Source organism: Argiope bruennichi, chromosome X1 (assembly GCF_947563725.1).
Source record: "Argiope bruennichi chromosome X1, qqArgBrue1.1, whole genome shotgun sequence".
Lineage (NCBI taxonomy): Eukaryota > Metazoa > Arthropoda > Arachnida > Araneae > Araneidae > Argiope > Argiope bruennichi.
The window spans coordinates 77,635,190-77,773,573 of record NC_079162.1 but is presented as its reverse complement, the minus strand read 5'-3'; the positions used below and the strand labels follow the sequence as shown (position 1 = coordinate 77,773,573).

The window sequence follows — 138,384 nt, the reverse complement described above, 5'->3', positions numbered from 1 at the left end:
AAATTATAGTATACATGGAAGAATTATGCTAGTGATAAATATTTTGGGAAGTCTAAATCGTGGTAATAGAGTACTTTCAAAAGCGAAGTAAAAATTCATTTTTTTTTCTTTTATTAATATTTTTTTTTTACTCGAAAAGTATTATTAATTCTGATGTGAATGTAGTTATGAGGGCTCAGGATAGAATTTACCAATTATTAATACTTAAATATATTTATATAAATAACTCTTTTGAAATTCGAAAACAGTTTTTTATGAGCTCTGCTTTTGAAGATCTAGCGCAACTAAATTATTGAATATTTATTGCTTTAAAGAACAAATATTTCTTCGATCAGATGAATCTTATGGAAAGAAGAAAATGAATGAAAGAAAGAATAATAGCATCTATTCTTATGCAAGTAATCGTTTAATGAACAAAATAAGAACATGATTTTACTATGGTCACGAAGAAAATTCAGTTTTGCGAACATCAATGAGTAATTTATGTGAGCATAAAATGGTCGACTTTCTTGGTCAAAAAATATACTTGGTTCTTTTCAAAAGAAAAAAAAACACTGACTTAAAGGAAGAGACATGATTGCTAGAGAAAGAAATATCTTTCGAGGACCCTTAGATGAACGAGAAGTATAATCTTTCTTCTGTTGCATACAAGTCTGAGGTTAATGGAACATTTCATGAAAGCTATTCATCACGATAACCCTTGCTTTTCATCTATAGGACCAAAAATATTTTGAATTAGTAAAGAAAAACTAGAAGCTGTAATTATTGATGGTCCTTAAATCAGACAGCTCATAAGTGATTCTCATTTAGTGGATTCCAGGAAAGAGAAAGCGAAAAGCGTGTATATCATTTGTTTTGTCAAAAAAGTTTGGGGCATCTACAAAAATGAAAATTATATTGATTGAATTAATAATGCGTTTAATAGTTTCAGAGATCTTTGTTGCAATTTAAACATTAAAGTTCATTACTTGCAGAGTCATTTATATTATTTTCCAGAATTTCTTGCGGTTACTAAGTAAAAATAAGGTAAATGATTTCACTAGAACATAAAGACAATGCAGAAATGATACTAAGGAGATGAGATACTCGTATGACGGCAGATTGCTCTTTACAATCGGTAAAGAGATTGTGTAAAAAAAAAAAAAAAAAAAAAGATCACTCGAAGATGCTAAAAATAATCAATAAAAAGATTTCCAAGTTTAATATCTTCCTTTTGTTTTCATCAAATTTTTCACTTTCTAATTTTTAATTAAGTTATTGCAAATTTGCATTAGGGGCGTTGTGTTAACTTTAATTAATCAAAATGTTTTATAAAATTTTTTGAACAAGGAAAGGTTTTTGATTTAACGCCTGTATCCTAAACATTAAAAAAAATTAAGGTAAATGATACTAAAGTAAAAGTAAATAATACTATTGTCACATCTTACAAATGAAAGAACAGGGTCCAAAACTTGCACCCTATTCATAATATCAGTTAAATATCTCAGATATCAAAATGTATCTTCGTCTGCGTTATAAGATTGCTTTTTGTACAGTTCGATCACTTCGAGGGGGATAAGTCCCTGAATAAGCAACCAGGGGGCGAGAAGCAACCACCATGCCGGAAGCTTCTCATTCTCATTTCGAGGTGTCCTCCCCGCGGGAAAATGTTAAAAGTAAGTCATATTTCTGACTCTCCAACCCGCCATGAAGGCACACGGATTTAAACCATAAAACTGAATGACCGGACCGCCGCAACAGCGACACTGGCGGGAACTGTGGTTGAGTCCTAAGGGCCATCACTGCCAGGGTACAACTCTCCCAGAAGTAAGTACGTCCCGTCATCGATGGGAGGAGTCAGATCCCCTACCTATTTCTGTAGCCACAGGGTGGCAAGATCCAACCACCATGCCGGAAGCATCTCATCCTCATTTCGAGGTGCCACCCCCCGGGGGTTGATGTTAAAAGTAAGAAAGGCTTTTTGGTATGATAAAAAACTTTGATATGATTTTTTTTCACAAAATAAAGGAAAAGTACTTAAAGATTATATTAATTTTAACTGCAATGACAATAATAATTTCTTTCATTAAAATCATGAGCAGGTGACACGCACACGAGCGAGTGTATGTATTGGTATAATTTCTATCTGAGGTTTGTGCTCTTTTAAAAGAAAATTTCGAATACTTAAAAGAACCAATCATTGCAATGGGAATTACATTGCATTTGTTTAAAGCTTAAAAATGGATATTTTTAAAGTCAGAAGATCTTAGCATCTTTCTTCAAATGAAAGAATTAACATTAATGTTCAACTTTCATTCAGTTTCTGTCACGAAATTTCGTTATGAATGCAAATGTCATAAAAGAAATTGACTGCTGAAAGAGTAAAAGTTTTAATTTTCTAGAAACTCTATATTTTATATTTAATTATTTTAAAGTTTTTTAGAATCTTTGTATAAGAAATAATACCTAAAATGAATGTTTTGATAAATTCTATTTGAAGAATCTATCTACACGACTAAGAAAAATCAACAAATTGAACTTCGATTAGTTAATCAACAATTCGGTTATCTATCTCAGATGGAATTTAAAAACGAGTTTCGCTTTGTAATTAAAACCTTATCAAACAATGTACAACTAGGATATTTTGTTGTGAAGTTTTTGATTTACAGAAGTCACAAGCATTGTTTTTTTCCCTATAGTTTATTGTTTAAAAGAATTCTAAAAACAAACAGACAGGGATGCTTAGGCAAAGCCATTTTATTTTCCTATCTTTTATTCTTTGAAAAACAAAACAGAGATAAAGGAACTATCTTTGTTACTTTGCTCTTAAATACTATAACATACCTCCATTGAGATTGAAACCTTTTTATTTATGCATGAATAGTTCGGGAGTAATTCAATAACGGTTGACAAATAAATGGTCGAAGGTAAGTTGAGTATACGAAATAAGAAGGTATACGAAAACAAGTGGATTGTTTATCTTAAATCGTTTTATTCTTCAGCCAATCAGCTTTATAGTGTTTTTGTACAAAATCTTTAAATCCGATAATGGTTGATTATTAAGAGAAATTTAAAATCATAGCAATATGAAAGATCAATTTTATAAATAGAAATAGCAATGGGGACAGCCAAATTTTGTAGAGAATAGCAGTAATTTTAAAAACCATTAAATGCATTTTATTGTAGCATTTATATTGTATTTTTTACGATGAAAGATGTAAATAATAATTTTGAAAATTAAATTAATTTTTTATATAAAATTCAGATTAGTACAATACATGGTTAATTTAGAATAATGAAACTAAATTGTGACAGATAAACTATAAATTGTGGAAACAAGATCTAATTATAAATTGGACTATTACTTCGGAACACAGGATACCCGTATTCTGGAATGCAGTAAATACAAAATTACTAATTCGGAGTTTTAAAGAGATCCGAGAAGCTGTTTCCCGTTGCGATTCACTAATTACTCAAAAAATCAATTATTATGAGTTTTTTTACCATCACACTGGTTTAGCCCCTGTCTAATATTAATTCGTGTAACAAAACATTTGATTCAACAACGGATATTAGAAAAGGGAGGCAATTCTAATAGAATAAGTTATAAAAAATAATGATTGACGAATAAAGGAGTATGCACAGGCAAGGATATTTAGTAAATAAAATAATAATGTAAGACTTTTGAAATTAGTGTGTTTACGGGAAGTCGCTGAAAAATTCTGAGTCTCAAAATGCAAAAATTTTGCTCAGAATTTTCTGTAGTTTTGAACGCAAATTCACTATTATGGTGAATAGTGATGGCATTATAAACCTAGAAAATTCAACTAATTTAGCCTGATATCGAAATGAAACACTTGTTTTTACTAAGACTTTTGTAAAACATTATGTAATTCAATGAATATTATACAAGGCATTGTTACACTGCGTTTGTTTGCTACATAATTTTCATTTTATGCTGCCTAAAAGAAACAAAATTAAATCGAGGTGAATTTTTATAAAAATAATAGCTAAACAGTCGAAACGATCGTATTTTGAGACAACAAATGAATAGAAAACAGTAGAGGAAATATATAAATTGAAGGTTATTTGGTTTAAATTTAATGACAGATTTTTTCAATTTAACGTGTTAAAACTAGCTACTCTTTTCCAATTTCAAAATAAATAATGAAAAATTAAAAGTTTAAATAAATATTTTTATGATTGCTTATATAACTAAAATGTTTACAATATGAATTTCTTTTAAAAATATTTCCAAACCAATTAATAAATAAAAATGGGAAAATTAATTTTCCTTAGAAAAAAAAACAGATAAAAAAATTTGAACTTTAAATCTTCTTCACACATATTTGCAGTGTTCTATTGAAATTGAGAGTTTATCCTTTGTTTTGCAGTTTTGTTTTCTTTACAACTAATGATTAAGGGGTAGCATCAATAAGTTGTTGAAAATGAAGGATGATTTTTATGAGGAATAACAGCTGTTTTATTCTTTTGGTGTCCCCTCCCCCTTCTATTGAATTCGAATTAGATTTAGGTACTAACAAATATATCAGAATTTCAAGAAATATCACTAGTTTAAATCAGAAATGATGAATAAATTAATGTTATTAGTTGAAACAAGCATAAATCTCATATTAAACTTTCCACGCTGAATCTTATAAATATATGAGAAGCCAAAAAGAAATGATAAGCTATAAGAAAATTGATAAATTAAAATGAATTTCACATTCAATCAAAATTCCAAAAGAACAGGTGATATTTGTCTGACAGGCATTCTAATAAAGTATATATTAAGTTACAATTTTAATTGTTATTTAGTCTTGTAACATTATGGTATTACAGAAGAAAATAAGTTGATTTAACCAATGTCTTGTTTTAAGTTACACGAACGATAACAATTTATAGTTTCTAATCGTAGTAGTTATATGGCAGGGTCGATCCTTCTAATCAAATGTTTTGAATAAAATGCGTTAATGAAGGTTGTTTTATAAAAAATTTTCTAGCCTCTTCACACAATAAATTTTCAGGCTTTCACTTCTTAAAAATATATTCGAATTTATTATATATAGGAATTATCTCATGTATTATTTGGTCTCCTTTTGAATTTACTTACTTTTTTCAATTTAACAAAATTATCGACAGACTTTACTTTTATTCTTTTACTTTTATTCTATAATTAATTTATTCTATAATTCAGAAGGTAGGAAAGACTGTGATAAGATGATTATGTTGACAGATGATAATTTTTAATAATTTCAGGCCAATTGTGTTTTTTTATATTTATTGTCAGAATGACCTTTCTTTCTATTGTACTTAGTTGGGTAAATTTTTATTTTAATGTAATTAATATTATTTCGCTATTTTAAAAAGATAATGCAAAAATGTCAACTTGCACCGGTATTGGGTCAAGATGAAAGTCCTGATAAAAATTGAATATATTTTTATTTTTAAAAATTATAAGGCAATAGACTAATTAATTAAACATTCTTAAGTATGCTTTTTGGAATAATACATAACTGAAAAGGTCATTAACATGAAAATTCCTCAAATTGAGCTCAAATTTCAGTATTCCTTGATTCACCACGTGTTGCTTTTGCAACCTCCTATTCTAGTTTTCCTGATGGAGATAGTCAAAATAGATGGCACAACTTGCAGGAACTGAACCTTAACTCATGCCATTAGTGTTAGGAAATAAAGTTCAGCTTCTTTGTAACATTTCCATTTTTACATCGAGAGGCTCTTACTTCTGTTGCTTTAAACGCTCTTGTTTTGCCCTAAGTCTTTCCTTTGGAACTAGCATATCTTCAAAAGGTGAGATCGTTAAAAAATCTTTGTGAGTCTATGCGACTCACAGTATGATTTGAAGCATTATGTAGATCATGTCGATAAAAAAAGTGCACAAAATAATTAATAAATGCTTATAAACGCCAAATAGAAAACAATAAGAACATAAGGCAAGATGATGAGGCTGTCAACTTACCCCAAATGGAAATGTCAAAACTTTGATTTTCAGCAGGATTAAAAAGAAAATGGTATAAATAAACAATGATTATATAAAGTGTATTGTCTAAGAGAGTCATGTGTGACAAAAAATAACCAAATATATTTCTTGCTAGTCAGCGAGATCTTACGTTGTAGACCTTGAAAGTTACAATACTTCAGTCAGAAAATACGAACATCACCTAACAAACAACGAAATAGCGGCAGTAGCTTTACTATTCGAATTTTTTTGTGTCTGGCAATGTGAAGTGCTATCAATATCTGTACGGTAGTGAAGTCTACAGGATGATCATAAACTAAGACATTCGTTATCTTGACCCGATCTTCTTAATATAAATGTTTAAAAAGTATTTTCTTTCCTCATTATTATATTTAAGTATCTGTCATAACTAATATTCAAATTCCCATTTTTAGTTTTATTTTATTTTATTGAGTTATATCTTATTTCAATAACGCTGAATTCAAAATTTATATGTACGAGAAATTTTTTATTCTCGTATAGAAGTATATTTATATATATTTCTATACGAGAAAGTAAACCAGAGGAAGTAATATCTCCGAAGCTATTTTGTATACTCTCTAATAAATGTATTTGTATATTATTAATCACATGCTATTCTACAGCAATAATTTCGAAAAGGTCTAATAGAGTGCAATTTTTTGTCAGTTAATCGTTGGGATGCGGTTAATACTCAAGCACCAAACGTGCACTTTAGTAGCCTTTTTTTTAAGACCGAATGAAGTCAAAATTTGACGCAACACTATAATCGTAAGCATAAAATCACATGCCAAATTTCATATATGTAAGTCATTGCTTTTTTGAGTTGCTGCGTTTAGATACTTGCGAAAGTACATATCGACATATACGAATCGAAATACAAACCGTACATATCGAAAGTACATATGGTCAATTCTTAGACAGATATTGTTCAAAATTTTTAAAAATATCTACAATTTAGATGCTAAATCCGTGAACCAAATTTCTTTTATTCAAGTTGTTTCGAATTATTGTATTTATATACATGAAAAAGTACAGAACAACAAACAGTAAACAACTTAATGACTTAGCTTCAAAATTGATAGACTTCTACATTTTATATGTTAAATATTCGTACTAATAGGCATCTACATTTTAGATGTTAAATCTTCGTACTAATAGGCATCTACATTTTAAATGCTAAATCTTCGTACTAATAGGCATCTACATTTTAAATGTTAAATCTTCGTAATAATAGGCATCTACATTTTAAATGTTAAATCTTCGTACTAATAGGCATCTACATTTTAAATGTTAAATCTTCGTACTAATAGGCATCTACATTTTAAATATTAAATCTTCGTACTAATAGGCATCTACATTTTAAATATTAAAACTTCGTACTTCGTAAATTTTATAGATCTTGTTTTCCTCATTTTGTAGTTATCGTGTTAACTTATATTCGGGCAGCTAGATAGATAGATATTCTATAAATTATTCCAAAAGTGTATTTTTCGAACTCCTAGAGATCTGGAATATGGAGACTCTTCAAAATATCGAGTTCGAAAATTTTGACGATTCCAATACTTATATTTCGTATACGAGAAAGGAAAAAGGGAGATATTTAAAATATTTGATATTTAAAGAAACCTTAGCTGAATAATATACACATATTTCCAGCAGTGCACCTTTCGTAGCTTCCAAGGAAATTTATTAACTGATAAAGTCATTCGTCTCCATTTTTCAATGAAAAGTGATAAGCGTGAATTTTAGTGTCATAAAAGTGAAAGAAAGATGCAAATTCGTTAACAAATTTCTGTCATAAAACGAATCCAGATAATTCTTAATACAATCTTAAAGTAAAATTTCTTTCATTTCAGCTGTTTTATATCTTATTTTAAATACTTCCTTATTTTCTTGTCATTTCTGCATTTCATCTGCCATTGTTTCATGTAGTCTTTATTATTTAATCTTCTTAGAGCTTTTTGAATTCTTTAATTTATATCTCACTTGCATCTATTATATTTTCTCACATCATAACTAATTTTTTTCAACTTTAAGAGATTAATTCCGATAAATTATAGTAAATTAGTGGTTCGAAAAATCGAGAGTGCGGCCTTTTTATGAGACTCAACGACATAAACAATGACTATTAACCGCTTAACTGTTTTGTCCGAGTGCCATACGTGCATCGATTTATCGAATTTTGATACTTGTAAGCAAAAAATAAGCCATTCACAACGATTATAATTCAATATTAAAATTATTTCGAATACATAGATAAGTCAAGTATTCAATGGATTTCCATTTGAATAAAAATAAGAAAATATTCCGAAAATAGAAGGTGTCATCTTATTAGATAATAAAGAAAATAAAAAAGTTAAGGGGCTAAAAAAAACTTGCTTTTCACAAGTAGAATCAACCAGAATGGCCTCCCCGAAACGTTCTCCCACATACTTCAATAAACGCTCTGCCCCCTCTCCCCACAAACAATTGTGTACCTTAGGTAAGACTGAGAATACCTTGCATGCCATTGGCACGAATAGTTACGAAATATAGATCTATAGCGTGAATCTAGCCTTTTTACTGAATCTATCATGAATTTAGAAGTAGAAGACTTTTTTACCGACCGATTGAAACCCAAATATGACACAGAATTACAGTTGATCTCAAACCGAATTTTCATTGATTTAAGTCGGTGTGTTTATGAATTATTGAGTTTGCATGCATGTGGGAATATAGATCGACACACGCTCAAGCGTTTGGGCAGATGTGGTTCAAAATTTCATAAGAATCTACTTTTCCATGCTAAATCTGTCTATCTAGCGCTTTGTGTTTTGTAGTTATCGAGTATAAGTCCATATTCCAAATTTCATCCCTCTAGTTAAAAGCTTTTTTGAGTTATCTTTGACGCAAACAGACATTTTTCAAAAATGTGTTTCTCGAATTCAAGGAGATCCGAAACACGAAAAATTTTCAAAATCTCAAGTTCGAATTTTTTGACGATTACAATATTTCCTCTATACTTTGCATACGAGAAAGTAAAATGAATGCCATCATATTCGAAAATAACCAGAGCAGGAATTTAATTGCTGGTAAATGATCATGAAGAAATTCATTAAAATGAGCCAAAAATTCTGAGACTGTTTTCCAAAGGAATGGAAAGGGAAAAATAGGCATTAATACTTTCTGCTTGATGCAAATCTGTTTACTTATTATCAATATTTCTTTAAATGATTATTATAGAAAAACAAAGAAACAAACAAAAAAAGGCGGTCAGATATAAAATAAGGATTGAATGTTGAATTCTATATACTGAAATGCTGGGAACAATTTTATTTCAATACAGCCTTCCTTTTGGTAATGTAAGCAGAGTGTGACAAATATGAATTGACGCATTAGCGATTAGATTGCAATCTTTAAACCATTAAATTTAATAGTTACAAAGGCGATATTTTTAACATTTATTACAATATTATAGGCATCATGCTTGAAGGTTAGAAAGCATTTATTTAATAATTTCATTTCTATAATTTAAACAGCATTACCCTGTTATGTTAATGAGTAAAAAAAATAAAATTATAAGTTCTTATGACCAGAAGTTTATTTTTCACAGAACTCTGCAGAGGGAAATAATAACTACCGATGTTTTAATAAATGTTCTTAGAATGTATATCTTATTACTGTATATTTATACAAAGGAAATATACCAAGCAATTATGTTCATAATATCCTGATCTGAGGTATCCTTGTGGTTTATACGACCAGAAATATTTTCTGTGCAGAACTTTTCAAAAGAGCACTTCAGTTATAAATACCTGCATTTTGATAACTTATCATTAAAAATTTATAAAAAAAGAATATATGTTTATGAAAATAAATATGGTATTACTCATCACATCAATTTATTTTGTGTATCTCAGTTATAATTATGACCAAAATTTGTGAAGGGTTATAACTGTAATTGCCAGTATTTTAATCAGTGTATTTAAAATGTGTCTTATTATCATATGTTTTTACAAAGCAATTAAGTTTACTCTAGGGCAGTGTTCATCTAATCCCGCCCCCTACCTTGGATATCCTAGTAGCTCTTACGCTATTAGCACAAAATATCCAACAATATAGTTGAGATATCTTGGATATTGTTTTGAATGGAATTCAGAATATTGAACAACGTCATGGAGGTATCGTGCAATATCTTGTGCTAATATGATTGCCAATTTTTTTACAGAGCTCTATTCCCCTTAGGTTTTAATTCGTATTCAAACCCATATGCTTAAAATTCATATGTAAAATCAATCCATCAGAAAAACGACACGAAATTAAGGGGCTTTGATTTCTTTTGAATTAACTTGAAATATAGATGTAACAACAGCATTTTCAAAAAATTGATTTGTGGTATTTTATATTTATACAAATGTACTTCAACAGACTGATAAGCAACTCAGAACTTGGATCATGGAATTTTTTTTGAAATATATCGTGCTGTATTTTTTTTGTCGTTTACTTTCATAGGATTTCTATATGAGCACAGAAGTTGTAAATGGTAGTCAAATAGCGGGCGAGAAGAAGGAAGAAAGCGTTTTACTTCTCTTAGGTTCGTATCAACAAATTCACCGTTTCCACAAATTATGACCTATTGTTAATACCTTCATGAATTGTTCTTCGAGAACTTATCATGATAATGCATTCAAATCTGCGTTGCTGGAATATTTGAGTATTTTGTTCATGTGAGAATATTTGACTTGATATGCCAGTAATAACATAAATTTTGTCGAGATTTGTCTGGGTTCTGAACTCAACGAACTTGATGGATGTCGTAATATAATTGAGAAAATATGCATCACTTTAATAGTAAGGACAATTATATAGCCTTAATAAAAATGGGATTTTTTATATTAGTGATTTGGCTTAAATTTTATGTAAATATGTTATATTAGTAAGCTAAAAGTGATAAATAAAAAGAATGGATCTGTTTACAGACAAAGAGACTTATTGTAAGATATTCACCTGCCTTATGCAATGTCAGAAAAATTTAGGGTTTTCCGCAAACTCTATTTTTAGGAGTTAACGCAAGGAAATTTTTGCATTAAAAAGATTAAATAATGTATTTAATTAGAAATATTAAGTTTTATAAATACTTAACCTGTTGTTTTGCACTTTCATGTGCTGTGAGGATGAAAAGAAATGAAATATATATACTGAATAATTGCATGCACAATGCATACTTTCTTTAGCATCCATGATGACTGTTGCAACTAATTTAAATCAAATTTTTATGATATTTCTTATTTTGGGGAGGCATAAATTGTATTTCATAGAAATTGATGAAATCGCAGACATGACAAAAGCATAAGTAAAGTGTAAACGATGATGCACTCAAAATTATTTTATTTATATGAATTTAAAATGCAAACAAAATGGAAGCAGAATTGTTTTTTTAAGGCTTTTTTTTAACTTGCTTATATTTCTGAAGTTCTTCTTTTCACCGAGCTTATTAACTTTACAAGTACAGTTTTTCCTTTTTTTTAAAAAAATCAGAAGCATAATCCTACCTTATTGTGTACAACAGAGGATCTAAAATTTCCTAGTTTTTTTTTTAATGAAATCATTGTGGGAAAAAAAAGGAGCAAAGTTTTATAAATATTATTTTATTGAAAGAATAATTTTCATCTTATGAAATAATCCATAAATTAAATGATAAATTCAGTAATTCCGTAAAATAAAATGACTGTATGATAATTCTCATACAGTCATTTGTATAATTTGTATTTTCTAATATTAAATCTGTTTCCGATCATTCTTTTTACTTTTTCTTTTACTTTACTTCTTTAGACTTCGACATAAAATTTCATGATAATTGAACCATTTGTTGAACGCCTTTCCATGATTCCCATTTACTCAACCCAGAATTAGAATACATTTACTATCTCAATATTTTTAGATGAACAATGAAAAACATATTTACTAAGTTTCATCACAATTGCACCAGCCATTCCGAAAAAAACATTCTTTAATGTCTTAGACACAATTATTATCCTTAATAATTATCCTCCGTGGTGAGCACCACAAGTATATGGATCAAAAGATGCTCGGTTGAGTAAACGGGTTCTCGCTTCTTCTGAAGGATATTGTGATGATAGCGACGTCGGGTAAATATGGCCGCCACTATTGACGAAACGTACCCCTTTTCAGGAAGAATTCTGGGGTGAACTGGATATGTTTATTTTGTGTAAATCACAGAACCCGCATTATAATTTGTGGCGGTCTAGTCATTCAGTTTCTCTGTGTGGCAAGCACCATGATGGTTGTTTCGCTATACTCTTATCTAAAAGGAATGCCTTATTGAAGATTAAACCCTTCTGAAGCTTTAGTCTGACAGTTGAATCATGCTTATCAAATACCGTTTTAATCTGTCCAATCATTATATATATCTAAGGGAATCATATACCCCCAAAAGGCCAAGAAGGGCCGCGATGACCTAGTAGTAAGGTTTTGGCCTGGAGAACGAAGGATTTTAGATTCGAGAACCGATTCTTCCAAAGAATCATCATGCAAGTAGATCTGATGAACATTAATCTGGTAGGGGTTCTATCTCTGGTATGGCATGGAAGCTTGAAGATGGATGCTGGTTCATTCGTCATTTTCGTCATCCGAGAACGGTTCAAAATTACGAGGTTTATCCCAAAACATCCCACATGTTACTTCAAAACCGGATGTAAGTATAACTAATCATCCCAGCAAGAAAAAACGAGTTGCTGTTAATGCAATGTAATGCATTCTTTTTCGTTGATCACTGAAGAATATGTGCAACAAATTTCTCTGAAATTTCCCAGTTATTCGAAAGTAATGTAGAACAGACACGCAGATGATAATATACAGAGATATTCAGGTTACAAAATAAGATTGGATTCAACGTTCTATTGAAATTATATTTCGGATGTAACATCTCCTAAAATAAGAATTTTCTTATTGCTAATTTCTTAATCTATGGTACATAAACTAATATTCATGTTAATCTTGTTCTAAATACATAAAGAAGCGAAAAAATTAATGTAAATTTAGTAACTTCTTATTAATATTGGATTTATTTATTTATTTATCATTATTTTTTGGATAAGATTTAACCCACTTTTTATTTTATTCGAAATAAGAGAATATTTCTTAAGGAAACTCTCTTTGTCTGAAGTTTACTTTCTCTATAGTGAAGTATAGTTATATATTTCTCTCTAAGAAATATAAGTATTCTCCATAGTGAATAAATGTCTCTATAGTGAAAAGCAAAAACATGTACAAAGAAACTTTTTTAAAGATAGCGTGTCAGCTGAACTTGAATTACCCGAAATAAACCACTGAAGGAATTAATGCGATTTTGTTAGCATCGTATTAATATAACAAATCAATGAACTTCTTATTATATTCGATTCATTGAATTTCTTTACCCTACCTCGAAATAGGAGATAAAAATCATCATAGAAACACTCCTTCACCGATGCCTATTTTTCCCAGAATTGAATATCTCTTAATTGAATGAAGCAAAAAGTAAGATCTAAGAACCTTTTAATATAACAGCATATCAAATGAATTTAAATTCCGCGAAATAAACCATCAACGACATTAATGAAATTTTATTAATATAACAGATCAGTGAACTTCTTATAATATTGGATTAATGGAAATTTACTTACTTTACTCGAAAGAAGTAAATAAAATTTCTTTTGGAAACACTCCTTGACTAAAATTCATTCTCTCACGATACAGTATCTCTTAACCGAAAGAAACAAAAAAGAGTAAAAGAGAGAGAAAGAGTTCTTAGTATCGCTTTTAATATTAACATTCCACGAAAAAAAAAACGATGGTCTTAAATTGTGATTTTAGAAACATAATAGCGACGTCACTCATTTAAGCTAGACAGTCTTGCGCAATTTGATAGATAGAGACGAAAAACAAGCCCGGTATTCGCAGCATTAAAAAAAATATGGAAAAACAAAGCCTGAAGAATCCTTTTCAAATCTTGTTTTTTTACTGATTTCGCTCCAGCAACAAACCAGTTTGCCAAGTTCGATTTTCATTGTCCGAAAGAACTTTCACCAAATAACTAACTATATATACATCTAAGTCACTGCCATGGCATCTTGAAGTCGTTATTATTCTACATCTATCGGTAGATCAAGGAGAGTCCATTTCATTACAGAGCAGAATAAGGGATCTTTATCTCATTATTCCATCATATTATTATACCTTAATACGTATCCTTAACAGTAGAATGCTTACTCTTGACTTCTTTTTTTCTTTCTTTCTGTTGAGTAATATGGCGTCTTTTTTCGAATCATCACAGTCGATTTCTTTTTCTTTGGATGGTTATTCTTCTTTCGCATGCGATTCTAATGCCAAAGTACTTTATCAGCGGTGTGTTTCTTTGTTTCGTTCTTCATTGCCTTCCTTACCTATTTTAGTTTTTAGTATGACTTGAGGCACGCAAATTGCAAGGAGCTCACTGGGACAGATGACTTTTCTTTATATAGTTATTCCGTGTCTATCATAAGAGGTTTTTAAATCGTATAGAGATTTTTCTTTATATCCAATCGTTCCTCAAAGCATATATTTTTATATTTTGAAGTATTTGGGGCGTAGCATTTTATATCAAATTTAATCGGGCCTACTTTCCAAAGAATTCGGCAATCTTAAATAATTAATATCTAAATACTTTTTCTGTTTTATTAATATATTGCTATTTTGGATAAAAAAAATTAAGTTATATAGTCCATCTGTGGATTAATAAAAAGCATGGAATGGCTGAAGAAAAGAAAGCCGGAAAAGTACTATCCTGAGTTAACACTATTCAAAATCGATGCAACAAATTGCTTCCTACGGTTGCGCTGGCTCGGGGATATGTATGCAATATTTTCCAGAATATGTAAGCATTATTTTTTGGGGATATGTATACAATACTTTTTACATCAAGCTGATAATTAAATACTCAAAATATTAAAACAGTATTTTCCATGAAGATTGTGTATAATAATTTCCAAGACTGTGTATATAGACTGTGTGCATAGTATTTTCCAACTGTGTGATGTGTTAAGTCATTCACATCAGGAAATCGATAACAAAATTTCATATTTACAAACATGAAATAAGTCAAGTTAAATAAAAGTACTTAAAAATAATTTTTTTAAATCGAAATTTGGAAATTAAAATTTTGAGTCAAATAATCGTTAATTTAAAGTGAAAAAAATCTGAGTAGTGATGAACGGTAAAACAAGATCTAAAAGTTGAATACAATTAGAAATATACATTCTAATAACATAATGAAAATGAAATTAGTCTGTTTATGAGTTTGCGCGTTTCTAGAAAAGATTTAATATTTTGAGATAAATTTTTCTCCATGATGATCAGTAAAATACTATTATGTTTATCAATTTTCTGTTCTGTCTGAATGATAATACAAACAACAGTATAGATTTTATATTATGATTAACTTATCTTAATATCAAACAAGAACATTATACGAAATCAAATAAGTAACGAGTATAATTCCTATCTATTACTGCATTGATGAATACATGAAGAAAATTATTAAAACAATTAATCAGTTCATTGCAAAATAAGAATTACTTTTTCAATGGCAGATATCAGAAAAATGATAAGATTGATAAATAGTCAAGAGTGTGTTATCAGTATTGCCTACACAATTTCCATAGAACGTGCTTTGCATGGTGTTTTAGATTTGATAATTGGAATGACATCGTCCTTTACTTGAAAGAAAAAGTTATGGAGCATACAAAAAGAATAATTGAAAGATCTACTTTTGAATCTCAATTGCTGTTAAGTATTCCTAAACAGAAAAAATTTGCTATTTTGGACTTTCGGAAAAACACAGCTGAATATAGAAGGGAATAAAATTTCTTCTATTAAATGTGTTCTAGTTTGTTCGAATTTTAAATTAAGAGTGCAGAATAATTATGTTATATTATATACACTGTAACACTACGTGATATTGGAAACGTTACTCGAGACTTGAATATAATTACCACACATTGTATAGTTGTCGGATGGGCAGTTTTGAAAAATTAATTAGCTAATGGAGAAAAGGGAGAGTTAAAGCATTCCAAATTATTATTTTAATTATTTCAGGGCAGCAATTAAATATTAAATAGCACAGAAAATGTCAATCAACAATCAAAATTCTTGCTTTTTCTTTAAAATAAAGAAAGAATGATTGAACTATAAATTAATCTGATTTTAATCGCAGTGAATTTGGTGATTGGAAAAGATTCTGTTAGTTATAACTGAAAAATTATATTTAATTTCAAGTAAATTTTTATTTATAAAAAATTTCCAGTTTCACAGCACAGCAAATTTTCAGGTTTAAATTCGCTTGCCAACGTAATTCTGTTTATAGTTTTGCGAAATCGTGCATTGAATTACTTGCAAGTAATTCTAAAGGGTTTTTTTTCCATGAAATGTTTTTCATTTTGTTGAATATTATTTTGTGGCGAAATCATTCAAACGTCATTGATGAATTTTCAGCGTTGCTATAGAAAAGTGTCAAATTTCATAAAAACAGTATAAAATGCATCTATGCAGGTATAAACTAATCATATTTTGCTATGAGATTTAGTTAAACGAGACTGATGATTTAATTGAGACATAGAAAAACAATATTTTGTTATGTCACAATTTAGATAATTTACAATCAATTCGTATTTCATATTCTAGTTCGCATTAGTAATCTTCTTGTTTTAAAAATAATTATTTACTATCTTTTCATAATATTATTAATTTCTCTCTCTCCATTATTTAAAAAATATATGGGCGTCAGAAAAAAGTAAATTGGATTTCTAATAATCTTATCGTTAACTTTTAATGAGCGTCCATTATTTCTTGTTAATATTTTTACTGAGTTTGGAATTTTTTTTATAATATTGCTTGATTTCAGATACAAGTTTTATTTCCTATTTTTTATTTTACAGGCAAAAGTGGGCTTAAAAATTTCTTATTTTTATTGTTTTCTATTTTTTAAAGTATTTCTTAATTCATGTTTATAAATATTATGGAAATTAAAAATTAATATTTCTCAAATTATATTCTAAATGGCACAATTTCCTTGAAATCATCAATAATTTAATGCATTATTGTATAATTAAAAGCTCTAAAATTATCAAAATACTCTATTGCTTTTGTAATTAATAATTAGGTAAACTATTAGAACTCTAATACATGAAGAGGTGCGCGACAAATCGATAGCAAAATTTTATTCTTACAGGTATGAAACATGCGAAGATAATTAAAAACGTTTACTAAAAGCAATATTTAACCTGTTAACTGTTTTTGACGAGTGTACTCGTCATGGAAAAAGTACATTTTGCGTTATGACAAGTTTATTCAATGGCAATTATTATATATATATATATATATATATATATATATATATATATATATATTATATATAATACATGTATATTTATGACCATTCATTCAATTATTATATTTATATAATATATACATACTTATTATGCATTTTCCGAAGAGGTCGAAACATTTAACTAGTTAAGACACAATTTAGATTCATTGCATTTAAGGATGTGGGAATACATTGTTGAAAATTTAAAATCAATAGAAATAATAGAAACTCGAAGGACAATTCCACCATTAGCAAAATATTAAAATATTTATTTTAAGAACACATTTTTTTTAAAATACTTTATTAATTTTATTTCCATTCTTTGTGTTTTGAGACAAATATAATCTGAAGAATAATATGTGGATACATTTTTATTATTATAATTGTTTGATTTATTTTAAGAAGAGCAGGAGGCGTTTTCGTCATCAAAACCGTATCTAAGAAACCTGTTTCTTCTAATAGATCTGGTAATGAAGAGAAACAGTGTGTAATCCCCGGAGCATCGTTCATTTGCCATTACTTTTACTTTTCTTAATCCTCACGTTCCTCGAGTAGAAAAATGAAATCAGAGTTCATCGGAACGTTTAAGCCTATTTACAATGTAAGGATTTTCTGGGCCGTTTCTGCTAATGGGGTGATTTTCTTCACAGTTTGTGTTCCGAGGATGGTTACTGAAATGAGGGTCTCAAGATACTTGAGTCACGAAAACTTATTTGCTACCAAGGAATGTAATAATTCCTCGAATTACGGTTCCCAGACTTTTCTGAGTAGAATCTTATAGCATGTATTTTACTGAACTCTCGCAATTAATATTTTTTTTCTGTTTTTATTTGCAATCCTTTGTAAAGTCTGTTTTATGCATCAAATTAAGTACTGAAAACTTTCACAAAAAAATGATAATAATATTAGAGTTGGTCTTTGGTAGAAATTGTTTATATATGTTTTTCTCTGATATTTATTGTTTAATAATGTAATACGAGATGGGATATTAAAGATAAGCAGTGCTGAGGTTTTATGGCTGATTAACAGAAATGAACTAAGTTTACTTGTGAATAAGAAGTATAAAAAGAAGAAGGCTCTTACAGTTGGAACTGACTGAAAAAAAAATGTGCAAAGTGAAAAAGTATATAAAGGGGTTTTTACCAATATGAAGTTTACCCAATATGCAAAATATTGTATCTAGAATTTTTGAAAAAAGGATTCTACAGCAAGAAATTATTTTATTTTTTTTTAAACTTGCCTTATACAATTTCAAAATTATTTCGATGAGAAATAAGCAAAATTGTACGTGTATGTTATACGTACACTAACAATTTTGTTTATTTCTCATTGAAATATTTAATTAAAATAGATAATTAAATGAAATAAGAAATTTAGAATTATTATTTCGTTATGAAGTAGCAATCTCTTTTTCATCTGTGTACTTATCAAACGTATATTTGTGTTTTCATGTGGCATGAACATTTTTACAATCGTTTAAAAAGGTTAAAACGCTACCGACATTCAAGGATTTTTTTTTATTATTATAGCGATTTCATAAAATATTTGCTCTGCATATCACTATTAAAACTAACTTACTAGTTCTCTGCTTTTTAGTTTAGGACTTTTGATATAGCTTTTTATAGAGTTCCTTTTCTAATGAATTTCTCCCTTTAATTCAAGAAAGATCAAAATTACTTTTATACCACTTGTATGTCTCCCAATAATCTCAACGCCCTTACTGGAGTCCCTTCGCTGCATATTACAACTAAATTCGAAGGTTAAATTTTAAGTTTTGTTAGGCACTCTGGGGAATTTAATTATCTTTTTAGTGCTATTTTTGATAAAAAATGTTTCAAATAAAATTATTTTTATGAAACACAAACTAATTGATTTTGAAATGGAGAATTAAGAGTAATGAATACGATACTCACACTGACTGATCCAGAATAGATAATACTAATGAATTCACGGTGTGCATTTTTAAAGACAATATCAACACCCATTTTTGTTACACTTTAGATAGCTTCAATTCAGTTTTCAGACAGAATTATTGGCGATTGAAACAGCTGCCAACTGCGCTGTCCAATATAACTGAAAAATCAATATCTTTACGAACAGCATTCTACCATATTTGCTATTCAAATCACCACTCTAAATCTGAATTCATTGACAAATTTATTAAAAGATATATTTGAAACTAATGATTTCTTTGGTTTCTCCTGGGTGAAGGTTGTTTAGGGTAACAAAGGTAATGAAAGGACCATTTTGCAAATTATTAACTATTTCTGAGGAGGAAAGAATTATTCTCACTTCCCTCTCCTATATTAAAAATTTAAAAAAAAATTATCCAAGAATGGAAAATCTGCCGGAGCAATTATAATTCAGTTTCTGTGAAGAGAGTCAGAGAATTCATGAAGTTCTGAGTGAATCGAGGTTTCTTAAACAGTAATGTATTATGTATTAGTTATTACCACTCTTTGTTCTGGCAATCCCTATGGATAATCTTATTTTCAGCCAGTGAACCCTTCTTGCGTACAGCCGACCACCCCGCCACCACTGAACGTAGCAGTATCGACAGGATTTGTTGTGGCCGACTGCTATCTTGAGTATTGTCCATCCTTGCATTGACCGATTTGTCAAACTGACATTCTCCTCGAGGTAATTGGCCACAAAGTGGTCAATTATTGTCCTTCTTCCTTATCTACAAACTCTCAAATAGTTGGTAAAAAACTGACAATTTTTGACATCATGTCCTTCAGAGTTTTAAGATTACCTGGTACCATCAGTACTGTACTTAAGTCATTATTTATAATTTTCAGATTTTTTCTTAACTCCGAGATTTCAATACATTCCTTTAAATAGTGGTAAACAGTACCGATTCCTCCACAAATGCATTTATCGTCCTGCATTCTTCCAAATCTTTGGAAATATGCAGGAAATCTTCCATGTCCTGATATAATTTGAGTTATCAGTGGATGGTATCTTCTTATTTTTATTTCTGGATTAGGAATAAAATCGAAAGTTACTCTTCCGTTTTTGGACATATACCATCTGTCAAACCATTGCAGCTTTATTTCTTCTCTTAATTCCCATTTTAAGACACCATTTGATTTGGGGACAACCATATCAACACCCTCTTTCTGTGCCACCAACTTTGCATATTGATCCGCCTTTTCATTACCATATATCCCAATATGGGCCTTAACCCAATTCAACTCTATCCACTTGTTAGTTTTTACACTTTTTGTCTTTTCTTTTATCGTCCATATTTCCTTATTACAATTGTGAGAAGATTGTATGGCTTGTAGGACTGAGAGAGAATCTGAAAAAATTTAGCACTTCTGTCAGTCCTCCACCCTTTCACAATATTCAATGGCCATCTTTAAAGCTTGCACTTCTGCCTGGAAACTTGTGGCATGGTTCGATAATTTCACAAGACTTTTATCGATCTCTTTCCCATAGTAGTATACTATTATTGCAGCTCCTACTTTATTTTCATCTTTTGAACCATCTGTAAAAATTTCTATTCCATCCATATCTGGGATTTTAATTTGAAAACCGTGAATAAACCATTCTGCAGGATGTTGTTCGAATTTGTCAAAATACATCTCATAATCTTTTTTGTTGAAGCATTGCCAGTGAACCCGTAGGGGTGACGGCCTGCTTACCTTCGGATACAGCTGCCATTTTTCCCTCCACCCCCGATTACTTTCCTGACTTTGCACCCTTTTCGGGTAAAGTTGGTAATAAAAAGCATTTAATTATTTGAGTATTATAAAAGCTATTTTAAGCTAAGTGGGAAGTATAGAGTTCCTAATAAATGGAATAGTGAATAATTAATCCTAGCATTCTGCCTCCAAGAAGGAGAAAAATTGTGTTATTTTATGATTTCATATAAAAATTCTCAATTCGAATTTTAATGAAGTAAATCCAAATATAATAAAAGATTCTGTAAAAGTACACTCATTTTGCACTACTGATATTTAAAGTTTAAAAATACACATCCATCATTTCATCACAAACTGAATATAATTTATCTCAATAAGGTGAAAGACCACGTTGTTTGTCTGACTTGTTTATGAAAATTTCGAGTAATTTTCCCGTTCATAAAAATAGATTAACAAAGTTAGATTAAACAACAGTAACAAAAAAAAAGTCATTTCTCTCATCTGAGAAAATGTTTTTCGAATAATTCTTTTTACAATTTCATTTCCTTTATTATATATTTCCTATTCGGAGCAGTCAGTTGTGGAAAGGGCGCGCCGGACACAACTATACGGTCGGCTGAATATGTCCTTGAATTGCTATTACCAAACCCCCTGTAATGGAAAATTTTTAAGGGATTCACAAATAATTCCAGACTAAATATCAGTGTTTTAGCCTGATTGTTTAATATAAACCCTAACACATGTTTAAAGGAAATGAAACCACATAATCATGGTGTTTGAATATCATTGTTTCCGAATTGGTCGATCTGAACTACTTTAATTTGTCTGTCCATGCGACTTGCAACAAAAGAATAAGAAGTTCTACCACAGAAGCGCTATGTAGTACTTTGCATTTGGAAAAAAATTGAATGGAAATGGTTATTTTTTTAAATTTAAGTTTATACGAAAGTGATTTCATGCCTTGAAATTTTTCAGTTCCAAACTTGGCCGGATGAATGGACGGTTATTTCGAATGGCCAAAACAAAAATAATGAAAGGATTGTTCTCATTTTAATAACTTTTTTTTTAAATTTTAATTTTTTTTCTTTCTTTTTCTTTTGGAACTAGAGTTGAACATAGTTATACAGGAAAGAACCATCACCAAAAGAACATATTAAGACATAGTTGCTTTCACAAAACAATACAACGCCAAATTCTAATCCTGCATTTTTATCAAATTTATTTTAACATGCAATATTCAGTATTCCTGTATCTGCTCTTGTCTACTATACAATTAATATTATAGACGGCAAACTAGGAAAATTTAAGTACAATTTTAAGTTGTAAATCCGAAATAAATAAAATGGTTGGTTTCTAATTGCATAGTTGTATCTAATAATTTTTATAAGAAAAAAAAAATGTTCTTCACGAGCAATGTCATCTATCTCAATTTTCCGAAGTTTTACGAAAGTAAGGAAAAAAATTCGAACTTTTCACATCCAGAAAGGATATTTCTGATTATTTTAATATTTAAAATATGAAATGAGATCATATTTTCTTACTAGTTGTGGAAAAAAATTAGAAATGTTCGTTACTTGTTGCGAAAAAAAAAAAAAATTCACATCGGAACAAACTCATTTTTTCCCCAAAATATAATCAAAAGTTATGAAACTCCAATTTTCTTGTTGCATTTAGTCACTAATGTGATTTATTTCATGAAATTAGTAGAACTTTGAACAATAACTAGTAACTCAGAATTTAAACTAAGCAATTGTCCTAGCAATCCTCGATAATTTTCAGATTATTTTTTGATATATATGAATTCACACTAGTTATTTTAAATATTCCTGATGTATATTTTTCAGTTGCAAAATGACATTAATTTGTATGCGAAGTATAAAACTATACTATTAATAAAATTTTATACATGGGATTCATAAATGACAGCTTTTAGTAAGTACACTTTAGTTATGGTTTCTTTTATAATCATCATGTAGGTTTTAAGTTTTACATTGATAAATTTTAAACCGTATTTAAAACTTGTGACATATATTGTCCGAGATTTATGGCATTTTCAATAATTCTGTTCCCAACTTTTTTTAATTCTTTATTAAATGCTTTTGTATGTCTATTAGCACGAAGACAATATATTTTTTTTAACATTTAACATGCATAACTTTATTAGTTACCATTAGTTAGTCGCAGAATGGTCAAATCCGGACTCTGCGACTTAAAAATATCCTAAATATCCAAGGTCAACTAAATACCAAATGTACAAATCTTGGTGTTATTTATTAAATAAATGTTCAATTTCGGAACTAAAAAACAATTTTTAAAGTATATGATGCCGACTATATTTGAATCGCAATTCAAACTTCTACGCATATATTTGTCTGTATATACTTACCTTTCTACGCTGCTTTTTTACGGAATAAATTGTGTCAATTCTTTACCTTTTATAAGGATTTTTGACATATTGAAGAATACATTGTAATCATTAATGTTTATTTCTGCGAAGTTAATAAAAGGTTGAATGAAATATCAGGTCTTACTTTGAACTTGAACTCCAATAGACAACTATCATCTTCGGTGCTATTTGTTTTGAATTAAAGTATATCCTTGCATCTTAAAATTCCCGGTATATTACAGAATAATTTATTATCAATCTATTTGCCATCTGCAACTTCAGGAAAGAAATATGAGTTAACATTTACAGAACGGAATTCGAATCGATAAGTTCAACTGCGGCCTTCTACTTTGCTCGTTATGGATTAAAATATATCCTTTGCATACCGTAAAAATGGCTTGAAGAAATATTGTAGGGGAAGCAGTTACTGAGATTTATTAGTTGAAGAATTACTGCAATTTATTAGATACTTTTGATTATTTTTCTAGACCAATAAGATATGTCAAGGTTGCAATAAAATTCGATAAAAAAAGAAACTCTAAACACATTTATAATCAAATATTCCAAAGCATTTTTGATAAGCCAAAACATTCGTGATAACTGTCTCGCTGTTTTCCGTTTCACTATTCCCTTGGATCAGTGACTTCAAAGAACGCACATTCTTTTTTTGCATACAAGATGCAATTTGAAGCAAGATCTACGGCAGGCCATAAAACACTCCAGTTTAACCAGCCTACCACATTATTCAGCTCACGACTGTTCGAGATCACTTTTCAGTAGCCAAGGGTTGAAAAACTCTCACGATGTCAGAATACTAAAGTAGACATCTTGCCTGGCTTATAAACACGTGAAATTGCTCTGCATTTTTCGCAGAGAATGACTCATTTATGATAAATGACCTTCAGATCGCTTAAAAAATGCTTAAAGCTGATATAGAATACTGAAGAGGAGTTTCATTTTATGCGCAATAAACACTGAAATAAATATTTTGGAAATAAAAAATATCGCAGTGTCTTGAAAAAATCTGCCACTATCAGTTTTAGAAATAAATGTTTAGTAATTCTCACTATTAATATATTATCAGAAATGAAAAAAGATATAATGTAAAATTACGAAAATTGATTTTAGTAACATCTCCAAATACTCTTTAACTAAATAAGTGAGCTATAATTAAAGGCCCGCATTTGAATGTAATAAATAATAGTCAGGACTTTAAATGGTTATAAATCCATTTTTTTATTCTTACAAAGTGCTATTAGTTCACATAAGCATATTACTAAACGTCATAAATAAAAAATGAAAATAATTGGGAAATAGATTTGTAATAATATTTATAAAGTCGGAAAAAAGTCAAATTTTCACTTTTAAAAACAGCTTGAATTCAAATTTAATACAATTTATCATATGTTTAAGCAGTTTTGAATTAATGACAAATAATTTTACCCTTTCTAAATTTATATTCCACCAGGCCTTGACGATCAGCTAACTTATCAAAAATAATGGGAATGCTTATTTTTTTATAATTCTTTATGCTTAGTTTGCTATTCATAACTCTTTCAGCGATGTATTTTTAAACATTAAAAATTATAATAAAAATATTAGTAACTTTATTTTAATTGCCTTTTACCTGTTTTTCCCCTTATTTGTCCGAACCTTCTAGATGAAGCCATGATAAATGTTAAAATCACATGAAAAATCATATTCTCTGAATTATTTAACATCTAGTGCTTTTGTCTTGTGTGATTCTACAACTTCATTTCGTATTCCTTAGACGCTGTTGATTCTAACATTAAAGCGACTCATTTGAGGTTTTATGCAAGGACTTCCAACAGAGTGTTTGCTGGATTGAAATATACTGTCTTGATGAGTTATGTTTATAGTTTCCATAAAAATTTGATTAGATGAATCCGTAAAGTAAATATTTATTACGACATTGCTATGAAATAGGAAAATGTAAACAGAACCTTCACTCCCTGACTTTTAATAATAGATTAAATACATGCGATTAAATAATTGATGAAATAAAGAAAGCGGCTCAAATTTCATTGTGGCTATAAAACACAATGTGTTGCAAATCTTTTTAAAATCTTAAAATAGTAAAAAACATTTTTTAACTTCACTGCAAAATTTCATTGGAAAGTTTTATTTTCGATTTCTCATTACTTAATATATTTACATTTGGTTGCCACTTAATTTCTATAAAAGAATTGACGCCAACTAGAGCTTCATTATATTTGACTTTATATTCTCTACAGATTCAAATTCGTCGGAATAATTTTTACCGCTATCGTCAGTATAATGCAAGTTCTAAAATTTCGTTTTCAACAGTCATTAAAGCAGCACTAATGCGTTCCAAAGTAGCTAATTTAATCTTAACATCATTTATTTCTATATTTTCATCATCAAACAGAAACATTAAACCTTTATATGTGTTAGTAAAAGATTCGCGTAACGGAGATCGCCTCTTGACAAGATGCTTCAGTGCAAACCACAACTTAATATTCAATTAAATATTCTTTAGATAAAGTACTGACCTTTTTTATATTTTAATCACGTCCGGGTTACCAAATGTCAGATACGACATTAAATGTTCACCATTTTGTCTATTCATTCTCTTTATTCCACCTAATCACTCTCTGCAAACTTATAAACAAAACCAAAACAAGCTTAAATTACAAAAGCTGTTGCCACTCAAAACAAAATTGGTAGGAAGTAATACTACACTAGTTGAGTGGCTAAATATATAGGTGGCTATACTTGACAATAGTGTATAGATCTTATTAATATTGCTTTTTAATTTGTAGAAACTGTTTATTTATTATTTAAAAATTTGTGATTTACGTTATTTTGAAACACTGTGGATTGAGATTTATTTGACTTTAGAAATATATTTGCTGTTCAAACAAAGAAAAATTTAATAATTTACAGATATTTAATGTCCTATTTTTCATCTGTCTGTTATTAAAACATTAGTCATTTAGCTATAATTACGGCCTATTTCGAGGCTATTTTGAGGCGGACTTCGAAATTGCAAGCTATGGTCAGATAATTTGACGATGCCTGAGCCTTTAAACTCTTTTCTAAGCTCCTGGTTCATACTAGCAGAAGAATATTTGAGCCTGCTGGCTTTAGAATGCACCAACCATACTGACACTACGGTGTCATACTAACAGCCCTCCAGGAGACTGAGATCTTACCGTCAGGAAATTCTGAGTATTATTACAGTAAGACGATTTTGAGAAAAAAATCGTTCCTGATTTTTTAAACTTTTATGTTGATATAATTCTGAAGCCCTATTAACATTATAAACCTTGAAAATAACTCAGCATACTTCATAACCGGCATGGTGTTTTGATCTCAATTTTCGCTTATACTTCCATAGTATGCCAAATTTTGGGATTGATTTGATCTCCTAGTGCAGAAAATTATTGAATTTTGATTTATGCTTGCGGTCAACCGATTTTTGGTGTAAAGATCGTTTTAAAACCCATGCGTTTTAAAATTTCCCTTTCTACATATACACCAAATAGACATAGCGAAAGACAGTTAATGCTGCGATGAATATGATCCAAAATTTTATATGCATTGGTGCTTCTGCAATAAAATCATATTATTGATTTAGCTCATTGCGGTTTGAAGTATCGTGTTAGTATGCAAATAAGCGCAGGGACAGAGAGACTTCAATTTGACTAGTTTCGTCCAAAATGTATGCAAAACAATTTTGCTGTTGAGACCATTTAGTATTTAGTATTGTCTGTTACATTTTTAGCTATTGTGTTACCTGACAGATAGATCGACCCTAGTCCAAAAGGGTGTTTTTCGAAATCAGTGAAGTTTAAAACGCGGGAATTTATCCAAATCTCCAGATAGAATTTTCGTCAATTGCAATGCCTCCCCTTCCTGTACTTTCTACGCGAGAAAAAAGATAAAATGTTGAAAAACATTTGCACGAGTTCATGAGAGTTTCTGAGTGACAATAGTTTTATTAATGAAATACTAAGTTTATAAGAAGAACCATAAAAAAATCGTCTGCAAGTCGAGCTTGCGTTTTCTTAGAATTCTAGAACTTATCAAAATGTGCTCGCTAAAAATGTATTCTTGGTCTGTAATTTTACTCTGTTCTTCTAAATTCCTCCTAAGTTTTACTTGAGTTCAAAACTCATTCAAATACTGTCTATTCTGCTTCCTTTTGTCTTGATCATTTTTTTAAAACGAGGGTAAAAAGGACACACTCACACAGACAAAAAGAGAGAAAGAACTGAATCTTTCATGAAACCAGATTTCAGGCTAGTTTGCGTTTCTTCTGTCGGAACCTTTCTTTGACCTAAAGTGCTTAAAAATAATTAATTTAATGTGTATTAACAAGTTTCTTACCGCAGATTGCTGGGATGCCGTCAGTTCATCACGCCCCTAGAGTCGTAGGGGGGTGGGAGACGAATCTGAGGAAAAGCTTCAAGCGGTTGGTGTTTCTCGCGATGGTGTGATTTAATCTCCTGATTCCAAGAAAGAAACTTCTGGGTAAATTATCTTCTGAAAACTAATTTATGGAACCTGTACTTAACTGACACAATGATAGATTTCTGAAAGACCTCCCTTCTTGAAAATAAAATAGTAGCTAAAATAATTCACGTTATTAATGGATTCATATTAATAAATTATTGATTATGTTTTGCTTTTGAGAAAAAAAATCAAAGCCCCAAAACTTTTTTTAAGAACCGATTTCGAAAAATTGGATTTATTTTTTTAAAAAAAATGATTTACTCTTTTTCCCCATATTTACTCTCATATTTTTTTCCTAAATCATTCTCATAATTTATAACAATAAAGCTTAACAATAAAGTCTTTTTAACCAATAAAAGAAACTGCATTTTCTTTCAAAAATATTTAGAGATCAAAAATGTTTTTATAGTGGAAAGCGAAATGATGAAGAAAGATAAATTATCTTTTAGCATATTTTTTTAAACTCATTTTTTAAACAAAAGAAAATGAGAAAAATTTTCAACTGAAATGTTTGTCATTTACAAAACAATATCTCTAAGGAAAAGTAAGATAGAAATGTAAAGCTTAGATCTTCAGAAGCAACTACGCGTATGCATTGAATGCCAAGTCATTTAATGCATAGTTGAAAAAAGGTGAAAAAAGTGGATGAATGATAGACAAAACAATTTTTCCAAAAGATTTTAACTTTTGGGAGAGAAATGTTTAAACTCATCATCCTTTTTATATATTAAAAAGAATCCTTCATTCTTTAAAATTTTGTTTGGAAAAGAATAATTTACGATTTTCAATTTCTTTTAAAAAAACACCCTTTCTTTCATTACTCTTATCTTAATTTCTTTTCCAAGATTATTTTCTTTCCCCTAAACATCTAGAAATATATTGCACTAATGTTTTGGAGAAGTATCCTGCAATTTCACGCTTTTGTGCTTATAAATTATTCGCCGCTTTCAGTATTTGATATTATTATATTCTTTAAAATAATTTTCTTGATTTGTAAGCAAACATTAAAATCCTGCTTTTTTTTTTGACAGACATTTTATTTTTTTAATTTCTGATTCAGACGAATTCAAAATCATTCTCAAATAATAACAACAACAAAAATTAAAATAAATAATACGCGCCTTAATATTTTCATAGCTATAGAGAGGCAAGCAGGTGAGTAGAGTTTCAACTTTCGAATCGGACTGAAAGTGTGCTCTGCTGTTGACGACCGTGGCGTATATGAGTTTGGTTTACGTAAAATTCTCTAAAAGACAAACACTGTAAGACACTGTACTGGTGATACAGTGAGAAAGTTTAGAAAAGGGACGAAGCTAAGGGTTCTAGCTCTAACGTATAGAATACCGATAAACATAATAAAATAAATCTCAACAACATTATATGCAGTTTTAAGAGCCTTGTTAAGATGTAATTTCAGTTTTCATTCAAAATCATTTAATAAAATATTCTTGATTGTTAGATTTTAATAACAATAAATTTTCCTAAAATTTACCCATTTAGTTAAAAAATTATCTGCATCGTCGGAATAAATCTGTATATTGTTAATGTCGAATTGTGAGATAATAATTATCTGAAAACAATAATTATATTACATGCACATGTTGAAAGAGAACAAGATACGACAGATATTTATTCAGAAAAAGTTTATAAAAGTTGTCAAAATGAACTTCCATTTCATACAACGTAAAAGACTTTTGTTTATTTTGTATCAAAAACAGGATGTATACTTCACTGATGCATAACAAATAAATTTGCGAAACAAAAACATTAATTAGAAAAAATCTACATCGAAAACTGAACGGAAAAGTAATTTCTTGGTAGCGTTTCTAATCCGTATAATAATTTCTCAAAGTTCCCACCATTATTGCTTATTTCTTAAAAGTAGACATCTCTTTTTATGATGGATCATGAGATTTTATTTATGCATGAGGTAACTGTTAGAAGTAACGTGTTTCAGCTTGCCATCTGCTTCTTTGTTTAATCTCGTCTGTTACCCCGGAAATCAAAACAATGCACCATCTGCCGAAAATTCAAATAAAATTTTTACAAGCGATTTATTGGATTTACTTTTAAATTATTTTTGCGTTCTTATAAAATAAGCGACTAAATAATTGTAATAAACTGTTTCGTCGTAAAATAAAGAGAAATAGTAAGAATATCATATTAATTATTTAAAGGATGAAAAACATGGCGATTAAAGTTCAATATTTTCTCAAGAGACAAAAGCTTGAAGTAGTTTCTAATTTTATGTTTAAGAATCAACAAAACTGACTTTATTCTTATATAAATTATAATTTCAACTTGTTTGAGTTTTAGCATGCAATGAATTTCCTGGTTCGTTATATGTTGAATAAACATACAAGGGAGGACGACCATGCAATTTGTTTAATAATTTTTAAACACGAAGAAGATACATTACAATATTGGAACAAATTTATTTAATTTTAGCAAAAGAAAAAAGCAGTGAAAAGGTTTGCAATATTTTTTTTGCTTATGAAGTCATAAATATGAACCTTTTTGCTAACAAAATAGCACGATGAATTCTCGTATTCTTTTAAAATTTAGTAAGTTTTTTTGGGTTAATGCATTAGGAATCTTAAAAATTGGGAAAATTCAAATCGTTAATGTTAAATAATTCGGCACATCATAAAAATTCATAATTTAAAAAAGAAAATATGAATATTTAACATTCAAACTTCGCAAAAATCAAACTTCAAGAAAATTCTCTTTATTTATATTTAGTAAGATATTTCTTTGAATAAAGTATTTTCTCCGAATTACTCTAAAAAAGTGGATCAATATTTAGATTCGAATTAAAATACATATTGTGGAAAATTTATGAGTTAAAATAAAGTTTTAAATGCGAACAACGAGGAATCAATGATATTCAAATGTTATAAAATCAAAACGTACGTCTTACGTTTTTATTGCGCTACTTAGAGGAATTCATAATGGATTCCTTATTTAGTTATGTAATAGTTTATATAGTATTTGTTAACTGATTTATTTAATAAGCAAATTCTGTCTAGTATGAAAGCATAATAAGATTTTTCTTTTGTCATTCTTGTTTGAAAATGCCAAAGGGTTACATGGATTACTTTATAAATTATCTTTTCTCTGAAAAAAAAAAGTAGTTTCCTTGTATGAAAAACTTGTATCACTTTTCATCAATAATTATTTTAGCTAGAATGAGATGAAATTAGTAGGATATTTATATTTTTTTTTCAAAATTCAGACCAGAATATTTAGTGTTTCAAAATCAACTCTTCTCCTTTCCCTTTAGTTAACTCTCCCTAACCGTAAAGATTGACGACGTGCTTATACAGGCTGAATCCAGAATAACTATGGCATTTTTTTCTTATCATTTTTTTTGAAGTACTCTTTGATGGTAGAAGAAAATTGCCATAAAATATTGGATTTTGGAGCATAAAAAAGTTATGTTTCAAAAACCTTTCAAATTATATCAAAGTAGTCTTGTTTTATGGCAAGCGTTTTTGTAGTCGTATGGTTTTCAAAAAATATATTTCCAAAAATAGTATGTATACTACTTTAAAAGTTAGAAAGACGGAAACTTTTGTTTAAAAAAAAACTTTATTGTGATGTATTTAGTCCAGTTGGAATGTTAAATTACATATTTTCATTTTTTGTGTCGTATACTTTGTTCTCAAATTTATCTGCTGCTAAAAGTAAGGTTTAAATTTTGAATAAAAATTCGTTTTGCAAGTCTTTCTTTTTTTTTTTTTAATGGCAATCGTATTTCGCAATAAATGATGGATTCGATGAATTTATTATGCAAAAATATGGATTTTAAAATTTCTCCCAAAGGCACATTTTTTCGTTAAAACCTTAAATTTTACTTTTGTTAAAACAAGACAAACCAAAAACTAAGAAATCTTTGTAGCTATTACAAGAAGAGGAGGGGATATAGGAGCCCCATGAGCTGTTTCTAGGACATGAAAAAAAACACACATTTTTTTCTATTTTTTAAATACGAGAATAATAAGGGAACAAAATTCTTTTATTTTTTTCCCTTTGAATACTAAATCAGACTTGGGTGTAGTAAGGTGGTGAGGAACCATCTTCAAAATGCATATTTTTTCGTAAAAAAAATCCAGAAAAAAATTTATCTTAATATTTTTTAACATTAATAATTATAGTTATATAATTTATTGGGCAGTGAATGAAAGTATATTGCATTTTGCACTTTCTGTTTGATATTTGATTCAGTTTGTGAAATTTTATCCGAAATCCATAAAAAAGTTATTTATTCCAGATTGCAGAAACGAATTCATTTATAGTAAGTCAAATTTTTACTTGGACTAAAATGTTGCTGATATTCAATTAAAAGTTAAGTTAGATACAAGTTACAATTAAATTCCTTGTTTTACAGACAAGCATTTAATTTCTTTTCAAGAAATATCAGATTTTTTCCAAATGTATGACACAGGGATTTATGAAAGATTTTCTAACTCAAATGAACATAAAATAATAATTCTGATAATTTTTAGCATACAAGAAACATTTAAAAAATTTATAATGCTAGCTACTTATCCATTAAAAATTATTATTTATTTTGACACATTTCTGGGAGAGATGAATTTGATCTGTGATGTATAAGGTCAGTCGAGAAGTACGCCTTCTGTACGTTCTATTGAACGCCTTCTGTACGTTCAATTGCTTAATACTGCATATAAAAACTGCAACCAAATATTCCAACACTCGCAGTAAATGTGTCACTTAGATTTCAACACAATAATAAATCATAATTGTCGTTTAAAAACACATCGTGAAAATTAGTAGAATTATTAAAATATATAATTATATTAACGGCTAAATTATTAAAAGTTATTGATAAAAATTATTATGGAAGTAAAACGTAAAAAGTATCATCTATGGATTTACTCTAACAAATAAAAAAAAACTTTCAAGGAAACTTAACTTAAACAAGAAAAAAAACTTTCAGCAAAAAGTCAAAGTTTTTTTTTTTTTTTTTTTTTTCCTGCATGTGAAGAATGCAGCGCTATTATGTAAATTAATAAATTGCAATATTATACCATTTTGCGTACACAAAGCATAATTTGAATGCTTTCACGCTTCTTTGCTCTGACTTTTCGTTGAACATTTTTTTCACAATTTTCTTCATGATTCATCCATTTTATTGAACACAATGTTCGATAAATATAAGCAAACTACATCATTGTCATTTTATTTATTCCAATACAGACATCTGATATCCAGCGATTACGTCACTTTTTCTCTCACGATTCAAAGAAATGAGTAAATAAGATTCAAAGAATTGAGCAAATAAGATTCAATTTTGAATTTTCGTATCATCTCAGAATTTTACAAACATCGGTACATTTTCTTAGAATATTTCAGAATAAGCAACGAATCTTAGAAATAAAGAAATTCAACACGAAACCACAATATGAAATAAAAGAAAAACTTTTATAATCATTGCTTTCTGTTGGAAAAACAGGGTCTTTAGCTATCAATTAGAAATGTTGTAAAAAAAAAATCAAAATTTTCGCTTATTGGGGATAAAATAAAAATTTATGTAAATATTTACTGTTTTAGATACAATCAAGCATTTGGAGTTCAAAATTCATAACCAAGAATCATTGGTGATCTCTTCGGCCTTTTCCCCGCACAAACATTGTGAAGTATAGGAATGCATTCCAACAGTTAGAGATTCGTTTTGTATCGAATTATAAAGCCATATTTTAATAAGAATTGAAGGTAATGTGCAAAAATAAACTGAAAATTCAATTCTGAATATCATTTAAATGCCTGTAATTTTGTATTGCTCTAGCATATAATGAAGTCGTCTCTATATGATTATCTTGTATTGATGGTTCGAGCGGTTTCCATCGTGCGTTCATGGATGAAAGAAGCTTAATGTTGAAAGAGTTAAATTTTCACTGAATCGAGTTTCGATTTTACCGATTTTTATGTTATCTGTTCATTCTTTTATGTCAGACGTACAGGTACTCTGCAATTTAATATTAATTTTGTATTGGAAATTTTGCAAAAGAAAAATAATATGGGATGTACTGTTAAATTTACCCCATAGATATGGAAGTGGTTTAAGTTAAATTTGTGGATACTCAAACTTTCTTGAAAGTGGCATTGAGGTACAGAGAATGGATTCTTGGCTTACGTGCCAAACTCGTACCAATTTTTCCTTTGGTTACAGTTAGAAATTCAGAGGTACTTCCTCTATAATCCCAATGTTGTGTCATAATAAGTAGTTAATCCAACAAAATTAAAACTTCTTTTCCGAGTAAAACAAAAACTCCTCCGCAGTTACTCAATGTTTCCAAAATAACTTTCTCTGAGTTAATAGCAACTAACCTCAAAAGTAAACACTACAAAACTACTTGACTCTCCCATTAGAGATTTAATGGGGATTTCCCATTGACCTTTTCCATTTCTAGGAATTTTTCTCGAACATTATCTACCTACTCTTCTTTGGATCTTCCTACAAATACTTTAAGCTCTGATTTGTAGATCATTTCTGATAACATTATATCACTCTATTTAAATATTTTCACCTTTTTTAGCATTTTTCTCATATTTTTCATTGCTTAAAACTTTTTATTTAAAATTCGGCCTATTCTGCAATTTTATTCCTTTTGTAGTTGCATTTGAGTTTTAAAGCGTTTTATACTTTTCAGACATTTTCTTACTACCTGTAGGAGAGGCAAATTATTCATTGATGTGATTTCATTATTTCAATGAACTAATCTTTGAAATATTGAAAAAAAAACTTTATCTGTAGTCTGCTAGTGAGATTATTGTTGATGCCGCAACAATAATGATAATTTATGGTTCTTAAAGAGAACTAATGGTGAAATAGAATGAGGGACAAAAATTGTGTCCAATGTCCTCATGAAAGGTCTTGGAATGAGGACATGGTGAGCTAGAGGACATCATGAGTTGATGGTGCTCTATCATTCTGAAATCTATTTGTTTTAGTAACTGATGAGGTTTCACCAATGTAAACTGCCCAGGAAGTATTTTTTTTTTTTTTTTTTGGTGAGTAGTAGTTAAACTTATTGTTATATACACTTTGCCCTTGTGCGGTATCCAATAACTTTTCCTCGACCTTCCTATTTAATTCTAAGCTAAAAAGTCGAGATGTAATTTATTTTTAGGTTCTTGTGCCATTATTCTCAACCCTTTTCATACAGGCGAGACTTGTTTTCTCACCCACATACGCTCATCCCAGCTTATAGGAAGCTTCGCGCTTCTACGTCCGGGAACATTCAGTGAAATTGATGTGATGCATCCTGTGAAATTTATCTTGAGCTTCATCATTAAACTTCGAATACTGAAGATGGATAACTTATATTCATAAAGAAGTTCTGATTCTTCAGGGAATGATCGGATAAAGGTTTTCTTTTGTTAGTAAATTTTACGAAACCAGATTCTAGTACAAGCCTTTGAGAGAAGAATATAATTTTTTTTTTTTAAATTCTAATCTTAAATAACAGAAATTATCGTGATTCAGGAGAAGCTTGCAGTAGAAGTATTTAGGGTTAGCATTATAAATGAAATTGGAAAAATTCTGCTATAAAGTAATTTGTATCCTCTAAATAATTTTCTCGAGATTTAGATACTCTTTGGAAAAAAAGTAGCCGTTAATATCAAAATCCCTTATTAGTAACCTCTTGAGCAAGCATTTTTTATTAAATAAATAATTTAATTTTTGGTTAATCCAGATTAATCTGAAAATCTCTGAAAAAAATGAATGAATGGATTGAATAATATATTTACTTCTAATTCCAGCATTCAGGAGTAATTGAATTAAAATTTTCATACTGTTAGTAAAATTTTCAAAATTAAATTAATGTACATTTATTCCTGAAAGGGATAATAGTTTTTTTTATTCTAACCTAAAATAGTAGCAACATATTAAACTATATTTTATGGAATTTGTTATCTCATATTTCATCATTTTGTTCTTGGGAAACTGAAAGAATTCACAATAGCAACTTATGTTTTTCACGCTCCTTGTATTTATTTCATTTCACAATTTTCTATATTACTACATCAACAAAGGATGTTTGTAATTCAATATCTGACTCTAATATATTTAAAAAAAATTAAAATTCAATAATTTAAATGCATTTTGACTTCTAAAACAGTTTAAAAAAAATTTATATTTACCATTTATGATGATTCTCGCATTTTAAATTGGTTGTCTATATTATAGTTTGTCTGTATTCGAGTTAGAATCAAAGAAGATCGCATGCTTTTTGAATGTACTTAATGGCTATCTTTTGATACCTTCAATAGGAAAATTAATGTAAAAAAATGAAGCAATCTAAATTAGTCTGGGCTTACATCAGTATAATCAAAAGGAAATTATTTTGGATTCAGTCTGACCGGAAAATGCCAGTAAATATTAACCTTTGCAGAAATCTTTGTACTGTTTCAGTTTGATTAACAGGAATAAGGGAGAGCATGTACTTTAAATGGATCTTTTCTCGAACTTTTCTATGTACTCTTTATTATTTTACGTGCGTACAGTGCTTTGTCAAAATTCCGTCAATGAAATGAGTTTGGTTAAAATTATAATCATGAAATTGGTTAGAATTATAATCATGAAATTGGTTAAAATTATAATCATCATTCAAAGTCACCATTATAATTATCGGATTTCTCATAGTTTAAATTGCATCATATGGCGCATCAATGGCATTTCCTAATAGTCATGAAATTTCATTTTACATCTCGTTTCTTTTAAAGTTCATATCTTTAAAAATTACCATTCTGGCCTATAAAACGCATTTAAATTCGCATTTTAATCAATTTGAGATGATTCCTCATAATATTGGTTATTGAAATAGTATCAAACTATAAAAAAATGCATCTTTTTGAATATTATGAGACAAGAAAAAAAAAAAAAATGCTTTGCAACAAAAGATAACTTTTTTCATTTTTTTCCCTCCAAAAGAAAACGAGATTTATTTAACAATAACATAAATTAAATAACCCGAAAAGAAATAACTGAATAAAAAAGTTTTCTTCATGGAAAACTACAGCATAATTGTATAATTTAGTACAATAAATAATTTCCCGTCTCTCAAATAGACAAAATAATTAATATTTTAGAATCTAAAACTTCAACAAATGCCTTTCAAAGTATAGAAATAATAGCAAATTAAATTTTTAGAAGATCTAAATTCTTCTGCACTTATCAAAAGCAATATATTATGAAAAAACCATCCAAAAATATAATATAGTTTATCTCCAAAAAGTAGTTTATGAATGCTTTAATGTTTCGTTGCAATTTAAAAATGAATAACACTTTATGAAACATATTTCACTCTTTGACAATACCAAACACATTTGACTCATGCTGCCATCTAGTGAAGTCTATAAACAACAATCATAAGGAACATGCAGAGAAAGTGAAATAATTCTTCTAAAAGAATGGTGCCAAAAAATCTTAAATGAGCATTTTAAAGAAAATGAACCTATCGTAATTCAATACGTAACAATAATTTCTAAGAAAAGATAAACATTTTTCTCTCAGTGGTCTTTTTTATTATTTAAAGTTAAGAGTAAAGTAAAATAATTTTATGAAATTAATGGCATAACAAGAATATAGCTTCCTCGTGAAAAAAAATGTGTGTACAACAGTGTGTAAAATTTGGTACAAATGTGTGTGAAATTTGGAAAATTAAAATACCTAAATTTTTTGAATATGAAAAGTAGGATTTTGATATTCGATATTCTAAAAAGCCTCAGTAATTTTCCAAATATTTTGTGACGTAATATGACAACATACATGACTAAAAATTGTTCGTAATTAAAATTTCTAATTATTTTTTTTTCACAAGTTCACTAAATTGATTTAATTCAAGTAGCTTTAATACTTTATTATATATTAAGAAAAATGTATAATAACACGTATTGAAGTAGCTTTAGTATATTTTATAGAACTAAATTAAATTTAGTAAAATTACATGTAAAATTATATTTCAAAGATAGTAAGAAAATAGCTTATTTCTATTGTTTTCTTAGGGTAGCAAACCTGTGAATGTCCTATTGTAATGCAAGATGCGAAACGTACTTCTTGGAAGACTGACATTCATGCAAATTTAGGAAAACATTTTGAATACCCAATATATTTTATTTGAGAGAAATAAACTATTAAAAATGTTTCACCAGAAAAAATCCTAACATACACATAAAAGAATCTAAGTGGTAAAACTTCGCACTTCAATACATCATAAAAATTATTTATTCTCAATCAAAATATCATATTTTTGAACAGAGACAGAAAATTCTAAATGTAAAGAATTAATTTGAATGAAAGGGTGTCTGTTAAACATTATTTACGTTAAATTGTGACTTTCAAAATCATTTTGTAGTTTCAATAAATTTGAAAGAAAAATATACGGAAAATTTAAAGACAGAGAAAAAGTTTGAATTATTTAATGGTAGATGGCGCCACTACAAATGAATAGAAATGGAATAATAATTGGATTTCAGATACCCGTTAAAGTTTAAAATTCAAACTCTTTTTACAAATTCAAAAATTAAACTTTTAATAGAATTCATCTTAAAAAGACAATACGAAACTTGCGTTCTTTTTCTATTGTTTAAAAATTTATTCTTTAAAATATAAAAGTACATGCACATCTTTCACATTTTTGTAATTGAAATTCTTATTGCCTTTAGTCAAAACTGAGACATTTTATATTCCGAACAAAAACTGTAAATAAGTTCAACCTAATTAAGAAATTAATCTTTTTTGAAAAAATAACTAATATTCTTTTACAAACTGCAATAAGGAAAGAAGGAGAACAATAAACGATTCTAAAGTATATTTGATTAAAAATACTTATTGAAATCCCCAAAATCTAACTGTATTGATTTTACTCACATTAATCAAGAACCTTCGTTTAAATTTGACACAAATTTTATATTGACATCAAAAGTATTTCTATATTTGCTATTACAATGCATTCATTCTAATAAAAAATTAATTTTCAATTCTTCGAAACTCTCTTTTGTGCATTTTTCACAAAATTCTTATATATTTACTGGTAGATTTAAAAAATAAAGACTTGGGACTTTTATACTAATAAAAATCGTAATGTAATTTTTAACTGAAAAATATCAAATATACTTCGATTACTGTGAAGTGAGAAAACTGAACATGTTATGCGATCATTCACTTCATAAGATTCCACACTCAGAAAATAATACGAGTCTAATGACTAAAAGAACGTTTTAACGAAACGAACATCATCATATAGAAATCCTATCAAATATAAAGCAAGGAAAAATCAAGTATAAGATTTCAGAATCTCAATAAAACTTTTATAGGTTTTTGCAGCAATTTGCTTGGTAGCCATGCAAAATAACAAAAATAAAACTGCTTTAGACATTTGCTCTTCAAAGTGATTGATTAAGTCCCCAGCTGCGATTTGTCTTCAAATTTAACCATAAAACATAATAATATAAGCTCTAAGTGTGGTAGTTTTTATTTAGATACTTTAGAGACAAATATTTTTATCTGTTTCCTTTATAATTAAAACATAACTGGAAAAAAAAAAGAGAAATCCATCTTTTCAAAAGTAAAATAACGTACAGTTTCTTATTTAATAAAAAATTCTCACTAATTATTGCAAATGCAGATTATTTTTCATTAAAATTCATTGTTTTTTGCCATTAAGAATTCTTCCGGAAGATGTTTATTCTGCTTCAGAAGTGAATATGGAAAACATTCGCTAGGAATATTCAAATAATTAGTATTATAAGAAAATATTCATTAAAAATATATGCATTCAAAATGGTGCGGATCTGCTTCTAATTTGACAGGAACAAGACACTATTTCATTTTCTTTAATATGCCACTATGCTCCAAATATGAAGTAATTATGAAGAACTCTTCATTTTTATGAATCGAGAATACTTTATATAACTAGCACGTGACAGAATTTCTCTTTAGCTCTCATTAAAAGTTATTTCTATGGAAAATATAAATATTTAATACATTTTTTAAAAACATGAGCTATGTGAATTCAGTTGAATATTCGTAAAGTAATAATTTAAAAATATTACAAGAAATTTCGTCGCAACTTTTTAAATAATTATGTAGGAATGATTTTTTTTTTTTCAAATTTATCATTTCGTAAGAATCTTATTTTCGTAGCAAATTATTTTAATGAATTCGAAATTTTGTGTATTCAAAAATTGATCATAGCTGCTGTATCAGCATTTAATATAAATGGCTCTGAGTGTTAAAAGATCAGTACTACATTCCCGTGATGATATTAATATATTTTCACAGGAATGTTGTATTGAGCATTTAATAGTCGGCTTCATATACTTTTAACATTCACTTCGTCCTTTTAACATTAAAATATGTCTAAAATTCAACTGAAGTAAGGAAAAAAACAAAAAAAACAAAAAAAAAAAAACAAAAAAAAACAAAAAAAAAAAAAACTGATTAGTTATGAAAATACTCCCAGAATTTAAATCCCTTCCGAAAGCATTTTAATCCGACACCTGAACAAGTAAGTGAAGTTTTATATTATTATTTGTTTTCTCGCCTACGAAGCTGAGAAAGTATTGTAATCGCTAAGAAAATCCATCCCGAGATTTTGATATATTTCCATATTTTAAACCTTGCATTTTTTTTTAATTCTGTCCATACATCAGTCAACATGATAGCTCAAAAAACAAATGAAACCTAATATAAGGTCTATAACAAAAATTGTAGATTTTTATCAAGTTTTGGTCGAAATACATAAACGTGAATTCTATTTGTCTATCCATCTTCAAAGTAGTCCACATTAATTCAAAGACGCAGCGAGTTAAACTGGTGATACTTGGCAAGTGGTTTTGTCTTCAGAATTGTAAATCTGTATTCATTTTTGAAAAATTCCGTTTGTCACTCATTATATTGTATGTATGTGATAGCGACAAAGCTAACGCAAAACTCTTCACAGTATGAAAATCCAAAATATTCTTTATTATCTTCTTTATACGGCAAAGTTATAAGTCAGCCATCTAACTCTCCGACCCGTCACGAAGGCACACAGATTGAAACCATAAAAACTGAATGACCGGACCGCCGCAACAGCAACATTGGCAAGAACTGTGGTTGAGTCCTAAGGGCCGTCACCGACCACGGTACAACTCTCCCCGAAGGAAGTACGTCCCGTCATCGAAGAGAGGAGTCAGATCCCCCCCTATTAGTGTACCCTCCAGGGTGGCGAGATCCAACCACCATGTCGGAAGCATCTCATCCTCATTTCGAGGTGCCCCCTCCGGGGGGTTACGCCAAAGCTATAAAAAACTTTCGCCATACTGTGGAAGTCTAAAGTGTATTTATCCAAGTTATCTTCTCTATATGACAAATCTAAGCCAAATATGCGGCACAATTTGGAAATCCAAAGTCCATGATCTATTCTCTTTTCTGTACTACAATGCTAAATACAAAATGTGCCATGGTCCAAAATTTATACTCGGTTCATTCCTCTATATGACAAAGCTAAATACAAAAGGCATCATATAGTGGAAGTATGCGAGTCCCGAGGGAAACCTCACTCAGTTTTCTATCATTTTAAAACTTTACCATGAATTAATTTTATCTTAAATTACTATAATGTGGTTTTTAATGTGAAATAAACCAAAAAAAATAGACATAACTTTAAAATCTAAAGCTTTATTTAAAAATGACGTTCTTTACACATTATGAATACATTTAACATTGACACAAACATTAATGAGCATGTATAAATTAATAAATAAAACATTACAAAACAAATTATTTTTCACAACTGTGTCATGCACTATTGCTAAATGAAATGCCCAATTTCCAAAAGTCCAAAACAAAGCTAAATCTGCAAACAAAATGGATTAAAAAACACCATAATTACATTTTTGTTACCAAAAACCTGTAAGTCTAAAACATCCTGAGACATTTAATGTATCTAGAAGGAAGATAGACCGAGGTGTTCAGCAGCAACATAATTGAACAGCACAATTTTAAATTTTCTTTGATAAAAGATATACAGAAAATGAAAGAACTCGAAATGCATAATTCTTACAAAAATTGCATGTAAAAAATATTATTTACAAATAAAAAAAAACCCTATTAATTGAGTTTTCGATTGTTTGAAATCGTTAAAAAAGTACTCAGGATAAGCATTATTTTTAATTCAGTATGAATTCAATTGTATTTAGTTAAAAAAAACGATGGTTTTTTTTTATTGAAAAAAACGAACGATTTCTCGAATAAATATAAAGAATCCGAACCCACCCAGTTGTGCTTGTGTCTCTAATAACTGAATAGTTGGATTTGGCACAACATTGTAAAAAAAGAAATAGATTCCTTTTCCAACAACTGAGACACCCAAATTTGAAATCCCAAAATTAAATAATATATTTAAAAAAAGACACACAAAAATAAAACAGCAATAAATAAAATAAATATTCCACATAAATAATTTTGGTACTTCAAAAGCATCATTAAAAAAATCATAATTGTTTTAAATCAATTAACAGAAAAATGACTCTGAATACGAAAAGAGCTAATTTTATCATTAATGTCCTGGTTTATAAATAATTAAAGGTAATAATTACTTTTGTAAATGCATTATTTCAGAATTTGTTTATTTTTTAAAATGTCACTAAGCAGAGCTTTGAGTATTACCAAAGAAGTTAATACTTTTCACAATAATTCTGAGTATGCAGTTAGAATTTTCAGCATAACTTTGATTATTTAGCTGATTTCTACAATGATTCTGGTTAATTTACAGAATTGAATTATTTTACATTACACTTCTGAATATTCAGTCAATATTCAAAATTATTTTCATAATTTAACGACTTTTAATTGCAATTATGAAAATTCATTTAATTTCACGATAATTCTGGTTATACATAAAATTATTATAACAATATATGCCGATCTATTATTAACGTAACGATACTTCCAGGAATACCATTAATGAAAACATTTATCATACTGTTATGAAACTAAAATATCCAACTGAATAGTCTTTCATATTATTAGGAAACTAAATAATTCAACTGAATAATTTTTAATATAATTGTTAAACTAAATAATTCAATTGAATAATTTTTAATATTATTGTGAAATTAAATAATCCAAAGGAATAATTTTCCGCAAACAATTATGATTTTTAATTAAACAGCATTAAGTACAACACATATCCCACAAGGAATTTTTTAAACATTGCACCCGTTTCCATTTCTAGGAAAAAACACAAAAACAATCACAAATCCCATAAAAAAATAAACTAACAGCACCAAACTGAAGCAAAAAGTTAACACTTTTTTCTTCTTTAAACGGTTGCTGAGGAAATCCCAAACAAAAATAATCAAAATAGAAGGTTACACTCAGAAACTTGAGGTAGCCGTTCTTTCAATTAAAAAAAGAGAGTTCTAATGATGAGAAAAACGGCAGTGGCACAATTGGGTTGTCCCAATCATATTTCTTTCTGGTACCTATTAGTCACCGGGGTTCCAACTACCTTTTCTTGAAGAATTCTCTGTTGAGTCGCAAAAGAAGTGGAGCTTGAGGTTGACAATCTCTGGGATCACATTTCATGATGCCACCCATTTCACAGCGGCATAACATACAAGGACCACTGGAAGGCCGCACCACTTGGTGTACCCGATATACATTTCCTTCGATTTCACATCCTAAAATATAACAAATGTAGACCAATTTAATTCCTCGGAATTTCCTTGATATTTTATTTCTGAAGAAATTTTTATTAAGGGCTAATTTCAATTACAATTGTTGATGCAGTTAACCTCAATATGCATATTTTCTGGAATTTTTTGTTAACATGACGTATTTTATTTTGCATTTTCTACGCTTTTATTTAATTGATCTTGAAAAGATGGAATTAGGTAGTCAATAATTTTTTCATTTTCTGATGCTACTAGAGTTTTGAAATTTCGTACAGCTGTGCTTTCGCAATGACAATATAATATTTAAATACTTTTAGAACTTAATTATAAGCTTATTCTTTAACTTCAATTAAAATTTGATTATATAATATAAAATGCTATCTGATAACGAATTTGAGAAAAAAAATAATAGCAAGATTTTATAATATTCATAATGATAAGCTATAAAACGCATCAAATATTAAAAAAGTTAAAAATTATAGAAATAATAAGAGTTTTTAAAAACACGCTTTTATAAATGACAGAAAATATTTTTAAACAAAAATCTTGAGGGAGGTCAAAACATCATTGTAAAATATGACACTGTTAAGGAATACTTTAAATTGAAATTTTAATCACGTTTACGATATATTTTAATTTTATATGCGTGTTTAAAAATTTTCCTTTTTGTAGCATTCATCATGACTTAATTTCCATGTACAGTTGTTTTCGATGAATCATGGCTCTTGTGATTTCATTTAATTTTCAGATACTTAATAAAACATCTTCAACTCTTAAGTGATTCATTGAAAGCCTATATTAATAACTATTTTTTTATTTTATTATTTTCAAACTGAATTATGGCAATACATGTATCCTAGAAGCACACAAATATTGTATAATGTTATTAAATATTGAATAATATAATGCATATATATTGAATAATATATATATACATAATATTGCAAAATATTATACAATATATTGTTCTATCTGCGTAGTCTTGAAATTAATTACATTTTGCATAATAAACAGTTTAGGTATTTAATACAGAAAATTAGGAATTTTTTCAATGTTTATTGAATAACTACTGGATAAATGGATAAGTTTATAACTGCGTTTAATAATTCCTATTATTAAAATTCATTTATAAACCGAAATGAGAGCATATATCTTTTTGATTCGAAAACAATAAATTATTTCAAACAAAACTATTTAGAAACTCCAAATTATCATTTAAAAATATATTTCACGAAAACTGGGAATCTATTGATTTTGTATTGCAGAAATGAACTATATTTTTACTAGAATCTTTAAATTTCCATGCATTCCTTTTTTAGACACAATATAGAAAGGGATGTATTTAGCTGTGACATGAGATAATTACCTGTGTTTTGATCAGCAGGTGGCAAGTATTTTCCTATTCTTGGGTCTGGTGTCGTAGTTGTTGTAGTAGATAAATTAAAATGCATTTCTTGAACAGCTGTAAGAGAAAGCATTTCAATCTTAAAAAAAATTGTAGGAGGTGCGCATTTTATTAAAAATATACTGTAATTAGATGTTTTGATGTTCATAAACTAGAATTCATATCTTATCTCCATACTATCTCCCCGCTTGGAATATTTCAAAACTCACAACTCCCTCTGCAAGATTAATTTGGTGTGGAAAATATCACTTTATCTTCTTAATTACTAATCCTTTAAACTTCGTGTTATCAGAAACCCCCAGGGTAAATTTCTTAAGATTGTGCTACGTGCCAGCGTCATTTTACTCTAACAAAAGATTGTATGGAAACGGATGTCACGATTGCTAGTAATCAAAATGACCTTTCTTGGTTCTTTTTTCACCAATTTTCGATTTGTAGGTTTATAATTCTTTCATCTATTCTGGTGCAGCATTATACTGAATAGAATTTCATTCATAAACCGATGCCTTATTAAAACGTGGGGCCCTACAATCAGTAAAACTAATGCTATTCTTATTATAGAGAAGCTAGAAAATCGGCGCAGTGTATGAAACAGGCGTCGTAAAAATGAATAGTCTTGTTTACAGAATACTTTCATCCTTCTCAGACTTTTTTAATGCAGGATTTCACAATACTTCAATTATGATACAGCCCTTTCTCATCAATGTATCAATTATCTCTACTTTAAGCATTTTGGTATTGAAAACGAATAATATAATTTCAAAAAATAATTCAGCTCCAAAATGCATTAATAACAACTCAAATAATATAATAGTAAAATTCAAAATTAATACAATGAAATTCCATTTTTTTTTTCTACTTGGACGAATTTTCATAAAAAAACTTCACAAACGGTGTTTTTAGAAAAAAAGATTTCATGTATAGAAAAATAACCGATTTTAGAATTAAGTTATAAAAAATAAATCTAACTGAAAGGAATTTTTAAAAGCACACTTTTAAAAATTAACACTGATGTCCTAAAGCACACTGATGTCCTAAACATCAGAATTTTTTATTTCAATTATTTTCTACTTTTAATATTGATATTCATCATTTTTCAAATTCACTATCAGATGGTGCCACTGATGCGGAAAGAAAATTTAATTTAATTAAAGATTACATATTAATTAAATTGTCTGTTGTACAAAAATATAAATTGTACTTATAACACAAGCGGATTAGAAAGCAGGAAAAATCAATTACGAAATTCCGCCATCAAAACATGAAAAGAATAAGCTGGACAAAAGTGGTTATTTTATAATTAACTTACGGCAATGGAATCTCGGACAGCAGAAACCATTTATAGGGGTAGCGTAACATCCCCTGATAGGAGGTGGACAGCTCTGTTGAAGACAGATGATATCACCACGGAAACAGAAGCAGAATTCACATGGATCCTTTCGTGGTATTTGCTCGGCGGAATTATAGACTTCATTTTCATACAGGCAATCTATAATCAGAAAAAATAACTTGTAAGGTAAATAGATCAGCCAGGTTTATTCAACATCATACTGTATTTTTTTTTATTAATGGCCAAGACTGATAAATTTTAAAAGGTATTTTGTTGTACCATTATATTTAATAATCTTTTCAGAAAAAAAAAAGAAAAAAAAAAAAAAGGAAGCAAACATAAATATTGAAATTATTTTATGTAATTTTACACTCTCTTCAGAATTTTATTATAAGTTAAAATAAATTTTGATATTTTTATTGTCTTGCAATATGAATTAGATTTTATTTGTACACACAAGGATAAATTTTAATATACTATATATTTAATTAAATTTATTTTAATAAAAAATATTTAATTATAATAATTATACAGGGTGACCATGAAGTAAAATACATTATTTGGACGTATTTGCAGCTAAAACTAATGAATGGAATAAAAAAAAAAATCACAAGCAGAGTGTGAAAGGCATAAAAAAATAACGGATAAAGTCGGTTAAGAGAAATTTTGAAAACGTTGAAGCGAAAGCTGGGGAAGAATTATTATGAACACACGGAGATAGAATAAAGCAAAATTTCATTAAAGTTATAAAAGAATCCACTTATGTAAATAAATCGCATATAGGCTGAAACTCAAAGAAAAAATCTTTTATTTATCAACACTAGGTTCTCCTGACTCGTGCAAAACATTCCTTTGTGTTGACCTCTTCTATGTATAAAATATTGCATCGACAACTATTCCAACAATTTTTTTCGGAATTGAGCTCTCGATGTTTTTCAGTGGATTTATATTTGGTTTCCTTATCTTTAGCTACGAATGTCCCCCCAAAAGGGGAATTATTTTATGGCCAACCGGTATTATACCAAAATAAAATGAATGCAATTACAAAATCATTACTTACATCCGTCTTCTGGCAAATGATGAGGGCTTTCATCAGCTGGTTTGGCTGGAAGAAACATAAATACAAGGTTAAAAATGCAGACACACAACAAAAATACAATACTCAGATTTTCATCTCCATAAATGCAATCTTCTAAACACATCTTTGAGCTTAAATTTTTTTCTTCTCTTGATATTTTACTAAGCGAATTGTTAAAATAAGTTTCAAGCAGGAAATTAAACTAATTTTCTTGTAGAAAATGAGAAATATTTTTTAATTTCATTTTTTAAGTGATTACCTAAAAGTTAGTGAACAATATATATTTTTATTTTTAAATTTCTTAACATGCAATATATCTATTCCTTTTCACCAACCGTAATCATTAATACGAAAGTTTTCTCATAAATCAAATAAAAAACATAGAATTCAAGAAAGATAGAAATAAAAGCATAAGAGTAATACGTTATTCTAAAAAAGATTCATATTACTCTTCATACTACTTCAAAATATTTTATTAGCGATTTTCATAAAATATTTTATGCACATCCCATTTTGATAACCATAAGATCAACACATGTTTGAGCTCAAAAAGACTTCTAAATATAAAAATATATCTAACTAGTTTTCAGAAAATATTTAGAATGATAGAATACAATTAATGTCATCAGTACTGGAAAATTTGCATACAGTTGTATCTTTCTTATACTAGTAGTCAGAATTCATTATGAATTTTACTTTGGAATAGAAGAAGTCAGTTTTTTTTATGTCAGTTTCACTTGAATGCTGTTTGATGCTTAAATGTTATTATCCTACTGTCTATAACTAAAAAATGAATAAGTTTTTGAAGTAATAAGGAAACTTTACCTGTAGTGTGCTTGTGTGAAGGACCGGATGTTGTTGATGATGATGACAATGATGATGATTTATGGCTCTCAGCGAGAATAGATGGTGGACTAGAATGAGGGAAAAAGCTGGCAATTGTCTCCAATATCTCTTCATGGGTGGTACTGGAACTTGTATCATGAGCTGATATTGTTACATCTTCCTGAGATTTACTTGTTCCAGTAGTTAACGAGGCTTCACTAATATCGACTGCCGACGAAGTACTTGTTTGCGGTTGAGCAGTAGTTGAATCCACTGCATGTTTTGTAGTTGTACTTACAAAGAGTGGCGAATAAGTACTATGTTCTTCTGTGAAAGCTGATTCACTATCAGAGACGAAAGATTTTATTGTTACTTTCTTATCTTGATCTTCGGAAAGGTTCAAGTCGTATGATGTTGTAATTGTACTGTCTGTCACTACTTTTGTATCTGAGTGATTTGACAAAGAGTCTTTAATGGTAAAGGATTCAATATCATATATTTTCTCAGCTCCTTCTGGTTGAGTTTCTTTGTCAAGTGAGCTTTCAAGCGCGTTTGAAGTTGTTTCGAATGATGTAGATGTAGTTATGTGTGTAGAAGAAATACTATCACGTGAAACTCCTAACGCTTCTATGGTTACTATCGTGGAAGATGAAGGAGATGTCTCTGAAATCTCAGAAATTCCTTCTTCATTTTTAATTTCGTAACTTTTGGTTGTTTCGTGTATTGTTTCAGTGAATGATTCATTCTGATGACTTGAGAAAGTAGAAAATTGATCCTCTACTGAAACTGAAGGTAATTTCTTTGTTATAATTATATCACTTTCATCACTTGTAGTGATACCATGATGTTCAGAAATTTCATCATTAAATGAGAACTCTGTATGCAAATCAGAATAATCTTGTGTTGAAATAACACCTTCTGTTTTACTATGATCCAAATGAAGATTTTCTTGAGGTGGACGGGTGTTGTCGTTGAAAAGTTCTGTTACATGTGTAGAATGAATATCAGTTTGTTTCGGAAGGGAAGTCACGATTTTGCTGGATATTTCGTTCTCTGTAGAATGTACTTCGGCATCAAAGGACTCTTTGATAGAACTTTCAGTAGTGGAAGAAAGTTCTATGTCCTCTATTGTTGTTTTCTTCAGCAATATTGCTGAGTCTGGATCAGAGGTTCGATCAGTCGTCGTATCATTTATGAGAAGTGCAGGTGCATAATCTGTTGAAAATTTAGTGTGAATTGTAGACTCTTCCGAAATGTTTTCGTTAGCAACATTATCAGAAACAGTTGTGAGACTATCACCACTTTCAACATGATGAGTTGAATGCTGCTCTTCTGTAGTGGCATTTTCTTCAACAGTATCTGTTGTCTCAGGCTTGGTAGTTGAAAATGAATCCGATTCTTCACTGAATTCAACTGACGAAGATATGTGAGAAATGTATGTAGTATACAAATAGTCATAATCTGTAGGTTTCCTTGAAGTGCTGCTTATTTCAATTCCAGAGACTGTCACAGATTCTTTTTTCTTTTCTGTTTCTTCAGTTGAGATGGTTTGAATAGAAGTGGATGAATTCATGTCAATGTGTGGTTCCTCGGTGAATAGTTCTTTATGTGATTGATCGGTCACATTTTGATCTTCATCAGAAGAGCTCTTTGAGTATTCTGTAGTGAAAAATTCATTCGAACTTATAGTTGTTTTAGCGTGAAGGGTTGGTTTTTGTTTGACTTCGTCTAATGAATGAGTTTCTGAAACGCTTCCTGTATGAGGAGTCAGTGTTATATCGCCCGTAGAAAACGTAGATGAAGCATGTTCAGAATGAGTTACGCTTGTTTCGGAATCACTTTCTGTAGTTTCTGCAATTTTAATTGTCGATTCTTGAGATGACAAATCTTTCTGAGCAACTGTTGATTCTTTTATTGATGTAACTCCGAAGTCAGCCGCCGACTTCCTGTCAACATTTACTGACTGCTCTGTCTGAGTGTCTGTTACAGATGCAAAAGTTGAATCTGAATGAACAGTTGATTTTATAATTTCACTTTTTTGTGTTGCAGATTCATCGATTAAAGTGGAAAACGAAGTTGGAAGCTCTGTAGTATCGTAATGTTGCACAAATTTTGTACTTTCTTCGTGTTTTGGAGGATAATACACTTCCTTATGGAAACCGTAATCTTGCGTTGGAGAAACTGTACTAGAAGAAGTTTCAAATGCAGATGTATCAGAAATTTTTGTCACTTTAGAATCGGAAGTAATTGCTCCACTATCTTCAAATGAGGGCACGGCTTCTTTTTGATCATCTGCGTGCAAAGTTTGATTTGCGAGTTCGATCTCAAATGCATCTACAGTATTTGTTAAATTGGAATGTGATTCTTCTAATTTGTTTACTTCAGTGACAGTTGTGGAGGAAATTTCAAAAGGTTTCTTTTCAACATTTTCCTGATTTACATAGGTTGTATCTGTATCAACAGTTTGTAAATTATCTTGTTGAGAAGGAATTATCGAAAAGTCGATAAGATTTTCCGGAATGAGTGAAGGGGATACCGTTAAAATGTCACTGTCGCTGTCCTGAATGGATTCTTTGGTAATACTTAAGCTCTCTGCATCGGTTTTATGCTTATCTAAAGAAGTTTCAGTGACATCACTTGATAATTCTGAAAGAGATGAGATTCTTTCTGCTGATTCAGTGGTTAAATTTTCAGGTAAAATAGTTTCATCGGATTGAATGGTGCTTAGAGTTGTAAAGAATTTGATGTTTTCTTCCAAACCTTCATCCAAACTTTCTGGTGGGTATGTCTGCTTATGGAAACCGTGATCTTGAGTTGAAATTTTGTCAGTGGTGTGAGCAAGGGAAATGTGAGTTAAGTCTGGTACATTTTCAGATGAAAGTTTCGAATCTGAAGAGGATGTGATTTCATTAATAATGTCACTATCTGTCAAAAAGTTTTCAGGTAAACTGACATCTTTTGTATCATTCAATAAATGCGTTTTGGTGCTTCCAAAAATTTCTCGAGTTTCTTCTGTGACCAAGCTACTTTCTCCTGTCTCTTGCGGATATTTTGTTGTCGACAAATATACAGCATCAGTTTTCGAATCTGTGTCAGTCAAACCGACTTCTGTATCTTTTTGAGCCTCTGAAATTATTTCAGGTGAGAATGTAGATGAAGACTGTGTTTTATCATGATCAGTGATTGAATCTTTAGCCAAGATATCGCTACTTAGCTGCTTAGATTCAGTTGTTTTCACTGATACGTCGTCAGAAGTTGTAGCAGTAAATTCTTTGGCCTCGGAAGTCGTACTTCCAGTATCCCAGCCTTCATAATCCGTAGATTCAGAATCCTCGTATTTTTCTGTTATTTGTTTAATAGAAGAGTCTTTAACAGCCTCATCTCTACTTTGTGTAACGGGTAAAATAGATGGCTTTATTTCGGTAATTACATCTTGGGTTGTACTTTTATCTAAATATTTATCGGTTTCATGGAACTTTTCATCTATTTCTGCATCGGCTTGGAAATATTTGGACGTTGAATGCTGATTTTCAATAACCGCATCAAGTTTTAATGGTTTAGGAGTACTTGTAAGATCGTAAATAGTTGTGAGTGTAGAATGACTGGGACCATCCCTCACACTAATTAATGCAGGTGTAGTGGAAGCCGATTGTTCTTTCTGTTTATTTTCGGGCACAGTCTTTGTAGTTGATGTAGAATCTGCATGTTCTTCAAATGACTCGTCTGTCTCTTCTGACTGTTCAACAAAGCTTGTGCTGTGTTTGATTCCACTTTCAGTAGAAATGGTTTCTCCATCTTCGGGTTTTGGACTAGTTTGGAATTCTGCTTCCACATCAAGCTCACTTTGTTCATTTGAGGAATCGTATGTTGTCTCATCCCCTTCTTGATGAATGAAATTGGAAGAATTAACTTGTTCATTATATTCTTTAGTAGTTATTTCACTTTTACTAGTTTCAGTTTCCTTGACAGTGTCCGCGTAATCACCAGTTGCAGCATGTGTAGCTGTTTCATCACTTATAACTTTAATTTTAGGTGTCAGAGAAGAATCTTCTGCGCTGAAATAACTTTCGGATGTAGGTGCATTTTCAGTTGGTGCTGCAGTTGAATGCTTTTGGAGTTCAGAATATTCAGTATTTATTAAATCTTCTTCTACTCGAATGGAAGAAGTTTCAATTTTTTCACTCTTTGTTGATGTATCAATTGTATCACTAAATTCAGAAATTAAAGTTGTTTTCAATTTATTTTCAATATCTGTTACATCAAAGACATTTGTGCTATGTCCGAAACTTGCAGAAGTTGAAGCTTCATCAGTTTGAGCCGAAACTGTGAAAGAGGTTTTTTCCTGCTCATGGAACTCGGAATGAATATCAGTTGAAACTGCCTCTGTTGCATTGGGTAAAACTGAATGATCATGGCTTTCTTCAGTAGAAACAGATTTTGGTGTACTTGCAAATAAGGTAGTTTGTTCTGAAAAATAAATTACATTTCTTTTATTTTCCCAATATTAATTTTTTCAGCATAATATTATGCATTTTCTTATTAGTATTTAATGGAATTTAACCTTATGAAATCTTATAGCTCTAAATACTAATAAAAGTGTTTCAAGTTTTTTAAAAATACATTGCACCAACATTTGAAACAGAAAGAAGGCTATCAAAAATTTCATGATGTCGTAAATAATGTTAAGACTATTTAATTTACTCTCTATCTCTATTTTAAAAATCCTCGCAAATAGAATGTTTTAGAATAAAATTAAGACTAAAAGCTGAATATTAGGTAAAGCATTTATAAAATTATTATGAAAATTTTAATAAAATTCTTACAAAAAGGATATACTGAAAAATAATTTAACAGGATTTTAACTACATGTTATATTGAAAATTCATATAGTAATGTCGATCAGATATATGATATAAGAAATTTTGACTAAGAGAATTTCTTAGGATATGAAAAAATTAGACCAATCAGATGACTTACATCATGAAAAAAAATATCATACCTTCTTTTGCTGTTGTTTCCTCAGAAATTTCAGTTGTTATGGAATCGGTATGTATTTTTTCGTGATCCGTAAATTTTCCAGAATCTTCAGCAGAGTTATTTTCTTCTTCCAAAATTTTTGCAGTTGTCAATTCAGAAGATTTGCTAACATCACTGACGTCGATTGCAGAAGGTGTAATCCTTTTTGCAATGAGGTCATCTGAAAAAAAAACCCCGAAGATTTATATATAAAAAATTATAATATTCAGGAAAATATAATTGCCAAAAATATTCATCGGAAAATTATTGCTTATTATTTTTTGCTGAACTGTAAATTAAATTTTGAAAAAGGCGATTAATTTTTGATATATTTAAGGCAAATAAGAAACATTTTTCATCGCAGAAATAAATATTAAAGCAATTTAAAAATTAAAATTTAAGGTTACTAATTTCAAAATTTAAATTTACTTAATACTAAAAATTAATTAAAGTTTTACAAGCAATATCCACATATAACGAATATATAGTGTCGACTAAATTATGATAATTTGTTGTAATCTTTTATCGTAGCAAACATTTCATTTGATTCAAATATAAAAAAAATAATTTAAGTTTTTTTAAAACTCTACTTTTATTAGTATACTGAGTATTAAAAAGATATTATATATATTTACTTAACAAGAACTTTAAAGTGTGACACTGTTATAGAAATATTTTAAATAAATGCGGACTTAAAATAACATAAACAATTTCGTTTTTAGCGAATGTTTAGGATTTTACTTCTAATGATATTCCATGTAACTATATTTTTTTAATCGTATTCTTTTCAGCGCCTCATGCTTTTATGTTTTTTTTTCAGTCTTCAGATGTTTTGATACAAAGTTATTTCTGCTTTTTAGTAAACCAGTAAAAAGTCTCTTAAATTTATTTCATTATTTTCTCATTTCAGTGTTTAACATATTTCATAATAGCAAATGCTGTAAATATTCTTATCATTTTTTTTTCTGAAATTTATTGGCATCTCTTGTATGAAATCAGGTTTTTTTTAAAGATTAATAGATTATTTGAAAATTAAGTTTTGAAACTATTGAAATAAAGTATTTTCATCTAGATAACTTTAGGGTAGAAATTTGAAAACTAGCACATCAAGGAATGAGTGAAATCGATGAGAAAATTCTATCGCTACCAACAACCAGTCAAGCGAAATAAAAATATTACAAAGATAAAAATTGGCTTTAAAATAAAGATATTTTCAAATTAATTAATCATTTCAAATATTGTATACTTATTTTTTGTTTGTATATTTGGTGTCAAAATTATTCTATATTTTAAAAATATACCTTTCTCAGAAACATGAGGCAGGGATTCTGCTTCTTCCTCTTCTAAATCTTCGATTGCTTCATGTTCAGTTGGAGAGCTTTCCTTAGGAGTAAATTGAGTTGTTTCTAATAACACCGGTGTTTGAACTGTTTGAGTTATAACTTCAGGTTTCAGTGTGAATGTGGTAGTTCCTATGAATAAAATGCCAATAATGAAATAAATTATCTGAAAATCCAAAACAGTTACAATTTACCAATCTAATTTTATTTAATATCACAGTATTATTCAAATGGTGCATCGTTTATAAATGATTATCTCTATTATAAACATTGTTAGGAAGAAAATATTTTAACTGCTTACAGAAGGAAGTTAAAATTCTGTTTAGGTATGTAATAATTCTCCCAAGTGACTTCTCTTGATCATACGGGCAATATCCAAGCAGTATTTATTTCACGCCATACAATGTGAATCATGACAGCAACCATAATGAAGCAGAGTAGACTGCAGCATGAAAAGTTTCCAAATGCCTATTTAAATCTTCTGAAATTACTTCTTGTATCTTTATTTTATCGTAATATGTCTTAGATTCTGTCTTAACGATTTCTTTGCGTTGCAACAGAGGACGAATTCAAGGTACACTGAGAAAATGCTTAAGATGATTACAAAATGACCTACCACATGGTTGTTGCCCTTGTGATTAAGGAAAATCATTTATAGTAAATATTATATGCTCGAATAAAAACTTGAACTTCTTCAACAGTATTGTATTCTGATTTTTTTTCTTTATGTTATGATTTACAGGGAGTTGTAGCCATTTGTGATTGGCACAACTGTTTTAAATAGATTTGTTCTTTTAAGCATATGTGTACATCCAGCGAAACAATTTATCTTTTTGTTAGAATACGAAGCAAATCTAATACGGAAAATAACTAAGATTTGATAAAAACAAATAAAAGTATCAGAAGAAACATGAGGGATCGTTCTCCTCTCGAATTTATCGTTAAATCGCACATATGGCGTTCGAATATGTATTTTGGAGTATGAATTTGTAAGGGAATCAAATATGTATTTTGCAAAAATATATCTTCCCTCAAACCAATTGGGTTCAAAATTTAGCACTGATCTATATTTTGGTCTAAAGATAACATAAGAAAATACACGCATTTAGCTTTTTGTATTTTGAGTTATTGCGTTCTCACTTTTTGTATTTTGAGTTATTGCGTTCTCATAATTACGAATTCAAGAACAAATAGGCAATCAATCCGATGATAGATTTGATTAAAAACTAGATGTACTATTCAGATAAAAAACGCATGATAATCAAATTTTTTGTATTTTCTGGCTATCATGTTTTCCTGCACTCCGATGCACAGACAGACTTCCCGTAGACGGATTTCGTCCCAAATTTAATTTTTAAAAAACCCTGCAATATTGGTGTAAGGACCACATATTAAATTTCATTTTTCTAACTTTTTGCGCTCATAGGCAGACAGACCTATCGTGCTCATAGGCAGACAGACTTATTTCCAAAAATGTTTTTTTCCCAATCTTGCAGATGCCTAAAACGTGGTGATTCATTATATTCTTGTATTTGAATTTTTTGACGATTCTGATACTTTTTAATGCAGTATACAAACTAGAAAGTAAAGTAATAGTTGCAGGGGGAATATTTTTAGAGATTTTTCTTGCTGTAAGTTGCCTAAAACCCTATCGTGATGAATATGAACGGAAAGACAGACTTCCTTTAATGGATTTCCCCTAAAATTTGACAAAAATTTACAATTTTTATTTAAAGAGCATTCATAGCAGGTTTTAAATACCATTGTGCTCATGGGCAATTTAAAGAGATTGACAATATTCCAAGTATACAGAGGATTAAAGCAAATCTTGAGATTGCATGTTTTTACGATTATCATGCTTTCGCTTTCTATGATTCAAAAGTGTAAAAGTAAAAGTAATGAATCAAATCTGCATTCATTTATATTTTTTTACATTAATTAAACTATTCCTTATGTCACGGTCAACAGAATTATCAATAGATATTATTTATGTTAACTCAGAAAAGAGCAATTTACTAAAATAGGAAATGCTTGATAATCTATTAAAATTACTTAATTCAAAGATAAAATTTTATTTAAGAAAATGAAAAAGTACTATAGTTGCAGAATTGTTTAAAAGTATGGCAGTGATTAAAAGGAGTTTCAAAAGAATAAGACTAATACCTGAGTGAACAATTGTTGGAACTACAGTTGAATCTGATGAGAATATAACATGAGTGTCCGATTTCACAGGCTCAGATGTCAGCTCCGGTGCTTTTGATGTCACAAAAGAATGATGAGATTCTTCACTGACAGCTTGTGTTGTTTCTACGGTCAATTCCATCTTTTCGTCAGTGGGTTTTTCAGAAATTGCAGGAGTTTGAGGTGCGGCCGTAGATGTGACTTCTATAATTATTGATTTCAAAAATTAATAATGCTTGAAGAGTACCTTTATATAGATTATACGATAAGAAAGATATCTGAAAAAATCATTATAACTAGCTCTCTTCTATCTTATGACTTTAAACGAGTAGTTCTTGTATATATATAAATTTATTTCGAGTATCTTGGAGACAGCTCTAACGATTTGGATCAATTTTTTTATTTAGATAAACTTTTACTTTTTAAGTTTATTTATTTAGACGTCTTTTCTGAAAAATGCGATTTTACACACACACACACACACACACACACACACACACACACACACACACACACACACACACACACACACACACACACACACACACAAAAGCATTTTTTTTATAACTGAAATTGACATACATGACCTGCATAAGCCTATCAGAAGTGGTTGGGGCTTCCTTGCATTTTTCTTATGTTCGATCCCATGTTTGTAATTCAGTTAGATTTCATTTATAAGAGCCATAGGATAGGATTTTATTTGTAATTAAAAAAAAAAAACTGCCGAATGAAGCTCAGTTTCTTAGGTACTATATAATTACCTTCGAATATGTATAATGAATTCTAAAATAATGCAAACACGTATAAGTAATTCAGAAACTTTGTAATAGTTCAGATAGAACATGCAAAATATAAAAAAAAGTCATGAGTGAAACCTATTGTAAGCTTTTATTAACATTTCGTAAGGTATTCAGTTAGTTAGGGTTTTAATTTCTGCTTGTTTAAGAAAATTACTCTTAGCCATGCAAAATTTCTAAACTCTTTTTATACTTTATACTATAGATATTTTTTCATGCAGCAGGAAAAAAATCGAATACATGGAGAAAAATGCCATTTTTATACTATGTTCCTTCTCAGTCACAAATTAGAAAATATTATAAAATTTCTCTCTTCTCATTGAAATAGTATTATTTAAATGTAGTTTATTATAAAATAATAAAATATTACTTATTGTTTTTCGTCTAATACATAGAAATCAAATTTCAGATTTTCATGATTTAGTAAATAAATCAAATGTTTTACTTCAGTGTTTCGACAATAGAATTTCTCCTTCAAAATTAACAGCGTAAATTGATTTTGTACAGGAAATGAAAAGGTAAATGGAAAAAATCGGTAACAAAAAAATTATAGATGAAAATTATGTTATGATATCGATACATTATTTCAAATAATTTCATAAAATTTGATATCAATTAGCTCTAAAAAACCCTGTTAAAATTACACTTATATAATGAATTTTAATAGATCTAAATCAAAAATAATTACCTTCTACAGAAATTGAAGGCTCATGAGTATGCGACAGTTTAATATGAGATTCGGGTTTCTCAGTTTGTTTTGGAGGATCTGTAAATGTTTCAATAGTCTCTTCGTCCTCTGAATGATCAACTATATGACTACTATTATTAAAATCAACAATGGCATCCTCGGAATGTTCAGATATCTTAATCGATGTCAAATCACCAGCCACAGAAGTTGATGCGAAATCTTTATGAGTACCTGGATGAGCAGTTGTTGTGCTTTCTAAAAACATCAGAAAATACTCATATTTATGGATTATGAAAGAAAAATAATTAAAAATGTTAAATCATAAAAGTCATATTTATATGAAATAAAATATACAAATAATAAACTTTTTTTTTATGAGAGAGTAAAATTTAGAAAATAAGATATTCGAAGGTATTGTTATTAATACTTCTACTAAGGTCGAGAAACTTTATAATTAAGTAACTAGATAAGACACATATATAATAAAGTAATAAGATTAAAAATGTATATAAGGTAAAATATCTCTAAATAGTGTATATAATCCTGGCTAACATAGTCAATCACAACCGCTTACTTTACAAAATCGAGCCGGAGATTCAACTTAACATATTCTAGAAAAGGAAAATCAAAGATCTGTAAACTGGAAGTGATGTGTGGTGCAACATACCATGTCTTGAATTTTTCAACAAATCATTAAAACAACTTATCAACCTAATAAAAGTCTGAATATTTCATCCACTAAAATTTCTATTGTGGTAAAGGAGTTTTATGATACCAGCAATCTCTCTTTTTGAATGTGCCAACCTGATAATTTTTTTTAAATCGAAGATTTTTAGTCTGCGGCTAAGTCAATAAGAATTTGCCTTTAATTTTTATAATTTATTACAACGGAACAGAATTTTAAATTACATCTTTTTTCAAATAATCATCACACTGGTATCCAATCCACTTGAGGAAATTCTCCACAAACTTTCCGATACCTTCAGAAAAAATGCTTTCGATTGAGTAACAAGCCAAATATGTACAATTTGATTTACCTGGGAGACGAATTGATGGCTCTTAACCCTTTCTAGGGCCGTGGGAAATATGCTTCCCACCAAATTTATCAATCTTTGTATGAAATTATGTAGGTTGGCATAAGTTCTGACAAATTTTTTTAGTAAGTCAGAAAATTAGATGCTTCAGTTCTTTATCTCAGACAAAATTATGTGTGTTGATTTGTTACTTAATTATTAATTAACCAAATTAATTAATTAAATTAAATTTATCTAATAAGCTAAACGAATCCCTTTTCTTATTCTAATTTCAAGCCTAAAAATATTTTAACATAATATGACTAGAAAAAAATGGCCCTTTAAAGGGTTAAAGCAAGTTTAAGTGACCAAACATATGATAATCCAATGATAAGAAATCTGGACTATATACAGGATGCTCAATTTTTAGAAATAGAGATTCTGGAGAGTTTAAATGATCTGGAATGTGGTTGGAAGTCTTATACTTCACGCTTATAAAATAGTTTTTGAATCGTTCATTCCTCATGTAAATTCTTCATTGTAATAGAATATTGTCCCCGTATTATACTGAAAACCTTCAGTGAATTTCAGCTTCTAGTAAACCTTCAAACCTCTAGAAACGGATTAAGGATAAGAGTTTTTTTGGCACAAGCGGAGAGTGATGCGGCAAAGTTTATTTCTCACTTGTGCAAAATGAAATGATAAAATTAAAGCTCATTACAAGCGAAGAAAAAGATGCCATTTAGCGGTTAGCAAGCATACAAAACTGCATTTGCAGTCTACAAACGGTTAGAACAAAAGCGCAGATGCTTATTGACTTAAGCTCGCAAATTACTTTTAGAAATACTTCCAAAACAATCACAAGGCCGATTTTGTAATTTCCTTATGTATGCAATCATGTACTACAATAGCTATATTTATTAAAAAAGTGCTTTTGCATCAGGAAGTGAACAACACAAAGATTTTATTTGCGACGTGTTAGGAGCGAAATGTAAAATTTCAAGAACCTATAGGAGAAAGTAATGGAATTATACAGGGAAGTTCAATAAGACAATAGTTCAGCGCTATCGACATAGTAGTAAATGATATTTTATGTTCATCACTAATTAAACTGGAAATTGAAAGAGTGAGTATCAGTTGGTGCAATATGTATTATTGTTCCAACTAGTTCGAGCATTTGCATACTTTGTACTTCGTTCTAAAGAAATTACACTACTACCCATGGGATATACATTGAGTGTCATATATTACTTGATTAACAGTTCTAACAAATATTTATTTAATTTTCAATGATATATTCAAGAGTGACTGAGATACAATTGCTATATGTTTCGCATTTTACTGCTAGGGGCGCTATAAATGACCTCACTTTTAACGTATACTCATTTATGTAACTTACACACCACTTTTATAATTATAACATCTTCCGTTCACAAATTAATTGTTTGCATGATTTACACATTTTCCAACTCGTATAAAAGACAGATTTTAGATATTTTACCTGAAACCGTAGTGGAAACTTTTTTGACTGTAGTTGGTCTCTCTGTAGTCTCATATTTTACCGTTGATGAATCTTTTGCATCTTTTATAGATTCATATGCTGTGGAGACTACTGTATCTACGGCTCCCTCGACATTCTCTGGGTTTGTATGTCTGTCAATACCTATAGATCAAAGACAGAATTAAATTTTCCTGACGATATAATTGCGGCTTTTGAATATTATTGCATTTTAAATATGAGATTATATATATATATATATATATATATATATATGGAATTTTGCGATATATTTGTAATTGCTTACTGAAAAGTTTCATTTTTATAATTTAGATACTTGTGCTTTCTAGATGACAATATATAAGTTTAATATTTTCAGAATCAATAGCTACTTAATTGATCTAATTAAATTTTTATTTTTTAAGAGTAGCGCTACCTGATAGCTAGTTTGAGAAAAAATTGACTTCAAGATTCTAATTACTTAATTTATAATTCATTATTATTAATTAATTATATATAAACTAAAAAATTGAAAATGATAAAAATGGAAACATTCTATTTTTTATTAGTCAGATAAAAGAGCGCTTTTAGAAATAGGTTTCATTACTAATAGAGATGATTATTATATGATATTCATACAGTATTTGCCTCTCTAGTTAGTTAATTATTAACTAGATGACGCTTTTAATGTTGTGTATAAACTTAAAATGATAACATTTGAAAAACAGAATAACTTGACGTATAGTTATGGGTTAAAGCAAAATTCTCTATGAAAATTACGCATTTTAAAAAGAAAAAAAGCGGCATTTTTTGAAAATTTAATATTTTGCTTTAAATTTTACTTTCGAAATTTTAAATTCAGATTCATTATGAAAAAGAATTATCTACTGACTGCTTATAACCGCAAACAAGAGAATGAAAACATATTTATCGTATTGTTTGCATTAGAAAAAACTCATTAAAATTGGTATACTAATAAACAAAGCCATAAATAAAATAAAAATAAGGTATCGGAAACACTGTCTACATAAATTAACAAAATTTTACTTTCGAACTTGCGTTTTTGTGATGAAAGCTTTTTAAATTGAAGTTTCTGTGTAAATAAAATAAGGATTCACATCATGCAGCGGCTGCAATATTTATAGCGGGCTAAAAGTATTAGAGTATATATCAAAAAATGCTCCTCAATACTTTTAAATTGAAGTGGGCATAATAATTGTTAGTTAGCAGTGCGACTACTTATAATTTTTAGTAAAGATCTGATCCATGAAAAACTCGTTATGCATTTATTTTTAATCTTTCTCAGTGTTCATGTGATTTGGTCATTCAGTAGTGTGGGATGTCTCGCACGGATTAGAGTATCTTTATGCTTACCTTGCTTACCATTTTCCCATTTTATTTGAAATGCTTTTAATTTATATTCACCTTTTACAGTTTCAGCTTCCTCTTGAGCAGTTGAGCCTGTAGCATCCACAGAGACTAAATTCTCCGGTTCAGAAGTTGAAACGGCAAAAGCATTTGGTATATTACTGGCATCTGTTATGGCATTTGTAGTTTTTTCAGGTACGTACGAAGTTTCTAATCATATTGAAGAAAAATATTTTGATTAAAATAAAAAGAATTAGAAAAAGCAAATGAAATATCTTTAGAATTTTGATATTATTGAAATAAGCAACCTGGGTATTTTATATCTTAATCTTCTTAGTGAAGATTAAAAAAAATGTATGTTTTCGTTTTAAAGATATCATTGACTAGACTTCAAACAGCAAACTATAAAATAAAACATTTTTAACTTCTTTTACTGAATGGAATCTGTAATTTCCTTAGTATTAAAGTAAAGCAAATTTTGTTATAATACGGATATTTTTGTACAGCAACTTATCCATTTTTATGGCCGTCTAATTTAAGAATACGTTCATTCCTTAAATTAATTATTAATCATATTCGTATTCATTTCGAAATCACATTTTTTTTTTTGTAAATAAAGCAAATTTTGAAAAATAATGCAATTTTTATTTAGTCAACTTTTTAAGAAAAACGACTGGTCTCCAATATATTTAATATGGAATTCACTAAATAACTGCTTTAAATATAAAACAGTATACAATTGATTGAAGTTAATTTATTTCTTCCAAATTAAAAAGATTATATATATATAATTCTTGAAATTAATTTTCTTTATTAACCTTGTAATTTTTAATCACTTATCAATAATTTTTTGCTTAAAGGGCTGAAGTTTCCAAATGAATACCAGATGCTAATTAAAAAATATTATTAATATGCTTTAAAAAAGTGTCCTTAGAAAAACTTCGTTTAACTGTATAAACCCCCAAAATATATCTGGTAAATAACTTTTTTGTTCCTCATTATTTAACATTTTAAATAGTTTTCCATTTGAAGTTACATGAATATGAAAACTATTAAAACGTTACAAACAATAAAGTAACGCCAAGTCTAAAAATTAATTAGAAACCTAAATTCAGTGCATGTTTTTTTAATTTGTTGGCCGAAATGGATTGCATCATGGTTCACAAGTGTGAGGAAAGTAATCCATTATGATAACATCGTCCTATCCTCATTTCTCGCAAACTTATCATTTGATTCTTCATAGAATAAAAGGAAAAAAGAAAGAAATCACTCTAGTTGCTCGAATATTCCATTGTAAGTTAGGAATCGCATTAAAGAAAAACTCCCAGAATATTAAACGATTTTCAATCAAAGAATACTTTTCAACATACCATGGTGAGAATGTGTTGGTGAGATGATAGTTTTATCAGTTGTCTCCGAGTGGTATTCAGTGCTTTCAGAAATGGATATTCCCTCACTTGTACCTCTCGATTCATCTTCAGTAACGATAGAAGCTATTTTTTCATCTGGTAAAATTCCATTTTCCTTTGGTTGATCAGTTGAGGTCGAAACTGAATGATAAGGTTCTTGAGTCGTCACAATATCTAAAAATATCATAAATCCAGTTTAAAATATAAATGTGTACAAATTAAAGGCATCCGTAGACAGGAAAATATTTTCAATAAAAGGTATAGATTAAAGAAAAAGGAATCGCATTAAAGAAAAACGCCCAGAATATTAAACGATTTTCAATCAAAGAATATTTTTCAACATACCATGGTGAGAATGTGTTGATGAGATGCTAGTTTTATCAGTTGTCTCTGAGTGGTATTCAGTGCTTTCAGAAATGGATATTCCCTCACTTGTACCTCTTGATTCATCTTCAGTAACGATAGAAGCTATTTTTTCATCTGTTAAAATTTCATCTTTCTTTGGTTGATCAGTTGAGGTTGAAACTGAATGATAAGGTTCTTGAGTCGTCACAATATCTAAAAATGTCATAAATCCAGTTTAAAATATAAATGTGTACAAATTAAAAGCATCCGTAGATAGGAAAATATTTTCAATTAAATGTATAGAATAAATTAATTTTCCGTTACTTATAAGTATTCAAAAGTTCTTCCAATGTTTCGATAGAGCACTTATATTGATTACTTCAAAAACGATAAGCAACAAACCTTCGTGAGACAAATTTGTAGAAGGTGATGGAGATTCCGTTTGAATGGCTTTGTCGTCAAGTGTTGAAGCATCATCAATTATCATAATTGGTAAAGAAGTTGATTCAACGGAAAATGGTTTGAATCCTTCATCCTTATGACTGTCAAAGCTTTCTAAGCTTTCTCCTGGTTTCAAAGTAGATGTTGAATCTGGAATATTTAAAATTTATTTAGTTTTTATCAACTTCAACAATGATAAAAACAATTTTTCATTCTTTTAAGGAAATATTTACTGTTAAGTTGTTTTGATCGAATAATAGGAAAATGCATAAGAAAGTTTTAAAACATTTTAAATATTCCATGTGCTATTATCAAACTTTAGTTAGCCTTAAAATCATTAGGTGAACCAAATTATTTGTTAACCAAGACAACATTATTCATATTATTTATATCAAATGACTTAACATAGTGTCTTAGCAAATATTTTAAAATAACCGTTTTAATCAGATGTCCAATGTTTACTTATTGTTTATAAAACTTAGAATATTTGAATTTAAATGATGACGTTGTTATGCAAGTTGTTAATATTCGAACACGTATTTTAAAGCTTATAGGAATTTATGACTTTAATAACTAATTTTCCGTTAAATAATGCATATTAACATACAATCAATACATAATAATATTCAATTTCCCAAACTAGAAAAATTGCCTATGAAACATTTTCCTGAATAAATGGCAAACATTACACATTCTACAAGCAATTATTTCTTACCACATCCAAAGCCTTCAAAATTCATTTGATGGAACAATACGTGATTATTTATACTTTGGACTAAAGCGAAAATTAGGTTTTTAAAAAATAATGTATGAAGTAGTGACAGGTGTAGATTTTTTAAAGAAAAATTGTGAATTTCTATGAAAAACTTACCATCTGTAGTTGATGTGTCAGAGACTTCAATCAATGATTCTGAAGTATGCGATACATCTGTTGACGTACTCTTGATTGATTCTACTGTCGTTACAGAATCGTGTTCGAAAGTTGATTTTTCGGTTGATGATGGAACAAGAGTTTGCTTAGCTGTTGATGTTCCATGGTCTGATGACGAGACTGTGGATGACGTAGAGATGATAGTTTCAAATTTCTCGGCATGGTCTTGAGATTTATGTGTTTCAGATAGATCATCAGTTGATATCTCTGATTTCTCGGTTACTCCCTGAGATGTGGTGTCTTCATAGGAAACTGAAGCTTCGAAGGATACTTTCTTGTGTTCATAATCTTCACTTTCCGTGATGTATACATCGTCTTTTGGTTGATTAGTACTTGTTACTTGAATCGCGGGAAACTGTGAATCCGTTTTTTGATATTCGTGAGAAACGTGAATTTCTTTTTCTGAAGAAGTTTCCACAGTATGAGTTTCTTTTTCTTCCGCTGTCGATTCTGGAATGTGTGTAGCAACTGCTTGAGTTTTCGCAGCTTCTTCAGGAGATTCAGAAGCTTCACTTGCAAATGTAGAAACTTCAAGATATAACTCTGTACCATGTTGTTCAGATTCGGCAGTTTCAGCATGTGATTCAGTGGTATACTTCTGTTCAGGTTCAATAATTTCAATATGTGACTGCGTACTATGTTGTTCAGGTTTAATAGATTCAGCATAGGATTCAGTAGTGTGCTGTTCAAGTTCAATAATTGTAATATATGATTCTGTACTATGTTGTTTTGATTTAATATAATCAGCCTGTAATTCAGTAGTATGCTGTTCAGGTTCAATAAGTTCAATATGTGAAGCTGTAGTATGTTGTTCAGGCTTTATAGATTCAGCATGTAATTCGGATTCAGTATGTGATTCAAGGTCAGTAGCTTCAACATGCGACTCTGTAATGTGCTGTTCATGTTTAATAACTTCAGCATGTGATTCCGTGGTATGTTTTTCAGGTTCATTAGCTTCTATGTCAGATTCCTTTCCTGGTTTCTTTTTAGAAAATATACCTTCATCCTCATACTTTCCATCTCCAGAATCATGAAATTCTGTAACGAAATCGCCAACATCGTGAGATATTTCGTTATCAGTAATTTCATATATTGGGCTTAATATTTCTTCCGATGTTGGAAGTTTTTCTTCACCAGTAGTAGAACTGCCCTCAACAGAAACAGAAGTTTCTTCATTATCTTGTTCCGATATTGTTACAGATATAGATGTAGAAGATTTTGTATCGTAATCCAATTCATGCGATGCTTGAGTAGAAGAAGCGCCTTTGAAAAAAGAATACCAGAAATCAAATCAAATCAAATTTAAAAGGAAAGTTTTGATTTTCGTAAAAATTAGAAATATCTATCAATAAAAATGATTATAATATATGGATATCAACATAAGTATTTAATAAAAATTTGGGCAAAGAAAATCCTTTATTTTGCAGTAATTCTTTAGTTTTACTAGTATAATAGTAAATACTAAAGATAGATTCATCGTTAATTTTTTCGTATATATTTGAATAAAATCTTCCGAAAGCTGGAACTGTTAAATACATTAAACTGAGGGATAAGGAATGAAACATAGCGAGATTAACTTGCTTTTTATAAGATTATTTATACTATTTAATACTTATTTGAAATATTATAAATTTGTTTTAGTTGCTGAAAGGTAATTTGGATATTGATATTTAAAATTAAGCATAATATATAAGTTTTAATTAATAATATATATATAATAATAATATATATATTATATGTTTTAATTAATTAAAGTTTATTCTATATAACATTAACTAGTTTATGAAAATTTATGATACATTTTTCAAAAATTGATTAATGGAAATTTGCGACACATTTAAAAAAGTTATCTTATGATCAGAGTTAAATGATTAGTTTTTTCTCTGATTAATTTAATTGGTATTTATTAAATAAACTCACCAGAAACTGAAGAAGAGCGGATTTCTTCTGCATGCGACGTGGAGAATTCCGATTCGCTGATTTTTTTATCGGTTACCTCAGAATCTAAGTTAATTCCTGAAAATTCCTCCTTATGACCTTCTTCAGTTGATTCTTCTGTAAAAATGAAATGATCATTCCTTTTTCAAAATAATTGACATGAATAATTGAAATTTAAGCAATCTTCCAATTTGCATGAAGTTATTAATAAAACAAGGTTGCATAATTAGCGCACGGCACAAAGAGTCTATATGGAACTGCTCCTCTTCGAATAATTGTTGTTTAACAATAGACACACGCTGTTAATGCTGTAAAAAGAGAAATTATATCCCTGTTCTTTGGTTTTGTTCCAAATTTAAATAAAAAAAGAACAGCATTCTATTCATATTTTAAAAAGAATAATTTCGCTGATAAGAGATTAGTCGACAACATCATTTCTAAATGAAATCATTAGCATAAAATACGAATATTATCAACTGAATTAAAATTAACAGCATATTAAGTCGGTGTTTAATTAGCTAAATTTACTCATTTTTACTTATAAAGACTTTTACTGTTATCCAGTATTTAGTATTTCTTAAAATGTAAATTATATTAACTGCGACTTCTTTTATGAAAAAGTTTTAAAATACTGTTATCGTTTTGAAATGATTAGATATTATGAAAATTTTGACGATTATATACCTAGTTTTGAAGTCGTTTTCTTGTCTTCAGAAACGGATGTAATCGGACTGACGTCTGTTTCTTCTACAGATTTAGGTGCTTCCGTGGCATCATGGAATAAAGATTCTATTCGAACTGTTGTTGAATATTCAGATTCTTCAACTGTAGAAGATGGAGTGGAGGATTGTTCTTGCTGACCAATGCCAGAAACGATATCTATTTTCTGTGTGACTGATGTTTCTGAAACTAAAAATTTAAAGCATGATTGGACAATAAAGGGAGTAAATAATTTACATTAGAACATTTTATTACTCAACTTCTTCAGTCAGTTTCTTAGTCAGCAGCTAGTTTATTTGAGATAAATAGAAAAGCTTCTTATTATAGCATATGTGTTTAGATTATTGAAAGCAAGATTTCTGTTAATAAATGACAATATGGAGAAATTCTGAAAATTTGAAATACGTATCAAATCAACTGCTCCTGTAATGCAATCCATCCAAAGCTTTCCTTTTACTCTCACTTTAAATTAATGAAAATTAATTAATTTGCTTTCACTTTAAACTAATGAATTAATGGAATAATTTAGAAATGCCCAATTAAATTAAATCGTTATATTTTACAAAATAATAATGTGGTTATGATTTAACATGAGAACAATAAAACACTTTCTGATCTTCAAATCATTGCATACCTGCAAAATGCGATGAATCTTCAAATGTAGATGAAGATTCTGCAGCTTTTGGTGAGAGTGAAGTTAATTCTGCCTCATCGCTTCTATCAGTTTCAGCATCGGTTTCTTGTTTCGGAGATGTTTCTAAATTAAACACCAGACAAAAATTAGTAATCGAATATTTTATATAAACAATAAAATTAAAATTGGACTGTAGCATACCTTCAGATAGATTTGTTCCAACAGAGAAAGTTGTTGAAGATTCTTCAGATTTTGAAGATAGTGTTGTCAATTCAATTTCATGGCTGATGTCAGATCCTGCATCAGTTTCTTGTTTCGATGACGTTTCTAAATTAATTATATAGGCGAAATTATAAATTAAATGTGATCAAATATTTAATTAAATTGAATTGTTAAAAGTCAGTTTCTATTAATTTATAACGTAATGTGAACATACCAGTGCCTTCAGTTGAAGAAACTGAGTCTGGTTTTGTTTCAGTAAATTTGACTGAATCGTCAGAGCTGTCGGCACCAATTATATCAGAAGACAATCCTTGCTGTGCAGAGGTTGTAGTTGATATTACAGTACTAATATCATCTTTTACTGGTGTAATCGTTGAAGTTCCTGAAATAAAAATGTAAATTAAACAAATATTCAATTTGCTCAAAATAAAAAAAGTCATGTCTTGAAATAAAAATGTAAATTAAAAAAAATATTCAGTTTTCCCAAAATAAACAAAGTCATGTACTTCACTTACGAAATGTTAAAATAACTATAATCTTTCATTGTATAATTCCACAAATTATCCACTACTGAATCGTTACAAAGTTTTATTTTTTTTTCTTGCCTTAATAGCTGCAATCGTTGTTTTACACATTAAACACGTTTTTCCGCAGACTTTAATCTGTGGTTTTGTTGTAACCTATTACCAGCATTTACTCTCCTAAAACTTGTTTCTAACGTAATATACCAGTCGTATTAAGAAAAGTTGTTATTTTTCCAACGAAGTGGTGAGTAGTGTAGCCACTCAATCATCTTTACGCGTTTTCATCTCAATCATTTTATGACAGCTCGGTTATTATCGTTTAATATGTAGCAACATCGAGTTGATATTTCTCAATAAACTGAAAGAATGTAAGGCATTTTTTTGAAAAATCTGTTCCTTGATCTTATGGATGTAGGTATTTGCCTGCAAGGTCATTCGTTTTTTTGTAGTTTTGTTTAAGGTTCGTTACCCTGAAAATACTCTTGCAAACTTTCAATACACTTCATTTATTTTTTATATCGTTATTTGGGCAATGGACAAATAACTAAAAAAATGCATAAAAAATTTCGTGATTTAAATTATAATGTAGCGTTTATAACTGAATTTTAACTTTTAATTTGTTTTACTTTTTATTTATATAACTGAAACACACTGAGCATTTTGAACACATGAACACTGAAATACATTTTGAACTGAAAAATTTAAAATATTCAAATAATTTATAATAAATTATGAAATTGTAAAATTGATATTTTTATTATTACGCGTTCATGAAGGAATGATTACATTTCCTTTGGGCTACAAAACTTAAATAAAAAATAAAACTTTCTTAACTAAGTATGAAACTAAAAATTCTCATTTAGTAATCAGCATTCACTTGACAGAATTATATTGTATTTAATAAAATAAAATTGATTGAATTATTTTTTAAGACCTTTAATATGGCGTTCTTTTTGAATATACGCATCTCAAAAGAAACAAAATATTAAATCCCATTTGATTAGAAGATTACATGCCCTCGTAAATTTCGAATCCATAAAATCAAGGCTACGCACTTGTGCCATTTAAGATAGAGCAACAAAGTAGGTTTATCAATCTTTGTAGTTATGTCGGTCCACTGAGTGCACAGATCTGATGCTCATTAAATCTCTACAAAAGATGAGCTTCCTAACTTCTGATGATGTGAAAAGCGGAATACGATATAAAGTGAGATGCTTTTGTAATCTAATTATTACTCAAAATCAGCACATACAACAGATTATATACGGGACGGTGACCTAATAAATCAAGCCAGAAGAGTAAATTCACGTAACGCCACTTAATATATTTTATTTAAACTATATTAAAGTAATGCTTTGAAGTCGCATAATGGCTATTTTGAGATGCCTCTCATAATTTTGAGCTGCGATTATATGCCGAAGATAACACCTGAGACGATACATGTGGTAGGATGTTTGACCATCGATTGATTTAGCATACAAAAGGTTTGTGCATATGGCAAATCTTTTACGGAATCGAATCTGAAACCTAAGAATCTCTAATAAAGAAATCAAGACTTTGTCACCAGGCCACCAAGGTTATACCATGCAACGTCACAGTAATGTTACCTGCGCGAGTTATCTAACATTTAAATGCAGATTGCTTACATTAGACTATTGATTTAGGTCTCCTTCGAACAAGATATATGGTGAATTGAGCCCGATTCAAATGAATTTGACTGATATCACGTGAGAATAGCATTACTCTAGTGAACGAGTAGCAATTTTTAATATTTTCATATTGTTTTTTAAACATGACCTTTAAATCGTTACATTATTAATTCAGGATGAAAATAGTCATATCTATACATAGAATAAAATGAAGTCTCCTGAAAGCGTCTGTATGTTTGAACCACAAAAACTGGAGAAATAGTTAACTGATATTGAAGATATTTATACCATTTTTAGAGCATTTATTGGGGAAGGTTTTAGTACATTAAAGTCATATCAAAATAAAAAAAAGGAGTTTTATAATTGTGATTTTAATTATTCCGTGCATGCGCGAAAACCTCAAACTGCGCATAGCTGTAGCGGGTACTGGGAGTCAAACTGCACATAGCTGTAGCGGGTACTGGGAGTCAAACTGCGCATAGCAAATAGCAAGAGCTGTGGTATGCATATGCGATACATTTCTTTGTTTACGTCTGATTTTAAATAGCGATTCAAATCTCATTATGCCCAAAAGAAGGAAATCCAACCTTGGCCGGAACACATTAAATGCCAAAAAGCTTCATTTGTTGCGCGATAAGGAAAATGAAGAGAAAAGAAACGTTCGGTTAACGAATATTAGAGAAATAATGTCCACACTTTAGGGAAGGAGAGTCTTTTGATGAGCGAAGAGTTACATCCAAACAAAATATTTTTGTCTTGGCACCAGGAGGAAAAACAGCCAATATAGTTTACAAAGAAATTTTATGAAGTAAGCTGAATTTTATTTTCATATCAAATTATACAGAGTTTATAAACAAGTATGGAATAGTGGGTACAATGACTTATTTGTATATTTTTAAATTTTAAAACAGCTTTTCTATCGTACATTTTTAGTGGATTGTTTTGTCTACAGATATATCATATTTTTTTTTCATTTTTAACAATCTAAATATTTCTGAATGTGTGCTATAAAAATTGTTTTGTAGCTATTTTTGATGATTTCTAAATATATTTTTAGATTTGTTTGATGTTGCGTAACATGCAAAAGATAGGGTGGAGGCTAGAATTAAGTTTAAAGCTAATTTTTCTTCTTGGATGCTATGCACGGGCAACGCCGTGCGGGTACTGCTAGTAAAAAATAAATGAAAAAATTAGAAGAATTTGAAAAAAAAGGAATGCACAATTTTGGCTCCCTAAGTTATCTTACCTTGGGGATGTTCGCTGGATCTTGTTGTAATGTCATAAGAATCAGTTGTAGAGTGTTTAAATACGTGGAAAGTAGTTTCCTCTTGTTCTTTCTTCGTTGAAAAAGTAACTTCGTGCTCTTCATAAATACCACTGGCTGTTTTGAGTTTTTCGTGTTCTTCAGTATCTAAGTTAAAAATATATGTTATTCTTAGTAACTAGCAAAGACAGTTATTCTTAATAAACGAAATCTTCATGCAATTAGTAGTTAACATCATTTAAAACAATATTAAAATTTCTAGAGACACGAATTTTGCTCAAATAATGTGAATAGAAATTTTTCCAAGCCCTAGACCAAAATACCATCCTAACGTTTTTAACAGGTTGACTGTCACTTATTCCGATCGAAATATTTCGATACCTTTCGCCAGCTCCGATCCAGAGGCCGATTTCCAAATGAGAAAATGCAATTGCCTAGTCCAATAGGCTTAGTGATCGGCACGCAATCCATTTAAAAGAAATTATCGATGTAGTTCACAAATAAATAAATTTATAAAAAATAAAATTTTTTATTAATTATAAAATATTAGGATATTATTAAAACTTTATTAAATATAAATGGTCAGTTTCTTATCTTTGTATCACATTCATTCAGTTATTACAGTATTTATAAATACCAAGCGTATATTTTAATATTTTTATGCACAAGCGTGGATGCCTGGCGGACATATGCCAAAATAAATAAATACACAAACATTTTCACTAAGTTACTAAAATAAAAATAATTAACTTAAAATAAATCATTAACTTTCTAATTAATTTGAAAATATGATAATTTATTAAATTAAATTGACTATTTTATGAAAAATGGTCTCATAATATGCTTTGCTTAGGGTCTCAATATGTCTAAATTCGCCATTGCTCCGATAGAGTGGTTATAATATTTCCTTGTCTCCTCTTTGACATTTCTTAAAGGCGGTTGAAGCTGAGTGAAGCATTTATTCATTCGTATAGAATGAGTGCACTAATTGGTTTGTTTAAAGTGAATATTTTTAACCATTGAAATGGATTGTAAATTGGAGATATCTTGCAATAAAACGAGGCCTTCTACTACTTTAAAAATTGAAAATGAGTATAAAAGTTTGACCGGAAGTGAACTGGAAACTGAAGTATAAAGAATGGTAATGAGCGACTTTAATAGTTATGATGACAGTCTTGGAAACGAATCTAGTTCAGAAAGTGATGATGAGAGTATTGAGATTCTAGATGTTTGATGGAATGATGTAGGAACTTTGAAAAGGTTTGCATTTACAAAGCAATGAAAATGGAAGTAAATTAAAAGGAGAAAGCAAATTATTTATCACTCGGATTCTGTCTCCAATATTTCCAGGAGTACTGAAAAAAATTAAAAATTAAGTATTTATTCTTTTTATTTTATGTTTAATTTTTCAAACAAAAAAGTTTTTTTCGATGAGTATATTCACTTTATTACTATCTGTAATATATTTTGAATTAATATTCCAATAGAAGTGTTCTGTGCAATAGCATTCACGGAAAGCTCTATGCAACACCACTCACGTCAATTAAGGCAGATTTTTTAAGTTAAAAAACTTCAAAAATCGTAAAAATTCAAAAACTTCAAAAGTATTTTACATATCACATCTACAAAATGTTTAAGAAAAAATAATTAAAAAACATTATTAGTACCCAGATAAGTACTAAAAATATCATTGGCAATCAACCTGTTAATGTTTAAAACTCTAAAAACTACTGAAGTTATTTTTAAACATAAGCTTGTGTGGAGCTAATATTAAAGCAAGGTGACAATGCATACATAAATCAAACTATTGGAAAAAGAATTTAGCTTATATTTGAATAATCATAAATTTTCATTTTCAGTAATTCAACAAGATTAATTATTTTTAGCTGTTTGTGAGTTTAATAATATCTATTTACTTTATTACTATATCTATTTACTATTAATTATATCTATTTACTTTATTACTATATCTATTTACTATTAATTATATCTATTTACTTTATTACTATATCTATTTACTATTAATTATATCTATTTTTTTTTTACTACCTGAATAAAAAAAAACATCTGATGTATTACTCAGAATAATCTAATTTGCCAACAAACAATTCTACTTGAAAGATAATTTGTTTGCTTGATACTCTTTGCACCAGTTTATAAATATTGTCATAAAAATACATAATTTTTTCGAATTTTAAAATACTAATTCGACTACAAAAAAAAACACGAATTAAAGTAAAAGTACTATTAATTACTTTATTTTCACATTTTTTTCTCTCATGCAACGTGAAACTTATTAAATACAGCTTGCTTGCGATTTCACACAATTTCTGAACCAGCCCAAAATTCTTTTAATTTATTGATTCTTATCTCGTTGGAGCCTTCAGTCATATTTCATTTTAGAAATGACAGTTATCATCATGCTCTTCACTTACTTCTTTTTACTTTACTCAAACCAACATTAGGTATTTAAAATTAGCTATTTTATTGCCATATCGTATCTTAATGGGCATGATGTTTTTTGTATCACATAAATCTGAAAGTCTTTAAAATTATCTCTTGAAATGTGTAAATGCTTCCTAATCTCAATAATTAATGATGGAAGCCGATAATAATTTTATAAGTATTGCATCCAAAGTCGATATACACTTACATTATGCACTTTGTTATTTTGTTTTGGAAATACAATGTTTCGCCCTTAGTAATTATCGACCTTAAAAATTTGGATACCCTTCATCTGTTGAAATGGCGTCTCTTCAATATGCACATTTCATTAATTTTCTTTCGTTGGTTAAACTGTGCGGGCCAGATTTAGCACAGATTTTTTGTTTTGTCTAAATGTTCATTCAGGATTATTCTAATCGTTTCTTTCGTGATGATTAAACATTTTTCAAATAATTTCTGCAGCGCGCAACAACTTTTTGTAACGCAATCACACAATTTTTTAATAATCATATGTTCTGGGTGAACCTAGTCTTCAGAAGTGCTTATCACATTCTAGTGTATCTCTTCTGTTCAAAAAATATTTGCGAAAAAAGAAAACTTCTAATCTATCAAAATAAAAATCAACATTAACTTGTTTCAGAAATTAGTAAATTTCGAAGCAATTTTATTTAGTTTTGCGTTAAACTGAATCAGAGTTCTATGTACCATCTAATGATTCAACATGAAACAAATTTTATTTCTATAATGAAAGGCCTATAATTTAGAGTTAGTTCAACAAAATATCGTATTGATGGCAATTCATCAGCAAACGATTGAGATTTGTCAATTAAGCATGATTTTATTATTGTCACCACTGTAGGCTGAGATTTATATTCAGTTTAAAAAATATTTTGACACTCAGCGTATGGTTCCGGAAAAGAACTCCAGAGGGAGTCTTTAACCATGTGGTTCTAGAGATATTCTGTCCTAAAGACAATCTTTCGATGATTTAGCTATGGAATCAAAATTTGTGAGTCTTTAAAAAGATATCATAGTAAATATAATTCTATATACAATAGAAATATTTTAATTTCTTCATTTTATATTATGGCAATCATATTTATAAGGTTTCGTTACTACTTAACTTTGATCCTTATTACCTTTTTGAGTAGTCGTTGGGGCTTCTGTAGACTTCTGAATCTCTGTTGATTTTATGGTGTAACTTTGTTCAGTGGTTCTCTCAGTGCTATCCGTGATATCATGTTCTTTCAATGTAGTTGAGTGTGTAGCGTAGGACGTGGGAGCATCAGTAGAATAGACTATATTGCTTCCAGTAGAAGTCTGGACAGAACTCGTAGCAGTACCTAAACCGCAAATAAAAATATCATTACATTTCATGGTATTCGAATAAAATAAAAATATAGACTGAATTTGAATAAATTATTGTAAATAAGCCAAATGTTTTGATAAAATAAAGAAAGCGGCACCGATAAAATCATTTTCGATAACAGATAGTGGAAAGTACAGGTTTAAAGCCTTCATCATGAGGAATTTCAATTTTTTTTTTCACTTTGACATTGACGTGGTTATAAAAAGGAATTTCATATTAACAAAAATTAATAAAGAACATCCATAAAAAAAGGAAATGGTTTCTTCAACATACCATCTTGTTGCTTTGTAGTCTGAGCAGATTGAGAAGACGTTGTTTGCAATTCAACTATGTTCTTTTCTGTTGAGCTATCTTGTGCATGAAGATCGGATGGTAAATCTGTCTCAAATGACACTGCCAAGTCAACCTTAGTAACTACTGTTGTAGTTTCTGCCAAGTGACTTTCTTCTGTTGCGACTTTTGATGCGGTTGTTTCAGAAGCTATAAGAAACATTTTATTTGGATATAATAAACTTTAAATATGGAAATTTCATCGAATGATATTTAAAATCATGTAGTTGAAAAAATCTGTATATTCAGGGGTTGCTTAATTTGATTAGTATTTTATATAGAAATTATATTAAGGCTATTCTAAGGCTAAAGTTAGTCCTTTGATGTTCCCATGGTTAGGGAACATCAGAGGCTGCATCCTCATTCCAGTCTTCTACAGTATATTAGCAGAAGAGTTTGATTAGATCATTTGTGAAATCAAGTGATTCATGAATGGCATCAATATAATTTAGCCTGGACTTTAAGTAGTTCTTTCAAACGGACACTTAGAAATGTGACCAAGTGATGCAAGGATAGAGAAGTTTTAGAGAAGGACGAAATTTTTTATTCGAATTCTACGCAAGGAACTTCTAAATATTTCGATAGATGCCAAAATAAGACAAAGGATATAGAATCGGGATTTTTGATTAATATATGCATACATTAATATGCAACTTGAAAACAAAATTAAGTTAAAACAAATGGTCATGCAATTAGTCAATTTTATATGGTTTTGGCTAAGATCAAAGTAACTATACAGAATAACAAGAGCACTGCATACTTAGAAACATAAAGCTCATAAATCAATAAACTATCAAACAATATAAAATGTGAAAAAGGGAATTTTAATTATTAGCGAAAAGATTTCATTTGAGTTTTATTCAGTAATCTCGTTTTTGAATTAAATTAATATTTTATTGACGCATTTATCTATGTGTTATAAAAATTACATAGTCATCAAATTCAAAAGTGCAAATCAATCTTCCTAACATCCAGAAAGTACAATTAGTTTTATGGCGGTGTAGTAATTCCATTTTTATACCTCACCTAGCAAAAGGCATGATTAAAAAAACAAGGTTATATGGTAGAAATTGAATTTCGATGTTTTAATAAAATTTTAATTTTAATGCATGGTGGATGTTTCAAAATGTGGGTTTACAAGGTTTATCAAAAATTATTAGACGTATGTAAAGCATGCAACTTTCAAATTTCATTTTAATGTTCAGTTATTTGGCTAATTCCAAAGTCATTCTTCTGAAATCTCATTAAGTTATTTCCACATGAATGACCAACTGTTGAAGGGACCATTGAAAACAACAGAGACTTGAACTCTACCTTTAATCAAATTTTCATTCTACTTTAGTTGATTATATTAATAGTAATATTTCAAAAAAACTTGATGTACTTTATAAACAAATATAAATCATTTGTCTTCTCAAAGAATGTTTTTCATTATTGGCAGGAGGAAGACAAAAACAATTTTGATTGGCAGGTTTTACAAAACTCCGGAAGTCTTTGGCATTCGTTTTTGTGAAATTCGCTGTAGGGGGAAATATGATAATAAACCAAAAAGAAGAATCATTTTCAGAATAATTAATGATCCTGTCTCTGAGCAATTATCTTAATATTTCTCTCAAAGAGACATATCCTAAGGTTCATTGCCAGTGCCAAATGTACTGAGCATCAAATTGATTGATCTAATTATTTATACATCATTAGATCCGAAAGCATAAGTATGTTTTTAACAGTGTTGTCATGAATCGTTTGGATGACCTACCTTTGGAAGAATACCTACACGTGTTCCAGCAGCTTGACGAAGTTCATCTTCATCAATATTCAGCGATAACCAACCCTTGATTAATTTGATAGTTTCCGGGCTGCTGCCTTGACCTAACGTGACCTGTCAGGTTGCTACCTGAATTCCCTGATCTAACCGTGTTGGAATTTTCTTTCAAGGGATCGTCAGCGTATTATATTACCGGTTGTCCTCAAGGAACTTTTCAGTTAAGACTTAATAAATCGTATAATAGTAGAAAATAATTACAGAAGAAAATAACCGATACAAGGTTAAAATAAACAAACTTATTAGAGCAAAATATATTTGAATAATATTTCTTAACATGAGTGAAGGCTTGGTTTTAACATCTCCCTGTTTAATTTTTAAAAATTTCCACAACTATTAAACATTATAAGCAAAAACAATAAATCTTCCAAAAATTAATTATTGAAACTTGAATGAAAATCGGCTTTAGTTTGGCCTGTTAACTACTATTTTGTGAGTTTTTGGAATATTACTAGACAATGCACAGTGATCGATAAGCCTTTTCTCCAGGTCTAATAAACGATGTAAAATAATTAATAAAAGGGAAAAAATAGATCAATTTCTTTGGAAAAAATGTATTTAAAAATAAAATTCCTAAATATAACTAAAGACAGTATTTGAAAATGTCTGTTTTTTACAAATATGAGTATTAATTCATTTTCAATATTTGAAAATTTCTTGGGCAATTTGAATTGCAACCAACAAAATTAATGTCGACTTATCTCTTTGTTCTGATCTTTTTTCAGGAGTAGAGATTTTGTTTTAAAAATTAATTAAAGAAAAGAATTTTATGCATGGGATTCCATCATCCATTTATCTTAGAAAATTTCTACCACAAAAATTCATCTAGAAAGGCTTTCTGAGAAAAGAAGAACAGGAAGTTTTGGAGCGTTAATGGAAATCGTCAATTCAACTTATAACACGGTTACGCCAAATGGAAAATTCAATGTAAAAGAATTAGCTAAAAAGTGTCATATTATCAATGGTATGCAATACTGTATATGACATTATTTCTTGTAAATGTCTATGTATTATATTTTGTAAAACATTATACAACAGCATCGTTCTTCCTCGTTGCTTTTATCATTCTTGTGTAAATTGTTTTCAACCATACCTAAGATTCAAACTGCAGACTCTACTTTCCAATGGTACTATACACCGAAGAGCCATTACATTATGACCACCCGGTTACTAATATTAAGGAACACCTTTAGCCCGCAAAACTGGCAGCACTCGACGAGACCTTGACTCCACAAAGTTCTGATAGGTAGTTTGAGGTGTCTGGTACCAAGTACTCATCAACTGGACCTGGAATTCTCTCACATTGCGAGGGGGTAGCGTGGCAGCACGAATTCGGTTTTCCAGGTGGGACCCCAAATGCTTTATGGGATTAATGTCAGGTGAATTTGGAGGTCAAGACATGACTTGAAAGTCACTGGAACGTTCCTCGAACCACTCCCTGACGATTCGACTGTTATGACATGGTGCATTTTCCTGTTGGTAAACACCATCCTCCACCGGAAATATGTCATAAATGGGGGAACATGATCTGCAACGATGTTCATGTAGCGCACAGAGGTCAGAAATTGTCCTATGGGGATCGTGGGTCCTAATGTGCTCCATGAAAACATTGACCACACCATAATACTTCCGCCACCGGTTTGTCTCCGTTAAACTGTGCATCCGGGAGCCAGGATTTCCTTTGGAAATCGGCATATTCACACATGCCGATGCGATGGATCAGTAAACGTGATTCATCGGACCATGCAACCTTCTTCCCTTCTTTTAATGCCCAATTCCGATGTTTCTTGACCCACTGGAAACGCAGCTGGCGGTGACGTGCCATCAGTGCAGGAACATGCATCGGCCTCCTGCTCCCTAGGCCGACACGCAGCAATGCACGCTGCTCAGTGTGTTGAGAAACACTGCCTGGGTTGCCACTGCTATAGCTGTTGATGATTTCGGCTGTTGTAGCTCTTCAGTCACGGCGAACAATGCATAGCAATCTCCAATCCCCTCTGAAATCAATGTATCGTGGAAACACATCGCTGGCCGGTGATTTGTCGTTTCACCATCCATACACCACTTTCGATATATGCTCACAACTGCACGTGAACAGCCCAATAAAAGTAACGTTTCTGATTTTGATATTCCCAGTCGCTAGCCATAACGATATGACCTTTATCGAAGTCTGATAAATCAGCTGCTTTTCCCATTCTTTAGCTAATCGCGCTATGTTTGGAAAGACAATGCATAGTCGCTTTATATACTTCAACATCAGTCGCGCAAGCGCAACGGTTTTGTTCCTGGGCGAGCCCATTGTCGTAGATGGAGGGTGGTCATAATGTAATGGCTCTTCGGTATATATCGTATCGAATCTCTGGAGGCTTTGTTACATTTAACTACAGCAAAGGCTCCTAAAATGTGGGTTGTGATTTTATTTTCGGCGGGTCGAGACGAGATCCTGAATATACATCTTTTCACATATAGCAAAAATGTGACTTGGGTTTAAAATTACGTTTAATAATAAACTATATTTTTATTTTTAAATATATATTTTTATTTTATATATTTGCCTCTTTGCCAATAGAACTGCTTCGAAGAGACCATGTATTTGGAAAAAAAAATTCATTGAGCCGAGGATGAAGTGGTTTCTATAGATTCTGATTAAAAAAATGGAACTCTTGATCTGCAGTGAAAAAGGTATTGTTACCCTTGAAGTGGTTATATTTAGCATTCTTAGTAAGAAATAAAAATCAATTAAGTAGAATTTGCATTACCAATTATCTGCTTACCATCGATCAATCCAATTGTTGATACATTGCTAGCAATAACTGTTTTCGGAATGTATTCTGGTGTTTCCGCTTCAGTTGATGATACTACAACGACAGTAGACTCAAAATAATCTTTAGTATCGGCACCATCAGAAACTGCAGTTTCTCCTAGAGTCGGTTGATGTTTTTTAGTTGATGACAAATCTAAAATAGACGGTAGAGTTTTTTCTGTTGACGTTAAATCTACAAAAGGTTCTTGAGTTGAAGAATGACCTGAAATAATTATTAACTACTTATCAAAAATTCATGCAAAATTGATTTTTTCACAAAACAAATTAGCAAACTTTGAAATAAAATCCTCAAACTAGGACAAAGTTAATTCAGAAAGAAACCAATGTAACAAATTTGCTTATGTCCCCATAAGAAGTTATAAAGCAGAAACTTTGAAAAGAAATGCTTATAATAGAAATATTGGCAACATCTGGTATAGGGGTAGATGGTCCCTGGATTTTCTATTTTCATTATTGTTATGGATAGTCTATACATATGAATATTATTTTTTAATACATACATTTGATTATTTATCATTAATGAACCTAAAAGCATAAGTTGTAGGTATTGTATTTTAATTATACAATCTATTTCAATTAAATTACTTACCAGTTTGCTTTGTTGATGGAATGGTAAATTTTTCCTGTAAGGAAGTATCTGTTTGGAAGCTACTTTCTGCTTCATGGGCGGCTTCTTCAGGAAGTGGCGTAACACTAGATTCTTCATAAGTGGAAATAATAGTTGTTTTATGATCTGTTAACTTTTCGAAATCTTCTTGAGTCTCACTGGTTTCTAGTGGTTTGCTGCTTGTTGCAAGGAAAGTTTCTTCTTTGTCTGAAGAAATTTCATATCCAAGTGTGGCTCCTGCATCCTTGTCTGTAACGACGGTGCCAAATTTGTCGGTTACTTCTGATCCAACTGATACTTTTGTTGAAGTGACGGAGTGAAGGGTACTGATTTCTTCTGCCGTTCCAGAAGGTTGAATACTTTCTGTTTCTTTCACTAAATCTGATTGAGAATATCTCTCGGTTATGACTTCTGAAGTACTAATTACATCTGATGGAGTTGAAGATTTCTGTTCTGTCTCAGTATGAATTCCTACTTCTGGTGTTTCAGTTTGCTCTTCCGGCTGAACTGATGAAAAAGAGGAAGTTTTCATAGTTGTTGAAACGCCTGCAATCTTTTCAACTGTCAAATCTTCAAATGTGGTTTTAGAAGTTTCCTTGACTGTTGGTGTTGAATGCAATTCTGTAGATGGATCAGTGCTTGCTTCAGAGTCTGTTTCCTTAAAAGTAAACGGAGTGGCATGACTCTTTTCTGTGGTTGGACTTTCAGTTGAAGCTTTAGTTGAAGTAAACTTAGCAGATTCTTTCTCAGACGTGGAAGTTTCTTGTGTGGTATATTTAATCTCCTCTACTGTGCTGTCATAACTCACAGAAGCTGTTTCCGCTTCCTGAGAGGTTGATGCTACTGAGAAAAGTTTTGTTGATCCTGTTGTCGTTTCAGTTTCTTCTTGTGAATGGCTTTGTTCGGTTGATAATTCTTCTTCATGAATAGAAATGGAAAAATTTGTGTCATCTGCAGTAGTTGATACATCAACTTCATTAGTACTATGACTAATTTCTGTTGGAAAAGTACTGAAAAGTGGAGTTTTTGAACTAAATGAAGATGAGGTAGCTTCTTTTGTAAACGAAGAAGGACTTGACGTCGTTGTTGCGTCTGTCTTAAATACGTCGTCTGTACTTTCCGTGGAACTAATGGGAAATAAGGTACTACTTTCTGTAGTATATGTTCCAGATTTTTGAACAGTTGTTGAACTGATAAATATTCCATCAACAGAAGTGAATTCGGTTATGTCTAAGTATTCAGCTGGCTTAGTTATTGACGTTCCTAAAACAAGAATTGATTATAAAACATTTAATTGAAATTTCATTGGCAAATGAATAAAAATTAACTCATATTATAATTTATATAAACAACTATGATTTTCACGGCATAAAGGGCGATTTCTATACAAATATTTCTTTTTATTTAAAAAAAAAACATCTCAGTACAACTATTTACTATTATTTCATTACTAATGTTTTATATGTTTAGTTAAAATACAGCAGACTATAATAATAAATATTATTTTTATTTTATTATTAAAAACGAATAAGTAATGTTGATTTTTTAAAATTTTCTAAAGCCATCCGCCTTATACAAATTCCCACATATGGCTGTTTCAATTTTTTTGAATAAAAAAACATACAGAAAGTAATTCAATACCATGAATAAATAACTATTACATTTTTTCCCCTTTCTGCCTAGAAAGTAATCGTTTTAACATGTAAAGTTTATTTTGGTTTCACTTTTTCATCATCAAATAAACTTAAAGAAATAGAACATTATAGCATTTTTTATATTCTTCAAATTTAATATAAGTTTCCAAAAAAAAAAGATATTATTTTACCTTTTAACTTTTCTTTCAAAAGTGAGTTGCGTGGTTGCATTGATCAAATAATATGAATAAATATTTTTCACTTACCTTTTGGTAGAACCGATTTTAAATACAAAATGCTTCCAAACGTAACAAATCAAAGATATAACTAATAAAATTTAGACATTACTTACCTTCATCATTTTTTATAGGCAGTGTATCACCAATTGTTGGAAAATGGATACATCATTATTCACGCAAATATAAAATAGTTAGAAATCTTAAAATTCTGAAAATCTTGTTTACAAAATGCAATAAAAATAAATAATGGAAAAAAAAATAATAAAAAAATTTGCTAAAGCATAGGGCAGCAAAATTAATCTTTTCTCCTTTTGCTTCAGCAATTGCAATAAAATTACTTTACAATACAGTCAGCACAGTTCCCAAACTGTTTCACTAGTTTATCAACACTTCAGCTTTCGTAAAAATGGCCCAAATGCTGTTCCACAGGGCAAGAATTGTTTAAATGAAACATTACTTCAAATGTCTAAATAAATCACATTGAAAGAACTTGATTAATCGGTAAATGAGGTAAAATAATTAATTTAGCAATATAATGCTTTAAATGTAACTTACCACATTCGTAATGGGGGCAACACTGACTTTGATTTCTAACAAGTTGGCATTCACCGTAATTCTCAGGATGAAGTTTTTCACAAACTATCTCCACACAGTAAATCTTGCCTCTGCTACATTGGCAGCTCATTTTGCAGACATCCGAAGAAGGTACAGCTTGTCCATGTTTGTATGTCACTTTACCAACATGGCAAGAACCTACGTAAATAAATAATTTTTACATACAATTAACTTATGGAAAAGAAGATTATCAATGATTTTAATTTTCTCTTATCACAAAAATTAAATTTGATAGCATAAAATTTGATTTCTATTATAATAAAACTTTTATAAATTCCATATTGTAAATAGAGCGATAGTAAAGAAAATTACTATTCAAATATTCTTTTTCAGAAAAAATTATTATTAATCAGTTAATGAAAAAGGATTTCAATTAACGTGACCTAAAATACTTAGATATTTTTCGCAATTGCCATTTATTAACATCAAAATAATTATTCATGAGAAAAATTTATATTTTAAGCTACAATTACCTTCACCAGGAATACTCATAACAGAAGGACGGCCTTTTATTGAAGGGAACACAGTTGTACTTGTTGATTGTTTCTTCTCACCAGGAATAACACCGACTGGTAGCAAAGGTTTCTCTTTAATTTGAGGACGCTTTCCCTTAATTTGTCCTTTTTTCTGAGAACTTTTCACTCCAGTAATTGATTGTTCTCCAGTAGGTTGTTTTATTTTGCCATCTTCTGGTTCACCTTCCATAAAATTGTGTTCTTGTGAAGCAACTGTAGGTTCTGTTGTTGAAACTTTTATAGATTCTTCTGATGGTGAACTTGGTTTCCGTCCTTTCACTCTTATGATGTTTGGCGGTGAAAAAGTACTTTCTTTCACGCTGTCAGCCTTTTCTTTCTCAGACAGGATTGTATTTGTTGAGTTACGGCTTGTATCATATTCTAATGGTGAAGAAGATTTTTGAGGCGAATAACTTTCAGTGGACACTTCCACATTTTCGGGGGCAGAAGATGGAGTATGGACTGAAGATGATTTGTGAGTTAATGAAGATCCCTTAACACCGTAACCTTTTCTTGACGGCTGCGTTTCAGATGTCATATCTTGAGAAATTTCGGTTGGATGGCTTATTTTTGTTTGGGCTGTGGTTTGCTGCGATTGTTTTATTGGACTCCTGGTATCTACTAGAATCGTAGTTTCAGGGGAATATCCTATTGAAGTTTTTGTGTCTGCTTCAGTCGTGCTTTTTTGATAATATTCTGTTGTGCTGCTTATATCTCCTTGAATGGTGGTTTGTTGAGAATATTCTGTTGGTTTGCTTTTTTCTTCTTGGGTGGTTACTTTTTTGTAATGTTCCTCCGGATTGATTGCTTCTGCTTGAATGGTAGTTTGTTGAGACTGATCCGCAGGACTGCTTGTTTCGTAATGTATTGTTGTTAATTCGGAAATCTTTTCATCAGAAAGGATACTACCAGTTGTTTCTGCATATTCAGTAGATATTTTCTCTGAGCTCGTTGCGCTAAATTTATCAGAAAGCAAATCATCTGCAGGAGTAATTGTGAACGACCTGATCTTCTCCGCAACTTCTGATTCTGTTGATGAAGCAAGTGATGAGGTATCTGAAAGAGTTGGTATCAGGGTAACATTTTCTTGAATATGCGATTCCTTTACAGTTGAGCTCTTTTGAGAGATTGATACCGTAGTGAAAATTTCTTCAGGAATCTCACTACTTTTTGTTTGCTGAGAGGGTATATATACAGGTGAAGGAATTTCATCAATAACTTCTTTTTTGGGTGCGCCTTTGACTTTACTTGAGTCTGCAATTTTCCCTTTAACTGTTGCAAGATCAGGTGAGGTTGTTGTGGTTCCTAATGAAGTCGTAAAAACTGTTGAAAACTGTAGACTTATTGGTTTTTCAAAACTATTAGGCGATATTGTGTTAACAACTGTAATTAAAAACAAGAATGTCATTTAGATCTCATATAATTTCAAAATAAAATATAAATTTTATTGAAAAAAAATATTGACAAATTAATATCCAATTTATTATCATAATATAATATTTTATTAAATTATTATGAAATATTTACAATATTTGGAAATTGAAAATCCAATGTATGAGTTAATATACTTGAATTGTAATTGTTTATAATTAAGAAAGTTTAGATATGAATTGCATAGCTAAAGATTATGAATATGATTTACAACTAAGCCTTTTTTTGATATTAAAAGGACAGTCTCAATTGAATTTCTATTTTGCTTTTCAAATCAGTTATTATCTGAACTTTATTTTCTAGGAATTTATAAAATGCTATAATTCTTTATTATTTACAAGTCCAATATAATTGTTTACATTTCGCATTTTAGTTCCAAAGGTAATGATATAAAGAAACTAATTTTGTTTAAACTTTTCAAAGACTTTAAATACAAAGGGATCTTCAATAGCATGATTTATTAATGATCATTACAATCATATAAGGTACGTCCTAGAATTGATAAGTATCAAGCAATTTCTCTGCTTGGAAACTTTGCATCCTTTTCTTAATTGTGTGTAATGTCTGATTAGCATTATAATTAATTAATTTTTTTCTCCTGACTTTTACATAATCATCAAAGATCGTAGACTGTACAATATATTTGCCGTTTATGTTGTAGTAAAGCAGATTGGTCTGAGTGGTTTCGTTATTCTCAGAAATTTTCTTGACATCAGTATATAAACGTCTGACCCATATTTTGACCAAAATCCACATACACGATAGATGCTGCAGGAAATTTAGGATAGAATCCTTGATTTCAATCACCAATGAAACTAAAAGTTTACCAGCGAAAGATCTTATACCCATCAAGGTGGGCCACGTTGGCCTGGTGTTAAGGTCTCGGCTTCGGAACATTAGGGTTTCAGATTCGAGACCCGATTCCACCGAAGAACCGCCGTGTAACCGGGTCTAGTGCACGTCAAATTCGTCGGGGCTAAACATTCTCCCGCTGGTGTGGTGTGGAAGTTTGGCGAGAGGGTGCCAACTCAGGTGTCACCCAGGTTATCTGACTGAGGCTCAAAATTATGAGGTCCGTCCCAAAATAGACCCAGTGTTGCTTTAAAACGGGATGTTAATATAACTAAACTAAACCCATCGAGGAATTAAAAATACAAAAAAAAGTCGGCAATCAAATTATTATCTGACAAAGATGGTGTATTTGCCGTTAATGAAATATGATACAAAAGTGAAAATAAAATGTTAGGCCAATAGGTTAAAGAAAATAACTTGTAAAAGAAACGTTATTCAAAAACGTAATGAAAATTAACCTAGTTAAAATTTATGACTCCCGTGAAAACTCTAAAGCAAAAAATATTAAATTCAGGTTACATTTAGTGTAGTCTGCTGACGGATATAAATCACATTTCCAAAGATTCATCTTTACATTTGTGTCTTGCAAGTTATTTTGCTGTGATTAAAACATCTTTTTAACTGCTTTATGCGAAAGTTACGAAAGAAAACTACTACTTAAGGTTCCATCTCTTTCATTATATCAAGTTTAAAAAACGAGGGCCATAGATTATACTCCATAGTATCGCTTTGAAAGTGCAAATTAAACTAAGAAAATAAGTCAAGTGCTTAGCACACTTCTCACCATTTAGCAGCGCCTTTATTTCAGCAACAATCATCATTATCTTTAATATTTCAAATTAATAATCATAATTATTTTTAATATTCAAAGTTAGAATGCTTAGCTGAAAAGTTACAGTGAATTGTATAAGAGATAAAATTAATCTTGACATGAAAATAAAATAAAATAATTCCAAATATTTCATTTAGATTGAAAAAATTTAAAATGGAACTGATAAATGTAACAATATGGCTGAGTAATACGTACGGCATTCGTATCTGTCTGGGCAACATTGGTCAGGTTTCGGTGGTACAGGTCTACAGTTGTCACCTGGAGCTTGACATTCCTGGATGGCGCAGACAACTTCGTTCCTCATACAATAACAATGCTCGCAAGGGTTGGTGGAATTCACTGCTTCACCATCTTCGACAAATGATCCGTCAGAAAGAGTACAGCCTTCTATAAGAATTCAACTTTATTTCAGATCTGCAAACTATTTCTTAAAATCAGTTGACCCAAACATAATATAAAATAGTAACAACAGGTGAAAATAAATTCTATGAAATTAACCGAAGTTCTTTAAATTGCCATGTTTTGCGTTGAATTAAAAAATATTCTAAATATTTTTTGGGGAAACAATTTACATTTTTGTTCAAATTAGTATATGCTAATGATAATGTTAATAACAGTTCATTTTGTTAATGTTTCTTTTTCATCCAGATAAAACAGGTTGGTGATAATGATAAATCAATTTTGAAATTATATGAAATTAGTGTGTACATCAAATGATATTAATGCACCGATATTTATCAAGACAGCTATGACCCTAAATGAAGTATTATGAAATTCTTGGTACCTCGTACAAATTTTTCAATATTTCGTGAAATCTTTTAAATTATTAAAAACGAATGTGTTCTTGAATTATATATATTAAAATATTATTGGATTTTATAGTATAATTTTTTTGTTTTTTGACGATTATTGGATTAGAGCACCTTAGATAAACATTGTGTCAAAACTATTATAATTTACATAAATTATGAGCATAAATGTAATTTATAGCACCTGTTATGAAATATAAGCATAAATGTATTTCAGCACGAAAAAATGAATTGTACGGAATATCACTATCTCCAAAAATCAGGGAAAAAAAACTCATCTGCTAAAGAAAGTAAATTGAAATCTTAAAAATACAAGAGAAAAACATCTAAAAAAAGTTAATTACCTTTCTGCTTAATAAAATTAATATAAAAACTATATTAATTAAAAAAATATTTTCAATTGAAGAAATAACTTTTTTGAGAAAAAATGAAACCATTATTTTTAAAATTTAGATTCATTGCAGTAGTTTCTTTAATGAATTCTATTTAAAGAATCTTTTTATCGATTCGGAAAAGTTAGAATTCAAAGCATTCGACAGTACAAATTCGCGTATTTATTAAAATTTAAATGTTATCGGGGGTATAAGAGCATCGAAAGTCAAATTTTCTAGGAAAAATGCGGGATACTCGAGAAATATGTTTGAGGCATAGAAACATTTTTTTTTGTTTTAACTTATTGAATATTCTAATTTATCCATAATAATTTTGCTCTGTTCCGATTTTTAAATTTCGATTTCAACTTAGTAAATATGCTTCGCTTCTGTGCTACACAATAATACTGTATAATTGCCTGAAGATATGTCTAGGATTTTTTCAACCTTATGACAATGCTAAAAGCATTTGCACCTTGCACGATATGCGGGTCTTGATTGGAATTTCCACGCCCTGGAGGTGTGGAAATGCCATTCTTCGTTTCTTGAATTATAGACATATTTATATGATGAAAACAAGTTTGCCATAGAAAATAAATGTCCTTCAGATAAGAAAGAGTTTTTATCGCGAAAAAAAACACAATAATTAAGTATGCGAAAGAATTCGAAAAAAAATTAAGCAGTTTCCTACGAATGGTGGAGTAACTGATATAAAACATTTGGTACTTTAAATCTTCATTTATTCATTCGTATCTCTATATCCCAAAGAATGTTTAGAGAGAATAAATTGAAATGTATGGTTATGCATTAATATTAGAATTTTGTTCCCGAATTCGGAATCTGATCCTGGTATCAAAATCTTGGCTGTAAGATCAGACAATCACAGGTTTGAATTTTGATTTGTTTGAAAATTGTTTGAGAAAGAAGTAACCTTTGGCCAATACATTGATTCCAGTTGTTGATCGGAGATTCTTTTTAAAGCCATTTCGAATTCAAATTTGTACTAGTTAAATTATCTTGACTTTAAAAAGCTTTAGACTGCTCCATATTAGCCAATAGAACTATTAGATTATTGTTTGAACGACATTCTTTAAATAACATCTACTAACTTCGTCTTAGGATCTATTTTGATTAACACATTTGCAAAACATCAATATATACACATTCATTTTTATTTGTTGTTTTCAAGTTTCTATTTAAACATATCTATATAAAAATGATAAAATTTTTAAATTAACTGATACACGTATCCCCGGCATACTTTTTTTATGGATTTGGCAGTTACATATAGACAAATTTTATACTGGTGCATGTTCATTGCAAATTGTAATACTGAAAAATGCCGAAGTGCCATTATCCTTGCCTAACTCTTTAGTTTAAACAGGGTTTATACTAAGCAAGTGTTGACAGTATTAAGCCAGTACCCAGTAGGTTATTACTTGATACTCATCAGCTAAATAACTATTTAATAAGGAGGGATCAATAACAAATACCTGTCCAGATGGAAAGAATATATGCTGTTGTACCGTTTCTGCTTATGCGAATCTTACTAGATTGAAAAATCGAATTAATGTAAACCTTGCTTAAAGCAGTGATTGTGAGAGAGAATAACTTATGCTTTCCTTCGCGAAAGTATATTGATTATGGTAAGAGGATACCTTGTGTAAATCCCACAATGCAAGATTTTAATGATATATGTGTACAATTATAGGATATGAGTACAATTATAGATATGTGTACAATTATAGGTTCAGTGAAATGTATATAAAGCTGTAACAAAGCAAACTGAATATTTATTTGACTGAAATATCCCAAACATTATACGTGAGATTTAAAATTCCATTAATAGACGAAAGCGGTCTAGAAGAAAGGAAAACATATAAAAAGAATTAATACTTTTATATGAAAACGAATATCTGATTATAAATGAAATCAGCATACTTGTTGATATAATCAAACTAAACTACATGAAATCTGGGCTAAACCAAAACGTAAAATAGATATTCGAATTTGGAACGAACGAGACTTAAAAGTTTAATTCCAGGGAAATGTGTGTTAAACGTTAACGTATAGATAATGATTTATATTCCTGGATTTCGCGGTCGCCGAATTCTGAAAAGCTTTATAAATATTTCATGAGCTTTCAAATCCAACACAGTAAACCTTTTATTTTGTGGGCTGAATGAAACGATAGTGTCCGTAAAAACGGGCCAACGGAAAAATCCATAAAATTGTGAATTATGTTATGGCTTGTTTATAAATTTGGATATCCCCTTAACCAATTGTAAATTAGTGGTATCCTTGGATATCTACACCTTAAAACTGGTTACCCCCCGCCCCTTTTTCAGCTACTGGTCGTGCTGACCTTGTAAAAGCCGCATGTTTTAGACCGGATCTATCGCGCACTAAATCCATTAAAAATTAAAATTCCTCCTGCTGGTATGTTTTTAAAATATGGAAAGGTACTATCACCTTAAGGTCGTTTATCTCTGAATAGGTATTAAAATTATTACATAGTCCCAAAATAGCTTTCACGTGGATTCAAAACGGAACATTTATCTAACTCGATCAAAACTTAACCTCACTACATTTGCAACCCTGATCGAATTTTTTCGCTAAATGGGAATTTCGAGGTCAGTTCAAACTACAATTTAATGCATGTCTCAAAATAATCATTTCAAATTTAGGTTATTGATCACCAGAACGCTGATCAAATACAGTCAGATTGTGCAGAAAGAATATCAGATCTGGAATATTAATTTAGCTATTAGAATAATAGTAAAAAATATAAAAGATTTAGATTGAATCTTAACGCATTTTAATCTTTTCTTTTAATCACTTCTCCCCCAATTCCTATTCTTGATTAAGCAATGTAACTTTCTCGACTCTTCACGCTTGAGAAATTATAAAGATTTTCAAAATTTAAAAGTGTCTATTTTTTATATCATTTTTATTTAATACTTATTCTACTTTATGCTCCAATTATTCCTTTACTTAGTTCAAAAGAAAAAGAAAAGAAGATTTAAATTTCCAATTAAATTTATTCTTTGTGAATTCCACATTCTCTGCTCCGCTACCTAAAGTACTTTATTTGTTTTTATTTATATCCACTTGTATATTTTTAATAATTCGTTTCTTTCGCCTCTTCTTTAAATAGTTGTTAATCCATTTGTTTTCGCCGATCTGGACAAATTGTTCTAATTATCAGCTTTAATCTCCTTTATTCCTATGGAACTCTCAGTCAGAAATAGCCTTGCAGAAGTAATAATTGTGTTATTGTAATAAGCAACCTAAATAAAAACTTAGCATACGAAAAATCAGAAGAAAATGTAACATAAAAAAATAAACTTCAAAAATGGATATTTTGTTATGATAGATCTTTGCATATTAGTATTTTTACGATCGAAAAATCTCAAAGAGCACTTAACATAATTTTTTTTTTCCTTCACACTTGTGGTTTTCGATTTTAAAGTCATCAGGTACGCTTGAGTTGCTAGATGACTCTTTCTATAAATCTAAAGCAAAAAAGAAAACATACTTGCATTCTCTGTCTCTCTTTTCTCATTCCCTCACTTTTTCATTTTCTTTTTTATTTTACAAGCCCACCTGCGTGCGATGTCTGCAGTGTTTTTTTAAGAACTCTCCTGTTGTGTTTGTATTAAGAGTTTTCAAAGCTACAATTTTATCTTTATATTTATTCAAATAGCTTTGATATTAGAAATAACAAGTAAATAACTTGCACTGACCTCACACATCGTTGTGTTTTTCAGAATTGTTTTAAACATCTTGTTTTTGAAGTATTATTATTCGGTTATTGTTTTCAGTACGTAAATATGCTGCTTAAATTGTGTGATTTCCCGGTATAATTTTACCCCCGCCGTATTCGGATTATTAGCATAAAAATCTTGAGAAGATTATATATTTATTTCCATCTCAGTTGTTTCAATTTTCAGATAATATTCTTATTAAAAACTCGAATTCACTGTTATGGTTTAAACTTTTTGTTCTTTCATACGTGTTGCTGAAAATGTGCTTCGATGCCAATAATAACCACGCAAAAAAAAAAAAAGAAGAAGAAAAAAAGAAAAAAAAAGAAGAAAAAAAAACATATATACTCATTTTATATTCGTTCTGGTTCTTCACAATTTTCTGGTTTACCATTCCTTCTATAAAAATGATGGTATTATTTCTCTCAAAGGAAACCGACGTAAGAATGAAATTATTCTGGTGTCTTATACACAGAAAATGATGCTCTAATCAATAAACTATTTGGATTTAACAATTTTAAATCAGTCATTCCCCTTTAGAAAAGAAAAATAGTTTTCTTCCTAGAGTTGACGTTGTTTAATGGTTGGACGCTTATCAAATTGCTTTCAGAAGTTTATGAGAAAAATTTCAGAACTGCTCAGTTTCTCACAGAAAACATTAATTTATGAAATTCTCAAAAACGTTTCTTTGAATAAAGCAAATTACTTGCTAAATTTATTTCTTCGAAAACAAATTATCTGACTAGATTTCTTGGAATTGTATTTGCAAAATAACATTTATGCATTAAAGTTTTCTATTATTTAAATAGCTTAGGAAGTTGAAATTTAACACAAAGGAAATGCATTAGAGAAAAGTCAATTAGTCGCCTTTTGATTTTCCGAAAATATCAGATAAAATTAGTTAATTGAAGGTCAATGAGCTATAGGTAAGTGCATTGATCTTTGAAGAAAAATATATAGATTTGAATTTCAGGTCCAAAAAAAGATTAAAACTCTGAACATAGAAAATATTCTCTAACTTTTTGCAGGAGAACTAATGAACATCATTAAAAGTTCTTCAGCTCTAGAGAACATAATAAATTAAAAATGATATTCAATGGTACACATATATATTTATTATACAATATTAAGCCTTTTATTCTTTTCAAGGACACAAAGTAATATTGGTGTAAATTTGAAGAAAATGTAAATAATGCGAAATTGCAAACATATGTGATTTGAAAATACAAAGATGTCAATAAAAGTGTTGAAAGAGAAGAGAGGACATTAAAGACGGATAGTAAATGAGAGTACTGCAGTATTCATATAACTGTCCAGTTTTCTGGTAGCACGCATTCCGTTTTTCAAAGCTATTTTTTAAAATTTAATTTAGATACTTTAATTCATTCCACCTACAATAGAAATAAAATGTTATTAACATAATAAAAAATGAACATAATTCACTAAAAACTCATCCTTTCATTGAAATCAATGACACATAGCATTGATGTCTATTCATCTTGAACACATATGCTGCCATGATTTACATCTGTGATTCAGATCTATCTATTCAGATGACCCCTTCTTTAGTATTTCTTAACTGTAGTTCATCTAATTAGATAAAATATATTAACTAATTAGATAGCAGGTGTGAATCACAGGTGACTCATGTGTCAGACTAAGTGTTAACAAATCGGTCTCTAGTTTGATGTGCTATTAAATAATGTCTTTCTATTTTGAGATATGCATAAATAATTTTGATAGATTTTTTAAACTATTCTAGAAGACATACCTGCCAAGTCCGTAAGAGTTACACCAGGTGGGGTTGGGGTTGCTTCTTCGTAAGCTGGAAATAAAATAATACAGAGAAAAATAAGATTTCATTAGTTGGAAAGGGAAATGAAAAAAGAATTGACGGGATATCGTCAGAAAAAACTTTTAATACTCACTACAATTGTATCGGCAAGGGCAACATTGACCCTCCTTATATATCGGAAAGCATCCATCAACTTTGAGTTCACATTCTTGCATTACGCAAGCTGTACTGTTTCGAATGCAGTAACATACTTCACAAGGTCGTTTTGGATCATGCGGTAACATGGCTCCGTCAGAGTAGAATTTGTCATCCAAGTAACAACCTGAAAATAAATATAGAATAAATGAACAAGTGATCATTGATTAGAATAAAAATCCCTAAGAAAAATTATTTGTTTTCCAACAAATACTTTTGGGTGGATAACCACAATAAAATAGAAAAAGAAAATATATGTACGTTTTGTCTGTTTCGTAACGGAATCTTTTCAGATTTTAAAATAATTCCTGAGCTTTAAAACGAGGACAAACCAGAAGACAAAAATTTTACCTATTTAATTGTTTGATTTAGTATGCTTCATTCTTTAAGTTTAAAAGATTATAAAATTATTCAAGAATTCAATGAAACGCTCTAAGCACATAATTTTTATGCTTTTGCTGTTGTTCCTGAATGTATTCCTCTAAAATTACCATAACGGCGTTGGTTAATTTTATTTTTCTTTTATTAAAGGAGTTAAACTACATGCAATTCTAAAACAATTTTGTTTTTAGATTAAATTTTTTATATTCAGCATAATAAGAAACACTATTTTAATATTAAAGAAGGAAAAATTACTGTTGATATTTCAATATGACGCATCTGAGAAAAAACAAATGTAATTTAATTTTGTAAAAATGACAAGCCGTATCTAATACTATAAATTAAGAAGAGAAACAATGGCGCTTCCGTAAAAACAAAATCGTAGTTTTTTAGGCTAGTATAAAAAATAAAAAGCAAACGATTAAGCAGGTGCAGTTGAAACTTAAAAATATACTCAAATCTTTCGATGATAAATAGTTTATTTCTACTGTAATTTTAAACATCGAGATAACAAACCATCTGCCGAAAAGGGAAGTAATGAAAATTAGAGAAAAAGCACTTTGTGAAAGCATAAACCGATTAAATCGTAGCAAATCTAGGCATATCTCGACAAATTGTCCATCTATTTAATTGCAAATTAAAAAAATTCATCGTTGGTATGATTCTAAAAGTATTTCTGGTATGTATTGAAGCTTTTTAATTGTTTTCTTAAATTTGATAAGAGCTTAATGAAATCACTTGGCAAGATTTCACGTGACATCACAGTCACATGACAAATATAATTGTGCATACGCTGTTTTACGTTGTGATGTCAAATTTCCCTCTAATACATAATGCGCAATGATTTCCAAAATTAAATTCATTCGAACACTTGATGATCATCGCTTGACTACAAATTAATACTAACGATGCTCTAAATATTTCTTTTGATAAAAATATTATTCCTGATTCATTCAGCAAACCAGAAATTTAATGTTATTTCATTTTATAAATTTCATGAATTGCACATAAAATAAAATGAGGCTTTTATTCATAAAATATTTGTTTTAACTTATGATAAAATTTAATTAAACGTGAGCCGTTTATTGTTAATTTTATAGTTTCCTTAGCTCAAAAGTAAAAATATAAAGCATCAAGATGATTAAAAATTTATACAACTTTCTTTGAACTCACCTGGTTGTTGCTTCCTTTTTTCACTTATTTTCGGGGTGTTCTCTTTGTTTTTAATCACTGAAAAAGATTTTTTAAAGTTAGCAAGTAACAATGAAAAATGTCTACATTGGAACAAAACAAAAAAGTACTTGTTTTTCTTTTCGCAATGCTTTCTTTTATTATAAAAATGGTATGTTTTTCATAAGGCTATCTCTTAATTTCTTTACTATTAATTTTATTAAGCTACTGCATCAAATATAGCTTCTTTTTCTATCAATATTTTTATAAATACTTTTTCATTTATTGTTATTTTACCCACAAACGTTGTACTTTAATTTTATTGTTTTTAATTTATAGCTATCCCTTCTATTTTAATAATTATTAAGCTTTTGTTAAATTTATTGCGATGAATTATATATAATTAACATTAAAAAATTCTTCATTCTTTTCTTTTTTTATATTAGAAACAAATTTTAATTCGTGTCATATTTATTGAAGAAGAATGGACATAAGAATTTTTCGTATTATGTAACTTACTTAATGCTCCTTAGTAATTGTTTCTTTATTCCAAATTAAATGTCTCATTAATCAAATAATCTTATTTGTCTCTTGACATTCTTGGAACATTCAATGATTTAATATATTTCTAGATGATAAGAGACTCACTCTCTTATTAATGTTTTTAAATCAGTTTAGCCTGAAAAGAAATGCCCAATGCCATTAAAATATCCGATTCTATGACGGACTCACCAACGGATTTTACTTTTATGGTAGAGGCAGAGAGTTCTAGTCCTTATAATCAGTATGGACAAGTCTTTAGACAGTGACTGTAGGTGATTTCATTCCTAATTCATATCAAGTATTGTTCAAACATTGTTCTAATTTAAAGTTTTTAATATGTCACTACTGTCTTAACATTATCTGAAGTCTCATGTCCAAGTAATTGACAGAAAACTGATAAGTACGTCAGTCAAGAAGAATTTCAGATTCCTGTGCACTATGTTGACAGGTACATACACCACCTCTTTTAAGATAAATAATTATTCATTTTATCATAACATGTGAGTAATCAATGTAAACATTCAAAAGGAATGTAACAATTCTAAATAGATTCGTTTTTTTCATCGTGCGAATATTGTTATGTGATACAGGCTCACATTTACTGAATAGAACAATTGAATTTTTTTTTTCAAGAGAGTTTTGAAGCTAACATAATTTAGCGCCATGTACACAGAGCTAAGCCTTTTAAGTAGCAGAGAAAATGTTTCCTTTTTTACTATATACTATTCCTTTAGTACATTCGGACACATAACATAATTCTCATTTACTAGGCAGAAAAGTAATATTAATCTGAATGCCAGTGATAAGTAAGTTATATATACATGCTGGCATTTCATTTCTAAAGCAATATATTATATAAGAAAAGAAGATATACGTCAAAGCTGTATCAAAATGCCGTAAATTAAAATCGACTCAGTCAAACATAGGAGATTTTGATGTAACGGTTGAAGCCACAAACTATAACAATCAGTTACTGTATACAATCACTTTTAGAGCAGACGTAGTTTATTAATATATGTGTTTACTACCAATAAAATTTTTTTCGATGGACGCGATATACACAATTTTGATATTAACAGTGACGATATATCTGAAAAACTTCTACAGTGAAGCAAATTATGTACATTTGTGATGTGCTTGAAATCTTAAGAAACATCCAAGTAGTAATAGTAACTGTATGGAACTAATTAAGAACATTCACAGATTTTGAGCTCATAGTGTGTTGATGCAAATTATCAAAAAAAAGAAAAAGTTTCATTCCGTTTTTGAGTTATCGTGTTATCTTATCAAAAAAAGAAAAAGTTTCATTCCGTTTTTGAGTTATCGTGTTATCTTATCAAAAAAAGAAAAAGTTTCATTCCGTTTTTGAATTATCGTGTTATATAATCAAAAAAAAAAGTTTCATTCCGTTTTTGAGTTATCGTGTTATCTATCACACGAACAGATAAATAAACAGATAATGCAATATTTAATGGGTTTAGTTCACAATATGAAATAAGTTACGATAGTTTTGATATAAAGATAAATAGTCAAATTTCATTTATCTACCTGGGTAAGTCTTTAAGTTATCATATACGGGGACTGATAAACAAAAGTTTTCTTTGAATGAATCCAAAATCTAAACGAAACCTAAAATTTTATTGTAAGGACCACGAAACGATACCGCTGTTGGGTTATTGTACTTACGTGTACAAAGACATAGGGATATAATTTCAAAAATATGTTTTTAGGACAAAGAAGCATAAATTGCTGACATTCATCAAAATATCATTGTCAAATGTTAAATGTTAAAAATATTTTCATATAATAGAAAAAAATAGACTTTGATAAATCGATGAATAGTTTTAAATCAGGGCGTAAATCTAAAAAATAAAATAATATAAACTGAATCAACTTAGATCTATTTTGATATTGCTTTTACTCGGCAGCCTACTCATCTAACTCAGAAAAAAAGTTTTAGTAATCAAATCTGCCTTCGAGACATCCTGACCAAAATGCATTATAATGGGCGGATGCAGGCGTGAATATGAGTAGACACGTCTGGATCTTTATTCGCTTCAGGCACTCCCCAGGCCAGCCAACAGGTGTTAACAGGTTTGAATGACTACCTCAATAAAAAAATAATAGATCCGCCTACATACTAGACAAGAGTGGCAAACCAGATTATTAGGTAATGAATAACGCCCCATTCTTCAGACTGAACAAGGGAAAACTGAGATGTGACTAGAATGTTTCTGGAAAATATTGATAGAATAAATACAAAATGAAATTTATTCATGCCTCACAAAGAAGATGTTATCGGTCGTGAGAACCCTCAAAGTTCAACATTCTTGATTTTGATGCAAATCAAATCTGACAAATAATTCGTGCTACGCGGAGAAGCACATTAGCGAAGATAACAAAACATATTTTGTAAAACCTGCTCACAAAAAAGAAAAAAAAAAACCTAAAGAAAGAAGGGAAAAAATTAATCTCTATAAATAAAGGCCCGAAGTCAGTAAGTGGAAATTGATAAAATTTGATTGTATTATATATATTTTGAAATGATTCTGTATATTTTGAATTGATAATTATCAATTATCCTTATGGCTATATATTTTGAATTGAAAATTTTCATATTATTCTTATGGCTCTAAGCTACAAATGACTTATCAAAAACTAAGAGAAAGAATATTTAATTTAATTTGGTTATAGTTCTTTATGTGTTGCTTAACCTACTTTCTTTATGTCATTTTAATTATTTAAAGGATTTTATGTTAAAGTTAAGTTAGATAAAAAAAAAATCAACTGTAGTTTTAATGATTTTGATTTGTTTGATGTTTGAGAATGGATGCTAGGAGCAAACTTTATAGTGCAGAATTTTCGTCAGATGAGAAAATCAAGGTTTGAATATAGCACTTTTTAACAAAATGATTCGAGGAAGTTCAGTGTCAGTGCATAAATCCTGCACGGCTATCCAAAGCATATACGATAAGAATCAGGATGTGAATATACGAATTCCTAATTACAAAGACAATATTGCAGTAACACTCTATGAATATTCCTATCGGTTTCATAGAACACATTAAGACAATTTTTGACATTTTTGACTATATTAGATTTCAAAAACATAGAGAAAATGCTAGATTTTTGATAATATGATACTGAGATTCTATTCTAAACAAGAATAAAAATACCCATGGGAAAAAATTCAAGAAACGCTGGAAAAGGGTAGAATTTAAAACATGAAAACACTTTTTTATATTTGCTGGCATGAAAAGATAATTAAGTACTTAAAGTATTAGGGAAATAAAATTTTTTGAAAGAATGTTTATTAGTTGACATTGCAATGAACGACATCCAAATATGATAAAACCCTGTCGAGATTTCTGGGAAACATGTGCCAGTCAATTTTAACATAAATGCTTACTGAGAATTTATTCTCGAAATTTGTTTCAAGACAAAATCTGTTTTTTTTTTTTCCCCAAGACAATCTGCTTCAAGACATAATTCGGTAGCCCGTCAAATATATAAATGAGGGTATCTCATTCGAAGACCGTTTTATAAAAAGTGATGAGGCAAAAAGGAGAGGCAAGTTATTCGCTTTATATATTTGTAACTTACATTAAAACAATTTATGTAGCGAATTCAAATAAAGAAGATCTTATGTTAATTCCTTAATAAATAAATTTATAAGATAAAGTGCTTTTTTAGAATTATCTCCTAACTCTTTTATTTTCCTTAAAAAAGAATCTCTTGAGTGATTAAAGCTCTTTCACATGACGGACTTTCTAAAACATTTAATTTCCAGTAAATTCACTGCTATATAGGCCTTCAACTGCATCAAATACTACCTAAAATTAAGATAATCTCATAAAAGCTGTGCAACTATATAAAAATTACAGACCATACTTTTGCATTATTAGAAGTTAAAAACTACTGCAAGCACTTTTAAAATATTCTTTTTGCCGTTGTTGTATTATCCCCCTTTTCCCTGCACAAGCCAACTTTTCTTTCCTAAAATAAAATTTCATTTTCTAAAGTAACAGGTGGACCCAATCTTACATTGAATCATGATCCAAAAGAATAATATGAATAGGTTTTTAAGTAGCTGAAAATTACAGTTATAACAATAAATCTTTCTAGATCTCTCCAACTATTCATTTGTCTTTCAAGAAGAAAAGAAAGCCAAGTTACGCTGTTATCCTGTTAAGGCCTTTTAGTCGCTTAATAAATCAATGCTAAACAGAATAAGGCAGAAAGTAAATCTCCAATTATGAACGTTATCTGTCACGAAATGCAGCATTCGCAGTTAAAAGGGTTAAAATTGTTCGAGATAAGAGAAATTTTTACCTTCAGGGCACCAAATCTTGGGGCAACAGTCTCCTTCTTCCCTTTCTATGATACATTCCTCACCAACAGGCTTCACAAAGGGGCAGATACGGAGATAGCACATAAGCATGCTATTGAGACAGGTGCAGTTAAGGCAGGGCTCGTTGGTGTCGATCCTTTCACCATTATCATAATGATCACTTAGGTAATAACACCCTGTAGATGAAAAACACCAAGATTCAAATTACAATATTTTTTTAATTGAATTTTATACTTGGTTTAAAGATGGGAATGTAATATCTATGGGGGGAACAGATGTCATGAAATTACCAAGGAATTATTAGGTTTAAAAAGATAAGCAAACGCATGAAAAGTTACCGTTGCACACTTGTTTTATTGTGTTACTCGATTTTTAATCGAAGATTTATTCAGTTCCATCATTAACTTCAAGATTCAAAATGCGATATCTGGGATTAAATTTTCTACTTAGTTCAGAGACGAGAATTTAATATTTTTATTGAACTGGATGTCAAAAAATTATTAATGATTTTAATTATTAATATAAAATGGTTATCAGTCACATAAAAAGTTACTACTATAAATTTATTTCATTGTATGCACAGCTTTAAGCCGAAAATGATAGGATTAGTCATCATTTTCGGTTATCAAAAATGAAGATTTGAATTGCAATTTTTTAAATTTTTTTTCTGTTTGATGGAACTGGGAATATAATGTACCTTATGTACATATGTCACGCAATTGTATAGTCTTATTAAGTTTCTATGAATAGTCAGCTGCCATTATAGATTTACATGACAAATGTTTGCCAAATACATCTAGCAGATATATTTGAAATTTTTCATTTTCACGTCATATTATCAAATAATCTGATGGTGCCGAAAAAAATAAGATTTGCCTTCTAATCTATAATTCATCAGGATTATTGCAGCAAGTTCTATTCTCTTACAATTTTATGTTAGTTATTTTATAGCATAAAACAGTGCACATTGGTATATTTTATTGAATAGTAATTTTCTTATAGTTTGGAAAGCCTGATAATACGATCAATACTTGATATCAAAAACTTTTAAAGTAAAACTTTTAGATCGTAAAAAGGATTTTCATTTCATTCATAAACCATTAAAATTTAATTAATTACCAATTAAGATTTATAAATTTTTCGTATATAATCTTTACATTAAAACTTACCTTTTTGCCTTGGTTGCCGCCCAATAGATTCTTGAACAGGAGCTACAAAGATATGAAATTATAAGTAATAGAAACTGTAGTTTTTTTAATGAAATTTTTTTAATTCATAGTCATTAATTTCATAAAATAAAATATTGTAGTTAAACAATGAAAGCTCTACACTGTTTCAATGATTTAACTTTTTATCAAATTAAAAAAGAGGAAATTATTATATTTCTGCATAAATATTTTGCTGGTAGATTAGCAGTAAATTGCAAGATATAAATTTAAGGTAAGTAGCTTAAAGAAGGAAACCAATAAAAATTTTAAAGTCCTTTATAATCTCATAAAGAATAATTCAAAAAATAAAAGAAATTGATCAAAAAGTTCAATTAGAAAACGTACTCTATACCATAATAAAAACACAGGAAAAAGTTTCATGGAGTTTCCCTCAAAAGGCGAAGATATTTGCGATTAAAGTTATGACCTTCTCGTGACTTGAGAAGGCTTCGACTTAAAAATTGAAAAACATATCCTCAAATTTCCTTCCCCACCCCCCAAGTGCGTTTTTCAGATTTTATTATTATTATTATTGTCTACTGTCTTCGTTGCTTAAATTTCACTTCGTCGTTACTTAGGAAAAACTGTATGAAAGAGAATACTATTGAATTCAATGGCTTTAAAAGATTTACCGATCACCCTGTATATATTCACAAAACGAAACGTCATTTTAAAAAAAAGAATCTACTTTAAATCACAAATGTATTTATTTCTTTCAGAATTAAACAGTACAGTAAGCAATTTATATTATTTATTAAAATATATTATATATTTCAATAAATAAAATTTAAATATATTATTAAATAAGCAATTTATATTTTGCATTAGAATAATATGTAAAAAAAGTAACAAATATTTTTAAAACATAAGCGCTCATATTTGTATTTATATATAAATGTAATATATTTTTAAATGGGCATGATTATTGTATTTTTTGTACGCATTTATATTTATGTAATGTATTTTGAATTATTTTGCGGAAAATATTTCCCATATTGCTCCAAGTTTATTCTTTAAGAAATGAGCGCGAGCTACAATAAAAGAAATTGAACATGATACCAAACTTCAGCTTCATTTAAGATCAAAAACTAAAATAGACATGATATATTTCTTTGCATACCAAGTAACGCCTTACAATTTATGGCAAGAGCACGGAAGACACGAAACAATAGCCAGAATAACAAATCTCCACACCAACTAAATCTGGATTCTTAATTTATACCGTCCAGTGTCAGATTTGCATCCATTAATTTTACAGCTTGAAAAGAAGTTACAGATTACTTATCGCATTCTTTCTTTTGACTTCCCCGCAGTTTATGATCTGAAGAAAAAAACTAAGGGGACATAAGTCTCTCTAACAAGTCAATTAAACGAGGAAATTATGCGACTACATTACTAAAAGCCTGTAAATAAATCAGCGATTAAACATGTTTGGGCCAAAGTAGTCCCACGATACAAAATGCATCTAAAGCGACATGGAAGACAAGGTGGGGGAATGAATTGTTTTGTGTATTCCTTAATTAAGCTGCGGGGAGGAGAGGAGACTAATGCCTCGCAATTCCACACCTCCTAGAAAGCAATCTTGTCTTTCTGGCCGAATATCTTTCTACTTAAACCATCAGTAGAAGGGTGGAAATTATGGATTTTATAGCTTGAAGGGTCTTTCACCTTGGCCTTGAAATACTTCTCTGTTCTTTGACTTCTTTTTTTTTATTCCACATTTTTCTATTTTGCCGTCTCGCATTATTGTTTCTCTCTCGGGTCAGATACTTATTGCTCTAGGAGAAATTTTTTTTATTGTTATTCCTTTTTTTTTTTCATTCTTTTTCTCTATAGGACGCACTCCTAGGGAGGGGCAACAATCCCCCGCGATGGTCATTTTTCTCTGCACGCTTCTTGCGGAAATCGAGGCACCGGCCATTCAGTGGGCAGTTACCTATCTATACATTGTACTTAAAGCGAGAAAGATTTTTCTTTCTTTCTTTTCTTTTTTTTTCTCCTTTCCATCACATTTTAGTTCTTTCTTCGTGATTTCCTTTATCTTATTATTTTTTTTTTTCAGTTTCTTCACTTTTTCCGGATGTTGGTAATTGGTATAAAAAGAGAAGAGATTTCGAGAAGGAGAGGAAGTCATTCGATTCAAATTCTTTTTTGAAAAATAGAACTGAAATAATTTTTAGTCTGAGATTTACTGAGTCAAAATCTTATATTATTATTGCTTATATTTCTGGTAAAAATAACATTCTTATGTAAAAGTATTAAAAATAAGTTCAATTCAATTTATTCAAATTCTTTTTTAAAGCATGTTTTAAAGTAGTTTAACTGGAATAAATTTTCATCTGAAACAGCACGGAAGATCTACTAATCGTGTTATTGTTAAATATTTGTTTCAATATTAACATACTTGTAAAAATTGAATTCTCATAGGGGAAAAATATACTATGTAATATTTTTGTTTCCCGAAGAGCATTAAAGCCAAAATATTTTCGTTAATTATGAATGCCTTTAATTCAAACTTTAACTAGATTTCAACATTTATATTTCTTCCATTTTCTATTAGATAAGCACAAAATTTTAAAATATAGATTGAAATGACAAACATGATTAGAAATTTTTTTATTTACTATTTAATATAAGAAAAGAAGCGTAATAATAAAAACTGCATCAACAATTAATAGATATTTGTTACTGATTATTTAAAAATATTTAGATAGTAATATAGAAGTTGTATATTGTAATATAGAAGAGTTTATATTCATAAAAACATTTTTATTTATTTTATAAGTATACGGCATTAATTTTATTATGTTACACTATTTTAAAATCTTAGCATTTGAATAATAACGTCTTAGGCTATATACTATTTACTAATACATTTATTAATAAACAATGCATAACCTTCATTTCAGCTCATTTACTACGATACCAATCTTAATCAAAATAATTAATTCGATAAATTAATTTATCATATCAAATCAATGTAGTTATCGAAACATCAGATAAAATAAAATAATAAGATAAAATAATCAAATGGATAAAATTGATAGATAGATTTAAAAAATAAAAACGTTTTTATTTATTTTATAGGCATAAGGCATTAATTATACTATACTGTCTTAAAATCTTAACATCTTGATTATTAAGTCTTAGGTTATATGCTATTTATTAATACAATTATTAATAAACAATGCATGACCTTCATTTCAGCTTATTACTACGGTACCAATCTTAATCGAAATATTTAATGTAATAAAATAATTTATCAAGTCAAATCTATGTAATTATCGAAACATCAGATAAAACTAAATTCTCCCATCGAAAATTCTTCAGTTGATTTTTAAACTCCCTCTAAGCATATTAACATTTTACCACGCATGATACATTCCCTTTAAAAGTTAGATGATTTTCCAAGAATATTTAATTTTTTTACAAGAAGTTAGGCGTTGCAACAGAAATATTCGTCAGAAGAATCATTAATTTTCAAGAAGGCTCGGAGTCATGATATGTTTTGATCGCAACTTGTATAGGAAATCAAAGAGATACAAATCGCTGAAGGATATAATGAATGTCAGGATCCTAATTATCGATTTATTATGAAACAACAAGAAGTAGATAGCCAGTCAAAGTCCGGTTTGAAAACCCAATCTTAGTTCAGGGAACAGAACCTTGATTTATGTGGCATTTTTCACACGGGTAAGCAGAAATAGAAGTATTTCTGGAACGTCTTCCTTGGCTTTTTGTTGCGCACTCATTACGCAACTTTTGCAGTCACGTAGAGATGAAAATCACTCCAAGATGTATCTACATTCATCAACGAAGAAGACAAATATTCAAACTTTGGGAGTTAGTTTTATCAGTTATTGAACTCAAGGGTCTCATTATGTGACTTGTTTCTACAATGCCAACAAGAGATTCTTGTATAAACACATGTTGTTACCGGGAATCATTTATGAAAATAAATGAAATAATTTTTTTAGCAAGCAATATAAAGATTTTTTAGAAGAATTGCTTTCAAAGTAAGAAAATGTATTTTTGATACATTTCGTTTGTAGTCTTTAAATTTTATAACATATTAAATAAAAAATAATTCAGAAAAGGATGTTTTAAAAATTATTTCAATATACGACTATCATAAAATTTGATGCTAGCGAATAATTTTGATATGAGATCTGACCAGGGCAAAAATTAAATGAATCAGAAATTTTGAGAAATATAAAAAGCATTTAATAGTTTAATTAAATATTCATTTAGAAGTCGTACATTAAATTAAGAATAATTGAAATGTCATAAATTTCCTTCATAACTTCTAAATTTAATTCATAAAATTGTATTTTAAATAATATTTATGCTTCCGTTTATTATAAGATAACAAAAAAATTGGCAGACAAGTTTGAAAACCTAGCTTGGTTCAGAGAGAAAACCACGATTTATGTTGCATTTGCAGAAGAATAAGAGCAAAAATGGAAGTAGTTACGTTATATCTTTGTTGATATTTTTTGTATCGCACACTCATTACGCAATCTTTGCAACTAAATAAAAATAAACATCATAAAGTGACTAATCTACATCCCATGATACATAGAAAAAATACTGAAATTCAGCAAGTTACTTGAGCTATTGAACTCAAATAAACAGGCAACTGGTAGATTTGTATAATGGCAACAAACCAGATTAGTCTGAGTATAACTTGCAAATAAATGCTATTATAAATTATTTATATTGTTACAGAAAAAAAAGAGGCGGTAGTTTCCGAATCTTTTAAAATATGTCTAAAAAATTTTTTTTTCGAAATTGCTTCTTTTTAAGTTTAATCTAGCATCAGAATTGTTTTACAAACTTGATCAGAACGAATGAATAAAAACTTCTGTTGAGCATTTGGGAAAAGATTACTTTTTTTCTGCTTCGGCATGATTCGGCTTTTAGATAACGCTGAATCTTCAAGATTTCTTTGAAATAAAAAAAGATTGAAGGAAAAATATTTTCAACTTTCAAAAATTAATATGATTTTTTTAGCTGTATTTATTACAATGACCATTTTTTTAATCTTAAAGAGAAAAAAAATCTAGCTATTTTTTCGAAGATAAAAGTTGAAATAAATATAAATTTAAGTATCTCTTTAATAAAGTTTTTTAAAAATTTATACTTAATTGAAATAAAGACTTAAAAATTTCTTTTATTGCGAATTTAAAGAATGTGTATTCTTCATTTTTGTTATCTCATAATAAACTGAATTATAAGTATTATTAAAAATATAGTTTTATGATTTAAATGCAGAATTTATAAATAAAATTTATGATATTTCAATTATTTTTCCTTTAATGTATGACTTCTAAATGAATATTTAATTAAACAATACTTTTTTTATATTTCTCAAAATTTATATATATATATATATATATATATATATATATATATATATATATTCTTTATTTTTTAAAGTAAAATATATAAAAATGATTTAATGAACGGAAATATCTTACAGCAAATCATCGATTATTTCGATTCGTCAATTTTTTTAGAGGAAAAATATCTCAATATCTTTTCTTAATATTTCATTGTTTAAATCGCCAAAAAAATCGTCTCAACGAATTAAGTGTGTAGAATTAGTCTCATGATAACTGCATATAAATTTTATATAAATAATGCTTAACAAAAATAATGTACAAAATACAAAACTGAAAAAAATATATATAAGTTAAAGCTGCAGAAACGTAATAGTAGTTATAATTATAATTCTGAGTTTATAAAGGAAACTGTCAAAGTCTAATTTTTTTTTATCATTTTAATGAAGTTTTTGTTCTGTCTACATTTTATAAATAGTTTGAAATAAAAAAATTGAATTGGATTCTGCTTTAAGATTACCCTTTTTTATTATTTTCAATTTAGTTGAAAAAGGTTAATTTTATACTAATATTTAAATATTTTTTCTTCTTTAATTTTGAATTTACGGAAAATTTTCAACTTGAATATGATATTTGTCGAAAGAATAATTATTTTTTCATTTTAAAGGTATATTTTATTTTCAGGAAGTAAATTCGAATAAATAAGAGAAAAAAAATCCTATATTATTGCGTACCTTACGTTATTTATTATAAATGAAATCAGTTATAGATTTTGAAATAATTTATTTCAGCTTTCAGAGCTATAAACAGTAAAAATACTTTTTTTTGCAGCGTCTCTTTTATAAATTGTTTTATGAAAATTTGCTGTTCCTTAGATCAGAATCATGGCTTAGACATTCTTAAACCGATTTCAAATTACGAAGCTCATATGAAGTTGTTAATAGACAGGGTTTTTTCTCCCCATTTTCGAGAGTTGATTATTTCCAATTTCAATCTTAATATTAATGCAGACATCAGAAATTTGCAAGCGTACCTCTAATTAGTCTATATGGAACTTGAACGGTTTTGTTTTATTTAGGCCTTGTTCAATTTTTAACGATCAGGTCATTAATTTATCGAACTCATTAATATTATATATATTGTTCTTCCAGTCAGTCTTTCCCAACTATTTAAGGATGCATTAATTATGCATTAATCGTTGCCTTCAGGGTAAAAATACCATTTTATAAATAACATGGAAAGACAGGTCATCAGAAAATAATAAAGAAGTTTAAAAAAGCTTTTTATACACTCTAGTGTTTTTGTTTCGGCGCTTTTCGAAAGATAAAATGCTGTGAGAAGTTTGGAAAAGGGACTTTGCCCTTCGTCTAACGAGATAATAACTCTTCAAGGTACCAATTTGATGATATGTAGCAAGCTTAGAATCGTTTCCGAGACACGCAATTTCTTATGATCTGTGTTTCGTGTTTTTATGACTCTAAATACTACTTTGTCGAAATGTCTTTCACTTTTTTTAGTTATCCACGATAAATAATCGAAATTCCATCCGGAACGCTGAGTTCTTTACGATGTCGTAGTTTAACGATCAGTGATCGTCGAATTCTTTGATGAGTCAATAAAAGTGGGTTCAATGCAATGCCAGTGTTTGGAGATATGGTAGACTTCTATAAAACCAAACAAGTCAACCGAGAAAGGCAAAGGGTTTTTTTATATGTCTTGAGAACTGATTTGTTGATAACAACATGATAGAACCTCGAGACTTTTTGAAAAGAACCTCGATTTATGCATCATAATCCTATACGGATGAGTTCACTTCCTCTATCGGTAAATGAAGTGCGATCAAAACACATTAATCTACTGAAACACAATCGTAAATCTGTATCAAGTGAATTCCTTTGAATTGAAATAGTAAGTCACAAGAATGTAGATTTGAATATCATTGGAAATCTTGTTGTTGCCATATATGTTATTATGGCGCATATCATACAAATGAGTCTCAAAATTGTTCAACAACCAAATGCAATGAATTTATGGAAGCCGGTAATGTATCATATTTTCATTAGACCTTGAAAGAAATAGATTTGTAAGGTCTTCTACAAATCTGAATTCCAGGGCCCTAATATTAAGAATATAAATCTTAATGTGCATAGGAGAGTAAATTTGGATGATAACCGATGTAGATTTGAATATCGCTCTAGATTTGTTATTGAGTATGCTATACAAAATGTACATCTCAAAGTTCTTCAGCAACCAAATGAAGTGGATTTGTCAAAGCCTAAGGCCCGTTCTAATCTCATAAGAACTTGAAACGCAGAGCCTTCACGAAATTTTCTATAAATTCAAATTTGAAGTGGACTCATTAATACCTTGATGCATCATTTCTTTTTCTGTTTAATTCAACTAAATGAGATTTTAGGCTTCCGAATTCTTCTGCCTCATGAAAAAGTATATTTCATTGTTATTATTTATTAAAAGTTTTTTCTTTTCCTATAACTCACGATATAAACAGTTGGCTCAGAGGCTTATTATGGTTAATTAGTTAATAAGTTAATGCTATTTTAGTTAATGCTATTTTTGGCTCATATATAACATAAAGCAGGGCGATACAAACACAATATTTAAATTGGGAGTTTGAACGTGAGGTTTATAATGGTGAAAGGACACCATAAACTTAACTTACAGCAACTAAGTTCAGTGGAAACCATACATAAATTAGCAAACTTGACCACGATCGGAAAAAGCAAAGGTAAAAACATTGCCATTTTTAATTTCTCATATGCGACGTAAATGAAGAGAAAATACTGTAATCACAAAAAAAAAAAAAATCTGAATTCGAGATTTTGATAAATCTTCGCGTTGCAGACACCTCCGAGTTCAAAAAGCATATTTTTGGAATTATGACTGTCTGTTTGTGACACGTTAGCTCAAAACTGCTTTGAGCTAGACATATGAAATTTGGTATTTGATATAATAACAAAATTGTAGATTTTTTAAAAATCAAATTTGGAACGAAATCGATTCAAAGACTGTCTATCTGTCCGGCTGCCGAAGTACAAATGAACACGATAACGAGGAAATGTTAAGAGCTAGATAAATAAAAATTGGTACACAGGTTTAACATATAAATTGGTTTTGATTTGATTTGTGAGGTTTTTTGGCGCAAGAGCCACATTTGGCTAAGCTGCGCTATAGCATCTAAACGGAGATCCATATCCAATTGTTGGCTAAATCTATCAGATTTTTACTTTTGCATACACATAAACGCAATATCCCAAAACAAAGTTTCTCTTGAAGTTTCGAAGGCACCACTCCAGCTAGTATTAATATCACACTAAACATTTTCCCAATCAGTTATTTTGAAACCAGCATAAAACCATAAACGCAATGTTGATTTATTAAATATCTAATTTCTGAAGTGTATAATTAGACACTGTTGAGCCTTTAACTTTTATTCGAAGATAATTTATTTACTTTGATGCGGAAAATTATTACAATTGAATATCGTAATTCAGAATTTAATTTTTGTTAAATTATAGTTTAACTTCAAATAAGCTGAATTAAGAACTCTTTATTCGCAAGAATATTTGGAAAATAATTTGGAATTAGAAAGCTTTTACATGTTCTTTATTATCCATTCATCCAGTTTTTTATTCCCTGTAACACTTTCATTAACTGTGCAACTTGGATCGTGAAGTGAAACCGGTGCAAGATTCAAATCGGTTTCTGCTAAAAACGATCTCCTTTCGAAGTTCACTGTTGAGATGACCCCAACTCATTAACTATTTAGTATTCAAGCTCTTGTTCTCAGTGACTTGTTTTGTAAAAGTTGTCAGCTTCAGCGATATCGACCGTCTAAGTTCGTGCGCTTTTCGAAGGAACGCAGACTTTAACCTCAAGGCACATGATATCTACTATGGCCATGTGAAAAGACAACTCATATTAATATATCATTTAAGATGGTTGAAAAAAGGACATTGACCGCCAAAATGTGCATAATTTATCTCCTGATTTCATATTCTTCCCTGTTTTATCTTATCTAATTAAGGATTTGATAAAAGAAGGAATCTAAAATGGGTTTCCCATTGCGAATCTCATGTGATTATAACAATTTTGGATATTTGAACTCGAAAAATCAGGTTATTATAATTTATATAAAAAATTGTAAGAATTTTACTAAAAATAATTATAAACGAATGGCATTCTTTGGCAAAGTATAATCAGTAAGAGTGGAAAATAACACGCGTTATTCTTATCATGCAGAAATCCGAAACCATATCCAATTTTTAATGTTGAAACGTTAGAATGTACAATAAACATTTATGTTTTTAACAAACTTCCTAAACAAAGTTACTTTCTATCTTACCAATAATAAAAGTTATATGGAGATCAGATTATTTTAATATAATATTGTAAATGAATTATTATTCGTCTTGGTGATAAACTCCGAAATCATTTTACTTTCATCAGTCCCTATATTTATCCCTACCAGTGGCGTAAATGGTCCTGCTCCCACGTGTTGTAATTGAATAGCTACATAGCGACTAATACAAGGTGTCCCTTAAGATATGCAATAACTAATATTACAGATTCGGATAGAACACGTCAAGATAAGTATTATGATGATAGCTTCATACCTTAATTAGATTATGACGCTGTATTCGGGGATACCACACGTTATACATCAAAATACTCGTCTTGGCGTGTTCTATTCGAATTTGTAACTATTAGACGCTGCATACCTTATGGGACACCTTGTATTTTCGTCCCCCAAGATCGATAGAAAGGCCCATCCTAACCATTTTTCGGGATCTCATGTAATCTAATTGCGCCATTGATCCGTCATAACAAGAATTCATAATTCTGCAATTCTTTGGTTTATATAAAGGAATAAATGTAATTTTGGTAAGGATTATTAGTAACTAATACAATAAATGAAGAAGGACGACTTCTTGATTTATATAAAAATGAAAGTTCAATAAGAGCGGTTTTTTAAAGGTATAATTAAAGTCAATTAAAATTCTTTTGGGAATTATTATAAATTACTTATTACTTACTTATTATTATTTAGCTATAATGATTGACGGAATTATTTAATTAAGGGGTTGTAAATAATCAATTAGTAAGTTAAACATCCTTTAAAATTTATACTTAATTGTGAAATGAATAAGTCATTGGAATAAAAACAAATAAAGTGAAAAAATTCTTGGGATTATAAAAAATTTCTTCAAAATATTTAGAAATACAAAAATTAAACAATTATAAAATTAGAAACCTGGTTGGTTTGTTAAAAATATATATAAAAAGACCGCTTAATATAAATAATAATAATCGAAATAATAGATTAGTAGAATATTATAAATTTAAGAATCTTAATTTTTATAAGAATAAGTAATGATAGCACATCTTATAAGTACTTGAAAGCTCACACGAATTAACAAAAGAATGATGTTTAATTCTCAAAGTTTTATATTTATATATTTCAATACAAATTTTCAGCCATGATATTACATTTCCTAGAAAATATTACTATGCAAAAAATTTTTCTTCTTCTGTAACGAAAGCTGTTTATATAATGAGAAATTTTAAACAGTAAACAGCTTAGGAATAAACATTTTAAGTGGGAAATTAACTAGGAATAAATATTTTAAAGTAGCTGTTTCAAGTTCAAGGAAATGCATTTTATAAAAACATTTATTCATTTATTTTTAAAAACTAATTTTGAAATATTGAGCAAAGTAAATAGAACAAAAAAAAATTGTTTATTCTGATTTAGTTGTTTTCGTATACATCCTTATTTTGATTATATGTTTCGTTCTGGAAAAAAAAAAGAATCTTATACAGAAGCATTTCTTTTTTCTTTATCAGTTTATCTTCTGATGAAAACAGATACTAAGTAAAAGCAATATTTTACTTTATTTGAGAAAAACTGACTGAAAAATGCGCTTGTTTTAATTTTTCCGGTCAAAATAAATTTGTGAAATAAAGAGTGTTTATTTACTTACAATTTTTTATTTTTTATTTTTTGTAAAAGCATGTTTTTCTACTATCCAAAACATGATTTGGAAGTATAAATAAGCATTGAAATTATACTTGAAGAATTATACTTTATACTTATACTTGAATTATACTTATATTACTATAGAAATTATACTTTAAGCAAAATATTTTGCATTCTTCGTACATGGATTATTTCCCATGCCAAACAATATTTTAAAAATGCAGCTTTTTCTTTCACTTTTCAAAAATGCCTAAATAAGATATAAATAAAAAATGAATATGATTTTAAGTCTTACTGCAATATGACCTTTGATATTACGCTAAAACAAAGATTAATTACGGTGATTTTTATTTCAAACATAGTGTGTGAAGTATTGACGAAAATTGGAGCTTGATCAGCTACCTATATATAACTATAACTCTAAAAATATATGGTTTAAATTCAGAAACAATTTTTCTCAAGTTTCTATTTCACTTGGCTAGATAATAAGAAATCCCCAAATAATAAATTAGTTTATTGAATCTAATCGAAGTAATAGAAAATTGAATCATTGAGCAATCGTTGAACATGATAAATTAATAAATACAATCGCTGAAATTGATAAATCTCAAAAGAAATAGAAGGAGCAAATTTGATGATAAGGAACTACACCAGTGATATATGCATGATATGTACGTGGAATATATCATTACAATTTAATGAACAATGGGTGTAGATGCAAACAAAAAAAGTTAAACAAATCTATAAAAAACTTGAAGAATGTCATAAACTTAACTAACGTTTAATGTATATATCTTAAATAAAGAACTGCCCGCTTGAAAAAATATAAAGCTTAAAGGAGAATTTTACAAGTATTTAGCATTATATTTACAATATAAAGGAAATTTTTATTTCTCTTTGCTCAAAATAAGTAATTTGATATCGCAAGCGTTATTATTTACAGAAAGGAATTTAAGATAACACTGAAGAAAGCTAGAGGATAAGAGTATCATGTCTGTGATTTGACTTCTGTGTGATCATGTCCGTGATTTGATTTGGTTCTGTGCGATCATGTCCGTGATTTGATTTGGTTCTGTGCGATCATATCTGTGATATGATCTGGTTCTGTTTGAGATTGTTAAGATCAATAGAGTAATGTGGAGTATAGTGTGCCATTTTTCATTAAGGTAAAAATACATTTATGTTTAACGATGATAAACAAAAAATGATAAATAAATGATAAAAAAGGATAAAATGATAAACAAAATATTATTTAATATTAATTGCTAGTTCCTACTTTCAATTAAAAAAAAATGTTCAGTTGAATTATAAAAATATAATAATGCGTTTTTAAATTTTTAAAACCAATTTTTCTTTCTTGAATTTCATTCTTATTCCTTATAAAAGTAAGCATGTAACAAGCTCAATGGATCACGAGCTGCTTGCTCGCTACTTAAAAAAATTATTTTTATGACGAACTCATCTTGAACCATGAGAACGAGAAAAACACTGCGAGAGCCATCAGTCATTCCTTATCAGTCGCCAATGGAGAATAGGGGGTCTTTGAAAGTGGTTGATTTGCAAATTTTACCTTGTAGATTCGTCGCAGGTTCTCTAGGAACGCCACACTATACGCAACGTACCATTCGGCTCATAGGTGGCCTTAACACACATATGAATAATACAATAATTTTTTGGAATCTTAAAGCCACATTACACGGGTCACCTCTATATTGTTTAAAAAATGTGGAAGGGTAATTTTCTAATTGTGAAAATTTGTCAAAATTTTTTAATGATATTATTGAAAGAGAATATCGGAAAATTGTGATCTCATGATTTTCCCTTCTAACAAAATAATTGAAGCAATATGCAATGAAAAAATATATAGATGCTAAGTTTTGATGTCTTATAAGATAAGAATAATATTAAATCGAAAATCATGTAACTGGACGAATAAAAACGAAAGAAATGTTGATTTTACAATAAAATACCGAAATAAAAAAGACGAATTCTGATTTAGTGGAAAATAAGGAGATTTGAAAATAACATTGGCATACATTAAAGCTGATTTATAAAATTTTCATTGGACAATGGGAAATTTTCAATAAAAAAACCAAGTTTAGCATGCATTAAGATTCTTTATCTACTAGTTTTGCTAAATTCAAAATTCACTCAATATCACATAGTATTATTGAATAATAAAATATACACAAAAAAACAACAAAAGCAAGATAAACTGAAAATATTAATTATAAATTTAACTACAATAAGCTGAAAATAACACCTAAGCTGTGAACTTAATAATATAACTTAAATAACAAAATAAATTTTAAAACATAAAAGCCGGAATAAATATTAGCTTTTCTTCGTAATTTTAACAAACAATTTTTTTAAATTTCTACATTCTTATGTACATTTAATCATATTCATTTTTTAAAAAAAATTTAATGTATTAATTTAAAATACATAACCTATTAAAACAGAATCAGGTGTATATTAAATGATTAATCTTCATCATTGCTTAGCTTGCTTTATATTGTGATTAATGACTAAGAGTAATAAATTGTATACGCTGTCAACCAATTAGTTAGTATTAAAAGAAAACTAATTGAAATTTACCAAACACGTGTAAGTAGTTAGAAAAATCTTTTTCTTTTATCGATACTCCAATAAATTTTCTGTAGGAAAAATAAGAAAAAGAATATTTCTTTGCTTTTCTAAATTTTTCATGACCTAACTATCCATAAACGGATAAAACTTCTTTAAAGCTAGATATCTTAGCAACGGAAGGGAGTTTCTCTAGAACAGAAAAGCAGAAAAATCTATACGGAATTGATTGATTTTTTTGGGGGAACATTCTTATGTTAAGTAGAAATTTCGCGAATTAAACATTTGTTCATATAGTTGTCTATTAAGATTCTTATACATAAATATTTACAAAATATTTTTAAAAAAATGACATGCAAGTTTTATTGAAGCTCTATATGTTTCTAACTAAGAATATCAAGCTTAGTTCTAGGCAAATTAAAATACATCAAAGCTCAATAAAACTATATTCAAAATTATTTGTCATTTTCTACCATTTTAAGTCCCAGATCATCCAACAAAGATTTGACAAATAATACGTTACGAGTCCTTTCATCTCCAAAGAAGAAAAGGATCCTATCCGTTCTATGAAAGATTTTGAAAAAAATTAATCTTTGATAACAGCTCTTTTCATAAGGTATATTTTCGTCATTTCAACTTTTGTCGATCATTCATATTCATATGTAAATATTTATAATACTATGAATAAATAAGCCAGCAGCGTATCTTTTCTGTAGCAGCCAACGCGTAAAAAGCAGAACTAACTAAACACCTTTTGATATCTGACACGCAATGAAAGGCCTAACCCCTCCCCCACGATTCAGATCATTGAGTTCTAAGCTTGGATGTCCAAGCCTCTAAAATAATTAGGTGAAATTATGTATTCCACACACGCTGAACTTTTCCATCGAACTGCTTTGTCCTTGCCAAAAGCGGTGTTATCATTCACACTCTTGTTAGCAACCTGCCAGAAGTGTTTCCAAAGACTATACATCCAGGACCACCTCAAGCAGCCGATGTTGACCTTTGATTTATGAAGTAACACCAACGTCATCTTTAAGCTTTGAAGAGATAAAATATCTTCATTGCCTCTTTCATTTCTTTCAATTGATGGTTCTTTAATAGAGTTTTCATTATACTTATTGAAGTAAAAGCTAATCTACAATTAAAAAGAAGCCACAAGCCTCACATGACACACACTACACTTCCTTTTCTCTCAATGATAATTAAACTGTAATGGTTTCAAAAAGTTCGAATTTAATCAAAACAAACAAAGCTGCTTCACTGAATTCTGTTTTTTAACGGAGCAGTGTTACAATTTGGCACTGAATAAGAAACATTGATAGATGAATAATTTACTTTTTAAAATTAAATCTCTGCTTAAACTCTGCGACATACTTGATGTTGTTTTAATAACTTTAACTATAAGAAGATCTATGGGCAATACATCCCACATTTTTATTGAAAAAACAACAATGCCTGAAATTTCTATAAATATAATTTATGAAAAGTTGTTTTCACTAGCCCAATAAATTTGAAAATATCTATTTAGTGTTACTTTGTAATTGTAAAAATATATTTTTAGTTACATATTATCGATGCAATAAGAATATTGCTGAAAAAATAAACATTCTTTTTATCCTTAAAAGCACATCACCCATTCTCAGTTTCGTATAATTTTCAGCTTTCAGTAAAAGTTCTCTTAGCTACAATAAAATGAAATAATATTTTACCTGATTCTACTAGAAATGAGCAGGTGATGAGTAAGAAGAAAAACCGCAAGGTCAGTAAGTAGATCATAGCTGAAAAAAAGAAAATCATTTTACTTCATTTAGTTCATTAACCATAAAACTTGGAACAGATAATCTATATATTAATAGAAAACTCATTGCTCATGCATGCGTAAACATTTTAAAACATAAGAATACATTAGTATTCATCTTGCATTTCCATAGTCTTGTTACACATAAAAGTTCTTGTAAGAGGTCATGTATGCACATATTGAAAAGTTAATGAATTTTAGAACTAAACTGTAAAGGAAAACTTTTATATACTTCAGTGACTTCATTCTCACCACAAAAAAGCTCAGAAAAAAATCGGAAAATAATTATGGTTTGCACTCTTGAGCTTTGATTAAAACGTTAGAGAACTTGTTATTTGCTCGCAATCTCTGTTTGAAATGTTATTAATTTTGGATAATAAGATTCAATTTAGAATTAAAGTATAAACGAGATAAACACTTTAGACAATATTGTCATAACTTGTTATAAAAGAATATTTGTATATAAACATAAAAATTATTTGCCGAACTAAAATATTTGATGATCGAGATAGAAAAATAGATGATAAAATAGATGATCGAGAAATTTTAATAGGATGAACGTCGCACAAAACTTGCAAAACCATACTTGTATTTTATTTACAAAATCGCGAAGTTTTTTCATCTTCGAATGATTGCAAATTTTTATTTTCAGCTATTAACAATTTTTAATCATTATTTCTATAAAAATAATTACACAGGCGTTAATGATTTCTTAACGCCTTAACTTTTTATGTAATTAATTAGCTTTCAGTTTTTTTTTACTCGTGTGATCTTTTTAAAATTTTATTAGCAAACGTTTTCGAATGAAACATTATGTTGTTTCTTTCTTTATAAACTTACTTTGTACAGTACAAATGCATCTCAAATATTTTCTTTCAGTAATTACGCTAAATTAACCAACCATCTTTGACGAAATCCTAAAATACATCTGATAGGGCTCCTACAACAGTTCCGGATGCGTGTACGACCTTGAGCCATTCCATCCTAATCACCACGTGGTACTTGCAAAAGTCATTGGACATCGCATTTTTAATGCAGTTTTTCCCCCTTCTACATAATTTAGACTCCTCACAAATGTCTGAAATCATCACGTATCACAAAGCAATTTTCCTAAGGTTAAGCCCCTCCCATGTGATCTTCCACTATCACGTACCAGAGATTACTCTGGAGAAACGCTGTGATAAACAGATGATGACGCCTTTGGCTAAAATAACACAGTTTTGAGCTATGTACCATTATGTATCTGCATATCAGGATAAAAAAAAGAAGTCTTGTCTCTCTCGGGAAAGAAAAAAACAGGATGAATTAAGACCCCTTATGTTGTTCATTGAACAACTCTCAAGTCAATGATCTCAGTCTTGAAATGACAATGTTGGTGTCGTTTCGCATGGTAAGTATTTTTAATAGCTCTCATGTCAGACTTGCTAGTTGCGCATTGGCACGTAGGTTATAATGAAGTGTGGAAATTTCGTTCCGGTACTTTTGTTCGAGAGTGAACTTTTGCATGTCGTCGGAAGTAATTCATTTAAGAAGACATGCCATATTTAAGAGGAATTCTTCCTCTGCTGCATTTTTTAAATCGTTTTGCTTGACTTATATGAAATGAAGAGCTTAACAATGGTTCATACACCGTGCTTATCTTCTTTTCACACTCAAATATTCTGAATTGTTTAGATATTTATCTTATTATGATCAGAGATTTTAACAAGAATGGTAACTAAAAAAAATCTTGCTGCTTGATTTCACAATTTATAGAAATCAAACATACCTATATTTTTGCTTTCCAGGTATTTGAATACTTCGACGTTTCTTCAACTTAACTTTCTTTTAATATTTAAAAAGTAAATAATCTCATTTAAATAATAATCCTTCGTTCAAAGAACTTGGGATTTATTTCATTTCCAACCTTTTATAATTCAAATATTTTATAGTTTGTATAGTAGAGCCATGAAAACTCAGATAAATTAGATCCTTTTGATAAACATGTTTATTAAATTAATATTAAAAGTAATTTTATATCAGATATTCTAAGTTATTTCGTTTTTGTGTTTCTGACTAACGCTTTAAATATAATTTTCGTAACTTTTTAACTATACATATAATGGAGTAACCAACTATTTGCAACCTTATTTATATGCAGTTAGCTAGTAAATTCAAGATAAATGCGTCTATCTAAACTAAACCCTCTTTACGATCTGGTTTGGAAAATTTTATTGCCAATTTAAAACATTTACTTTCGTGGAACGACGCTCGTAAATCCGAGTGCAGCAAGAAAAAAGAATAAAATCTTCACAGGACAAGAAGTCGAAACACTCGCGTAAGGAAACCATATAAAAAATGGTAATGCATTTATTAAATCACTTTTTCCTCTTATGTAACACCTAATAATTCAACCGCTTAGAAAACTTTTATTACATCGAGTTTATATGTTAAATAAAACACTATAATCGTAACAATGTGTAAGGTGATGGCTCTTACCAATGATATTATCCCATTATAAGTGATATTAAAAGCTCAAATTTCTTTTCGTTTGCTTCTTACAAGAAAAAGCAATTACACCTGTAGTGCAAATCAAACTTAGAGTATCTAGATGGAGAGTTAGCATGCCAAATCGGATTTCCAAGTAGCAATTTTAAGTATCAGGCAATGAATAAGTGAAAGCAGCTAGGCACTATGTATATTTTGCCTCGCAAATACTGACTAAAAAAGGGAGGCTTCTGCAATAGAGGCCAGAAAATTTGAAGGGGATAAATTCGAAATTCCTTACCTCCGTTTTTTTAGTTTAACACTTGACACTACAAAGTATTCACGGTTATCTTGAAACACTATTATTTCGATTGTTATAGTTTTATCTTAAGAAATCGAGCAGGAATAAGTTAAAAAAAATTTTCTGATTTAATTAGTTTTATTGATTTAATTAGTTTTTTGAATAATAATATGCCATGAAAGCAAAGGATGGTTGAACACTATATATTAATATTAGTGTCTGAATTCAAGAATCGGATAGTCCATATGAAATATTCTCTCATTTCAACTTCGTCTATTTGACGAAGTATAGCCAAATCTGGCTTTTGTGCAATATAACTCAAACTCAAAAGTGAAATATTCTCCATGCGTATTTGTATTTCATGAAATTTGTATTCGGCTTCTACAGATTTTATAGAAAAGCAAATTTAATTTTTGTATATCTTGGTCACGTAATGCGAAATGTCAAGCCGGTAACTTAAATCAGACCGTATATCGTCTGTAGACTCGTATATAAGAACCATACAAAATAAATATGCTGGATTAGTCTAGCATTTCCTTTGTAAATAGAGTGGAAAAATCTGAATAAAATACAGTTCCTTTCGTAAATGATATCCCTTCGTAACTGAACCTTATATTTGGTACAATTTGCTGTACAATAAACTTAATGTCTAAAATCCCTTCAATACTATTATTGCTATAATCACTTCAACAGAATACTTCGGACGACACATTTGGAAATTTTTGAACATCTTATGAAATTATTTTACACTTCCAGCTCATGAAATGTTTTATATTCTCATTTTAGTAAATGCATCCCAATTTCAACTTTTTGGTCGAACCCTCTTACTTGCTTGATTGAATTATAGATAAATGACTCATCCACGTTCGGCTTATACATTTTTAGATTGCCTACGATATATATTTTGAAAAATCAAACAATTTACGAAAAAAATTCATTAAAAATAATAATATAAAAATATTAAAGAGTCTTGAATGACTTTTTTTCAAAAGCGAGGTTCTTTTATTTCATCCAATAAAGATAAGCAAGAACAAATTATTTCTGCAATACCCAATGATTTCTTCGAATGTTAAATAAAGTCATACAACCACTGAATAGCATGGCGACTTAAACGCCGGTATAATAAACCTCATCCATAACAATAATAGTTAGTGTCAAACTACAGATAATAAACTTTTACAACAAATTGTTAAAATTACTGTGGAATTGATTAACTCGTAAAAGTCTCTGACCATCATTTAAACGTCATCCATTCTTCTCACAACACGTAATGAATACCAATTATATTCTTTCTTAAAAGTTCGCTCAGCATTTCAATCAGGTTTCCCCGTCATCGCAATCTTGGAAAGAAAGAGAATAGCGAACAATTTTCTTCTACAAGAATATCATCGAAAACACTTCATAACAAAAAAGAAGGAGAATCGTGATTACAATCTTGATTCTTCGTCGCAACATTTTAGTTGCCCCAAAGCTGTTTAGAAAAGGAGAAAAAAGGGGGAATAATAAGATGATGAAAAAGAAGCACAAGATCTGTAAAGAAAGCTGCTTACGCTCGCCACGAAGATGTATTTAATCGCTGACCTTAAGTTCAGAACATATTGACAATCATTTAGAGGTCAAGGATGTGTCATGGCAGTGCCGGCAAACAAGTTTAGAAATGAAATTTCAAAGACTACTCTGATAGAGTTCAAGTTGTTAGAAATTATGTGAACTATGCGATAATGACCTTATTATAGTATCTGGAATGTATTATAATTTTTGAGTTTTATTTCTATTAATTTCATATAGAATGTGAATCAAATTTAGTATCACATTAGTATCTAAAGTTACGTTTTAGACAGAAAAAGATTAAAGCAAGCGATTTCAAATCAAAGTATATTGAAATTATTTAAAGGTCAAGAATGTATCATGGTCAAGGCCGCAAACAACTTTTAGAGTTCGAAGGCGTTCAGAGTTCAAGTTGTTAGAAATTATGTGAGCCTTGCGATAATGATATTTTTATGATCTCTAGAATTTATTGTATTTCTGAGCTTTAACTCTACCAATTTTAAATGTAATGGAGACTACTTTTTAGAATAACATCAACTGGTTTAGAGTACTTTATTGTTAGATAACATACAAGAGTAATCCACAATTTCAAATTCTCTTAATATTTAAAAAGAACTTGAATTACTTTTTACAATCACTTTAATAGAATTTGAACCACTTTTCATTATCACATTAATTTTTAAAAAGAAAACTTAAATTAGTGAGTTACTCTGATATTGAGATTCTAAAATGATTGATCGGAACTATGTAAAAAACTACCTTTTTCCCAAATCTTTAAAAAATATTATAACAAGTATTCCTTAAAAATTCATTAAAATTAGTAAAGAAATAACGATAACAAAAACATTTTATATAAATAAGACAAAAATCCATATTAAATAGAAATTACCTGCTGCTAAACCCACTTACTTACCTGCTGTACATACATCACGATTGTATGCCGTTTTACTGAAGAAAGTGTTACTTTTATCTGATAACGCAAATATTTTTGAAGTAAAGTACTATGGCCGATTTTTTTAAGCTTTGATATTTGAAAAATCAAAAAAAGTAATTTAAAAAGTAAGTTAAAAATTTTGCATGTAATACATCGTTTTATATATTTAATGACAAATTAGCAGTCATCGATTTTACAGAATGTTATTTTTTTTATTAAGATTATATTTGAATATAGAAATAAAATTGCTTCATTTTAGGCACAGTACTTTTATTTCATAAATAATATAATTACACAACTGCATTTATGTCAGGAATAAAAGAATTGAACATTTTGTTAATTATCAAATTACTGTTTAAACTTTTCTTCTCTTATCAAAACGCATGAGCATTTTCTAATTTAATAATAATAAGAAGCATTATAACATTCACTTAGGGATGAATTAAGTTTTTCGGATATAACTTTGAATTTAACTGTAGTGAAATCCTTAACATTAATAAAAAATGTGTAATTTATTTTTAAATATTCAAAAAATTACTATTCATTTGAAAACAAAACTTTTAATAGTTTTGTAATATGACAGTAAGAATTTGTAATTGATCCTCTCTCACGAGCCATAAAAATGTTTTTTATCAGATGGACGCCTTTTCTCTTTATTTCAGGCGTACAAAAAATTCATCAAATACACATTACGCATTTCTATTTTAAACTTTAAACGTTTCATTGCAAATTTTATATGTATTTATACTTTTATAAAACATAAGATTAATTTCTAATATTAAGAAAAATTAATTTCGCTAAGCATTTGACTTAAATGTACTTGTTTTATTTTTTAAAAAAAATTAAATTTGTTATAATTTAATTCATCTTTACTAATTTGTTTGTTTAAAACTGATTAAATTTAATGATAAGGAAATTTCCTAAATTTAATTAAGTTCTTATTAACATATCAAATTTGCAACTCATTTGAGTTCAAACCAATGCTTAATGTTATTGAGCATTTGTTTTTAAAGAAAATAGAAGAATAGAAGAAAATAGAAGATTTTGAGCAATTTAAAAGATAATTTGTTTTATTTTTCAATATCACATTTAAAAAATAGTTTCATATCTGAAAAAGAATTTGCAAATTACATACTAGAAAATATTTTAAATCCAAAATTTTTTTGAATATTTGAGAAGAGAATTACGAGTTAGAAAGCGACTTAACATTTCTAAAAACACTTTTCTCTAATTGGCATGCAAAACATTTTAATGCAGTTTATTCAAAGATAATGTAAATGAAGATATATACTAGCTTACAAACTTTATCATCTTTAGTCGCATTTTGAAAATAATATCACTAAAGAAGTAACTTATTAAGGTGAAAGTAATTCAGGAATTCTTGTAAATACAATGATATTTACTTTCAATAATCTTTTCACTTAACTTGCAAGAGATATAAACTACAATTTAACCTAAAATATCAATCAGCATAGAAAAAAAAACTAAGCATCGATATATTACTTAATTCTATATAATGTAATATTGTTGAAAAAATGCTAATACGTATTAAATTTATTTTCTAGTACTTCAGCCATTAATAAATGTTTTAATTTCTTATTTAAAACCAGAGATGCTTCAAGTGCATATGCAGTCAAATGAAGCACACATTTTCTCTCGAAAAAACATTGACACTATCAGAAATACGATCTGTGAAGAAGAGCAATAGTTGAAACGAAATTACACATCAAATTGTGCGGCCAACAGAAACGATCTATTAACGCTTCATATGATGTGACATAAGATCAAAAAATCCGCCTTTCCGTAGCCTTGAAAGCTAAGAAGGAAACTTTCACCTTTCCTTTTTTTTTCGTACAAAAACGGAGAGAAAGTGGTAATTTATTATCTTTTTCTCCTCTTCGAGGAGAGAGTGGATGAAGGCATGATACTTCCCAGTTAGTCATCGGAGCTCTACACGTCAGAGCTCATTGGATTCTTCCTTTTTGTGTATGCAAGCATCGCTCACGGAAGTCTTGAGGTTGAAAGAAAGTGGAGCATTGCTTCACTACCAAGGTCGGAGAAAGTCTTGTTGAATTTGCCTCTTAGAAATGAATATATCGGGTGATCAAATGGATTAATTTAGAATATTTTTGTCTTAATGAAATCGAAATGGTAGTTATAGATAGTGAATAAATCAACGATTATCAAAGATGTATAATCTTTTATGCCCATTCTTTGAATGAGTAATTTGATCTGAAAGTCTGTTCCTTTAGCATAGAAAGTGGAATTAAGCTATTTCAAATGGATTGTTTCAGAAAATTTTTGCAGAATTGAAATTGAAATGTTAATGAATAAATCAATATCTTATGCCGATTCTTCGAATACCTTTGTTTGAAATCCTTTGAGTTATTTCTTAGAGAGAATAAAGGTTTGAGGAATTTACCTATTAGTAATACTAATTTTAAATCATATCTATTATTTTAGAAAATTTTCTAATAAAGGAAATCAGCGGTGAAAGACCTGAATAAATTGATTATCTCATGCCTACTCCTTGGAACGCTTGATTAATTTTAAACTTCAAAATAGAGTTAATTTCTAACATTTATACATTTTCTCATCGGATTCTATGTTATTCTTGAATATTAGTGGATTAAAATATCTCATCAAGAAATAATTTCAGCAACACAGAACTAATCGCTGTTGGATTCCGAAATCTGAAATATCTAATCTTAGATAAGTTATATTAGAATGCTTACACGCTAATGAAATATTAACCCTAATTTCAATCAAAAAAGAAAACTCTGTAAAAATAAGTAGTTTTATGTCCATTCCTCGAATAAATGAATCTGAAAAATTCAACAAATAGTTAAAAATATCTAAATTCCAGCTTTTATAAACTGCGTAATTTTATAAAAACATATTTTGAAATTGATCTTTACTACGTATAGTTTATTTGCATAAAAACGTAATCGAAGGAAACTTAATCAATTGAATTTTGAAAGCAACAGCAACAACTTGGAATTATCTCCAAAAGATCTGACGAACGAAATGTTCGACTTCATTTAAGCCCATAAGCAAAGACACAATTAAGATGAAATATATTGAAATATTAAATTACTTTTTTCTAATAAAATCTAATTAAATTATTCTATAAATTTAATGCCAAAATTGCAGTTATTTGTAGATAATTTTTAAGAAATTTGAATAATTCTCTTTGAATTTCACACATCCTTATTGATAACCGGCAAGAAATGATTTAATGTTAAATATAAACTATTAGTATTTAAAATGCAATAACATTTTAAATACAAAAAGTACCCAATACCAATATTTTAATCAAAAAATATAGCAAGTTTCAATAAAATGTTACTAACTTTAAACTCAAGGTCAAATACATACTTAAGCATCCAACAATGCAAGCACAATTTTTCAAGCAAAATGAGTGCATAATTTTTTTTTAAATAATCAAATATTTTTTTTAATAAATAGCAATAATGCAATCTCATCAATAGCTGCTCAAAATTTCATTACGTTCAGACTCACAAAAAATAAATCTTTTCATACCGGAATACGAATTTAGCTGAAGTCTCACTCATTTCTTAAGGCTCTGAAATTTAATTTAATTTATTTCATTCAAATCCAAATATAAAACATCTTATTTCAAATAACATTAACGAAATATTGAGCAAAATTTAATTTTAAAATATCTAAGACCGCTAATAATATTTTTAGAAATAATATTAGTAAGTGAAAGAAACTGCGAAAAATTATCACTAACTTGCTTCGGCTTTAGTTGAAGGTTGATGTTAAGTCCGTTTCAAGCACTAACAGTCCAACCTGTTGTTTCTGGGATCCATGGAGGTAAACAAATGTTAGGCTCTGGGCCTGATGCCGTTTAAATACCTAGAAAGGAGCCCTCGGCTGGATTGTGCTACGATTGGTGGGAGAAAGGACCCATCATCTTCAGTGGATGAGAACGGGGGGGAAAATCCGCCAGAACTGGAATCAACCAGGGATCGTGCCACAGGTGACTAGCCACTTTTACTCACTCCACTTTCTCCCGCGATCTTAGCTCTTCAGTCTCAAACAGATCTGTTTTCTTTTGCATTGAAGCATGATTGATGTTTCCAGTGCTAGGATGGGGCCCCCAACTCCTCACATAATTGTTTTCTCACCATTCCGATTCCCCCCCATTTGCCAATCTTTTATAAAGAAAAAGAAAGAGGAATCATGGCGTGATTTCATCTACAAGATGTCAAATGAGGAGATGAGGAGGTTTATTGTTAAAGAAGAGATTTCAACGTTGTTTTCTCACAGCCTTCAAAGATTCTGATTTTTTTTTTTTTTACCTGTGTTAGCTCCGCATTGTTAACTAATTTTGGGGTACGTAAAATTAAAAGGGTTCGATTTGAAATTTTTAAATAAACTGATTTTTTCTCTTTATTTTCCTTGTTTCATCTACTTTGTTGAATTTAATGGAATTTTCTAAAAAGTCTTTCTTCTATCACATTGAAATAGGATTTTTTCTTCCAATACTACAATTCTACTCCTCAAAAAATCCTAACAAAATTATTTTCTCATCATTCCGATGCTATTCATGTAACAATTTTCATATGTATGTGTGTGCGAGTGTATTTGTGTGTGGAGAGAGAGGGAGAGAGAGAAAGAGAGAATCATGGGATTTAAAATGAATAGAAAAGAAAGTTTATCGTTAGAAAAGAGAATTCAATATTGCTTTTTCATAGTTTTTAAAAAAATTCAATTTTATTATTTGACAGGTTGTTAATAGCTTTTTAGGATATGTGATTGGGTAAAATTTTCTAGGCTTGTAAGACTTAAAAAAAATGCATATTTTGATTTGTTTTTTTATTATCATTCCCTTAAGCTATATAGAGAGAGGAATCCTAGCATAATATCTTCTGCAAGGTTTTAATAATACAGAAGAGAAACTTTATCATCGAAGAAAACATTTTATAACTGCTTCGTCACAATCTTTAAAAAATTTGCGTTATAATTATAATAGTATTGATAGCTATGATTAGTATTCCTAGAAAAATGATGAAATAAAAAAATAGTTTCGATTTTTTTAAATATTTATACTTAATTCTGCTGAATTTCATTGAAGTAATGTAGATTTTCTAGATTTCAGTAAAATACGATTAATAGAAACTGGCACAACATTTAAACCTAATCTATATACAATAAAAAATAACATGTAATCCAGTTACTCTGCTTAACACAACATTTCTATTTTGTGTTTGTGAATTTAACTTCTTATTTGAATTGACTATATAACCTGTATTATTTAACTTCTTCATTTCACAACTTTCGTTTTTAACTATTTTTAATACTATAAACTCGTTTTATAAAAGCATTTTTCAAATATTCAAAAAGGATATCAGCTCATTTAAATGCCCTTCTTTTTTTAAATCGTATGAATTAAATCCCTCTCTTTACCTTATACTTAAACATTCTGTAATTTTATAGTAATAATACTTTTTACGAAGGCTTTTGCAAGTTTCTGATTAATAAATTTCTGGTGCTAACATTTTACAATTGACATATAGAAAACAAATTAATGAAATAAAACTTTTAACAAGTAAAAAAATTATATTTATTTATCAATGCCAATTTAATTATTAACCGTTTTGCTATCATAAAAATGCCACACCTTACATTCTAAAGGAAAAACACCAGAATCATTTTAAGCAATTGAAATAATTTTTTCAAGTTCAAACTTATCCATTGTTTCACTGCTCTTGAAATATCTGATCCTGCACGTGAAAAACAGTTTTTTAATTTAAGTAAAAAATCAACCTATATTCTACTTAAATGGTTCAAGGACAAAACATCAAGTAAGGAAAGAAAATTTTCTGCATGCCATGAATGTCAATGGATTAGTTGTCAGCAGCTTTGACGTCATAGCTAGACTACAGCAAAAAATTGCTACAGTTTACGTGGTCATTTTCCTGTAAAATATTCATTGCGAGAAATAAATTAGGTCTTTAATCCCGTTATGTGTATGCCTACTCTACATTCTTATAAAAAGGCTTTGAATAACAAATTAAAACAGTAGTTTTTAGAATTTGGATTTTTTTTTCCTACGTAGTTGCACAATTTTTTTTAATGTGTAGAGTAATTAAGAAAACGGTAATTATTTTTGTAAAAAAATACACGGATGTATAGCAGTCTAAAATATTAATTAGATAGTCAAATCTTTCTCAGTAATTGTTACGATTATAGCGATTTTTCATTATATCGAAATACGAGCAATTTTGAAAATGTACGAATGTTAAAATATCTTCTTAATTGCGAAGAAATCCGAGAGAAAGCCTAAAATATTGTTGTTAAATTATTATTTTTTTATTTTCTGTTGTATATATGATTCTATTTTTTTTTAAATGTTAAATTGTGAAAGATTAAAGAGCTTCCATTACAGAGTAAATTAAATTTTTACAGAACTTTTTGAAGAATTATTTTTCAGAAACTATATTCTGTTAAAAGCTTTAAAAACGTATTTTGACCAGGTAGTCAACGTCTTATATTCTAGTCTATGGCCTACACTTAAACAAGTAGTAAGAATGATAATACATCCTTAATTAAAAATTTAATATATTTCATTCTTACTAAATCGATCATTCTGTTCTAAAGCTTATTAAATCTGAAAATTTTGATTATAACCACTTCTATAATCGATACCTCATATGAAAATTATTTACATTCAATTTTTTTATATAATTCGTTGAGATAAATCATAATATACTGCTTTGTATTACTGCTTCTAAAGTTCTCAAGCAATCAAAAATGTCGACTTATCTTTGCGATTTATTTTCCACAGCATTCGTTAGGTTTCCTTCTCGGGAAGATTTTTATATAATGAATCAAAGGATTCATATGTCGCATTATAATCATTATATAAATTCTTAACATAACATTCGAGAAGGTTTTTATTGAAATTTTTTCCACGAAATTTTGATTTTTTTTTGTGTGTGGATAGCTTGAGAAATGAAGATAATCTAAAAATTTTCAAAACATTTAACATTAGAATTTAATGTATTTTATGATTTATTTTACATTCGAAAATGATCGAATGTAAAATAGAAAGAAATTTATCAAATCAAATTTATTGTCTGTAATTTGAATTGATTTTTCAGTATGATAGTACTTTTGATTTGTTATCTTTTTATGTCTAATTAGAATTTAATGTCTTATGATTGATTTTACGTTTGAAAATGATAGTAGTATGAAAGAAATTTATCAAATCAAATCTATTGTCGGTAATTTGGATTGATTTTTCTGTATTGTAGTACTTTTGATTTATTGAATTTGCTTGTTTTAGCCAGAATTTCTCCAGATTATTCATGAGCTATTCTATTTTAGGTGATATTCTAGGAAAGACCAAAATAAAATAATTATTAGAAATAAATATTAAGTTTACAGCCAAAGAATCAAAAAAAGATATAATATTGATTATTTTGGATTGATAGTTTCTTATTCTAGGAAAGAATAATTTTTAGAATATTCAATTATTGCTTCCAAAAAATGATTTGTTTCAGCTCGAATTTCTCTATATTATTCAGAAACTATACTGTTTTTAAAAAGTGATATTCTAGAAAAGGATAACTTTTAGAACATTCAACTATTGCTTATAAAAAAATTATATGATTTTCTACATTGTAAATTATTGTGAAGTTTCTCATAATCAGGCTGCTTTTCTTGCTTGCCAACTTGCTTCTGTAAAGAAAAATAAAAGGTGTTTGAATTTCTTGCTTAAAATTCTCTTGCTCATTTCATGATTATATGACTGAAAAGTCATAAACTCAGCAATTTGTATGTGTCAACTAAATAAATCTAAAAAAAGAGCAGAAAATGAAAAGGAAAACAAGTTGCGCGTGCTCAGAAAAATGATTCAAGTCATTTACATTAAACATGAAGAATTATCAAGAAGAATTTTATTTTAAGGCATCTAGCCGAATATAAATTGAATTTAATGCTATAAATCTTCACTTTTATTTTAGTTTCAACATAATAAATCTGAAGACTTATAGGTAAAAATTCGTATAAATTGTTGTAATCAATCTTTTGTCAAGAATCGTGACACAGGGAAGAAATTCTTTTTATTATTTATTTAGCTAGTTATTTTAAAAGAAATGTTAAAAACTTTTTTTATGACACGTCTTACTTTTTTTTAGATAAGATTGCTACACAAATATCTAAACATGAATTTAAAAAATAAAATATTCCTTTTTACAGGTAAAATATTGTTCTCTTTTCTGATATAATGGTTCATATCTTTAAAATGCATCTATACTTTTCCAAAAATAACTTTGAACTCAAAATTATACAATTTAAAAATTTTATAAATGCACTATATTTCTATATAAACTGATCTAACAGAAGTAATAACATAATAAATTATTTAATAAATCATATCATGACCATAATTCGAGCAATGGAAAGTTTGTATTGATACTGTATATTTGAAATGGAAATTATAAATTATCTATGCACTGAAATTCAATAAGGATGTTATATAGAGATTAATTTTCACTAGAACATTCGTTTTTATTACTCAAGAGAATTGAAAGTATTCTACTAAATGCACCAATCGAATTTCGTCGCCATAATTTACGGCACTGTTCCAATGGTAAAGAAATGTAAAATCGTTTTTCAATGTTAATCCTGTTGTGTTTATGTTTACAACTAATTCCACATAGGTCAATTAAGTGTATCCTCAATTATATTTAGAAATTGCGTGTTATTGCTGTTGAATAATCCTTTTCAATAAGATAGTCCCAACAATCCAAATCGAAACACCATTAATGATCCCAAAAGTTCACGAAGTTATTTCTTTGACCTTTCTAAACAATGTTCATATATTATAGAGGTTGGCGTCATTCTTTCTTCTTTGATGAGGAACGAACAATTATGGAAAATCTGACCAACATGTAATTTTGTTTTTCCTTTACGCCCATCCAAGCCCAAAAGTGAGCAAAAAAATCCTTGAAAGGTCATTACCACCAATAGCCATCAGAGGAGGTTGAGAAAGAATCAAACACGCTAGGGTGCAATAATCTTTTGTTCCTGATTTTGTAGTTTACAAAAGACAAAAGGTCCTCTTCCTGAAAACAGAGTCGAAAGTCTCACTAATTGTCAAAATTCCGGAAATATCGAATTATGCGAAAGACCCGAGGTCGCTAACGGAAGGTTCAAGGAAACGCCTCTAAAACTGAAGGTCAAGGCTCGAAAAGACCTTGCAAGGACTCTCAGGCGCCCGTTTAATTGGATATCACACTCGAGATCAAACGTTGCTCTCTAGTTTCGCAGGATAAATGACGGCCGTGCCTTCCCCCTTTCACTTGTTTACATTTTGACTTGGATGGAAAGATGGCGAGGGTTTTAATCGCTACCAAATGAATTAATTCCCAAGAGTAATGGTGAGTGTGACCAGGTCAGACCAAGGGTATTAGTGCATGGGATTCTTCTTATTGAATGCTTTTTAATGAACAGGTTGTGTGAGCGGAATAAATCGAGTTTAGATGCGGATCCTCGTAAACATTCCCCCTTTCTCTCGTTATGGAAGGTGCGAGTTGGAATTTTTATCTTCTGCTCAATTGATGCTTTAAGAATTCCTCATAAAGTAGAGCTTCCGATGAGCAAGAAAAAAGTGCTTTCGAAGAGAATTCTCATTTGTTTGCTGAAGAAATGGTAATGAAATCAGGATTTAATCGGATTTCCTCGAATGCGTGCGATGCATTAAATAGGTAAAAAGTAAAGCTCGTTACGGATTCAGAGTTTTAATCTCTGATTGAAATTGATACTTGCAAGGAAAGTTCTTGCAAAATTAAAATTAAATTTTTAAGAGAAGAATTCAGGTAAATAACCTCCCTTTATTCTAGCCATGAAAAGTGCGGGCCTGAATTTTTATCTTCAGCTGAATTAAAGCGATAAAAATTCCTTTTAAAATATTGAAACTGTTGAGCATGAAAAAAAAGTACTTTTATCGAGATTTTTCACTTTTTATGCTAAAGAAATGATAATGAAACATGGGTAAATTGACCTTCTTAGAATGCAATCGGGCAATACGTTAAAGGATAAAGAGTAAAATTCCTTTCGAATACTGTACTTTAATCTTAAAATGAAAGAAAATTCTTGAACGAAATAGATTTTGCTAAATTAAAATTAATTTTTTATGAGTGGAATTCTTTTTATTCTATTCTCCCTTTCACTCGTTATTAAAATTCTTAGTCAGAAATTTTATTTTTTGTTGAATTAATGCGATAGGAATTAATTTGATAATATTTTATAGAGCGATACAACTAACAAGTATGAAACAAAGCGTTTTCTAAGAAACTTTTGATTTGTTTACTGACAAAATGATAATAAAATCAGAACGCGGCTAGGTTTTTTTAAATCTGATTTGGCAATGTATTAATTAATAGGTGAAACATAAGCAATCTTTGCGAAAAAAGAAACCTCTGATTATGTTACTTAGCTTAACAAAGTATTTTTATCGGAAAAGTAAATCGGGATTTTTTTTTTTAAGTAATCGGAAAGTTTATCGGGATTTTTTTTTAATGTAATCGGAAAGTTTATTGGGAATTTTAAAAAAAGTATTTTTTATCGGGATTTCTCAGTATTTTGTTGAAATGAAGATAATTTATTGAAATAAATATTTTAATAGAGTAAAGATATAACTAGCTTTCTTTGAATGCGATTATACAATGTATTAACAGGAGAAACGTGAGGATCTTTGCGTATAAAAGATGATTCTTAGCATAACACAATTGTCAAGATTGAAAAAAAAAATGACTGTTTTCACCGGGATTTTTAGTTGTTGCAAAAAATGACAATAAAAATATCGCAGCAAAAATTGGCTGTCTTATTAATTAATTCTCATTACTTCTTATTAATATATATTTTTTTCAATTGTGCAATAAATACTTAGGAGAAAAGAACACACCAATACTAATTTTTTTTTAAATCTTGGAATGGCATACAATACTTAAAAGGAAAACTGCCGATTTAATTCAAATTAATTTTTTATATCACAGTCAAAAGTACTTTTTATGTTGATTTCTAAGCTATTGATAATAGTAGTTATTTGTTTATTTGCAGATTATTAAGAAATTAATAGCAATAATACTTCCCTTATTATATTCATCACTAGAAAATGTTAAGAGAGTTACATAGGTAGATTTTTATTTACCTTTAACACTCTTTAATTAAAATTACCGATTTAGCAAACTAAGGATCAAAATAAATGGTTTCATATTATTTTACGCTTTTTTTATGTAGAGTTTTCAAGAAGGAATAAGCAAAACATTCGTTGCAATTACTTAATAGTTAATCATTAGTTAATTAATTTGTTTAGTTTTTGTCCAGTTTTCATTTAAATCTTGTTAATTTATGACTTGAACTTTCATTGTTCATTTTCGGTTTCGAGAGGAAAAAGAATTCCGCAATGCCATTTTCAACTGTTAAAGCTTCTTTGGTCCCTAAGCTCAAGAGATAAATGAGAAAAAGGAAACATTAGCTTGGAAAAAATGAAATGTAACAAAAACTAGTTATTCGGCGGAGTTTAAAGCTCTACATTTCGGAGAAATGGAATTCTTAATTGCTTTTTCTTACGAATATTGATGAATCTGAAAAAGAAAGGCGGGTGTAAACTTTCGAAATTACTCCTGAGGTCACTACCCACAGTTTAAGAAACTCTGATTTGGACTAAAAGTAAAAATTATTTTACTTATTTTTCCGATTAATACATTTAGTAGAATTATTCTTTAAATCAACATATTTCAAGAATTTCTGTATGCAATCTGAAATAGTTGAATAAACACACACAATAGATATTATTTGGCCATTACCTGATATTTATTTAGAGTACTTTCAAACCTTTTGAAATCATTTATATAGCTCAAATAGTTTAATATATAAGATATAAATATCAATAACCTTTGCAGATAAATGAGAATGTAATAATAAAGGAGTGTTCAGAATTTACACTAAGTCTTTTTCGTGTACCCAGAATGAAAATGCAAAACTTTTAAAACTAAGTTTAAAAGCAGAGTTCATTTAATGCACAAGGCAGTTCGTTTCATTTAAAAAATTCTATAAAATTCTTTTTAAATTGTATAAAAATAGCAAAAATTCATAATGAAATTAAATGGAAGAAAGAAATATAGAAAACCAAATTTTTTGCCATAGAAAAAATTACTTGTAGCACTGAAACACAAAATATCTTTTATGTTTTAAAAACGATAATAATAATAAGTAAATAAAAGAACAACTCAGCTCTTAAATAATAATGCGTAAATAAAACAATAATTTACAGGAAATTAAAAATAGATATACAAACATAAAAAAACATTCCAGCTGAGAAGATTCAAAACTATGCACACGAGTTGACAAAGAATCTATAAATAAAAATGATTTTTTTAAATAAAAAATTTAAAATAATATGAACTAAAACAAAAAATTTAACGTCTGTTTATTAGTTGCACAAATTTTCTAGACTACAAGATCAAATCAGTATTACATGCGTGCCAAAATTCTGCAAATAATAAAAACGAATTAAGCGCAACGGGCTGATCTATCTCGGAATTATTAAATTTTCACTGCAGAATTTTCCATTAATGCTTTTTCAACCGAATCATATTCATACAATCCTTTAAACAAAGGCCAAATCTATCAAACACAAGCTATTAACCGATACTTCTTAGTATAAACTGCAAAAAAATGTCGATTTGTTATAAATGATACGCAATAAAAATTCTTGACAGTAAAAATATGATTTAAAGTAGCTTTATATAATTATAATAAAAATGAAAAGATTACCCAAAAATTTTTTGAAGAAGCCAGCATTATGCAGATGATTCGTTTGATTCGATCAAGTTTTCCCGGAAGAGCTTTTATATAGAGCGTTGATTTTGATTCCTAGGTGACTCACATGTCCCACCACTTCGTTTCTTTAAACTGTGAGTTTTTACAAATCGAAAATTTTAATCAAAAGAAAATTTCCTGAAGTAAAACTAAACATGAAAAAGCTAAGTAATTTCATCAATTGTTTAGTTTTAATCCGAACTATGAAATGAAATTATATCAAAGACATAGATGGATAAAGTCATTGAAGGTCAAGTTTAGTAAGATTTCACGGCGAAGATACACTCGAGAGGTTATTTAATAAACTTTCAATAAAACAAGAAATATCCCAATATTAGAAAACATCAGGGAAGAACACTCTGGGTCATCACCATCTCATATCGGTAGGATAAAGTAAGAGTTAAAAGACTAATTTTGACTTTTAAAGAAAAGTAACCGAAATTAAAAGAGCCGAATACGGCATCAAAGAAAATTTCAAGACAAGAAAACTTGTTCAATATCTTTTGTTTCGCAAATATTAGAAGTCTGCTTTCCCAACATAAAAGGATTTAGAGAGCAAAGGCGCACTTCAACTGTGGGAGAAAATGTCGGAAAATGAATCGTGCTTCCAGCTAAATATTTAAAATGTTTAGATAAATTTCCTGTTTTAATTTTCCCCCTTTTGCTACTGAATGATTGATTTTAAGGTCTGCAAGAAGAATTAATAGAAAAACACGTTAAAATTCTAGCGTTTTCCGAGAAGTTCAATGACTTGTATGAGTTTTCTTTGGTCTCACCGTTCTGGGAATCTTCGGTAACCTTGTTCATAATTACTTTTAAATATAATATTTCTTTGGTGAAAAGAAAAAAGTCATTTGTATCACACTGAAGTCTAATTCACATTTTCCAGAATTTATAAACGTGAATTTTCATGATTTATTATCTAATTTTCTTAGAAAAATTAACTTCTTTATATAATATTCTTCTTTTTAAACAGAGCCTATTTTATTGATTATTGATTATTGATTACCATAAAATATTCACATGATAGATAGTTAATGAAATGTTTTATAAAATTGTAGATACAGTAATACTCCTCATATATTATCATTAATAATGCTAAATGTTGAATGATTAGCAAACTCATTATAACATTTGACAATGATAGCATTAAGAGAATTATCTTAGTTTGTTAAATTTTTATGTTTTTAAAAATCTAAAAAAAATTAAAATAGTTCAAAATAAGTTATTTGAAACAAGCAATTAAATATTCAACAGTGTTTGTTCAGAAAATATACATTGAAATTTACTGCGTTTGATGCAAAAATAAATAAAACAAAACGAGTGATTATAAGAATAAATATGAATAAAATTGATAGTTTAGTGCAGGTTATACTGCTTATAGATTCTTCTATATGCAATATATAGATTCTTCATATATAGATTCATCATAAATAGATTTTTATGCAGCCGTACTTTAAAAATTGTTGACAAATCTAACATGTTTCATGTTTGTAAAGAAAGAATTTTTAATCAATTTTTCATTCAATTCTTCGTGTATTCGTCTTGAAATTTAAACATTTGTGTGCTCTTAATGAAAATGGACTATTTTAATATTTTCAAAGCTTAGTTATCTTTAATCGAATACTTTAGGTTGCCGATTTCTTAATATTTATAATAACGAATTATAAACTGAAGACTAAAAAATAAAATAATAAATTTTAAAAAAATCACTATTTATCAAACTAATGAAAGTGATTTTAAAAATTGTGTTTCTTATTCTTTTTTTATCAATACGTTCTTTTTACCTCAAGTTTTTATTTCACATTTATGTCTAGTTTACTACCTCATTCTATTTTAATTTAGAAAGTTTTCATACATGCATGTTTTTATGTATGTAATAAATAAAAAACAATTTTAAAAAATTACAATAATCTCAGATATAATTAAAATAGATTTTTTTGGGGTTCTTTTCTCCTAAATATTAAACTAAACATGTTGTTTGAACCCTTTAAAGAGACTAATGTTTGCTTGAAAATACAAAGCTTTTTCACATTGCAAACTAACACTACAAAGGTCTTATTCAGGTAAACAAGGACCCGAAATTTTCTGAAAGCCATATTGTAGTTCTTTTCTCAAAATACAGATCAAAAATGTGAAAAAAATCTTATACAAAAGTGATATTTACTGATATATTATAAACAATGGCTTAGTAACCGAAAGGGAAGCAAAAACTTAGATCTGCCCTCGACCCT

The 138,384-nt window shown here is 29.1% G+C and overlaps 1 protein-coding gene across 1 annotated transcript; it reads right to left on the bottom strand.

Annotated features, from left to right (window-relative positions):
* Window positions 1-43,120: 43,120 nt before the first annotated feature.
* LOC129959293 (serine-rich adhesin for platelets-like) lies at window positions 43,121-127,115 on the bottom strand. The gene is made up of 35 exons (XM_056072113.1): window positions 127,047-127,115; window positions 117,952-118,020; window positions 102,275-102,316; window positions 101,087-101,281; window positions 96,215-96,271; window positions 94,599-94,787; window positions 94,442-94,495; window positions 87,919-88,110; window positions 84,567-85,991; window positions 84,034-84,231; window positions 81,588-82,868; window positions 80,949-81,200; window positions 76,296-76,502; window positions 75,793-75,996; window positions 72,191-72,355; window positions 68,986-69,153; window positions 68,751-68,876; window positions 68,550-68,672; window positions 67,880-68,104; window positions 67,178-67,312; window positions 65,198-66,520; window positions 64,288-64,476; window positions 63,886-64,098; window positions 63,502-63,714; window positions 62,138-62,341; window positions 60,767-60,928; window positions 58,253-58,507; window positions 56,750-56,971; window positions 54,548-54,718; window positions 53,230-53,427; window positions 48,231-52,697; window positions 47,388-47,432; window positions 46,307-46,486; window positions 44,959-45,054; window positions 43,121-43,598 (listed from the first exon to the last, which is right to left on the bottom strand). The coding sequence occupies exons 2-35, from the start codon at window positions 118,016-118,018 to the stop codon at window positions 43,423-43,425; spliced, it is 13,419 nt and encodes a 4,472-aa protein (XP_055928088.1). The 5' UTR covers window positions 118,019-118,020; window positions 127,047-127,115; the 3' UTR covers window positions 43,121-43,422.
* Between the last annotated feature and the right edge of the window lie 11,269 nt (window positions 127,116-138,384).

Excerpts from the sequence above, each read along its gene's own strand:
- LOC129959293 (XM_056072113.1), bottom strand. The coding sequence starts at position 118,018 with ATGATCTACTTACTGACCTTGCGGTTTTTCTTCTTACTCATCACCTGC. Across the intron at positions 102,317-117,951 it reads CTCATTTCTAGTAGAATCAG|CTCCTGTTCAAGAATCTATT; the intron begins GTAAAATATTAT and ends ATATCTTTGTAG. Across the intron at positions 47,433-48,230 it reads TTCACACAAGCACACTACAG|CCAAACCAGCTGATGAAAGC; the intron begins GTAAAGTTTCCT and ends TGTTTCTTCCAG.